Raw genomic sequence first — 144179 nt, 5'->3', positions numbered from 1 at the left:
TAGAACTGTGCAGCTCTTTGGATTTGAAAGCGAAAATGTGCCTGCAATTTCTTAAAGCAGCTGCATCTTTCCTCAGTGGCAGGGCAATCCCAGACAAAGATGCCTCTGGTTTAAAGACCTGCAGGCAGATCTATCTACGCACCCCGTTTTTATCTTTTTACGCAATGCGCTGCATAGCCCTTTCAGAATGCCATGAAATATGCACGCACAACTGTATTATCTTCCAACAAGCTGTGATTTAATTATTTGATGCATTCTCTGTCTTTCGTCTTCCATCTTACACATTTTCTTCTATTTTCTTTGTTCATTTTAATGTTTGAAACAATGGGTAATTATGCATTGCTTATCTATCAACATTTTACAAAAGGGACTGGGAGAGTATCCAGGGGCCCTCCCTATTTTCTGAGTGTGGATTCTGTGCGAAGGGCAGACCAGCTGTCTACTTCCCTAATCAGCAAGACATACCTTTGGTAATATGCAGGCTTAATATGATAATATCCTGCCACTATTGCTGAATTTGATCCCCAGCAGGCATACTGTGGAATGGACAGAAACACTGGACTCCTTCAAGGCTCCTAGGACAGCAGGGAATTCTCTTTCATGGCTGGTGAACTGTTGCACAGGATCACTCAGACATGCTTTTTCTTCTGGCCTATGAACATTGTTCTCCAGCTGTAGCCTGGCAAGAAGTCAGTGGAATGCGAGCCATTCCGGAAGGTACTTGTGCAACGGGCCTGTCCAGCCCATCCTATATCATTCACGTTGACAGACTGTTCAGGAACAGAATGTGTGGGTGGGGAGCCTTTTTCATGCCTATAGGCTAGAGGGTGTAGCAGCTTGCAAGCGTAAGGGGAGTAGCCATGTTCACTGTGGAATGAAACCCACATCGCTTTCTGCAGCTATTGCTAGGACAAGGGTGAATAGTTTCCTGAGGAAGCCTTTTTATTTCCCAGAAATAACAATATCCCTTAGATTTAAGACTTTGATAGGAAATGTACGTTGTAAAACATGAAGATTCCTCATTTTTAAAACATTTGTGTAACTATTTTTGGATCCGTTACAGTGGATAATGGGCCAATAGCAACCAATGTATCAGATAGTGATTGTCAGACCCTAAATTTGATTCCCAGCAACAACAACAACAACAGAAAAGAAAACAGGATCAAGGAAGCTCCTGAAGATTTTTGCCCAGGAAAAAATCCAGGATCTTGATTTTCATCACAAACTGAATATCCTTCCCTAGACAGCTGGTATAGTTTCAACATGAGTATAAATACCACCCTTGATTAAAAGATATATATTTTCAAAGAAAGAAATTAACCACAGGGTCCTTAGAAAGGTTTCTATCCTGGCTAGAAGTAGTTGTGGCCTTATAATTTTGGGGGCCCTGGGCAAGAGTGCCATTAGGGACTGTCATGGAAGTCTGATTTTTATAACCTCTCAGCAACTGACCAATTTTGACACATCTAATTTTATTCGAAGATTTATGAACCCACAATGTTCAGGAATGAGGTAGCCATGCAAGTACAGTTTGCATGGTTGAATGTACTGAATGTAATTCATTCATCATAATAAATGAAATAAATAAATAAAGAACGAAGAGCAAAAGTTTACTTCTGTTCTTCATCATTTATCTTCGTGATGAAGACTTCATCCTATCTCCATACTGTACTGTATATGTTTATCTGGTATCATAGGACTGAAAACAACAGACTGAAAACCTAATGAGACAGCTGTCACTCATTGAAAGGAATCTTTGAGAATCTTTTTGGATGAAAAGTCCTCAACAAGATCATTCCAATTCTCTTCCAATTTGATTTTCAGTTGAGATAATAGCTAATCCAAAGCATAGATAACTTTTCATAATTTTCAGTTTTGAAAATAACCTCTTACCAGGCATAATTATTCTCAATACAGTGAGAAAATACGTTTTGAATGTTAAACAAAATGCATGCCAAAGCTGTGCATCTTATTTGAAGCTGACTTGTATAATCTCAAGAAATTCTTTTCAGTCATCAGCTTGGTAGGATCAATGTATCCCCCAAAATGAGAAGATACAATTTGTTATCCCTTTTAGTGTTTTTTCATCATTGATTTTTGTGTCTAACTAAAAGGAGGAGGCCAAAAATTGTTCACCCTAGATTCCCTTTTTCCCTATTCTAATTACGTCAAAATTGTGGAGGCCCTGGAGTGGGGCACTGGGCAATTGCCAATTTGCCCACTTGTAAAGCAACCACAGTCAGAAGGAGCTTGGCTAACTGGGTGGTAAGAGTTGTAACCATTCCTTGGAAGAAGTTTCTGCTCCAGCTCCTCTAAAGAATGTGAGAGTAAGACATTCATTAATGACATCTCCATGGTTCTCATTACTTTGGTTAATTATTGACCAATTTCTAATCTCCCTTTTTTAGTAAGAGCATGCGATAATGTTGCAACTCCTAGCTTTCCTTGATGAAGCTGATTATCGGGATCCTTTCCCACCTGGATTCAGTCTGGCGTTGTGGTTCAAGCATCTTTAGTTGCTTTGGTGGGTCACTCATGATCAGGAATTGAACAGAAGTTATGTCTCCATTAATTGTCCTAAATATACTGTATATTGGTGAAATTCTGTTTATAAAATAAACTATCCTTCTGAGACATTTTAGGAATAACTTCATTTTGTAGTGATTCTAGTCTAATACAGCTAGGCACTTATTCCCTCTGTTTTTTAATATCTATATGAAGAAGCTGAGAAAGGTCATCTGGAATTTGGTATGGAAGAAATCCACCTAGTGAAAGTCAGCTGGAGACTGGTTCTCCTTATCTCACCTCACAGGGTGGTTGTTGTAGGGAAAATAGGAGGAGGAAGGAGTATTTAGTATGTTTGCTGCCTTGAGTTATTTATAAAAATAATAAAGGCAGGATATAAAATAAATAAATTTCTTAAATAAATCTCTCTTTCATTGCTGACACCAGAGAAAGTATGGATGTTATGAACCATTATAGGATCTGGGATTGGGAGGAATACTTATTTTGGATGGAATAGGATTCCTCTGAAATCAAGTGTGCAACCTGGAGTTTGCTTGGATGATAGTCCTTCTGAAAGGCCATGTGCCCTTTAGGTTATATGTTAGAAGCACCCCTTTCTGATTTCTAGGTTTTAAATAACTTTTGCTGAACGTGACTCTTGAGTTCTAAAATTGGAGCATGTGCATTGTAAGTTACTGTTCTTTTTACAGACCATATAACATCAATCTTTGATCTGCTTCAGTGGCTTGTAGCCTGTTTGAGATCACTTCAAGAAACTAGCTGTTATCGATACAGTAGAGATATGCCACTCAAGGCCCTAAGGCTATATACAGTACCTACAAAAGCAGCAACTATGACCTTCAGAGCCCCTCTAAACTTCAGCAGACATTTTTAATGAAATGGAAAACCATAGTATATGGGGAATAATCATATCTAATTGAAGTTGTTTATTAGATGTACATCCTGTTTCTCACCAGGAGCAAAAGGTAGCATATACAATACTCCAGTTTTTCCCAAATTTTGAAAGATTGTTTGGGCTGAGAGAGAGTGACTGATCCAATGTCACCCAGGAGCTTTAATGGCTAAGGGGGACTTGAACATGAGTTTCCCCAGTCCTAGTCCAACACCTGAACTACTACACATTTTAATTCAATTAAATTTTGTTTTTTGTCATGACCTTACCCACATTGTCCTATATATATATATTTGGAGTGCATCTCTCAATATGTCCAACAAAGGCTAAATTGTATGCAAACCTGCTATAAAATTTGAAATAACTGAGGGATCAGAATATCAGATCCCCCTTGCCTATCATTTCCTGTCATCACAGAAGGTCTTTTAAATGCCCAGAGGGACTTCATCAATACAGTCTTAAGCAATAACTAACATCCAGTTATACTAGGGAGAGAAAAGCTAGATTTGGTTCCTTAGTTGTCCTGCAAAGTGTCTGGAAGAGGACCAAGAGCTGAACACTATTCAGGCTTTGAGGTTAGATCAAATGAATGCTGATTCCCCTGGTAAGTCTGTAATGGGACTGAGGTTGTCACATTTATGGTTGGAAGCCTAACAATCATCAGAGCTATGATTTGGACTTAATTATGTCTTAGAGAAAGCTTTAAAGACTTAAAATATTTAATGAAATTGAATTGAAATTGAAGAGAAAATGTCACCATGAAAATTTTATATTGGAAGGCATGTTAGAACAGTAGCAAAAAGGCTATAATGCATAGGAATCTATATATACTGCCCAGAGTTCCTCTTCTGGGGGAGATGGGTGGTGGCAAAATTTGATAAATAAATAAATAAATAAATAAATGTGTTTTTTTTTTTTTTTTTTTTTGTAATATGAAAATTGCATCCTGGTTTCTCCAGAACAACAAATCCCCTGGGAAGTTTGTTTAAGAAGAGAATATCTAGGGCTATGAGACTGAAGAATGTGCTAAGCAAAGAGATTGCTGATTTGCAAACTCAAAGCAGTGGGTACAAGATGTTCTTATCAAAGACCTGTGATCAATTGCCAAGGAGACAACTATGGATAAGAGTGGATGAAAAATCAGCTGTATACAAAAGGTCACTCATAACTGACAGCAGTTGCTGAAGAAACAGATGGGAAGAACAAGAAATAGGCTGAAAATTGTGAATGGCCATAATTTACTCAGGAAAAAAATCCCCATCCCAATAGACCACGTGTATGGTTTTTTTTTGTTTTTTTTTTAAACAGCATATAATTCTGAACACTTCTCTTGTTCTCAGGGATGACCAACTGTATGTTGGTAAATTGCAGGATGAGCAAGTAACTGAATCATGGCCAAAACAACTCCATGCTGCCCACTTTGGACAGCTGGACAGATTAGATGTGAATTTGCATTATGATCACAATTTTCATACAGTCACAAAACTGGAAGAGGCTATTTAGTCCATCAAATCCAATCTCCCACTCACTACAGGAATCTACCTTAAATCTTCAGACACAGATGGCTCTCTAGTTTGTTTGAATGATCGAGTGAAAGGAAGCCTGTCGCCATTCTAGATAATTAGTTCCATTGTTAGAAGTTTTTAAAATCATAATCTGCCTTTCTGTAACTTTTATGTATTATTTCATAACCTGTACCCAGGAATGATAAAGAAGTCCTGACCTCCTTATCTTGGAGGTATTGAAGAATGCTATCATTCTTCCTCCTCCAACCCCTGCCCCCCCAAGTCTTCTGGTCTCAAGGCTAAATATTCTCAATTTCTTTGTCTAATCTTTTCATACTTAGTCCTCTCTGAATGTTTACAAGTTCTTAAATACTTCTTAAAGTGTAGTGCTCAGAACTAGAAATGGGATCTGACAATGTGAATAATGTGGAACTATTAATTCCTGTGATTTGGAAATTATAATTTTGTTCATGTACTTTAAAATTGCATTTCTTTTTTCTGCAGCTACATCAGATTCTGGGCAGAAATTATAAGATATAGGCAGTTCCTCAAGTAGCCAGGCCTTATACCACGAAGGGCCTGATAGGTAATTCCCAGCATCCTGAATTGCACTTAAATTTAGATTTAAGTAGATAGGTATTCCCTGACCATGTTTAAATCAGTCTCAATCTTCAATTCTGCATTTCATCCTGTTTTTCCCAATTTTCTGGTGGAACACGTAGTTTTTTGTTGGGGAAGGCTGAACCAAAATAAGAGCTGGGTAACTTTGCTTTTTCTTTGATATCTGTTAGCAGAGCTCTGTGCACATGTGCCCGGGAAGAAAGGCAGAAGGAAGCTACCTCCGATTAGCAATCCCTTAGGCTTAGCACCAAAGAGCTGGCAGAGGGATAGACCCAGACCCTCTGTCTACACCCTACTGCCCCCTTGTGATTCATTGTCACTTCCCTTTAATGTTCTTCCTACTTTCACTTCAACTGTTTTTTTTCCCCCCTTATTTGATGAACATCATGCCTGATAAGCAGAACTTGGCCTGCATTTAGGCTAATGTAGCCTAATACCTAGAAACCTGGTGTTAGGCTGCAAACTTGAATCAAAGCCTTTTCTCTCCTCTTCCCTCCTCTCCTACTTAGAGACATGGCATTGAAGATTCAAAGTGTTTTTTGCAGGATTTGCTTGATATACCTGAAAGTATACCTGAAGGCAAATTATTTGGCAGTGAATCTACCAAGAAAGCTATGTATTCCTGGCAGAGTCTGGCATGATGAAAAGTCTCAATAAAACAGAAGCCCTCTTAGCTCTATTGCTTTCAGGCATTAGTTTTCAACATTATTTATACATGAACTGTTGCTTAAGGGACTTTGTCAATTAATCCAGGCCCCACTACCACAGCTGCTTACCCCTGGCTGGGAGGGAGACTCTGCTGCTGGCATTACCAGGCCACTGCCATGACTTCAGTACCATCAGATACTGTACAGCATACAAAGGAAATTTTGTGGTACGAACTATTTGGCTTCAGTCATATGGGAACCGCATCAGATTTCATGAACTACAGTTCCAGAGACAGAACAGGATTAATTCAGGCAGGTCTTTCTGAGCCCTAGCATAAAATCAGCCCAACCCAACTTGGCCTCAGTTTGGAGATGGACCTCCTTCAAGCTCTGGGCCTGAAATGTAACTCTAGTACAACAATACTGATCTCGGACAAATGCTTGAGATAAGGGAGAGATAGGGATAATGCAGAGACCATTTGCTTGGATTAAAGTGACGTCAGGAGTCGAAGAGCCCAAATGTTAACTGGGACACAGGTCTATGCACAGATATCACCGGCTCATTACTGAACTATCTTCAAGCCTTAAACAGCTCAAGATCAGATTCCTGGAAAGGCTGCCACTTCCTCTGAAGGCCTGCTTGATTACTGTGATCATCAAGTGAGGTTTTTCCAAATTCTGCTGTTTCTCATGTCATGATGGCCCAGAAACAACTGCCTTTGTTGAATGCACTGCCCTATAACATTTTTATTTACAATTTTTCATCATCAAAATCCATCCCAAAGCAAAGCCCATCTGTGCTTGTATTTTCAGTATTCGTTGAAAACACTTCTAATATGCTTTTCCTCTGATACATGATTGGATTATTTATTGATATAGTATGGGTATTATTAAAATGGCTCGTCTTAGTTTATTGGTTTAATTATCTTTTATCCTGCTTTATTTATACAATGCTTAGCAATTATTTTAATGATGAACAGTTTAGAAGTAGTTCTAGTTTTAGAAAGACAGCCAAAACAAATTATATAATTCAACGGCCCCTTACAGGCAGTCCTCGATGGCACTGAATGAATGGTGGTTATAATTAGTCCTCGGAGTTCTGGATGCCCCAGCACCCCCACGGTCACGTGATTGCAATCACATGACTGCCCCGCAATCACATGATCGCCATTTGCAATCTTCCCTGCTGCCTCCCCCAGAAAGTCAGTGGGAAGCCTGCAGGGAAGGTTGCAAGTTGCTGGGGTAAGTCTCCTTCACCCACGCACCCACCACCTCTCTGTGTTTGCACTGTGCCAGCCATTCGCACACCTCCGCACACCCTCACACACCATCCCCAACCTTTGCTGAACCTTCCTCATGCCCTTCCCCACCTGGCAGCAGCCACCTGCCTGCCTGCCAGCCTGTCCATGAGCTGCCTGGGACTTGCAACTTCTTCCCAGCTTCCCCACTGACTTGGTTGTGGGAAGCCAGTAGGAAGTTGCCTTGCCTAACGACCGTGGAATTTGGTTAACAGCGGCAACTGGGACTGCAGGGATTACCATTGCTAAGTGATGCAGTCGTGCTACAAAACTGAAAGAAGATGTGAGCGGAAAGGGGGGTTCCTCTTTATCCTATATGAGGGCCTGGCTTTTTTCTCCCTTCTGTGAAAAGAGACACACTTAGGTCTTTTGGAATGAGGCTCTGCATAGGAGCAGAATGCATTAGTCTGAGGTCTGGAATGATATGCAGCCATACCGTTCTCTTCTTTAGACTCCTGCAGCTCTGCTCCGCTCTGCAGGGTATACCCAAGCAATACAGAAGAGGAAAGTAAAGTCATGGCCTTTTTCTCAGTGATGTGAGAAGCCGCAGGCGTATCAAGCTGCCCTAACCCCATTCCAAAAGTGGGGGGGGGGGGGTACATGAATGCTGTTTGAAAGTGTGATTCATACAAGGCACTTTAGCATTAGAGCTGGGGTTTTGTTTTTTTTTTAGTTATGTGACTTAGGGAGGCTCTTTATTAGCCAAGGATGGCCACAATTCCCATTGTCATAAAAGCTATTTGAAGATTACATGGGTAATCTGGTGCCCTCATTAAAGGTAAAGGTAAAGGTTTCCCTTGATGTAAAGTCCAGTCGTGTCCGACTCTAGGGGGCGGTGCTCATCTCCGTTTCAAAGCCTTGGAGCCGGCGTTGTCCATAGGACACTTCCGGGTCATGTGGCCAGCATGACTCACGGAACGCCGTTACCTTCCCGCCGAAGCGGTACCAATTAATCTACTCACATTTGCATGTTTTCGAACTGCTTGGTGTGCAGGAGCTGGGACGAGCAACGGGAGCTCACCCCGCCGCGCGGTTTCGAACCGCCGACCTTCCGATCGACAGCTCAGCGGTTTAACCCGCAGCGCCACCGCGTCCCTCCCGGTGCCCTCATTAGGCCCACCCAAAATCCCGAAAGCATTGGAAGGGGCCATATTTCAGAATCTAGCTGATGGCCCAACTTTGCCTGGCCTTGGGCAGTCTGGGGCCTGCTTCCTACTTCCACAGACTCCACCAGGCCAAGAAAAAACTCCAGTTTCAGGAGCCTCTCCTGGCCATCTGAGAGCAGCATCGGGAGCTGCAGCACAAAAAACAGTTTCCAGGTGGGTGGTCTCTGCACCTGTGCAAGTCAGGACATGAAGTCAAGGAGGCAGTGGCAGGGCAGGAAGCAGTGGAAGAGACATTGGGGGGCCAGGCAGTCTTGCTCACTGGGCTTTTGGTGCCACACAAAGACAGGGCATCAAGTTTAATCCTGCCGATAGCTTTGTCTTGTCTACACCATTTGGGGTCTTTTTACTTTTTAGGGTTGTCTTTTTTCTTTCTTGCTTTACATATTAACTGCTTGATCTTTTTTGTAAACTATTCCTAAAATATGACTGGAGGGTGTTATAAAATACTTGAAATAAATAAATCACCTCATCTACAGTTGGAACCCAGAGAACTTATCTCACTGGTGCAGCAGGACGGAGCTCAAGATAGTCATCTGCGCTGTGGATTATGCCTGGAAGCCTAGCAGTGGCCATTGCAGGTGCTATAAAATGTGTAGGAAATATACATGAGGATTCACTAACATTTGAAAAGGAAGGCTGAACATTGGTTAAGTAGATGTGATATGGAAAGGGGGCTGTGGACGCCTTAAAAATGACACATGCGATAGGACAGAAGACTTAAGATTGCTGGGTGAAAATACAAGCCTTCTTGACACATTACTGCCACCTCAGAAGAAAGGTAAGGATCAAGGATTTTGTCCAAACACTCAGGTTCTATGATTGAAACCTGCCCAACAAACTGGATCAGCACATGGGAGAGAAACAAGCATCCTTAAGAACTGCTACTACCGTAGTATCCAAGTCATAGCAGATGTGACATCCAATTGTAACTTAGTAGCTGGTGCATTGAGTTAACTGGTTCAATTGTACTGCTGAAGAGAACCGATTCTGGGCACAGCAGGAAGAAACAAAAAAGGGATGACATACTGTATTGTTACTATTTTTAGTTTATTGGGTGTCATCTGTAGAGTTCTTTAGAACATCATCGGTATCAAAAATCACAGTGAGTTATGTTAGTGTTTGCTCTGTTTTTGTCTAACATCAATCTTCCCCAATGAGTAGGGCTCCCTATCCAGCTTCAGGTGATGACTTGGGGCTTTTTCTGTATTATTTGCTACACAAGTGGAATACAGAGGCTATTACACATGATTGAAAGCAGGAAGTATTTCTGAATTCCAATAACGCAGAGCTTGCCACCTTCTGGTAGAATTGAGACACCGCAATGCTCTGTGAGTCCACAGGGTGCAGTCACTTTTAATCTATCATCCTTCTTAATTACATTTCTGTAAAATATAATTCTTTTTAAAAAATATTTTATTGCTTTCTAATCTATATCAAAACAACCCCAGAAAATAATTAAAGCATGGATAAAAAACAATCCCAAAACAAACAACAAAAAAGAAAAAAAAAAACAAAATTTCAGACGTTAATGCATATTAGACCAATTAAATATACAATGGCATCAAGTCTTAACCAATTAAACTTGACCATACAGAATCATATTAATCAGATTTCCCATGGTGTTCCTGGAAAGTCTGTTCATACAGTATGCAGAAAGTGTAAGCATATGTTCCACTGTGCAGGTACATTCAAATTCAGGTGCAGAACAATCTTACCAGTGTCTGCCCATGCACAATAACTCCAAAGTTTATCATTCTACAAGGTTACCAAATTCTTGGGATGTAATTCAACATCCCATTCCCATATTTAACCCTTTTCCAAGCACCCTATTTACCACCACTGCTGTCTGCAGGGAAGGCTTAAAAAACATGTCAGTTATGGCATGTGATCAAAGTCCCACCCCTTTGCATGTTGACATTGCATGCACATATGAAGAGGTAGGTAAGGCTTTGATTGTGCTTTCATGAATCTTGTGTTTGTTTGTTTTACTTTCTACCACTCCATGTCAGTCTAGACATGGACTATTGGACCATGTCAGGGTCCCTTCCAATATATTGCAATTTCAGCATAAAGTTGAAATCCAGTCCTTACTGTACATCCTTTGAGGTGCCCTATATATTTCAAAAATAATATTTTGTTCAACTTATTTCATCTTAAAGTCTTAAAATATTCATTTAACATTCTTTAAAATCCAAGCTACTGATATGTTAAAACAGGATGTTCCAACTCATTATTCCACATTAGCTGTAAGTTAACCATATCTATCTTAATACAACTTTTCAATTATGAATAAACATTTAAGTTTAGGAACTCCAAAAATTACTTCTAGTGAAATGAATAGTTTAGAAACTTCACAGAGCTAGTGCATCAGGCTGATATTGTACCGAGATGTTTTAATTACCTGTATTGCCATACAGTACAGTATTTAGACACCTAAACTGTGCAAAAATCAGATTTTGAAAAACTAAATGGGAAAAACATATAGTAGTCTAAGATATTCATGTCTTTTTTGTCCATGAATTCCACAAAAATATTTTGCTAGAAATCTAGAATTGGATCATACCATTTTGTATTCCAGTTTGGATCCAAATTTTAAATCTTCTACCCAACTTTTTCCAAATATGTTTTGCAGCTTTTAATGCAGAAGAAACAACTGAATTATTATTACAACCAGAGCCAAATCAGAGCCAAGATATTAAAGCTGCAAGATAATAGCTTTCTAATCATGTTCTATAGTTACTGTTGAAATAAATCACTTGAATTCCAGGAAGCTATAAGCCCTATGGAATAAATGATAATTGGGAAAATAAAAACCTCTATTTCCATACGAAAGTTGTAGCAAAATACAGTTCTAGTGGAGAAATGCAAGATCAAAGTTTTGCAAATACATTTGCCTTTGAAATGACAAGATCTAAAATAAAAAGTGTATTATATATTGATCTTTGTTTACCTACCTTTGAATGGAAGCTTTGGCCAACTGTTAGGTCTCATCAATAATTAAATGGTAGAACTATGCTGCTCTACAGCATTACACCATCAAACCTCCACCTGTTCTCTTGGCTACCACCAGTTAAGAGGCATCTCTTGCCTCAAGGGCTCTTCAGAAAAGCTGCTTCTTGCAGCCTTCTAGAATGACCACAGGGAAGGGAACCACCTGATGTGTGTGTGCGAGGTGGGGTGGGGTAGACATTATTCCAGAGCAAGGAAGCTACAACTGAGAAGGCCTGCTCTGGGCTGCTGTCCCTTTAACACGGAGGTGGAGGAGAGAGAGCTGGCTGCTACAGCCAGCATGGGGGAGAGATTCTGCTTGGAACAGATGGCCCTGAAGCAGCCTGCTTCCCTTAGCTGGCAATGCAGAAAGCTTCGAAAATAGATTTCCAAGGACAGAAAAGCTCAGATAAGTAGGCTTATTGTAGAAAAGCTATAGGCTGTAGCAAAAGAATTCTAGCTATGAATCAAATGCAGGCTTTTGAATGAACTCAAGATTCAAAATGATTGCACCCCTTTCTCCTGCCTGACCCACTCAGTGGATTAGACATCCCTCCCTTTGAGGAGGGAGGCCTAGTTTCCCTATGTCTCTTGTTTTAGTAATGGACAAATCTGGACCAGGCTGTTTATTTTCAATCATGTGAGAAGCAGCTCTTTACAGGGCCGCAACGGGGGGGGGGGGGCAAGCAGGGCAAGTGCCCCAGGCGCTGTACTGGGGGGGGGGTGCCAAAATGGGCGTAGAATCCATGTTTGCCCCAGGTGACACAGACCCTAGTTGCGGCCCTGCACACTAAGATACTGATGACTTGAGCTAGAAAGGGGTTTATAGGTAATAATCAGCACCTTGAGTTTAAACTGAGAAGCCAAATGGCAGCCAGTACAGCTCCCACCATATCAGTGTTCACCTACTATAAAGATTCTCACCCCTTAATAGGTGGCAGCTGCGTTTTGCATCAGCTATAGCTTCTGAATCTCCTTCAAGGGCAACCTCATGAAGAGGAGGCCACCAGGAAGAACATTTTCTAGCACTGCAGATTGCAGGCTGAGTAATGGGATTAATTACAGAATGGTCAATTCTGGGCCTTTCACCATTTGCATCTACAACAGGACAAATGTGCTGTGGCAACATTTCTTTTTTTAGCAACCTATGACAATTTCAAGGGTAAAAAAATCCAACATGCTGCACGTGTTATTTTATCGGTGGCACAGCTGGGTGACCCATGATTGTAGATTCAATCTGGCCCCTACTAGCCAGACCAGCGCGGGCACTTGCCTTCCCCTCCACTTCCCAGGCACTCTCTGCCCCCCCGCCCCGCCGCCCACCAAAAGAGCTGAACCCCACTGCAGAGCTGGCAAATTTTGAAAGAGTGCTGAGCCCACTTCTCCTGAGAGAGTGGAAAAACAAGAAAGTGCAGGCCTAGCCATTTTTCAAAAGTTGGGGAATTCTACCTCTGTGCTTTGTACATTTGTGGGGCTGTGCGTGTGTGTGCCTGTGGGACTCAACTCCCATTGTGAAACTGTTCCGTATTCTACCTGATCAAGTCTGTTCACTTCTCTTCGTAATCGGTATATATTTCTCATGTCCTCTCATTTTTTTCTATTGTTCGACACATTTCAGTGCTTGTAGGTTAGCCACAGCAAGGTGTTGCAGTGTGCAAATTCTGCTCCTAACAAAGGACAAAGGCACTTACAATGTTACAGTGAATTTAGTTTATTCATTCCTATTGCTTTTAGAAAACAGTCTGTATTTTGTAACAGCCAACCTATAATAATTCCACAAAACTCTGGTCAGTGACTGTAAGAACTACAACTAGGAAAAGTTGCGGAATCTGCCCCTCACCACAGTGGAGAAGCCCCATTTGGCCAGGTGGATTCTCAACCTACCAGCCTGCAAGGCAATGAAGGCCGTTCCAAATAACCTCCCTTCCTCTTCTCCAACACAGCTTTGTTGCATGGCCACCCTTAAAATTTACCTGACAGACCCTGCTGGTTTATAGAGTACCCTGTACAACTTGTGGGGAATAGAAGGAGTGGCTGACTAGATAAATTAAGAGTTCTTCACATTTTAAAAACTGACCATTATTTAAGAATGATATCCATTGTCCACAGGCATATAATTGAATTAAATATGAAAATCCCAGTTTCTTTATTTATCCCTTTCCTCAATTCATTGCCAAAAAGAGAAGCCTTAAAAGATGCTTAACAGATTCTTACCAAAATTAAGTGTTATGAGTTCTTTATATATAGAAAAACAAAGAACTTGTGTTGATCTCTTGTCAGCAAAGATCACTTCTGTGCTCCATTGTGGAGAAGTGGGCTAGTTAGCCTGGCACAAGCATGGGAAGCCAATATTCACATACACAAATATACTTCGCCCTTGAGTGAAAATCCTGAAAGCTCCTTTTCACATTACATGTCTCAGTCATGGATTGAGTTTCTTAGACAACCCTTCCTGTGAATGCAAAAGTGAATGAGTCTGTGAGAACAAGGGAATAGTCATTCTGAAGCCCTCCTTTCCATCCATCTCAGTCCAAGGGAAGCACAGGGTTCTCCAAGAAGATGGCCAGCTTGCCTGCCACCATGTCCAAGTCTGTGGTATTGGTGTACTTCAGTAGGTTGGTGTCCTTCATGAAGTAGTGCTTAAGGAAATGCTGACTCACACATTTGTGCAGCTTTCGGACCAGCCGTATGAAGCTTTTGTGGAAACAGTGCCAGTCTTGGGCATGAGGGTACTTCTCACAGGTCCAAAAAAGTACCATCTACAAAGGAGAGAAGTCTCTACTGAGCACAATAGACAAGAGTTCACAACACTAAAGGATCAGCCATTGGCTCACTCCCAACTTTTACAGGGAACACAGAAATGTCTACTTGCTGAAGGGGGAACACAGTTAAGATAAAAAGGGAAATGGATATTATAATCTGGTATGTCCTCTCTTTCTATTTCTTTTTCTATTTCTGCACTGAACCCTTGCCCATCTTGGCTAACACTGATGGTCAGCATACCTTTAAATAGAAAAGCATGATAAAACATATTTTTAATTATTTCATATTTGCTATAGAACCCAGGGCCATCTTGCCAGGAATGTACAGAACACAGAATCTTTGGTGGCATTTTTGTTTTGGAGCTTGTTTTGTCTTGCTCTGGAGCTTCTTGCTGAAAAAAGAAACAGCAAGGTCCTTTTCCTTTCCAGGCCAACTCAAACTACCAAATTCTTCTCTGGACAATCCAGAAAATGCTGAGGCACATCCCTGATTCAGCCCTGGGATATCTCAGCCAATAAATCAAAGACAGAGCTCCAGACATACAGAAAGGAGATATACAGGAAGCTCCAAGCTGTTCTCCTTCCTAAGAGGCTGCTTGTCCATTATCAGTGAGGGAAGGTGCCTCTCGTCTGGTGCACATGGAGACACATTGGTTCTAAAGAGAAAGTTAATTCACTAATGGGAATTTTGGATAGCCCAGCACTTCATCTCAACAAATCTTGCTAAAGGCTTTGAAATAAATCATTCCAAATCTTGAGAATAAATCATCTCCAATATCTCTTCCAACCCATCTATGATTCTATGCAATCAGGTTGGCGGTAAAATCTGAGACTGGGGCATTCAGTTTTTCCAAATTTAGATAGAGCAAGAAAATGAAGGTAGTAATTGGCATGTCCTAGGAAGTCTGTTTTTAGACTCAGTTATGAGTAACAGCTTGTCTATGGATAAGAATATGAGAATTCCCTATTGGACCCATTCAGAAATCCATAAGTAGCCAATCTCTTAGAAACTGTACACAAATGAGTCCACTCAGAAAGAGATCTCTCTGCTTCCCAAAATGCAAGCTGTATTATAGTCAAGCTGGCATGATTTCTATGGTCAGAACTAATCATCTATGCTTTCCTGTCATTCACTCCACTGACTTAAGTGGTGACAAATATCAGGTGTGATCATTTGAATGGCACATTATTCATTTACTGGAGATGTGGATACTTCTTTGCATACATACAAGCAGGACTGAATTGAAGTTTTTCCATCAAAGCACCAATTTGTAATACATTCCAAATAATACCCTGTTCAGGCTCAGTATCATCAAAGTCTTGTTGCTTTTATAGTGTATTAATGTAATCCTGAAATACAGGGGAGGGCTGGTTCTTTTCAGGGATCAAACCCAGGCTCCCATCTGCCTTGTGTGCTGGATGATATCAGAGGGCAGAGACCTTCCTTTCCTCAAAAGCCCCACCTTCCTGGGCGTGATGCAGGGCAATACAAGAAGGGCTGGATCTCTGAATTGCCCTGCAAAAGCTGCTTTCATCTGTGTGGGGAGCCAGCACTCTGGTCATTACCCTCTAGGACCATTAGGAGAAAGCATGGAGCACTGACTTGCTGCCTCATCCTGCACAGAGCAATTTCAAGCTCCCTGCCCATTCCTTACCTGAACTTGGCCTTGCTGTGTCTTTTTCCTACTGAAGAAAACATGAGATGGCTTAAGGTTAACTCCTGCTGCGTGCACAGCAGCAGGAATACCATAAGGTCAGTTTTACTTGACCTTAGCCACATGTATCCCTGTGGAATGGCATGGAGCAAGCAAGCCGCCCAGAGTCACTTGCTGAGATAGGCAGCTATAGAAATCGAATAAATAAATAAACAAGATAGAGCTGTACTGCCAAAAGACCCAGTTAGAAATGTGGGCAGTGTTTTGGGGATGGACTTAATTTGTAGCCGTATGGGCTGAATGGTTGGGCTGAATTTGGCCCCTGGGCCAGAAGGTCCTGATTCTTGCTATTAAACTTAAGAAGTAGATTAGCTATCAATTTAAATAACCTCCAGAACTTTATAGGATACTAAAGTCTATTTCAGCTGGAATGAGTCATGCCACAATTCACATGACATACTTTACATGTGGAAAGGATATCCTTAAGGGATTAAATAACCCATTGAAGCAGTCAGTACCAGTATACAGTACCTAGATGATCAAGGGTCTAATACAGTATAAGTTGCTTATATGCTGGGATAAAATTCCACTCATCTTGTTTTCTGCCCAGTTCTTAACAATCTACTGGGCTAGTCATTCAAAAACTCTCTTCCCCTTCTCACTTTTACTTTTTTTTAACTTACTGTTACTTTTGTTGGCTACACACACCTGCAGGTGAAAGGATGTGAGGATTGGCCTATTTCCTGAACACCAGACATCCTCCTTCATCTGCCTCAAAACCTGGAAGCACGTTGTACGGCAACCACCATCTTCATCAAGTTCCTCCATTAGTAAGTGCTCAGCTCGTGAGAAGCTCAGGTTCCAGTGATAATTGGAAGAGGCTAAGAGATCAAAGCCAAAAGACTGCCAAAAAAATTTAAAAGTCAAGCACAAATGGTAGCAAAAACAGAGAAGATGTTAACATTGTGGCACAAGAATTCAAAGATTAGTTGAGTATCTCAACAGAAATGCATTAGTTTTCATTATTACAGTATTTTAATTTAATCAACACTATTCTAAGGGTCAAAGATGGGCACTGACATCATAAAAGAGATTTAAAAACACAAAATGTCAAATGTTAAATAAAGTAATGCATCCATGTTTAACTCATGACCCGTTATAGAATTTGGGCTTTGGTGAATCTCCATAGTAAGAGAGCCTTATTCATATCTGAAGAAGTACCCATGAATGACTTTTACTGGCCTCCATAGTTTTTCACTGGTGTACTAGTGGGGACAGGCAAACAAGGTAGAATGTTTAGTAGCTTTTGACAGAGTCCTGTCTAAAGACTGCTTCTCAGTTGGATAGAGATGCCTTTCATGAAGGATATCCCCAATTCAAATGAACTGATTCAGTTTAGATTAGTTTCCTATGTAATATATAAGACCTTAACTGAAAGCTGAAAGTGTCAGTCTTTCTGAATCTGATCAGAATAGCGTCCTTCCACTTCTATGAGAGCCAGTTTGGTCTAGTGGTTAAGGTGCTGGGCTAGAAACCAGGAGACTGAGAGTTCCAGTCCTGCCTTAGGCATGAAAGCCGGCTGGGTGACCTTGGGCCAGTCACTCTCTCTCAGCCCAACCCACCTCACAGGGTAGTTGTTGTGGGGAAAATAGGAGGAGAAGGGAGTATTAGGTATGTTCGCCGCCTTGAGTTATTTATAAAAATAATAAAGGTGGGATTAAAATAAATAAAAATAAATAAATTTCCCATATTTGACCAATTAAGGAGGGTATGAAATATGATTCATGCTTTGCATCCCCATTTATATGAAAAGTGCTGCAAACTCCCCTAACCCACTTTTTTTGAGTAGAAGAAATGGAACAGTCCTTGATACTAAAACTTCTTGGGAGTCTAGCTTCCACTAAATTCTGCTATCCCTTCACAATAAGGGTAAAGTCACTGTATTACTCAGCACAATACCTTAACACATTGTACTTTTTCCTGGCAAGGCCAGTGCTTAAAACACCGGGGCCACTTGATTTTCTGAGGCCAACAAGTTGGGATCTCCGCTGTTGGAACCATTTCAACCTCCACCTGGAAATCATGTATCTCAACAGCAATATGGACCACCAAGTTGAAGCCTTCTAAAATGCTGACTTTGTCTAGGGAAGAGAAATTAAGAAAATATTGTCAGCAGAGGCTGGCCTACCATATTTATAAAATAAGGCTAAAATAGAGCTAAATTTTATAATACTATAAAATAGTGCTAAATTTTAACACAGCAGAAGAAGCTTTGTACCTAAATTATGTTTGGTATCAAGGCCCTCAGATGTCATTATCACCTTTGCGATGCTTGTAACATCACAACGGCTCACATAACAATACAAAGAAATGAGCACTGGGCGGATTAAGGGATAAGGCAACCAACTAACAAAAGCAAGCAACAGGTGCTGGCAACAAAGTATCAATCCTAGCTGGAGGCCCAGAAGGAAGAGATACAATGTTGCAAGAGAAGTAATTGACAACGCCCGACCACGAGGCACGCCCGAGCTGTCAGAAAGCTTACGAACCGGATTGCCCGGCAATGGCCCATCACCGGCCGGAGAAAACCAATTAAGGAGACACCCGAGGCACGGGAGGGGCTGCTCGACCCCTCACCTACCGGCAACGGGGCTCGGGGACACTCGGAGAAGGAGGGGTGGAGCGCTGACCGGCGCGGGCTATTTAAATCCCATTCCGGCGCACTCCACTCACTCTCAGCTTTTCCTAGGGCATGCATTCTATACTCTAATAAAACCAGAACCTAAAGCCTACTCTAGTGTCTGTGTTTTACTGAGTAGCAGGCAGAGCCTGACATCAGAAATGCTTAATGTCCACTGGGGTTGGAAGGTGGATAGCAGGATCACCACACAGCCAGAGCCAAAGGGTCATCTTGGGTAGTACAGTGTAGTGATAAGATCATAACGATTGCAATTTGGGGATGGGGTGGGGGAAGAGTTATCTCTGCTTCAGAAATGAAACAGAATAAGAACCTGTTTGAACCCATATTTCTTTGCTTTACTAGCAAGCAAATAAGTAGAAAAGTGCACCAGTATAAATTGCCCTAGGCCACATGCCAAGTCCTTTTCTGCTCCAGAAATGATGGGTGGATTCTTCTGGCTTTGTCTCCCCTCCCACCAAGCATCACCTGCCAATTGCTCTTCGCAAGATGTGGCTGTGTGGGGATGAGCAGGTGGATCCTTTGAATCTTTGAATGGCAGATTTAGCCGGTTGTCAAGTTGCTCAGCAGGCCTGTCAGCCAGGGTATTTCTGAACATGAATCTAATGCTCTTTTGAAGGAATGTTAAGCCCATCTTCGAAAATAGCCCAGCTGACAGAAGAAGGGTTGTGAGAAGCAGTGGGGATACTCCCACCCAGTTCACCCCATGATCTAGCACTGTTTCAAAGAAGCTCTCTCCCCCTCCCTCTCTCTCCCCCTCCCTTTCTCACCCTCACCTACATAAGGCCTGATAAGGGCTTTGAAGAACCCTGGACAAGTATTGCCCTGCCTCTATGGAAACCAGTTGCCCAGTCCACTGAGGGCAGTGCCCAGTGGCAGGAGGGGAAGGGATGTGCCCATAGCAGCCTGAAGTGGCCATCCCAATCTCTGAATGCATCAATCTCATCAACAGTGAAGCACTTGAGATCACATCCACAGCGAAATTGTGTTGGGAGAAGGGAAACGCTACTTTAAAACTGGAACAGCTAACAATGATGTTAAGCCACCACAGCTGTGGTCTGGCAGCATCATGAGGACACATGTAAAAATGATTAGCAGGGCTTGTTTCTATCACAGTTAGAGGGGAGTGACTATCAGCCCAAATGCAGACTAAATTATTTCTCAGAAATAATTTCAAGTGACAATTTCCCATTACATGCAAAGATTTGTGTCTATGTTCAGCCTATATATTGCAGGTTCACAATGGGAATACATTTCAAAAAGGAAGAATGAGGAAAGCTCAGTTTAAGATCATGACTGCAAAGCTGAATATTGAGATCAGCAACAAGCTTAGAAAAAAAGGATTGAAAGGAAAGAGAGCCCAAGTTAAAGAAAAATCAAAACCATTCAACCGATTCTGGACAGAAAGTGCTGGTTCCAGACGCTGGTGCTGCTACTTCAGTGCTCAAGAAATGTGTGTGTGCTGAGGGAAAGCGATGTGCATGTGCAACTTTTCCCCAGTGGCTTCTGACAGCTCTGCTCTGGAGGGTGTGCCTGAGCAATATAGTAAGATGAAAGGAGACCTGGCAGGATCAGGTTGCTCTCACCTCAATCCCTGAATTCCAGCAAGGGAAGGAGAGTTAAAGGCAAGTGAGATACAGATACATGATATTAAAATATATATTATATCTTTGGTGCTGTTGCTACCAGACAGCAGGTGAATGGAGTGCTCAGTATCTTCTGCCACATTAAGATATGGCTGTACTGTTTATGGTAATCTATCAGCGGTGGTGACTTGTTTCTGCATAATGAAATGCTGGGGTCTGTATGTTTGTAAGTTATTCAATCCAGCCTCTATCCATGAACAGCAGGAACTCCACTCCATAAAGTGTTAGATCTGAACACAAATAGTATAGCTTCAGAAGAAGAGGTATACACAAGGCAACCAACTGGAAATTGGCTGCATTGGGTAGTAATATGGAATAGATGGAATCTGAGGGGCTTTTATATGATAAGATTTGAGTGACAAATTCCAAATGTTTATTGCCCAATATTTCAAAAATCTGGAAGCATGAGCTAGCATATTTACATCTAAAGTGATTTACTATATAGAAAGTTCACTGTTTCGCCCCAGGTCACTGGTTTATAACTGCTAATGGCAAGACTATTGGGAGGGAAGGGGATAAGGGTTTTGTGTGTGTGAATATCCATGCTTGTCTCTGCATGTGCCTCTTGACTGGGCATCAGAAGTGGCTCATGGGCCCTTTGGGGAGAAAAATGACTGAAATGTGCCCCACCTTCCCTTTTTACCCATTCTCTTTCTTTAGACACACAATAACATTATAGATATCTCTGAACAGAAAGCTTTTCCATGTTCTAAGTTCACACCAAGTACTCACTGGGCTCATTCGCACAGCCTCTTTGCCCTGCTTTCCTCTGGTTCCAGAGCCAGGAGGAAATCATGTCACACTGCCCCACAGCATGCCTTTAACACGCAGCTGGAATGGAGGCCATGCTGTGCTGCTCTCTGTATAATTCCTCTGAGACTCACTGAAAATGACACTGGCAGTTTTCCCTGGCTGAAATGTGTATATCACCAACCAAAGGAAAGCTTCTTTCCCCAGGACCATGCAGCTGCTATATTATCCTAGGAAAAGGCATGGCTACTTTAAAGAATTGTAAGTAAGTTTTATAGGCAGAAAGGTGACATGGAGAATTACTGTGAAAATGAGTCAGGAGAAGCTGTCTATGGATGTGAAGAACTGAAGGGTCTAGAGAAAGGTGGAAAGGCCCAGACCGGCTTTTATTTTTCCACTTTCAATAGTTAACTCACCTCTGAGATTACAAGATGCAATAGATTTTTCCACAAGTTCTCGAAAAACTGTAAAAATTTTAGCAGGCACAAGGTCACCCCCAATGTTCACATCTGCTTCATGCCACTGCTGGAGGCTCTTAGAGAACTGTTCCACTTCTAACCACTGCTGCAGCTCCTCCGGGTCCCTGACAGGAGACAGGAGTTTCGCCCCATGTGCTGTATAGTAACGCCAGTGCTGTACCTGGCCCTCTCGGTATCCAGATAGGCCAAGCAAGGGGACAGTGATAAGGACCTGGCTGGGGCCCAAGACCTAGGCAGGTTAAGAAAGGCAGGAACAAAAAACGTGAGTGGAGGAAGATGGAAAAGTCATTCTAGAAAGCACTTTGCTGAGAGCACATCCTGCCCTCCCTTTCTAACCCTCCAAATGATGATTGGCCCAGATTCTTTGTCTGAGCAAGTGCTGTACATAAACCTTTCTCCCCAAAAGTCTGGGCTATTCCTGTTTTTATTTTCTGGGAATGCTAATAGGCTGGTGTGGGTCCAGGGGGATTTTTTGGGAATTATGCAGGAATATGCTTTGCTTTGTAGTATGCCAGTTTATTATTTAATATTTTTGAATTAAAACATTCTGAAACAAAATTAGAATCAAATAGTGCAGGATTCTGATGGATAACTTAGGAGGGGGCTGTGGGCACCCACAGAACCTAGGTTATAACCTTTGTAGTATACAAATTCATTACACTGTAATACGTTAAACTGTAAAATTCCATCTGTCATAATATAATCTGTCCTCTTAGATATAATTTTTTTTATTATACAGTATATATAATTTTATTAAAGAAATTTTAACAAGATAAAAACCATACAAATATTGAAAAAAGAGTAGATAAAGAAAAATAGTGCACAGATAGAAAAAAGAGAAAAAGAAAGAAATAGAAACAGAAGTAGAAAAAAAATAAAAATAAAAAAATAAAAGATTATAAGAAAGCGGCTTCCGATCTTCTTAACAGCAGTTATAAATGCATTTATATTTTACCCTCTCTCTCTAAGGTTACATCATAGTTTCTTTCTTTCCATAAGCTGCCCTTTCTAATAGTCAAACCCATAAATCACAAATTCATTTTTCTCTTTTTTCAACAAAAAGTCCGCAAGGGGTTTCCAGTCACTGATAAATGTAGTTGTTGATCTTTCTCGAATCAAACAAGTCAATCTTGCCATCTCTGCCAGCTCTGTCGTCTTCACCATCCTTTCCGCTGTTGTAGGTATCTTGGAGTCTTTCCATTTTTGCATAATAAACAATAGAAAGTCATCAAGCCACCTCAGGATGTGAACAGAAACAAATACTGTCCAGTTCTGATCCCCACAGTACAAAAAAGATGCTGAGAAAATGGAAAGCATGCAGAGAAGAGTGACAAAGATGGTGGGGGGTTGGAAGCTAGAACAGTAAAAAGAAAAGGAACTGTGTATGTCTAGCCTAAAGAAGAGAATGCAGAGGGGAGACATGATAGCAGTCTTTAAATACTTGAGTGGCTGTCACAGGGAAAAGGGTGTGGATTTATTCTCCACAGCTCTGGGTGGAAGCTTTACAAAAGGAGATCTAAATTCAAAATAAGGAAGAATTTCCTGACTCTGAAAGCTACAAAGCCGTGGAAAAGCCTGCCTCCTGGAGTTGTGGATGTGCCAACACTTAAGTTTTCAAGCAGAGGTTGGACATCCATTTGCCTGGGATGGTCTGAGGATTTTTGCCCTGGGCAAGGCCCCTTCCAACTCTATGATTTTATAAGAATGGAAAGCAAAAGGAGAAAAGCAGCAGAAGAGAAGAATTAAAACAGACAGGCCAGCCATACAAAGAACAGATGCAATACCCATGTCATGACCCCGTTGCAAGGCACACAAGAGCCTCACAACGTGGATCACGATCATCAGGAAAGAGAGGAAGGATACAATCAAATCAATGCTCAACTAATCACCCAAGCAACCACACCCATGAACTGATCTACAGCTTAATAGAAGGACATCACAAGGTAATTCAGATAAGCATCGATGACACAGAAGGACTCACGCCTTGTGCCCCGGAGGACGCACCTGCACCAATAGGACAAAGACGGCAGCCGGGAAAACGCCCAAACAACCATCACAAATCCCATCAACATCTAAATCTCCCGTCCGGTCAGGGGAATGGGGACAATGGAGGGTGGAGGAGCACAGGGTCCGGCAAGGGGGTATAAACAGGACACCATGCCACCACGCCTCCATTCCCGTTTTTCGTTCTGTCAAGCATTCCGTTCCAATAAACCGGAAATCCTTAATTCCTATTAAGTGAGTCCGTGACTTATTCGGAGCGAGGCTGACCCTGACAACCAAGCAGAGTACAAGGAGACCAGAAAAAATAGATTTCCATCAGCCTAGGTAACTGAATCACATGGTTTCTTTCTTTCTCCCCTTTCCATTGTTTTTTATGTCTTATGGATTATCAGAACAGGGGCTAATTATTGCTTTTTGGCTGAGGAGTGGGATAAAAATGCTTCAAATAAACAAGTAACTGTTGTTCCCACCAGAACAACTTAATTTAATTAGAAGGTTGACGTGGCATTTATTAGTGTGATGCAGGTAAACCTGGCAGTATGAATCATGGATACAGATAGGAGATCTTATCTATTCATTTAATTGCCACTGCATATATATTTATTGAATTGGTTCCTATTGTGAAGTTATATTTAATTATTCGGATGTAATATTGCTGGTAAACATAAACTGTATCTATGGGTTGTTCCCCATACCCAGGGCTGGCTTTCAGTTAAGGCTGATAGGCACTGTCCTAGGGCACCAAAGTTTAGGAATGCCAACACCACCTTTCCTCATAAATCATTCTAAAAATGCAAATCTTCACATCGGTGGGAGGTGGCACCATCAGTCAAAGCAGCATAGGGGCAGCTATACCTTTGAGCTGGCACTGCCTTGTCAATGTGCTTTGCTCCTGTCCCTGAGATGAGGGAAAAGTATGTTGCTTTCTACACCACTGCCCTGTCAGCCATCTTTCTACCATGCCTCTGTATTGTGTGTGTGTGTGTGTGTGCGCGCATGTGCCTTCGAGTCATTGTTGACTCTTGGTGACTGCCTGGACTAGTTCCTGCAGTTTTCTTGGCGAGATTCGGGAAGTGGTTTGCCATTGCCTCCTTCCCAGGGGTGAGGGAGAAGGACTGGCCCAGCTGGCTTTGTGCCTGAGGTGGGGCTGGAACTCATAGTCTCCCAGTTTCTAGCCTGATGGCTTAGCCACTACACCAAACTGGCTCTCTCTGCAGTATGGCTGCTAAAAATGTTGCATTCCTTTTTTGTGCATTAGTTGTGTTACTTTCTCTGCAGTGATTAGTTCTTATGGTCTGAGAAAAAGCAGCACCACTTTGCGCTTCTTTTTCTTCACTAAGGAACAACCTTTTGGGAATCTCCTTTAAAACACAGCACTCCCAGCACAAGTGCTGAATTTTAGGAGATAAAAGGGCGGGGCAGGGGGCTCCCCACATAGTACTTGCTGTCCTGATGCAAGTGCTGCTTGGAGAGTCCCTGTTATGGCAAAGACTAGTTGGAATCCTGACCTCCTGGAATATGTTTCATGAGGTTGCTATTCCTACCAGAGTGAAAAAAGAAGAGAATTTCAGCTGCTGAGCAAGAATCTTTTCTCTCCAGCAGTCAAATTAGAGATGGCTGGATGGGGTCCAGCAGGTCACTGACCTCCTCCTCTTCCTCCTCCTCCAGGTGAGTCAGAATGTTCATAGGCTTGTTCTGTTTTTCTACAGAAAGCAATACTCCTCTGCCAGATCATTTCAAGCCTTCAGTGGCAAAATGATACTGAGATGGAGGCTCCGTTGTGAGGATATGCCCTCCACAAATATAAGCAGGCCATCTAGATGCAGGAGCAAGGACTGTGTGGATCAGCCCTATGTATATATAAATTAGAGTTGTATCAGAACGAATCCATCCTAATGCACACCCAATTGGTACTGAGGCTAATACACCCCTCCAGCCGCTTGCACTAAATGGAGAACCTTTGTTCTTTATGTGTGGGGGTACCCTGTGGAATAAGCCATTGAACTAAACTTAGCATCTGCAAGTCATTGGATCCTGGATGACAAGAGGGCCTCTGTTCCACTTGAGCAAAAACGTCCTGCTGAACTCTGGGCTCTTTCTGTAACTTTTGCATACCTCTCAGCTTCCTCTCAATCGTGCCGCCTAGTGATCCTGGATTATCCTTGGATTCCTTCTCCCAAAGCTCCTGACAACATTGCATTGAAATTCAGAGGAAGAACTCCAAAGTGTAAAACATGGTTTCCCTTAATCATGACGTCCACAGTGGAGATATGTGGCTCCCCTCATGAGAGGAATCTGGCAGTCAGCACTCTATCCAAGTGAGAGCAAGGTTCCCAGTCACATACCTTCATGTTATCATTGTGAATGCCAGAACTGGAGACTGCCTGAAAGCGGGGGTCCATCTTGCTAATTTCTGTGGTCAACTGTTGTATGATTTTTTGCACCTCACCCACGGTTTTGGACACCATGTAGTGTCTCAGGACAACCTGCAAAAAAATATTTTTCAATACTTGTATTGCATTATTGAACAAACTATCAGAAATAAATTACATTCTGGAGTTCTATACCTGGAGAGTGCCAGATTGGGAAGCTTGATTTTACCAGATATAACTGTTGAAAAGTGAAACTGTCAATGTATGAACGCTGAACACTGTGAGGGAAGGGTGTGTTCGTACATTGAAAGACTACAAACAGCCAGTGTCAGGGATGGAATTCACTGACTGAGCAAACAGGGAGAGCTATTGCTCTGGCGTTTAACAGGAAGCAAGAGAGTGATCAGAGAGGCCTTGTGTTTTGAGGGGACGGTGGGTTCAGCTGTGAAGATCAACACATTGGGAGGGTCACTCCCCAATAGGTTGAGATTACTAGGATGGTGTCTTGAGAGCTGCTGATCGATTGATGTGGGTGAGTCAAGCAAGCAGAGGGCTCATTCAGACACTGCAGCAAGATGCATTCCTTCCTCCTTTAACATGGCAGGAAAATACGTTGACATAAATGGTGCTGAGTTTTACTGTGCCTCAGTAACAAGGGTGGGCAATGTTGCTGTTTTTACAAGTTTTACCAGGGGGCAGTTTCAAGGCAGTGATTTTTAGACTCCCTGCCATTCTTTTCCCCTTTTACCCAGTGTCACCTGCTGGTGGGAAAAAACAATCAGCAATTGCTCTCCTTTTTTTTTCCTTTTTTAAAATTCATTATTAATTTTTCAAGATATAATTAAGACACATAATGCAGAATATAAGACCGACAGAATACAGGTCTAAAAAAGAAACAGGAAAGGCTAATGCTTTTCTGCTTATTCCTGCACCGTTTTAGCAATCACTGACCTAAACATGTGGTAGAGTAGAATGGGAGGACTCCTGGTGCTCCCTCCCACTTCATCCCACCCCCACCTCCTTACGTTCCCCTGCCAGTCAGCCAGTCATTCAGCAGATGGCTTGTTTTGTTTTTAGGTTCAAGCCTTATTCTTTTTAGCTGATTATTTATTGCCACAGAAATATTGATCGCCTGGAAGAAAGGGAACATTGAGTGATCAACATTCTTCTCAAAGGTGATGCCCATAAACTGTCCTTTTCCTTTCTCTTCATTTTAAAAAGAAAAAAGGAAAAGATATACACAAAAAGAAAACAACTAGTCCTGAGAAACACGGATAGCCAGGAGAGAGTTTTAAGGGAGGAGTGTGGATGATTATGGGTATGTGGGAGGTGATAGCAAGGATGTTAGATGGATTAAGAGCAGGAGTGGGACTAAGGGAGGGTACAGAGAATGGCTCAATAATGAGGGTGGTGGTGGGCAGAGGGAGACATGGCAGAAGGCAAAGGGGGTCACTTTTGGCTATCAGAGGCCAATCCCCATTTCTGGCCCCCATCTTCAGCCCAAAGACAAGGCACCAATTGCTGTTGAATGTCAGGTCTGCCTGAAATAAAATTTGCCTCCTGGTTACATTGCCATATACATACATACATACATACATAGATTTTTACATAGGTAAAAGATAAACATGAAAATATATTAAGAAAAAGATGAAAAAGTTCAGGAAACAGTCCAGATAGAAGACAAAGGGAAAAGATATATAAAGAAGCAACTTCCAATCCTCCTTAGAGCAATTACAAACAAACTTATTATCTCCCCTCCCTCTTTAAGATTACAGTACATGGTTTCCTTCTTCCCATATTCAACCTTTTTAATCAGCAAATCCATAAATCACCAGTTTTGGTTTACATTACCAAAACCTGGATGGGGCAGAGGGGAATCTTACCCTCTTGGAGAAGTGCCCATCTGGGCTTTGCACCAACCTAGCTTGGGGGTAGCAGTTGTCATTTAGGAGATTCTGCTGGCATCAAGAAGCACTTTGTCCCACAGATAATGGGATGTGAGGTCTTTCTAGTGAACCTGAGCTCTAGGGGTAGGTGGGAATGTCGTTTTATGCCATTCTCCTTGCTGCAGGGTGGCTTTCATGCCTGAGCTGCTGGACCTCATCCCTGGTTTCACAGTGCAGTTCCCATGGCTGATTGCTCTTAGGAACTTCAGCTTGGTTTCCCTGGGAGATGATCAGAGGCAGTTGAGTTCATGGTGACCATGAAAGTCATGGACTTGTCCCAGGTCATACAAGGCTTGATGCACACTGGAAGCCACACATTAGATACCATGGCAATAGGGCCAGAACAATGAAAGACACTGTGGTGAAGGAGGAAGAAGGGGAAAACTGCAAAAAAATGTACTTAGGCCTATATGCATATGAAATAATTTTTTCTAGCACCAAACGGTATGTAGAAATTAATATTTTCCAGAAGGTCCAACCTTGTCCAAAAAATATTTATTTTCAAGGACATATGCATGGAACTTCTCACAGGTAACATTCTTCATGTTGTATTTGGTAAGAATGATTCCTCTGACAGAATTAACAGACAGCCAGTTTCTTTCCTTTGTCCACTGTGCATTTATCTGAGAGAATACCCTTTCGACATTAGCACTGTGTCCAGGAATGCAGAAGAAAACTTCATAAATGTTTAGCAACTCTGAGAAACAACTTGCATGTTTGTGACTTTTAAAGTAAGAGCACCACTGTACATGCAAGAGATCTTCAAACAAGTGGCTATTCTGCTCTTTTACAACTACTTTTAAGATTGCAATACTGGTCAAATAACTGTTCATCATCCACAGTAATACCCTTTTCCTTCAGGTACAGTATGCATGGTAACAGCTTGTCAAATGAAGTGTTCTTCCATACATCAAAACAGATCCAGCAAAAACAGTGTAGTTTATCAAAAGTTTTTAACTACTTTTCCAAATACTTCATACATCAACTTAATCTCTTCTGTGAAATACTGACATTCTTTCTCTAGACCTCCTTCATGCAATTTCTTCACAAGCTCTTTAATTTTCAGAGACATAAATGTCTCAGTTTGCCTTTCAGAACTTCAACTGTTGACTGGAGGAGGTTCACCACCTCTATTACTGACAATTCTTCACTCTCAGCTGCTGCAATTTTACCCTGGAAGAGAGACATCAGTGAGTGCAGAAGCCAAATGTAAACTTCGGCAAATTGTTCTCAAAAATATTCTTAATCATAACTGGTGGCTGACTTAACAGAAAGAAAATAATCCTTCAGTGCTGGAAACAACCTCAGTAGTCTCTCAATAGCTGGAAATAGACTAAGCTGTCTGGTTTTACTGTGATACTATCACTGCTGATAGTTAATCTTTATATATTTGCAGAACTCTTTCAAAGTCTTGGTCCGAACTATATTTACAGAAAAGTAATTGAATATCTTCAGTGCAATTGCCTCAACATCATCTTCCAGTAAATCAGTACCATGTTGAATGGAGTTGTGGAGGACATAAGCAGGGCATCCAACACCAACCACAGGCCTGCTATGATTTTCCTTCAGGCACAAAAACACGTTTTTACCACCTTTCCTGTTGACACCTCCAAGGTGCACATTAGCATTGTCACCTGCAAGTGCATCACATTTTGAGGACAGATCATATCTTGCCAAACTCTTCAATATGTATTGTGATATAGTAGCAGACGTTTGTCTGCTACTATATCACAGTAGTCGAGAATCTTTGTCTGGATTCCACCAGCTTTCCAGTCAAAGTACTGAACAACGAGTGGGAAAATGTTCTGTGCTCCATGGTTGCTGGCATCAGTTGCAATTCTAAAAAAATGTCAGTTAGTGACTTTGTGAATTTGGAAATAGTATGAAATGCAATAACATTGTTTATAATTGCCTCAGATTTGATTCTAGCACTTGTTATATTTTTTGCAGCTTCTGCATCATCAAACAATGTATGCAACAAACCAGTGGTTCAGTCTAGTGATTTGTATGACCGATTATGAGTAACTGTAGTGATTGCCTATCCTGATATACTCAGACTCACAAGCAGGTACTTAATGATATCTGATTTATTAAAAGAATAGTATGCAAACACAGAGAAAGCTGAGAATGAATAAAAGCGCACCAAATACAAATTAAAAACCCTCGGCTCGAAACGTAATCCCTCCCCTCGCCCAACTGCAGCAACCACCCCCCTCCCAGGTGCTGGTAACCGTTTTCCACTGATCCTGGGAAAGCAACCTTGAACACATGAGATAACCCAAACACATTCCAAACCAGCAGCCAACAGATAACAACTCCCCGAAGTGGAATCCTCCTCCCTCCCGAGATCACACACGTATCAGGGAAATGACATGCGAAACGTTACGATGTACCAGGAACATTGAAACGGTGAACATGACATACTGCCCCCCCCCAAATACTACGGAGTAGGTTTCATAGGATAAGCAGCATGAAAACGCCTAACTAGAACAGGAGAGTGAACATCGTGGGCAGCCACCCACTCAGGGTGGGGGAAATGTTTCCAGCGGACAAGGTACTGCAGGGTGCTACGAAGTCTGCGGGAATCAAGGACCTCCTTCACCTCAAAATGCTGTTGCCCGTCAATCATGATGGGTGTAGGAGGTGTGGGTTGGACATGCCAGCGATCGGAGTGGTTGACAGGTTTGAGCAAACTGCAATGAAAAACAGGATGTAAGCGTTTCAGATTGTGCGGCAAGTCCAATTTAAATGTAACAGGGTTAATAACTCCAACAATGGGAAAAGGACCAACAAACTTGGGAGCCAACTTTTTAGAGGGCTGAGGGGATTTAATGAACTTGGTGGAAAGGTAGACCTTATCACTGTCATGAGTGCCGTTGAGCTGAAGTCATCAGCGCAATGGCACACATGACAATAGCAAGGAAACAGGAGAAGGGGCTCAAGATAAGTAGCCATCAACTCACAACGACTAACGGCCGACAAACAATAGCTAAACGGATCACGGAGCACACCCAAGCCATCAGCGCTAATACAACGGAGATCGCCCAGCTGACAGCAATCACCGGATGAATAGAAAACCCGATGATGGGCGATCCCGGAACGCCAGCGGGGCCTCGCAACCCCTCACCCACCGGCAGGGCAACGTATTGGACAAAGGGGGGTGACGTGACCGCGAGTGAGGGGGCGCTGACCGGCGCGGGGTATTTAAACCCCGCACCGGCGCGCTCCTGTCACTCTCAGCTTTTTTCCCGACGCTGTACCTGCGCTGTGAATAAACCAGAGCCTGATCCACCGAACCAGTGTCTGAGCATTATTCAAAGGTAGGCAGCGCATGACATAAAGCTGAGAGTCATAAACTCAGCCTCGCTGAGCCCCACCGGACGACAACGAGCCGCGGGAGGAATAGACGGCGAGAAGACCAGCAAGATGAAGCCGGAGCGACGCGGGCAAGGAGGGCGAGCCGCACGGCAAGAAACAGAGGAGGACCGACCGAGGCCAGAGGCACCGGGGACTCCTGGAGCCATGGACGCCCACCCCACCCGACCCGAGCCGCAGCTCCAACCCCAAGGGGAGATGGCGACGGAGGCAACCCGACCGCGGGAGGGAGCAACACACCTTCCGAAACCAGCGGAGGACCCCGCGCCCCACATCGCACCCCAGCAACGGACGTGGAGCGACAGCCCAACGGCGGTCAGCACGGAGGAGGACGATGGAGACACCCAGCAGACGGCGGAGCAAGCGGACCAACGGCAGAGGGAGGAGGAACCCCGCCGGCAACCCACCCCCGCCGACACACCGACGGAACCGGCCCCAGCGGTGGCGCGGACCGTGGACGAGGAGGCACGAGCTGAACTCGCGGCCATGCGGGCCCAACTGACGGAACTCCGGACCATGCTCCAGTCGCTTATGCCCCCCACGCCACCCAACGACGTCCCCGCACAGGCCCACACCCTGAGCGAAGCACCGAACCCCCACGGGCCAGCGGAAGGTCAGCAGACGGCCCAGGCGGACGACACCACAGGCCGGGAAGCGAGAGGAAGGGCCGCGCAAAACGCCCGGGCCCCAAAGGACTTCCCCATCTTCTTCGATGGGAACCCCACGAAACTGTCGTTCTTCATAACGAACGCCAGGGAGTTCATGGGGAGGCACGGACACTCCTACGACTCCGAAGCCGACAAGATCGCCGCCGTGGCGATCAAACTACAAGACAGGGCGGCAGACTGGTACGTCCAACTGTACGAGTCCAGCTCCCCCGCCCTCGCCAACTTCCCTGCCTTCATCAATGAGATGAAAAACTACTTCGAAGACCCCCTAGCCAAAGTGAGGGCGAAAAGCGCACTCCAAAGACTTAAACAGGGCACACGCACTGTCCCAGACTACGCCCTGGAGTTCAAAGCCCTCGCGGGGAAGGTCAGCGACTGGTCCGAGACCACCCTGCTGGAAATGTTCAAAAGGGGGCTCAATCGCGACGTTCTCCAATGGGCCCTCTACCGCGACGACCCAGAAACGCTACACGGGTGGATCCACCTCGCGGGGAAAGCCGAACACGCGCACCGCACCTTCCTCATGACAACCACGGAAGACACAAACTATGCCTGCAAAAAGGTACCCGCACCACACGTGGGGATGGCCGGCCCCATATACCCAAAAAAGAAATTCAATCGGGAGCCCTGCGGGAAGTGTGGCAAACTAGGGCACAAGACGGGGGATTGCTTCGCCAACCGACCGCCGACCAGTGCGCCTAAACCCACCCCGAAAATTAGCCCCAAACCACCCAACCTGGGGCCGCCCCCTCACCGCCGAATGACCGTGGCCACAGCGACACCAGAGGAAGGCTGGGACGCCTACTGGGGGGAAGAGGATAACGTAGACCCCGACCAGCCGGCGGGAAAAGCTCCCCGCCTGCCCTGAAACGCGTTGCGAGGCAGGCGGTGGGACAGCAGCGCGGACCACCTCGACGGAACGACGAAAGCCCCGTAATAATGGCGGCAATCAAACTCTCTGCCGGCAACGGAGCCACCACAGCCGCGGCACTAGTGGACTCGGGGTGCTCAAAAAACCTCATCCACCCCGACCTAGTCGCCAAACTCGACCTCCGCTGCTTCCCCCTCCCCACGCCGTTGGCATTCCACCAGCTGGACGGCTCTACAGCGGGAGGGAAACCAGCCACGCTGCAAACCGAGCCGGTCACCCTGCAAATGGGCACTCACACCGAACGCACATCGTTCGTCGTCACTCACATCGGACGGCCCATTGCAGTCCTGGGGATGCCATGGCTCGCGACAAACAACCCGCGCATCAACTGGGAGACCCGCACCTTCACATTCGGCGACGGCGAGTATCGGGCACCAGTTCCAGCGGGCAGAACCAACCCCACTGTAGGACGAGCGGAGGCGACTACACAGGACAACGCCGCTACCATAGCAGACCTACCGGAACAATACGCCGACTTCTCCGAGGTCTTCGGAGAGGCGGAAGCTGACCAACTACCCCCCCACCGCAAGACGGATTGCCGGATCGACCTGCTGCCCGACGTCCCCTTACCTAGACCAAAGATCTACTCGATGACCCCGAAGGAGATGGCAACCCTCCGGGAGTTCATCGATAAAAACCTAGACAGGGGATTCATAGAGCCAGCATGCTCACCGGTCGGAGCCCCCGTCTTATTCCGGGAGAAGAAAGACGGCACCCTACGGCTCTGCACCGACTACCGGGGCCTAAACGCGGCTTCCCTGTCCAACAAATACCCCTTACCCCTGGTGAAGGACATGCTCGCCCACCTGTCCACGGGCAAAGTCTTTTCCAAATTGGACCTTCGCGAGGCGTACTATCGCATCCGAATCAGGGAGGGGGACGAATGGAAGACTGCGTTCAACTGCCCCCTAGGCGCCTTCCAGTACAAAGTGCTGCCCTTCGGACTCGCGGGGGCCCCTGGGGTGTTCATGCAGCTCATCAATGAGGTACTGCATGAACATCTGTTCAAAGGGGTCCTGGTCTACATCGACGACGTCCTTATTTACACAAAAACGCACGAGGAACATGTGAACCTAGTCAGGCAAGTCCTCGACAAGCTCAGAAGGGCGCAGCTCTATGCCAAGCCTACAAAGTGCGAGTTTCACAAAGCGCGCCTAGACTACCTGGGGTACCGAATCTCCAGGGACGGCATAGAAATGGACCCCGCAAAAGTCGAGGCGGTGCTAAACTGGGAGCGCCCCCGCAACAGACGCCAACTCCAGAGCTTCCTCAGCTTCGCGAATTTTTACAGGTCATTCGCCCGGGGGTTCGCAGAGATAGCCCTCCCCCTAACGGACCTCCTCAAAACCAAAGGGGTGGGGGACACCCGACGCGCCAAGAACCCGGGCACAGTGTTGAATTGGACTCCCGCGTGCCAGACCGCATTCAACAAGCTGAAAGCGCTGTTCACCACGGACCCAATCCTCGCGCACCCGGACCCAGAACGGCCGTTCGTGGTCCAAGCCGACGCCTCAGACTTCTCCCTGGGGGCCATCCTACTCCAAAAGGACCCCACGGGACTCCTGAAACCATGCGCCTACCTGTCAAGGAAGTTCTCCGAGACAGAAAGGCGATGGCACGTCTGGGAGAAAGAAGCCTTCGTGGTAAAATCGGCGCTAGAAACATGGCGACACCTACTCGAGGGAGCCACCCAACCATTCGAGGTCTGGACCGACCACCGGAACCTCGAGGCCCTACGAACGCCCAGACGCCTTAGCCCAAAACAGGTCCGATGGGCCCAATTCTTCAGCCGCTTTAATTTCCAGCTGAAGTTCATGCCGGGCAAAAAGAACTTCCTGGCCGACGCCCTCTCCCGACTGCCCCAAGACAAAGAGCCCGCCCCAGACACCATTGGGACGGTCCTATCCGCCTCGCAACTGGGGATGGCCGTGACTACCCGAAGCGGCGCTCGGAGGCAGCTCGACTCTACGGCGCAGCCGACGGCGGGACAACCTGTGACCAGACGAAGCCAACCTCAACTACCAGGGGGAATGTGCACGGACCTCGCCGCCGCCCTCAAAACCGACCCCTGGTTCCTGGCAAACCCCGACAAGGTAACGATGGCACAGGACCTGGCATGGGGGGAAGGCAGAATCTATGTCCCGGACTCGCAACGCCAAGCGATCTTGCATAGGTCACACGACGCCAAACAAGCGGGACACTTTGGGTTCCTCAAGACCCTACACCTAACTCAACGTCAATTCTGGTGGCCCGCGCTCAGGCGAGATGTAAAAGCATACGTAGCGTCCTGCCCAACGTGCGCTAGGGCCAAACGGGCACCAGGCAAAGCCGCGGGGCTATTACAACGGGTGGCAGAACCCTCCCGCCCATGGGAGGAAATCTCTATGGATTTTATAGTGGACCTCCCACCCAGCCAGAAGAAAACGGCCATTTGGGTGGTGAAGGATTACTTCTCAAAGCAGGCCCACTTCATCCCCTGCACGTCGGTCCCATCCGCACAACAACTAGCCAAACTCTTCCTCATCCACGTGTACAGGCTACACGGATGTCCCGCACGTGTGGTGACCGACAGGGGCACACAGTTCACCTCCAAATTCTGGCGGGCCTTCCTAAAGCTGATGGGGACCCAACAGGCCCTATCCACTTCCTGGTACCCCCAGACGGACGGAGCCACAGAGGTCCTCAATGCCACCTTAGAGCAATTCATACGCTCATATACTAACTATCACCAAGACGACTGGGCTGAACTGCTCCCGTTCGCCGAAGTCGCATACAACAACGCCGTCCACACGAGCACGGGGAAAACTCCGTTCGAGGTAGTCTCGGGGCGCGACTTCGTCCCCATACCGGAGCTACCTCAACCCCCGGAACCCCAGGTGGACGCTAGCGACTGGGGACGGAAGATCGCGGAATCATGGCCAATAATCACGGCGGCGCTGAAGGATGCACAGGCAGCCTACAAAGAGCAGGCCGACAAGCACCGGCGCCAACAACCGACGTTCCAAGCGGGGGATATGGTCTACCTATCCACCAAATTCCTAAAGTCACCCCAACCCTCGAAAAAACTGGGGCCTAAGTACATCGGGCCGTTCCGAGTCACGCAAATAGTGAACCCGGTAGCAATACGCTTGGACCTGCCACACAACCTACGGAGACTCCACCCGGTGTTCCACACCAGCCTCCTGAAACCGGCAACCACCTCTCGATGGCACCCAAGCACGCTACAGCCCTCACCGGTGATGATCGACGGGCAACATCACTTTGAGATAAGGGACATACTCAACTCCCGCAAGCAACGAGGAACTCTACACTATTTGGTCAGGTGGAAATACTTCCCCCACCCGGAATGGGTGGCGGCGCACAACGTTAACGCGCCTGACCTGACCCGGGCATTTCCCCGGGCATACCCCGACAAGCCACAACCAAGGTTAGCAAGCCGTCCCCTGCAAACCCCCCCCGCGGGCCCCCCCGCCTACCGTGCCCCAAGAGAAAGGGCCCCCCCAAGCCCGCGACTTGGGTGGACCTCCCCCCCCCCGGGACTCACTCCCCCCGCCCCGGGCCCACGAGGCAGTGACAAGCGTTCGCCAGCACCCTCCCCCCCGCCCCGGCCACGGGGGAGTGGCAAGCAAGTCAACAGGGCAACCTGGGGGCAACGCCCAGGAGCACAAATAACAAAGGCGACGCACTTTAAATAAAAAAGAAGGGCCCTACCTGGAGCTGATAAGCACCCGACCAGCCACGCCTCTCTCCTCGCCGAACTGAGCCAAACAAACAGGGTGTGGCTGGAGCATGCGCACACCAGGGCGGGACCCGGGCATGCGCACTAAGGACACACCCTGGGAAGGCACGTGGTAGAGGGAGGAGCAAAGGGAGGGGCGACAACTACTCCGGCGGGAATTTCAAAAAAAAAAAAAAAAAAAAGTGCCGTTTGACAGCTCCACCGAGAAAAAGGAAAAAACCAGAAAACCGGGGGGGAGCACTATTCGGACAGGGGGCAGTATGTCATGAGTGCCGTTGAGCTGAAGTCATCAGCGCAATGGCACACATGACAATAGCAAGGAAACAGGAGAAGGGGCTCAAGATAAGTAGCCATCAACTCACAACGACTAACGGCCGACAAACAATAGCTAAACGGATCACGGAGCACACCCAAGCCATCAGCGCTAATACAACGGAGATCGCCCAGCTGACAGCAATCACCAGATGAATAGAAAACCCGATGATGGGCGATCCCGGAACGCCAGCGGGGCCTCGCAACCCCTCACCCACCGGCAGGGCAACGTATTGGACAAAGGGGGGTGACGTGACCGCGAGTGAGGGGGCGCTGACCGGCGCGGGGTATTTAAACCCCACACCGGCGCGCTCCTGTCACTCTCAGCTTTTTTCCCGACGCTGTACCTGCGCTGTGAATAAACCAGAGCCTGATCCACCGAACCAGTGTCTGAGCATTATTCAAAGGTAGGCAGCGCATGACAATCACCAACTTTGAAGGAAGGCTGGAGCGCTCTCTTCTTATCGGCATGGAGTTTGTAGGTGGATTGGGCATCTGCCAACACTTGCTTCATCTTCCTGGGCAAGGAGGGAGATTTCCCTGACGACTTTCCCGGATGCTCCTTGGTCTTTCCTTTCGGGCACGCCGCTGCTCGGTGTCCTTCCTTCCCACATTGGAGGCATTGCCCCTTTGCAAAACGGCTCTCCTTCTCCTCCTGCCAGGCTGTGTGCCCCGTTCTGCCCGTGGTGCCCGGGGACTTGGCCGCTCTCATCATAGCCATTTGCTTGGGACCCTTCTTGCTTTGTGCAAACTTAGCGTGGGCTTGCTCAACGTTCCCAGCTAGCTGGATCCAGTCGTATAGGGTAGTAGGATCTGCTCTTCCCAACGACCATCTCAGCAACTCGGGTCTCAGACCATCCTTAAACATTTCTATTAAAGTCGTTGGTGACCAATCATCCACCTTTGCAGCTAAGGCTTGGAATTCTAGGGCATAATCTGCAACGGATCTTGATCCTTGGATCAGTTCCCTCAGAGCCACCTTGGCTTTCTCTTTAGCTAGCGGGTCAGCAAAATGCAACTTGAGTGCCCACAGGAATTCTTCGAAGTCGTCTAATTCCAGGGCATCCATCTCAGTTAATTGGACAAACCAATCAGCCGCCCTCCCCTTCAGTTTGGTGGCCACAGCATTTATCTTAGCCCTTTCAGAAGGAAACCGCCTCCCAAACTCCTCCATATAGCTTTTAGCATTGATCAGGAAAAATGACAGCTTAGTAGGATCCCCATCAAACTTGACAGTGAAATCCCTGTATCTTGCGCCCTGTGGGCTCCTCTTCCTCTCCTTCGGCCCAGCCCTTCTCTTGGACACCGGGGATCTTCCCTCTCGGGGGGTGGAATTCGAAACCCAGACTTTGGGATTTCTCTTCCCATCCTTATCTTTCCTCCTTCCTCTGTCTTCTGAACGCCATGGGGGCGATGGGGATGAACGTCTGGGACTGCGGGATGGTGATCCCGCCTGATGCCTCCTCCGATCCTTCTTCCTCACACCCGAGGGGGGGTGGGGAGAGATGGGGACGACTGTCTGGAGCGATGCTCCCTTCCCCCTCTGTCCTGGTCCCACAACGCCAATGATATTTTCATCATCATTTCTTCCAGGGATTGTATCCTGGCTTCCCACCCTTGTAACCTCTCAGGGGTCTCGGAGTCCTCCGACCCTCTCTTATCGGTCCTGGCTACGTTTGGGGACAGCGGGTACCTCTGCTTCCAAGACGTCTTAGACATCCCTGGTAGGGTTCCCTGTTCCTCATCCGACGTCACCTGATCGGCCGGCGATTCTTCTGCTTTCTTAACCACTTTAGATTTCACAGTTTTCCCTTCCGCTGGACTGGAACTCGAAGTCTCCGGTAGGTCCTCCGACTCCGGAGTAGGGACCTTGTCCCTTCTCTTTACCGTGGAGTCCGGCTCCCCCGCACTTGAGTATTCACTTTCCCCTGAGTAAGGAGTAGGCTCAGTCATCACTAACTTTATTTCCTCACAGATTACTCTGGAAGGATGTTAACGGTAAAATTTTAGGATTCTCAGCTTTATGTAGTGATTGCCTATCCTGATATACTCAGACTCACAAGCAGGTACTTAATGATATCTGATTTATTAAAAGAATAGTATGCAAATACAGAGAAAGCTGAGAATGAATAAAAGCGCACCAAATACAAATTAAAAACCCTCGGCTCGAAACGTAATCCCTCCCCTCGCCCAACTGCAGCAACCACCCCCCTCCCAGGTGCTGGCAACCGTTTTCCACTGATCCTGGGAAAGCAACCTTGAACACATGAGATAACCCAAACACATTCCAAACCAGCAGCCAACAGATAACAACTCCCCGAAGTGGAATCCTCCTCCCTCCCGAGATCACACACATATCAGGGAAATGACATGCAAAACGTTACGATGTACCAGGAACACTGAAACGGTGAACATGACAGTAACTGTGTGAAATGCTGAAGTTGTTTTGATGGCATCTGCTCTTTTAAACACTGTTTTTAGGCTGAAAAAATTACATTATTTTACTTGATGAAGCTGAATCCTTTATTATATTTTTGTGCTTCTCACTGTGAACATGATACCTCAAATCAGTAGACCCTTATTAGCAATGGATAGATAACTGTCACAAAGCAAACACTTTGCTTCATTTTAATTGATTCTCTGAACGAAGTAGAGATACTTACTCTTCATACTGTTTGAAAATTTACATTTTCTTTTAACTAAAGTCATTTTACTCAATGGGCAGTACAAAAATACTAATTATCATTAACAGAAAGAAAAACTTGCTAGCGGTAATATAGAATCGACAATGCACTTATCAAATTTCACCACAGAAATGTATGACAAGTCATGTGATCGATAGACTACAGTGACCATAGATTTGAAGGGGCTGGTTTGAAGCTGATTGCTGGAATTGGGAAATAAATTAAATAACGTAAATCTAGGCTGTCACATCTATCAATGGACAAGGGAAAGAAAGAAGCAGACTGTTTGCAGGATCATAATTCACACAACTTCGAATGACTATTGTTGTGAAAACAGTCCAAAAAAAAAAAGAAGAAGAAGAAGAAAACCCAAGACACTCAAACAGTTGGGCAATATTTGATTTTAAGGCTATGCCTGCTGGAGAACATGAGGACAAAAAGGAGGACAAATCCTCCTTTTGCTGGACATCTAATAATCCTAGCTTTGGGAATAGTGGAACAGTGAATTCAAGAAGTGGTTGCTAAGATGCAAAGACAAAAAAAGGAAGGAAAAAGGAAAAAAAGAATATGAGATAATTATTCATACATCAAAATTAGTCCCTGAATTGCATTCTGGTTTGGAAGGCAGTGGGGTCTCTGTTTAGATAGTTAATTGCCTGGACAGGGGACTAAAATGGTAAATTGGTGGGGGGTGGGGGTATTTTACCTGATCCATGTTCCCAAACTGGAAATCCAGAGCTGGATTTCGGCAAAAAGTAAACAAGCTACAGTTTAGAGCCTTAGTCTCAAGGGGCTTCTCAGAATTTCAGAGTTTTTTTTTCATTTGTTACATTTTTATTATAATTTCATATATAGAAGTCTCCATAAATTAAGCCATCCTGTATGGCTCATATAACCCTCATTAATTAAGATATGTTTTGTTTCTGCATGCATTTGCATCTTCTCTTCAAAGAAGGCTCTTCCCCCCCCCCCGCCCCCCCATCACAGGGTTGTTCCACATCTTGACAGCACTCTTGGCAAGTTCAGTTGTTACAGAGTATTATCATGTTTTAGCATTGGCCAAATAGAGCTTCTATGGCTTCCCACAGCTTAGGGCCTCATCATGTCTAAATCTGGCCCTTTGGGAATGATTCACGTTAGTCTCATCCCTAATGTGACCAAAAGGCTATGAAGGCTACTTCAGGAGCCTAGGATCCAGTCATCAAATGAGTGGAGTCATCTGATGACAATTATTTCTGGAAATTGCCAAGGGGTTGATAACACACTTTATCAATGCTGCAAAAATCAAACAGAGAAAAGCTATATTTGCTTCTGCTGCAGGACTTTCCCAAGGACTGATGATCCATAGTTACGTTTGTCATCTATGTTAGCTGATATAAAAAGTCCTGGGCAAAGTCATAATGATTAACACAAAAAGGCACCCAGTATTTTACATTATAACAACTATCTTGGAGACTTTGAATCACCTGTCTTAAGCTTACTGGACAGGCATGCAACAGAATGTAAGTCCATGGCCACTATGAATTTTACTACTGTTTACACAGAGAGAGCTGTTTATTTATGCAATTAAAAATACTGTAGCTAAATGGTATTTCACCATTCAGCTTTCTACTTTTATTTTCATTTTCTGCAAAAATATTAATACCTTAAAACTCACAGGAAAAGAACTATCAACATATTGTTCTGTTGATCTTGATCTCATATTTTAAAGTAGCAAGGTCATCTCCAGTGCTGGCTCAAGAGTATATGGGGCCCCTAGACCACACTGACTGATGGCACCACCACTTGCCTATGCAAAGATCTGCAATGCAAAGATTTGTGTTTTTAGAATAGCCATTGTTGTCTGAAGGAGGGGAGCCATTGACACCCTCTAAGCTTTGGTGCCCTAGGCCAGTGCCTACTCCACCTTCACGTAAAGTTGGCACTGCTTATAAACAAGTAACGATGTTTAGCTGTTGTTTATCATCTTGTAAAACCTATTTGTCACCAATAATCACAAGCCAAGAGTGGACCAGAATTGGATGCTACACTCTGCATTGCTTTGATCTGTGTATCTATAGCTATTTCTTGTATTGCTTAAAAATGAAAACGAAACAAAAAATCATGCACACACAGACACCAATTTTGTCCTTAATGCAAAAGGACTGGGGAAAGAATTGATTTTATTACATACATTTGAAAATTGGGCTTGGCCCATAAAAAACACCATTGCCAAAATAATTTTTTGGTTATTTAGGTACCACGAGATTATTTTCTAGCTTCTATAAAGTGTATAATGCTATTACAAAATTCAATGCCTTACAAAGTAAGTTTGAAAATTTGAATAGTTCTTGAAAAAAGAATTACTGAGAAAATCTTAAGACAAATTAGTAGTGACATGGGAGATCTGTTTTTGAAAATATGTATACTGTATACCACATAGAGTTTTGTTGGCAACCATGTTGATGTAGTTTACTGCTGCCTTCTTCCAGATTTGAGTTTGGAGTGCTAGGTGAGTCGGCTTCCCGCAAGGTGAAACAGAGGCCCACCAGTTCTCATCCCCTCGGTGGATTAGTCTTCTCTCCTCTCCCTCCCCTTTCAAACTTACTAGAAGATGATCCTACCAGGAGCTCATGCTCTCACTGGCATCATTATCGGTATCATTAAAGCTACTGAGCCTTCTCACTATATCAAGATGGTAAGAAGATAACAGATTAAGTGAATGGATGACATAATGGAGATCATATGGACATTTTTGGAAGAGCTACTAATTATCACCAGGGGCAGGTCAATTGGATGCATTTGTCTATTCAGTCACCAGGGGTCAGTCTTAATTTGATGGCACCTAATTAACTAATTTATTCCATAAATTGGGGAATATATTTGAATATGCTTTTTTCCCATGCCTTTATAATTCATCTGTTCACAAGATCATGCTTTTCCTGTCGAGCACCTACCAGTTTTAGCCAAAATCCAAGCCCCTCCCCTTCACAGCATTATTTTCTTTTTAAAAAACGTGTGGGATTTCCTGTCACAAGTTATAGCTATTTTGGTCCAAAAAATATAGGAAAAAAAAAAAAGGACTTCTTTAAGAGGTTGCCTGCTGCTAGTATTTCTCCATAATGGGCAGCCATGGATGTAGATCAGAAAAGAGGCACAAGATCGGCCCTTCATTAACAGAATGAGTACTCTGCCTGGTGCGCAGGAACAGCAGCCTCCCAACTCTTGAGCCTTCCAGATGTTTTTTGCTGGAACTCTTTGGGTTCAGTAGCAGATAAATCCATGCAGAAAGTATTTGTAAAAACAGGGAAAACTGTGAAATGATAAAATAGCTATGCAAAGTAAAAAAAAAAGTTCCACAAGAGAATCTGCACTATAATTTATGTTCACTAAACTCAGAATCACCACCAGTTTCATATTTCTTCACAGTGGTTTGAAGACAGATTAAAAATTGAAGATTAAGTTCCACTTTTTGTTGAACTTTCCTGAAATCCCAGTCCTTTAGTATTTCATCTATAATATGACAGCTAAGTACAGACCAGCATAAGATGTTCCACAATTTATCCTACACAGAAGACAGAGTTTGGAGATTTTCAGCACAGGATGATCAAGAACAGAATCTAAACCAGGATTCCAATCTCTAGATACAGGAAAGACTGACAGCATTTCCTTACCTTATTCTGAATGTACCGGTCTACAGTTTCATCTGTGAGTTGCTTCATAGTAAGGATTTGCCTCCTATGTCTATTCAAGGAAAAGCTTTCTGATACTAACGCAGAAGCAACAGTCAAGAATTTCACCTCTGGTTTTCTTGTCTGCTATCTCAACTTGTTTTCCCTACAGATAAAGAAAGGAAGCAATTCTTCCGTTGATTCCACATTACAGAATTCATCCCCACTTAACTGACACCCCCAGCCCACTAATTTTTGTTTGCTTGTAGAATTTTTTAATGGCAGTTCTTCCATATATTGGAGAAATTTAGATAGCAAATATCAGAACATTTTCTGAGATATAGGTTCTGATTGCCATGCATTCCCTTGTTCAGTCCAACTCTTCCCCATATCATTGTAAAGTATTCTGTTTTCGTCCAACCCTTTGCTTCTGCATCTGTGAGCCTGTTTTTACCCACTTTTTGAATTGTGGTCTGTGGCCTTTGCTCCTTCTCTCTCATTTCTCTCTCGTTATATTGACAGTAAATGCCACACCACTTGGGCCTTGCCTGTCATTTGCTTTTCTTTCTTGACTGTAAATACATAAGTCAGCTGTCTCTCTTTAGTTGCCTAAAGAAGCAGAAACACATGCAAACTATATAGAAAAGGAAAGCAACTGATTGGCCCCTATATCAGTTGAAAAGAAGTTAGTGATGATTTGCAAAAAGTTGCTCCCTGAGCTTCCTGTCCAGTTGAGTATGAATCCTGAATGTCTGTAGCTTGTGTTGAGCAATCAGGACAGATTGCAGGTTCTGTGGGTGTACCACCTATTCCATAGCTCATCAGTCTCCCTGCCTGGGCTGACAGTCTTGGTCTTGGACCCGGTGTTGAGAACTTCCAGATCACAGGTCCTGGAGATATCAGATCCTGGAGGACCTGAACATACAGTATACGCTGAGGATGTTTGTTCTAGAGCAGCCCAGGACTTCAGGTCTGCATGACAACCATGGGGCTGACCCTGTTGAGGTTTTCCTACTAATAGATTAAGACTGCTATTGTAACAAATCATTTTGGCCAGGTGAAGGGGTTGTATTAGATTGTCTCCTCTCACGTGCTTCATGCAAATAGCCTGGGGGATGGGGAGGACCTGCCCGGACTTGTTCTTCACTTCTTTTTTTTCTCTCTGCTGGAAATGTAGCTCAGCAAGGCTTGCTCCAAAAAGGGAGCTAGGTCCTTTAAATGTTTTGCTTTTGTTTTTGTTTTCTGTAAATAAATTATTTTTATAGAAATGCTTGGTGTGTGACTTTTTTGACCTCTCCTGGGCTAAAGGCTTTCCCAGCATTCTGCAACAGGTTATGTGCCCAGTAAACAACGCAGTAAAACCCAGAGAGAAAAGAGAGGTCAGCTCCACACCTCGTGCACAATTTAAAGGCAGGTAGCAAAGACCTGTGAAGATTTTCTTTGGAGCCACCTGGAGATTTTCCAGCAACTGCCGGTCTGCAGGACTTAGAAGCTAGCTGAGGTGACTTGCAAAAGAAGGAAGAAGCCATGGCTACCTCCCAGCCCTCAGCGATGCCTCTGGAGCGCCTATCAGAGACCAACTATTTGAATTGGGCCCTGAAGATGGAGATGTATCCTCGCAGAGAGAATCTTTGGCTGCAAATTGGTGAGCAAACCCCCCAAAATCCCAATGCTGAATGGCTGAGACAGGATGAGCGGGCTAGAGCCACCATTATCTTGGGAGTTGAGGACAATCAGCTAGTCCACGTGCGAGGCATGCAGTCTGCAAAGCAACTTTGGGACGCTTTGAGAGACTTACATGTAAAGGCAACAGCAGGGAGTAAAGTTACTCTGACAAAAAAAGCTGTACAGAGCCTACCTTGCAGAAGGAGATAGCCTTCCTGAGCACCTGCATTTTATTCAGCAGCTGTTTGTTGAGTTGCAGGAGAGAGGAATGGAATTTACACCTCTCACAAAATCCTATATCCTCCTGTCCTCACTGAATGAAACGTGGGACACGCTGATTTGTACCCTGGAGGCTATGCCTGAGGCAGACCTCACCCCATCGTATGTTACACAGCGCTTACTCGCTGAATGGGAGAAGAGAGAGGAAAGATCCCCCCCCATCTCTTCTGGAAAGCTGCAATACCAGAAAATGAGGGAAAAGAAGGGAAAGGAACCTGAGGCCACAGCACTAGCCAGCCAGCGATGCTTCACTTGTGGTTCAGCTGGACATTTGCAAAGAGACTGTGCCATGAGACCCAAGAGTAGAAAGACAGAGCAGAAGAACACAAGGGCAACACAGAAGAAGGCTCTTCAGACAACCCAAATTGCACAGGTTGCTGAGAAGGGTAATTCTGATGTATGGGTGTTAGATTCTGGGGCCAGTTGTCATTTATGTAATTGTAAAAGCTCTTTTGTGTCACTGTCTAAAACTGAAAGACAAAGTGTATCTTTGGCTGATGGGTCTGTCACCAAAATTGTGGGACAAGGTGACTTGTATTTATCCTGCTTAGGAGAAACTGTAAAAGGTGTGTTGTATGTGCCAAATTTACAATCAAACCTTTTATCTGTGGCACAATTGGCTGCAACAGGGTATATCATAACATTTAAGAAAAATGGTTGTGAGATACGTAAAAATGGGAAATTGTGTGCTACTGGTATGTTAAAAGACTCCTTGTACATTGTGCAAAATGCAAGGAAGCCAAGCTGCAAGGCTGCAGTTGGCAACACACCATATCATGACCAATGTGTACACCTGATGCACAGGAGATTTGGTCATGCTAATATCAAGTATATAGCACAAATGCCACAGCTGTGTGCTGACCTAAAGATAAAACCCTGTGATAAATACTTAGATTGTGTAGTTTGCAAAGAATGCAAAACACTAAAAGCTCCTGTGAGTAAGCACAGTGACAGAGTTACAACTAGACCTTTGGAAATTGTACACTCTGATATTATTGGTCCTTTTGCTCCAAGTCTTGGACAAGCAAGGTATGCAATGACCATCATTGATTTCTCAAGATACACATTTATCTACATCTTAAAACATAAAGATGAGGCATTTGAGAAATTTAAAGGTTTTGTGACATGGGCAAATGGAAAATTCCCTAGGCCTGTATCTGCACTCCAATGTGATAGAGGAGGAGAATACCTTTCTCACAAATTCAGAAGGTTCCTAGTGGAAAAAGGGATAGAACAAATTCTTTCTAACCCGTACACCCCTCAGCAAAATGGTGTTGCTGAAAGAAAGGGCAGAAACTTGCAAAATGCGATGGAATGCATGTTAAAAGATTCACGATTATGTTTTAAGTTCTGGGGAGAAGCTATATCGACTGCTTATGTTCAGAACAGGTTGTATAACTCTATGATTCAGGACACTCCATTCCATTTGTTTTATGGTGTGAAACCAAAGGTAAGCCATCTTAGATTGTTTGGTAGCACTGCATGGGTTCACATTCCAAAACAGCAGAGAAGGAAAGGAGGCCCCACAACAAAGAAAGCCATCTTTGTTGGCTATGAACAAAGCCAGAGGAGCTACAGGTTCATAATGGGAGAGAAATTAATAATTAGCAAAAGCGCTTCTTTTGCTGAACAAAACTGGGGGAGATTAAATTCTAGCTCTCCAGTTGAACTGACCACCACAAGAGAACAGCAAGGACTTGCTGATGGTGATCTTTTGCCTGATGAGGACATTAAACCAGAAAAGCAAACTGAAGATCTGTCTGATGAGATAGATGCTTCTCAGGAAAGTGATAGGAGTCAAAATTTAAGCCCTGTATTACCTCGCAGATCTCAGAGGAGTAATAAAGGCGTTCCTCCATCACGTTTTCAGGCTGAAACAGTAAAGGCTTTTCACATATTCACAGAACCTGAGTCTTTAGAACAAGTGAATGCTTTACCACCTGAGATTGCACAAAATTGGCATTCTGCCATGCAACAGGAATTAGCATCCTTGAAAGAAAATAAAACATGGAAACTGGTAAATCTACCTCCCAATGAACGCTGTCTGGGTTGTAGGTGGGTTTTCAAACTGAAAAGGGATGCTGATGGCAAAATCCAAAAATATAAAGCAAGGTTGGTTGCAAAAGGGTTCACTCAAAGGAAAGATTTAGACTTTGACAAGACTTTTGCACCAGTTACTAAAGGTGAATCAATTAGATTACTGTTAAAAGTTGCTGCACTCAAGGGAATGTCAGTTAACCACTATGACATTCAAACTGCATTTCTCTATGGTGATTTAGACCACAGATTATACATGCAGCAACCCCCTGGCTATGAAAAAGGGGAGAATCTAGTCTGTGAACTGCAGAAGTCAATCTATGGGTTAAAACAAGCTGCTAAATCCTGGAACCAAAAAGTAGATGAAAAACTGCAGAATTTTGGTTTTGAAAAAGGAAAAGCAGATCCCTGTGTATATATGAAGAAGGACAAACAAGGCTGTATGTATCTGCATTTATGTTGATGATTTGCTGCTATTCACATCAACAGAAAAACAAAGGCTTGATTTTGAAGCCTGCATGAAAAGCCATTTCATATTAAAAAGCCTTGGAGTTGTGACCAATTACCTAGGTTTGGAAAAACACAGGAAGAAGGATGGTAGCTTTCTGTTAAACCAAAGGGGAGATAATGGTAAAGTAATGTGAATGGAAAGACATATAAAGGTGTCAGAGAAGATTGGTTATGCATCTTAATCTGTAGTGTAAAAAGGGGAGTGTTGAGGTTTTCCTACTAATAGATTAAGACTGCTATTGTAACAAATCATTTTGGCCAGGTGAAGGGGTTGTATTAGATTGTCTCCTCTCACGTGCTTCATGCAAATAGCCTGGGGGATGGGGAGGACCTGCCCGGACTTGTTCTTCACTTCTTTTTTTTCTCTCTGCTGGAAATGTAGCTCAGCAAGGCTTGCTCCAAAAAGGGAGCTAGGTCCTTTAAATGTTTTGCTTTTGTTTTTGTTTTCTGTAAATAAATTATTTTTATAGAAATGCTTGGTGTGTGACTTTTTTGACCTCTCCTGGGCTAAAGGCTTTCCCAGCATTCTGCAACAGACCCAACATCATTTGCCCAATGCATATTGCAGGGCATGCTATGGATGTGGTTTTCCAGCTCAATCTGAAGGAAAGTGATCTGAATGGGGGAGATCTAACAGTTGCCCCCAGGTTGTGGCAGTTCATTTCTGGTGAAGTTTAGACTGTCTGCAGCTTTTCCTTTCTGCAAGGTTGGAGGATCTATTAAGATAATCTGAATTGCTTGCTGGTATGGCTAGTGCTCCTGTTGATGCTCTGTGGAATCTCTCCCTGCCCACAGAGCAGCACCTTGGGATACTTCTGAGCAGAGGGCTATGAAGCAAGTGGGTGACAGCTAGAACATAAGAACACATGTTGAATATGATCGAACACAGCTCAGAGCCCATTATCAGGCCTACCTGGTGGTACTGAGGGTGATGAAGAAACTTGTTTTCTCAGTGTCACCCAACAGAGCTTTTCTGACTGGTGAGGTGCTTGTTGCAATCTGGCCCAAAGAAAGAAGCTGCTGTACTTTGGTAGCAGGCTGAGAGAAACATAAGATGCTTGGAAGATAAAAGTTGCTCACATTCACCATGATTTAGTCTTCCCAATTAATGCATCTCCTGAAGTGAAAATGTCCAGAGGATTATCCTGTCCTGTTATATTGGATGAATTTCAATTGCTGAGACCTGAGGTGGACAAGGTGTTTGGATGTATTTGGTCTGCCACTTGTGTACCTGAACTTTGCCCTTCTTGGCTTATCAAATCATGTCCACAAGGTTGTAAATGCCTCATTGAGAGAAGGAACGGTTCCAGCCTCCTTAAAAGAGGCGGTGATCAGACCTCTCCTGAAGAAACCAAACCTAAACCCAGAGGATAAAAACAACTATAGGCTAGTGGCCAGTATTCCCTTCCTAGGCAAAGCACTTGATTGGTGGCCAATCAGCTCCAGGCTCTCTTGGAGGAAACTGATTTTCTAAATCCATTTAAACCAAGTTTAGGCCTGGCTATGGAACAGAAACCATCTTGATCACACTGTGGGATGAGCTGTACAGGGAAAAAGACAAGGGGCATGTGATCCTGTTGCTCTGCTTGGACCTCTCAGCAGCTTTTGATACCATTGACTATGGTATTGTGCTCATGACAGGTATCCTCCTGGATAGACTGTCTGGGGGCACTGTACTACAGCGGTTCCTTTCCTATTTGGATAGCTATTTCCAGAAGGTGGTGCTGGGGGATTACTATTTTGCCTCATGGCGGTTGGGTTATGAAGTCACTCAGGACTCAGTTTTATCCCCTATGCTTTTTAACATCTACATGAAATGGTGAGGAGAGGTCATCTGGAGATGTGGGCTGAGGTGCCATCAATATGCAGATGACAACCAACTTTCTCTCTCCTTTTCATCTTACACAGGTGACATGGTTGGCATTCTGAGCCAGTGCTTGAGCAGATAATGGACTGGATGACAGCCAATAAACACTCAGTCCTGCCAAGATGGAGATACTGTTTGTGGATGGTGCATCTGCCCAATTGAGCAGCAGCCTGCCATTCCTAGAGCAGGCTTGCAGCTTGGGGATGGTCCATCATCATCATTAGAGACCCAGGTGGCCTCAGTGGCACAGAGTGCTTTTCATCAGTTTTGGCTGATTTACCAACTGCAATTTTATGTGGACAGAGACAGCCTCCCAAGAGTTATTCATACTCTGGTTGGATTATTGCAATGCATTGTATGTGGGTCTGCCTTTGACCACAGTCCAGAAACTTCAGTTGGTTCAAAATAGTGTCAGCCTTACCAGGCAGACCAGACAGGAAACAGGATCAGATGAGCTAATTGTACTTTATTGTAAAGCTACATTAACAGAATCTCACAAAACTGAAAGTATATCCAGCTGCAGGCTATGCCCTCTCTTATCTGACCATTCCCTAGGCAGCAATCTCTTTGTCCTGTCTCCCAAGGTTTTTCCACATACCATTACAATAGAGAAGCTGGACTTCTCACTGGGACTGGTCAATACAAATTATTATGCCAGTATTTTGCCATCTGCATGGCTGCTGGTCCATTTCCAAACCCAATTTAAAGTGGTTTTGAGGTTTAAACACTAAAACACTTTGAACCAGGTTACCCAAAGGAGCACCTTTTCCCATATGCACTTACTCAGACCTTAAGATTTTCTAATGAAGCCCTCCACTAAAGGAGGTCTCTTTCTGTGGGGAGCCCTCCCCAACTGGTGCTCTGGTAGCATCATTTTGTATTTTATTTTATTGTATTGTGTATGTTTCAACTCACATTTTTTAAACATGTTTTATTGTAAACCACACAGAGAGCTTCATCTTTTGAGTAATTTAAAACATTTAAAAATAATAAATATGATTACAAATCAATTTGAGTATGGGTGAGGGTTTAAACTCAGATTGGCGTGGAAATTAGGAGCATCTCCTTTTTGTTCTTCTTCATGCAACTGGGAGAACACAAACCAAATGGCAAAGCCAACACAAACCAGAGGTGGCTTGCTCATTTCTAGTCATTCAATATTGTTTGGAGATGGGAATCCTACACTTGTAAAGGTCAGGTTTCTGTAATCAGAAATCTCAATAAAATTTAGGCTTGGGCAAATCAGCCCAATTCAATTACAGCAACTTTACATTTCAAGAAATTTCATTCTTAGGATATAATGGGGAAACATCAAAATGCCTGCAGCTGCTTCAGTTTTAGAACTTTCCCACCCCTTTTTTAGCAGCAGGGACAGCAGACCCTTGGAGGACTTTTAAGCCTGCAATTTCAGCTGGGTATATTCAATAGTTTCAACACAATATATTTTTGAAGTATTCCTTCCTGTATCTCTTTTAAAAATCGTGATAAAATAGTTAAGGGCAGAGACATCACACTGACAACAAAGGTACACATAGTTAAAGCAATGGTGTTCCCCGTAGTAACATATGGCTGCGAGAGCTGGACCATAGGGAAGGCTGAGCGAAGGAAGATAGATGCTTTTGAACTGTGGTGCTGGAGGAAAATTCTGAGAGTGCCTTTGTCTGCAAGAAGATCAAACCAGTCCATACTCCAGGAAATAAAGCCAGACTGCTCATTTGAGGGAATGATATTAAAGGCAAAACTGAAGTACTTTGGCCACATAATGAGAAGACAGGACACCCTGGAGAAGATGCTGATGCTAGGGAGAGTGGAGGGCAAAAGGAAGAGGGGCCAACCAAGGGCAAGGTGGATGGATGATATTCTAGAGGTGACAGACTCATCCTTGGGGGAGCTGGGGGTGTTGGCGACCGACAGGAAGCTCTGGCGTGGGCTGATCCATGAAGTCACAAAGAGTCGGAAGCGACTAAACGAATAAACAACAAAATCTCTTTTAAACCAGAGATAGTGGGATGAGGACAACACAGGACAGCCAGTACCACCAAATAATCCAGCAGAGCACCTAAATCATATTGGACTAATATAGGATGACAACTTATCATCCTTGTGAGAAGATGTGAGGTGCTGCCTCTGATCACTGGATTTCTAGAGCCCCAAGAGGGTTGGCAGAGATGATTGGTTGGCATAGCAAACTTGGGGAGAAGCCCCTCATCACTGGCAGGACTTGGTTGGGCCAATGTTATAGCTTGCTGGCAAGGACAGAAAACAGAACAAGTGGTCACAGAGAAGGAAGTTGGCATTATATATAGTCTTCTCATCTCGTATTCTTAAAAGCAGTAAACTCAAGTTAGGCCATTACCTATTAGTGTCAGCTTGTCATCCTTTCACTGTCAAGACTTAAACTGGCCCCATTCATACAGAATTCAAAAGAAAGCTTTGACCCAAGAGTGGATTCCTGACCGATTTGCCTTGAGCCCAAATTCAGAATGCCGAGAACTGTGTTGAACTCCCAGTGATCTTTGCAGAACCAGCATATGTTCCATCAACACAACAGAGAGTAAAGTTAAGGCTTGTGACTGGCTACACTCAAGAAACTGGGAGGTGAGAAAGTGAATGAACCCCAAACAATGTTAATATTTCCACCTCAGAACAGCTCTAAAAGGCAAAGAATTTAAGGAAATGACAGAAGAAGTGGGCCAGCTATCTGTGTCAATATAATAATACATATCACACCATTCAGCCTCCCATTGGGCAACTTTGCAAATTGTCTTTAACAATCCTAGCAGCAGCAGAAAACCCATCAAATCTGCAAAAGTGTATTGAACCCACTTGATTCAATTCACTACTTCTAGGCAGACTCCCACTCAATCTCTGAATTGGGTTAATTGAGTGCTTTTGACCAAAGCTTTGACCAATCAGAGCAAAGGGTACAAACAGAAGTAGCTGCACAAAGAGTTTTAAGTGCTATGTTCACTTGTATTCAAAAGACAGGCGCGGAATAGATGGGATATCTAAAATGGGACTTAAGGGAAAAAAATTCAACTAAAGCAAGGCAGTGGAAGCCAGCAAGTTGCTATAGTTTTATCCCTCTGAACCTAAATTCACATACTATTCTCTACCGATGAGGTTGGACCCACCAAGAACATCCACGGCAAGCCACAATTTTGTCAGAATGAGGAAATGTGTGCCTTGATGTCATGATGCAAACTCCACCCATTATGTACTTGCAAAGGGAGAGAGTTTGTGTTGCAATATCATAAGACATGTTTTGTCATTTGCTCCCCATAGGCCCTACTCAAGTGTGGCTCTTATTTTACCTTTACCCTTACTCAACCTCCCCAAGGGAATGCACTGTATTGAATGCTCAGCCCATTTATGATGTTACCATCAAGTACATTTCATAAAGTATGTAAACTGAAGTAGACTAAGTTTTTGCATAAATCATTGATTTCAAGGATACGTTCTGCTATATTCACATAAATATTCATGTAGTCCCCTGATATTGCACAAATACGAACGTGAAAGAGGACGGAGAAGCTAGTTTTTGCTGGATATGGAAACACTGTAGGTTGAAAGAGATCAAGGAGGGTCTTTGGCAAGAATTAAAACTAAATCTGAAAAAATGATGTCACAGATCCATCACAGTGTGATTCAGTTGCCTTTTAACATCAATCATTCCAATTTACGAACCTCTACTCTTTGCAGCATTTTCATACACTACAGAATCCTGAACATTCACCAGTTCTGTATTATATACAGCATTAGATTTCACAGCATAAATGTAACATCTTGCAATATCTGAAACCAATTCTTTCTATTCAATAGTTAATATTGGCTTTCCATGGTCAATTTTTCAGTAGACTAAGTGCAACAAACATGAAATTTACTTAACAAAAACAAATTGCAAAGAAAATCCTAACATACGCTGAAGATTTGGCTGCATAACGGATGGAAGATGTGTCCTGATTCACAACTATAGAGTCCACTTCCGTATTTCTTACTGCCCCAAATCAATCAGCTCCATGTGTCAAGGGAGCCACCTGGTGGCAGTAGCCTTTTGTTACAGTCTGATAACTGAACCATAACTTATTTTTTCTTAAAAGTAAGCACAGTATCATATTACTACTGGCCACAATTGCACCTGGCATTTAACTAGGATTTACCCAGCTTTTTCTCCACAAAGACGACAAAAAATATTGAACAGGAATGTTTATCCATCACTTGATCATTTGAGTCTCTTCACTGGCATCATAGAATTCTTCATCATCACTTTCAGTCCTGGATGAATTATCTTGGTCAGACTAAAAGGAAAATAAGATTTTGATCACAAAGTTATCTCTTCAGCATGCTTTGGGTAAAATATTTAGTAGGATTAATCTTGACACTGCAATATTTTTTTTACCAATTTATGGATGGAAGACAAGTCTTTGGCAGGTTTACCTTATTATTCTTAGCCTTCCAACTGCAATGGTCATGATGTTAAGAATAATTTACAAAGGTTTTAAGGATTTAAAAAGTACTGAAATAGCATACATGAAAATGCAATAACTACTATTAGAAACTAAGCAATCTTGGCATATTCCAGTAAACATGTATTTTTTATTTCATTAGAAACATTCATTTGGGGCTTGGCTGGGCTTAACTTCACATACAAGACCTGCTGACTTTTACAAAGACTTATTAGATTTCATAGGAGCCACTTCCTGAGACATCTGAAGATTCTGTATGATTCTGTACTCAACTCAACTGATATAATGACTTTGCTAACACTTCCATGGCTATAATCTTCAATAAGATGGCAACCCATCATGCAGTGATTCATCTTAATTTTTTCCGTAACTGAAATGGAGATCTGGGCCCAGGAGAAGAGATGACAACATGTCTTGTAAGAAGTCTGAGAGTCTGACCCAAGGCTGGATTAAAGCCAACTGATGCCCTAAGCACAGTCCAACAATGGTGCCCTCGGCCGTTCCATTGCTTAAATGACAAGATATTAAGACTCAGAAAGTACTGAAAGTGAACTAAGAAACTGAAAACTCAGTTTTCTTCCATGCCATCCCCCAGGCTGGACCCCACAACTTTATTAAATATAAACTTCTAAAAAAATATGTATTTAACACTTAATAGCAGTAAACAATATAAGCGAATTATTTACTTATAACTAGGGTAATAGAAACATGCAAATTTTCAACACTTTTAATGAAATTTTTAATGAAATTGTTATGAAGGAAAAAATGCAAAGAGAGGCAGTGAAAAAGTTAAGGGCTTGATAACTAGGCGAAAAAACTCTGTGATGCCGCCCTTCCTTTGGTGCCCTATGCACGTATTCGTTTTGCTTTATGGTTAATCCAAGGCTGGTCTGATCAAAATTGGACTGGGTAGTTCTACAGAAAGACTGCCGGTCTGTTAGAACAATAATTCTCTGTGGTGGTGTCTCTCCTTCCTGTAATGGACTCTGTCTTCACCGTTTTCATCAGGTTTTGCCTCTTTCCCAAATGGGTTCATATTATGTGATTATACCTATTTGACTGTGGTTTAACATGCTATGTGAACCATCCTCTGTAGTTTGTAAACCACAGTTTATAGTTTAGGCCAGAAGATGGGAGCTATGGCTCTCAGATATAGCTGAACAATAGTTCCCAGAGAACTAGCCAACCTAACCAAAAGTGATGGATGCTGGGAGATGTAATTCAGCAACATTTCAACTTCAACCCAATTAGTAAGCTATATGAAACCTGCCAACTATGGCTTATTCAGAAACCACTCTCAAATAAACCATGGTTTAGCACAATGAATTTATTTGGGGATTGATTGAAAATCAACTAGGAAGTTTCATACTAAGTGACAGCTTAGATCACACTCCAGCTTTCAACACTCTGTACAATACAGTGATTCTGAATTTTATTTATTCATTTATTTTATTTGTCCCCGTCCATATCCTCCCATTGGGGGACTCTGGGCAGTTTTCTTCTGTTTCATGTATTTTCAGTTGTCAGTCAGAAGGCAGGGTAGGGGTACTAACTACTAAAATTTGTAAGATGTTGTGGGAACCTCTTTGACCAAAGAACAATGTAAAATGATTTAAATAATAATACTGTTGGGGATCTTCTGATATATTTCTTTATGTGTCCTTAGTTGGGAGGTGGGGGAGGGAAATAAAAGGAGAATGTTTATGACATTTCTGAGGAAAAAGAAGCAGTTTATGTAAAACAGAGAGATTGGAAAATGCTATCAGTTGACACAATTATCAATAGATTTAGGAACTGAATATGCCCAGCTCATGAAACGTCATCAGAGAGGCTCAGCTTCCTGATTGATGGGAAGTTTTTCTGCATATTAAGAAAGCTTTCCTACATTTGTCTGTAGAAACATTAATGCATACAATGAAACCTCAATTTAATGAACCATGTTTAACAAATTTTCCATGCACCAGATTAAACTGAAATAACACACAAGTCAGTTGCATGTAAAATAGTTTGGTCAAGGCAGTTAAAATGTGCATCTATTCTATGTTAATCTTATGTCATTTGTGGTTATATACCTCATATGCATAATTATGTAAACTACTGCCTTGAATGACATCTGAAATTTAGCAGACATTTGAGAATAACAGACACTATTCCTCCAACTGGTCCGTTAAATTGTTGGTTACTGTCTATCTAAGATTCCCTAAAGAAGAAAGGGGTGAAAATAGATTAGATTAATTTGCCAATCTGGTTGCTAGTGGCCATCAAGTAAGGTCCAACCTACTATCTTTATCTATCTCCAAGGACAATCTAAAGCTCTTTCAAGGTCATTTTTGTGGATCTGGTGATCTAGTTCACCTACCTTATCCATTGTCCTCCCCCATTTCTCCTTCTTTTCCTTCAACCTTGCCAAACATCACATCAATGAACACTTTTTAGAAGTACTCTAAGAAGTCCTTGGTCTTTATTTCTTGAAGCCCATCATGACAAGCTGACATTAATCTGATTTACAAAAGTTTTCCTAATTAATGTGATAGTTGTTAACATAAAATAAAATACCTGTGAATCTTCTAATATCTTCAGTGACATGGCTTCACCCCGCAGCCTTCGATATGAGCAAACTGGTATATCAGATAATGTCTCCAACAGTGGGTTATTTAGGGTTTCTGGCAGTAAGAGACTCAGAAGACCAGATAACAAACTTGCCACTCCAAACACAATATATGGCAGATACCAATATATAACTTTCTATTAAAAAAAAAAGATTATTTGGGGTTGCAATTATACTTTTCATGTTAATCCCACAACCTGGCTATAAAACCTTTGCACATTTAAATTGTTTCTAGATGCTCTATACTGATAATACACTTTCTATATCAATTACAGATAGGGAGTGTGGTGAAATTGTCACATATGGTAATATGAGTACTTTTTAATTAAACTCTGCACGGAAAGATTTAAACAGTATCTTCAGCACACCTGATCTAAAATTATGCAAGCAGAGATACAGTAAATATGCAAGCTATACTAGGCAGAATTAGGTTATCTGAAGAAAACGACAAAGTGGAAGGGAGAGGAGATGGGGGGAAAACTTGATTCTGAACTATGATCCTTTACTCATGCCTTTGAGTTAAAGGTGGGAAAGAACAGTGCAATTGTCATGATGCAGATTGAATTCTAACTTCATTCTTTTGCGGTACGGGTTGCCTCCACTTGTTACAGAAAACACACAATGAGTCACTGACATTTGTAACAGAATTTGGGAAGAAATAAATTTCTCATCATATTTCATACATGTTCTAGACCAGGGGTTCTTAACCTTTTTAGGGTCATGGACTCCCTTGAGTCTGGTGAATCCTACGGATCCCTTCTCAGAAAAATGTATCTAAGTGTATAAAATAAAATACACATATATAGACTATTGCAAAGGAGACTCATTAAAGAAATAATGATGGGGTGTCAGTTTTTTATCCTTGATTGGGCCATATAAAATCCTTTTGTCTTGTCCTTAGTTTCAACTCCTTTGATATCTGCCCCTTTTCTCCTTAGAAGGAGGGGAAAGTGGGATGGAACAGGACACCCCCTTTTGCTTTTTTCCTGGATTTGTCTTAGAAATCCTTAAAATGTCAAAGGAGCTAAAGCAATGCTTCCTTCCTTGGCCTGGCTCCAAGAAGAGGACGGAGAAGGTTGATAGTACGAAGACTGTAAATCCTCTGAAATGCGTTGGGGTCTGATCTGGACCTATGTAGGGAATGGGGAGAAATCCCATCCGAAGAGGTTGAAAGGAGTTAAAGAAAAACTTAAATCTATCAGTCAAACCTAACCCTCTCTCTCCAGGCAGTGGAAAATCAGACTGTAAAGAACCAATCAGAAACAGGAAAAATCCCCTTTGCAGGGGACTTTAAAAAGAGGAGGGGACAGCTCCATTTGGTCCGGGCTGGCAAATTCCAAAGTAAGAAAGAATCCGCATAGAAAAAAAGCTGGATTGATGATCTAAGAAAAATATAGCTATCTAAAGGCTAGTGGAAACTAGACTGAAATTAGAATTTTGACTCTGGCAAAATCATCCAAGTGCCTTTGCTAGCTCTTCTTACCCTTGTTTTATTTTATTCTACCTTAGTTCTCTCTATGCGCTTCTGTGTCTTTGTCTTTGTGTCTGTGTATTTCTGGCTGGACGAGCAGCAGCTGAGATAAACTCTGTAGAAGTCACTGTTTTTCTCTTTTCTTTTCTACCTTTGTCTTTCAGATCCCATCTACTTCAGCAACAGTGATAAACATAATAAAAGGTTTGACTTTTTAATAGAATCAGGGCTTTCATTCTGACAGAGATTTTGCCTCTATTTACCCAGCTGTGTTTAGACTACTAAGAGAAGGCGGGAGGTCTGCTACTTTCCATCTGAGTAAATAGTCCAGAGGGATTTTTCACTGGAATAAAGTAGATGGTAGCTGCAGAATGAGTAGGCTTTCCTTAGGCATGCAGGAGAGTACAGTGGGAACTGTAGTGAAGGGCTGAGGGATTCCAACTCAGGGGAGCCAGAGGTACCAACCCACCACATCCCAATAGTCTTGTGCAAGAGTGTCCCAGTTACAACCTGTGTTTATAATCAGATCCACTATGTCCAAATGATGCAGCAATCATGCCAAGAATGGCCAAGAATGTTCTTCACCTCCATCATCCAAGCAATCAGAGCTTAGAGCATCTTAATATGTCCTACATGCTGCCCAGAAAAAATGAATGCACTGGAATAGCCATGTTGATCCCTCTGTGGGAAAAGGCAAGAACCAATACCCTGAAGGACAGTCCTGCAACCTATTGCCTCATTAGATGTTGTTTTTATATTCTAGTTACTGGCTGACCTCCTGGGTCAGAAGAATAAAGAAAGAAACACTACTTCCAAACTCTGTGGAAGAGAGATCTCTCTGAAAGTCTACGGTACAAATGACCACGGAAGCAGAGACCAGCAACCAGATGGTAGGAGGCAGGCTTGCAATGGGCAAATTGGAGCCCTCCGGTAAACCTAGAATGTCCACAAGGTAGGTTGCCCTCCATTTTCCTATGGAAAATATCACTTTCTTGCCATATCGCCTTGGATTGGCTTCACCTGCCTCAGCAGTGGGCTGAGATGGAAGCTCCATTTTGAGGGCATGTTCAGGATGCAGCCTTTATCAAGAAATTGGTCTCTAAAAATAATACTATATCAGCACTGTTTCTGCTGCAAAGAAACAGTTTAATCAATCTACACATTTGTGCTAATCCCATTTGGAGGTGCAATGGGCATGGGAAACAAAGGAGAGAGTTGAAAAAAATGCGACATACCAGAGATGGGACAAAAGGAGCAATAATCCCACCAACTCGAGAAAACATAGAACAAGTTCCCATTCCAACATTCCTGTGGGGAAATAAAACACAATGATATTCATGTGAAGGTTTTCTCTTCCAATGATTTAGGATTGGAGTTATACTGCTAAATCCAAAAGACCTAACTATTCTTAGAAGTTTAAAATAATCGTTTTAAACTTATTTATGGTAATAATACCACTGGAGATCCCAGAACTGCACAAAGCTCTGAAAGCCTTTGAGAGAAAGGAAAAAATATTCAACACACAGGAAGCAATAATGTCAACAACATATAATGAATTTAATTTTCTTTACATTTAAATTAAATCAAATTTAATTTTTGTCTCTAAGCATGGTTATCCTAGCCTTGCATAAATTCAAAAAAATAAATAAGCAAGCAAGCTCGAAAACCAAGTGTAGTCTCTAGCCTGAAAAATGTTTCATTTCTTGACCCAGGGTTACTTCAGTTTAGCCTCTATACACCCTATGACATAAATTAGGTTAATACCCACTAAATATTTTAAACAGGTTACTAGAATACTGAGAAAGATTTTATGAGATGGTCAAACCCCTAGATTTTCTTATCAAAGTTATGACTTCCACACAAAGATGGTGGTTTCAAATTTCCTGATTGCCAACTCAGTCACAGAGGTTGTAGTATGACCTCTATTTCTTCATGGAAATTAACTATTGGCACAATAAACAGTTATTTGATTACTCTGACTTGGCAGGGACCTGGTTCCTTTTTTAGTTAGAAGAGAGATTTTTCCTGCATTAAAGGCTTTAACACATATCTGGAAAATGCTGAGAAAGAAAGTTAAATTTGATCCTAATTTTCATGAGAAATTCACATTTTGGAATACTGCCAATCTGAAAATTGCTGGTAAATCTTGCTTCAGGAGTCCTTGGACAAAGAATGGTATTAACACACTTTGAATCAGCTTGCTATTAGTCTTTTACAGCATTTGATCTGTAGCAAAAATAATTTCAATTGTCTAAACCTATATTACCTAGTAATATATTCAATTAAAACATATTCTGACTTAACAGTTTGTGCCTGATATGTCCAAAAATTAGTCAAAATATTGAATGGAGGTTCCCAAATCTACAGTTAATTTTTGTGTACAATTATCGTACTTAGTACTTAGTACAGTACTAAGATAGATACGGAAAACTTGCAAGAAACTTGAAACAAAGAGCTAGAATATCTTATTTTAATAAACCAAATAGCGAGAGTTTTAATTAATATTATATTTATATCTTATCATTCTTTGTTGTTGTTTATTCATTCAGTCACTTCCGACTCTTCGTGACTTCATGGATCAGCCCACACCAGAGCTTCCTGTCAGTTGTCGCCACCCCAGCTCCCCCAGGGACGAGTCCGTCACCTCGAGAATATCATCCATCCATCTTGTCCTTGGTTGGCCCCTCCTCCTTTTGCCCTCCACTCTCCCTAGCATCAGCACCTTCTCAGGGTGTCCTGTCTTCTCATTATGTGGCCACAGTACTTCAGTTTTGCCTTTAATATCATTCCCTCAAGTGAGCAGCCAGCGGGTCCTCAAAGTGCAGTTTCAACGCCCACATGAAATCATCGAAGCTATCTAGAGCAGCGGGATCAGCATCATGTAGTTGGACATACCAATCTGCTGCTCTACCCTTGAGCTTGGTGGCAATTGCGTTAATTTTGGATTCCTCTGTGGGGAAGCATGCACCAAATTCTCTCATATAGCTCTTGGCATTGGTTAGAAAGAATGGCAGCTTCGTCAGGTCTCCATTAAATTTTACTGAAAAGTCTCTCACTCCCCCCTTGGATGGGCCTGGTCCTGCAGCCACCTGGGGGCTGTCACTCCAAGTGACGGAAGGCCTGGCCCTGTGCGGCGGGCATACAGAAGGCAGGGCTCTGCGCGGTGGGGACCTGCCCCTGGTAGGCTTCCATCCCCAATCAGCTGCTGGCCTGGCTAGGAGTATGGGAGAAGGCTGCTGATGGGTGTCCTCCCCTCGTCTCCCCTCATTCTCCATTGACATGGACAGGTTCTTTAACAAACTCTCCAGGGATTCCATTTTTGCTTCCAGCACTCACAGCCACTGGGGGGTTGGAGAATCCCCTCTCACCTGCCCTCCTGGTGTCCCATCCATCAACATCGTGGTGGATTCCTCCTCCGGTGTCAGCGGGACTCAGTATTTCCAGGATGTCCCTGATGTCCCTGGCTGTGGGTCATCCACCTCATCCAAGATAATTAGCTCGCTAATGGATTCCACGGGTGCTCATCCTCCTCTCGACACCCCACTGCTCTCTGACTCCACCAAGTCCGATTCTGTATCCGACGACTCATGTGGGGGGTTCAGGGCACCAGACGGCTCCAAGGAAGTGTCTTGCCTTTCGCTCCCGGTTGCAGGTTCACAGAAGCTGAGCTGGTAGGCTCCTCGGGTCCTTCAGTGCTCTTTTGCAATTCAGTCATCGATAACTATAATCCCTCACAAGAACTTATTCTTGGGAGGAGCTAATGGTTTTAATTCTGATTCTCAGCTTTATGTAATGATTGCCTATTCAAAATCACTATCAGATTCACACAAGGCTTTCATGGATATCTGATTTAATAATGAATAGTATGCAGGATCACAAGCAAAGCTGAGAATAGTAAAAGCGTGGGATGTCTCCCAATAAAACCCCAAGAAACTCCCAGTCCCTCCCCCCAAAGTCAACACAATTCCATGCCCTGCAGGTGCCCCTAACGGTTCCTGCTGGTCTGCGGGAAATGTCCTTGACCAGGCGAGATAACCCAAACATGCATTCTTCACTCCTTGCATCGCAGCCTGATACAAGGAACAGGAGCGGCCCCCTCCCGTATAGCAACTCGTGTCAGCACCATGGCATGGGAACCCGTTATGATGTTTTCCAGGAACATTGGAATGGGAACCATGACACTGGCTTTATTTCCTGGAGGATGGACTGGTTTGATCTTCTTGCAGTCCAAGGCACTCTCAGAATTTTCCTCCAACACCACAGTTCAAAAACATCTATCTTCCTTTGCTCAGCCTTCCTTATGGTCCAGCTCTCACAGCCATATGTTACTACAGGGAACACCATTCGTTTAACTATGTGGACCTTTGTTGTCAGCATGACGTTTCTGCTCTTAACTATTTTATTGAGATTTGTCATTGCTCTCCTCCCAAGGATTGAATGTCTTCTGATTTCCTGACTGCAGTCAGTACCTGCAGTAATCTTTGCACCTAGAAATACAAAGTCTTTCACTGCCTCTATGTTTTCTCCCTCTATTTGCCAGTTATCAATCAAGCTGATTGCCATAATCTTGGGTTTTTTGAGGTTTAACTGTAACCCAGCTTTTGCACGTTCTTCTTTCACCTTCATCATGAGGCCCCTCAGTTCCTCCTCACTTTCAGTCATCAAAGTGGTGTCATCTGCATATCTGAGATTGTTAATGTTTCTTCCAGTGATCTTAACCCCAGCCTTGGATTCATCCAGCCCAGCACGTCGCATGATGTGTTCTGCGTACAAGTTGAATAGGTAGGGTGAGAGTATACAGCCCTGCCGTACTCCTTTCCCAATCTTAAACCAGTCCGTTGTTCCGTGGTCTGTTCTTACTGTTGCTACTTGGTCGTTCGTTATACAGATTCTTCGGGAGGCAGACAAGATGACTTGGTATCCCCATACCACTAAGAACTTGCCACAATTTGTTATGGTCCACACAGTCAAAGGCTTTAGAATAGTCAATAAAACAGAAATAGATGTTTTTCTGAAACTCCCTGGCTTTTTCCATTATCCAGCAGATATTGGCAATTTGGTCCCTAGTTCCTCTGCCTTTTCTAAACCCAGCTTGTACATCTGGCAATTCTCGCTCCATGAATTGCTGGAGTCTACCTTGCAGGATCTTGAGCATTACCTTACTGGCATGTGAAATGAGTGCCACTGTTCGATAGTTTGAACATTCTTTAGTGTTTCCCTTTTTGGGTATGGGGATATAAGTTGATTTTTTCCAATCTGATGGCCATTCTTGTGTTTTCCAAATTTGCTGGCACATAGCATGCATTACCTTGACAGCATCATCTTGCAAGATTTTGAACAGTTCAGCTGGGATGCCGTCGTCTCCTGCTGCCTTGTTATTAGCAATGCTTCTTAAGGCCCATTCAACCTCACTCTTCAGGATGTCTGGCTCTAGCTCATTGACCACACCGTCAAAGCTATCCCCGATATTATCCTTCCTATACAGGTCTTCCATATATTCTTGCCACCTTTTCTTGATCTCTTCTTCTTCTGTTAGGTCCTTGCCATCTTTGTTTTTGATCATACCCATTTTTGCCTGTTCCTCCTTCCCCGTATCATTGTACAATGCAGTTAATTCAACAATAGGGTTTTTTATGTGTTTATTGGAGACTTTAAAGATGCTTAGCAAATGTTGGTTCTCAAACTCTGAATGCTGGAAGTGTAATATTACGGAGGCGACACAGACTCCTATGTTTTGGGCTACAATTGTACTGTTTTGGTTTATTCATCAAGTTGTTAATATGGTGTTGGGAAGGAAAATAAGGTTTCAAACTGTGGATGTCCTGGTAAATTATATACCAAAAAATTGGGGTCCCAGAAAAATGAAGGCTTCTGGATTTACTATTGCAGTCTTAGCTAAAAGTACTGCCTTACCTTTAATTTGCTGTTTAAGAATGGAGGGTTTTTTGTTTTATATATACCTATTTCACTTTTGTTTTGTTTTCTGCTTTGTTTTCTGTCCATTTCTGTTGTGTTATTTATTTTTATATTTGATTAATATCTTTGATTTCTATATTAAATCATTTTTTTAAAAAATATGTCCAATATTATCGAGTGAACTTCAAATCCAAGTCCCTCCAACAGCAACACTTTTATTTATTTGTTTACTTGATTTATATGGCCACCCAACTCTCAAGGTGGTTAAAAATGGTTAGAAGATTAAAAAAAAGGAATAATAAAAAAATAAAACACAACAAACATCCAAAACAAAATAAATGAGTCCAACCACAGCTTATTCCATTCAAGGCCTTTCAGTTCTGGGTGGGCTCATCCCACACATTGGCCCACTGCCCAGGGGAAAAGCCAGTTTTGCAGGGTCACCAGTTACATCACACTGATTCTATTCTGCTAGCTGAAATGTTTATTACAGGCTGTGGCTATTTTGAAAATAATCCCTATTCAGAAGAAGTGCTTAAGAACTCATGTGAGTGTGGAACAACCCTCTGCTACTAATTACAGCAACCTATTGGTCACCTCATTAAAACAGGCACATCTTTTCTTTCAGGCTTGCAGAGAAGTGGTTGCTTTAAGCAGCAGCCGAGAAGTACTGCTTCACTCAAGCAAGTTTCAAAACATTTCTTCCAAACCATTTTTGAAGCATGCACAGCCCTAATCTCTTATTTTGTTTGATACAATATATAACAACGTAATAACATTCTTCATTATGTTGTTTATATTTTGTTCCAATTATTTCTATTCTGCCTGCATTTGGACCAAGTGTGAAACAACTACTCCAGTGTTTCTAAATCAATTCTGAAAACCCTGCATTGATACAAAAGTTAAAAATCAAGTTTTTAAAGATAACGTATTTTCTCTATGATCTGCATCCTTTGCCTAAACAAGGCTTTTCAGTTTAGGTTTTGCATTTTTTATATTTATTTAGATGTATATCCCTCCTTTCATTCAGGAGACCAAAGCAGCAAACATTCCGCTTCCTCCTCCTATTTTTCCCTGCAGCAACAACCCCCTGAGGTAGGTTGTCTTAAGAGAGAATGGCTGACAGAAAGTCACTTGGTGAGCTTCTGTGACTAGGGGTGGATGTAAGCCTGGGTCTCTTTGCTCCTAGTCCAACACCTTAAAGGTTACATTTTAGGCAGAGCAGAACCCAAATCCCCAATATGCCAATTCCAATGAGCAAGAACTCTCATCTCGCCGATTTGCGGCCCCTCTGCTGAACGCGGGACTCTATGAATCGTGCTCCGCCGCCACAAGAGCAGAATGGACAGGAATCGCATGCACAGCTCTACTGAGTCATCACAAACTGAGCTTGTCTTACCTGATTACGGTAGGATAGAGTTCTGATGTGTAGATATACACAATGTTGAATGCAGAACTGATTGTCAGTTTTCCGAGTAGAGACAAAGAGCGGCTGTTCACAACTGCAAATACTCCTGTAGCTGTTGGAGGAAACAAATCTTCTAAAGGAGCAAGAAAGGATGACTTTTAAACTTCTGCTCGGGAGCTGCCCCCACTTTCTCCCAGAAAGAGCGGTATGGTAGCCTGCCCCTCATCTCCCTGGGGCTCCCGCCGCAGGTCCCCTCCCCCTGCTGAGCTCCAGAGAGCTTCACTCCAGCCTCTGCTGCTGGCTAAAGAACAAGAACTGCGGAACTGTTTATGGTATTTATGGCTTTTATGTGGCAGACTGCCACAGACAGAACTAAACAAAATCATATGACCTCATTAGAAAACAGCAAGAAAAAAGCGTTTATTCCTTGTTTACTCAAGAACAAATGTTTTATAATATTTAAACATTGCAATAATCCAACAATACATGCTGCAATGGAACCATGAAGGTCCTGTGGAATTCCCATGGAACAGGATCAAATCTAATTAAAATACTAAGCATGTTTGAGGTAAGAGAAAAGTTTATCTTTCTCTAAAGTTTGTTTATTAGAAATGCTATTTCATGAATATTATTAGAATCTTGGTGAATGAGAAAAGGAAGTTCAAGGTCAGAAAAGACTAACCTGCTATTCTATGATCTAGTCCTCACTGAGGTAGTAAATCTGTAGATGGGCTGTATGACATCAGACTGGACCTAGGGCTAACATAACTAGTTGCTCCTCCATACATCCCCAAAAAATTCTGCAAAGAAAACTTGGCCTGTTCAGGAAAGGCTTTTACCCCAGCCCCTTCTCGGATTTGCTTATTTTCGGTTTGTAGCAAAGACAGACTGAGTTATCATCTGTGCATTCACATATATCAGTTCTGCACTTGAGAAGAGCCAGATCTGGGAACTGTCTAGAAATGAAATATATGCACACTCTAGCAGTATCATCCTGCCTTTCACATTCAGTTCCCTGATGTCTACCATAGTAAACCTAATGGTAACAGCACAGCATGGAAGGCTGTGTGAATACAAATAATTTAAATTACAGGACTGCAACCTGTATTTTTTGTCATCCTCTGAGTTGGGACTTCAGCTGGGCAGGTCATATGGTGGTGACCAAAGCACAATCTCATGATATTATCTGTGATGAGTTCAAGTCTGTTAGTCCTGAGGAAGCAGACAAGGTTCTTGGGAGTTCTGGATGCAGCCACCTGTCTCCATGCCCCTCCTGGTTGGTTAAAGCCTCCAGGGAGGGTGCATGCAGGTGGATTCATGAAGTAGTAAATGCCTCTTTGAGGGAAGGGGTGGTTCTGTCAGCTTTGAAAGAGGCAGTGATGAACCCCCACCTCAAGAGTCCTCGTTAGGTCTCCAGCTTCTGAGTGCCATGGGGAAAGTAAATTAGAGGTATCTGGATCCCTTTCAGTTGGGATTCAGACTTGGGGGTAGTACTGGGACAGCTTTGGTTGAGCTTTTCAATGATTTGTGGCGAGTTTGGGATGGGGGTGGTGTGTTCATCCTGGCTGTCCTTGATCTCTTCACAACCTTCAATACCATTGACCATGGTATTCTTCTGGCCAGCTAAGGCAGCTGGGAATTGGAGGCACCATTTTGGGGGCAACTCCTTCCTCCAGTGTCAGTTCCAGTTGGTGTTTGTGAGAGGAGAGCAGTCAATCCCTAGGCACCTGTTCTGCGTGGTGCATCAGGGCCTCTTCTCCCTCTAAATGTAAAGACTGGATAAGGTCATCTGTTAGTACAGGTCGAAGTATCATCAATATGTATATCTCTGCCCACAGCTATCCAAGTGAAGCTGTCAAGGTTCTGTTACAGTGTCTGGAAGTTGTGAGGGTCTGGATGGAGAAGAAAACTTTGCAGTTTGACCCTGCCAAGGCTTTCGTGTCCTGTGGATCCAGGAACTGTAGTCTTTCCATCTTTGGTTCTGGATGTGGTGGCACTGCCCCATACAGACTCGATGCACAACCTGGAGGTCACCCTGGATCCACAGCTCCTGCTCAAAAGCAGGTGGCAGCTGTGGCCAGGAAGACCATTGCACAACTGCATCTTGCATGCCAGTTGCACCTGTTCTGAACCAGGAGGCCTTGATCATGGTCACTCATGCCTTAGTCACCTCCTGATTGGACTATACACTCTATATGGGGCTGCCTTTAAAGACCATCTGGAAGCTTCAGTTGATCCAGAATGCAGCAGCACAGGTAGTTATGGATGCAGCTCATTACCCCCATATGACACCACTACTCTGAGAGCTGCACTGGCTCTCAATAGGCTTCCGGATGGAATTCAAAGTGCTAGTTATTACCTTTAAAGCCATATGTGGCATAGGGTTATTTGTGAGACTGTCTTCTCCCAAGAACATCTGCTTGTCCCACACATTCTCACAAGGAGGGACATGCTCCAGGTTCTCTCCTTTAGACATTGTCATTTTATGGGATCTAGGATAAATGCCTTTTCAACAATTGCACCTATTCTCCGGAATGATCTCCCCACCCTCAACAGGCCCCAACTCTGCCTGCCTTTAGAAAAGCCGTTAAAACCTTGCATTTTCCCCAGGTCTTTGAGCCCAGATGAGTGGAGTCTTGGATGTTTAATCCATTTGGTTGCTATTTTATATAGTTATAAAAAATTATATATTTTTATATATATATTTGGTTGCTATTTTATATTTTTTATATATCGGGTTGTTCTTTTTTAACATTATATGGTTATTTGTCTTTCTTTCTTGTTTGTTTTTGTTGTACGTTGCCCAGAGTCACATTCTTTGAGTTGGGTGGCCCTATGTGCCCATGAAATAAATAAATAAATAAATAAATAAATCCTGGTCTCTGTGCACTTCACATAACATATAGATGATTAATCACCTATGTCTCCGCAAAGGATCGTTACCTTGTCGTGGTGCTGGAGCTTGAGCACCTCAATGATGCCATGAGCTAAACCGTGAAGGGCCACCCAAGACGGGAAGGTCATGACAGAGAGGTCAGACTAAATGCGATCCCTGGGGAAGGTAATGGCAACCCACCCCAGTATTCTTGCCGTGAAAACTAAATGGATCAGTACAACCAGAGATATGTCGGTATACCATCGGAAGATGAGACCCCCAGGTCGGAAGATGGTCAAAATGCTACTGGGGAGGAACAGAGGATGAGCTCAACTAGCCCCAGACGTGATGACGCAGCTAGCTCAAAGCCGAAAGGACGGTTAGCGGCCGACGGTGCTGGTGGTGAACGGCGAATCCGATGTTCTAAGGATCAACACACCATTGGAACCTGGAATGTAAGATCTATGAGCCAGGGCAAATTGGATGTAGTTATTGGTGAGATGTCAAGATTAAAGATAGACATTCTGGGCGTCAGTGAACTGAAATGGACTGGAATGGGCCACTTCACATCAAATGACCACCAGATCTACTACTGTGGACAAGAGGACCACAGAAGAAATGGAGTAGCCTTCATAATTAATAGTAAAGTGGCTAAAGCAGTGCTTGGATACAACCCCAAAAACGACAGAATGATCTCAATTCGAATTCAGGGCAAGCCATCTAACATCACAGTGATCCAAATATACGCCCCAACCACAAATGCTGAAGAAGCTGAAGTAGAGCAGTTCTATGAGGATCTGCAGCACCTACTGGACAATACACCTAAAAGAGATGTTATTTTCATCACAGGAGACTGGAATGCTAAGGTGGGCAGTCAAATGACACCTCGAATTACAGGTAAGTATGGCCTGGGAGAACAAAATGAAGCAGGACATAGGCTGATAGAATTTTGCCAAGACAATTCACTCTGCATAACAAACACTCTCTTCCAACAACCTAAGAGACGGCTTTACACATGGACTTCACCAGATGGACAACACCGAAATCAGATTGATTACATCCTTTGCAGCCAAAGGTGGCGGACATCTGTACAGTCGGTAAAAACTAGGCCTGGAGCTGACTGTAGTTCAGACCATGAACTTCTTCTTGCACAATTTAGGATCAGACTAAAGAGATTAGGGAAGACCCACAGATCAGCTAGATATGAGCTCACGAATATTCCTCAGGAATATGCAGTGGAGGTGAAGAATAGATTTAAGGGACTGGACTTAGTAGATAGGGTCCCGGAAGAACTCTGGACAGAAGTTGGCAGCATTGTTCAGGAGGCGGCAACAAAATACATCCCAAAGAAAGAGAAAACCAAGAAGGCAAAATGGCTGTCTGCTGAGACACTAGAAGTAGCCCAAGAAAGAAGGAAAGCAAAAGGCAACAGTGATAGGGGGAGATATGCCCAATTAAATGCAAAATTCCAGAGGTTAGCCAGAAGAGATAAGGAATTATTTTTAAACAAGCAATGCACGGAAGTGGAAGAAGACAATAGAATAGGAAGGACAAGAGACCTCTTCCAGAAAATTAGAAACATTGGAGGTAAATTCCAGGCCAAAATGGGTATGATCAAAAACAAAGATGGCAAGGACCTAACAGAAGAAGAAGAGATCAAGAAAAGGTGGCAAGAATATACAGAAGACCTGTATAGGAAGGATAACAATATCGGGGATAGCTTTGACGGTGTGGTCAGTGAGCTAGAGCCAGACATCCTGAAGAGTGAGGTTGAGTGGGCCTTAAGAAGCATTGCTAATAACAAGGCAGCAGGAGACGATGGCATCCCAGCTGAACTGTTCAAAATCTTGCAAGATGATGCTGTCAAGGTAATGCATGCTATATGCCAGCAAATTTGGAAAACACAAGAATGGCCATCAGATTGGAAAAAATCAACTTATATCCCCATACCAAAAAAGGGAAACACTAAAGAATGTTCAAACTATCGAACAGTGGCACTCATTTCACATGCCAGTAAGGTAATGCTCAAGATCCTGCAAGGTAGACTTCAGCAGTTCATGGAGCGAGAATTGCCAGATGTACAGGCTGGGTTTAGAAAAGGCAGAGGAACTAGAGACCAAATTGCCAATATCCGCTGGATAATGGAAAAAGCCAGGGAGTTTCAGAAAAACATCTATTTCTGTTTTATTGACTATTCTAAAGCCTTTGACTGTGTGGACCATAACAAATTGTGGCAAGTTCTTAGTGGTATGGGGATACCAAGTCATCTTGTCTGCCTCCTGAAGAATCTGTATAACAACCAAGTAGCAACAGTAAGAACAGACCACGGAACAACAGACTGGTTTAAGATTGGGAAAGGAGTACGGCAGGGCTGTATACTCTCACCCTACCTATTCAACTTGTATGCAGAACACATCATGCGACAAGCTGGTCTTGAGGAATCCAAGGCTGGAGTTAAAATCTCTGGAAGAAACATTAACAATCTCAGATATGCAGATGATACCACTTTGATGGCTGAAAGCGAAGAGGAACTGAGGAGCCTTATGATGAAGGTGAAAGAAGAAAGTGCAAAAGCTGGCTTGCAGCTAAACCTCAAAAAAACCAAGATTATGGCAACCAGCTTGATTGATAACTGGCAAATAGAGGGAGAAAATGTAGAAGCAGTGAAAGACTTTGTATTTCTAGGTGCAAAGATTACTGCAGATGCTGACTGCAGTCAGGAAATCAGAAGACGCTTAATCCTTGGGAGAAGAGCAATGACAAATCTCGATAAAATAGTTAAGAGCAGAGACATCACACTGACAACAAAGGCCCGCATAGTTAAAGCAATGGTGTTCCCTGTAGTAACATATGGCTGCGAGAGCTGGACCATAAGGAAGGCTGAGCGAAGGAAGATCGATGCTTTTGAACTGTGGTGTTGGAGGAAAATTCTGAGAGTGCCTTGGACTGCAAGAAGATCCAACCAGTCCATCCTCCAGGAAATAAAGCCAGACTGCTCACTTGAGGGAATGATATTAAAGGCAAAACTGAAATACTTTGGCCACATCATGAGAAGACAGGACACCCTGGAGAAGATGCTGATGCTAGGGAGAGTGGAAGGCAAAAGGAAGAGGGGCCGACCAAGGGCAAGATGGATGGATGATATTCTAGAGGTGACGGACTCGTCCCTGGGGGAGCTGGGGATGTTGACGACCGACAGGAAGCTCTGGCGTGGGCTGGTCCATGAAGTCACGAAGAGTCGGAAGCGACTAAACGAATAAACAACAAACAATCACCTATGTATCATGGAGAGTTACTACACTAGCAAAGAAGAAAAGAACTGAATAAAAGAGGCAAGTCAGGCCCTTACATGTAGTTTACAAATTGAGAACAGCCACAGATTACCCAACCTCAAGTGCTTTGGTTTTTCAATTGCATAATCTGCCAGTAAGTATTTAAAAAGTGGAGGGCAGATACCAATGGAGGGGGGGCCTTAGAAAAGATGTTGCAAATCCAATTTTTCTGGTTAATATAAACAAGAAAACCAACCTGGATAAGAATATTAGGTCATATTGTTATGCAAATTCAAGAATGGAGAGTTCATAAACATAGACCAAGGCCAATGCTAACAGAGTTTGCTCAAGAACACCACTTTAGTATTAAGTAATTTGAAGTCACATACCACCAAGCTGCCCAGAGTCTTTTGGAATGGGGCTATAATATATCTAGATGATGATGATGATGATGATAAAAAGTCCTTTACACACTACAGATGAGCTCTTTGTCAGAGATATAGGCAATGGGGACAGATATAGAGCTCTTTCATGATTTTTCCCCCAAAGGAGAAATTGTTTTTTTCTATTACAGGAATAGCAAATCTTTTTCAGTCTGAGAAACAAACTCAGATTTGGACATCATAAGAGCATCTTTTCATTCACAACCTTATCTGGTTGTACTAATAATACTACTACTCCCATCTGTCTCCCCATCTGTTAATTTTACATGAAAATGGCAACCATTTCAGAACCACAGCCTTATATCCACTCAAAAGCAAAAAACACAATGATTTTGAAGTTTTGGCAATGCACCAAATTATTCAAAATAAATGCAACCCACAAATAGAAAAATAGTTCACAATATTCTGCAAATTCTTACAGAAAGCAGAGGAGCACTCATGAAATAGAAATCCACAGGAGTTGAACACTGAACCACACAAAGCTCTCAGCAGGCCCCAGATTTACCACTATGGGTTTTAGCCCCTTAAATCTGGACTCCGAGTTTAGTACTTGAAATCTGTAGGCTAAACTCAAATGTTACAGTCATATCAGCTGATTCCCAGGCTGGGAGAGGAGGCAGGAGAACTGGGGGAGGGTGCTCTTTCAAATCCTCAGGTCTCCAGTCCCAGAGTTCCATAGGATCATGTATCTAGGGGCTCTGAAAGAGTTGCCTCCCACGCTTAACTGGCCATCTTTCCCAGCACCATCAGCTGATTCACAAAGTCCATAGTATGGAAGAAAAAATAACTTCTTTAGGCAAAATAGAAACCCAAAGGGATCATGCAACTTTCTGGTCATTTAAGCCTAGAGCATAACATTTAACAAAGGAAAGGGGTAAGAACAAGTCAGCCTTCCCTCTGCTATAATCCATGAGAATTAAACATAATTCAATTGTTATTGAAATGCAGGACTGTCACTGCAGATCCATGCCCCACAATAGGTAGAACTGAGAGGTCTTTGGTCCCAGAGGTTATAATACACATAACCTTAAAATGCCACGAAAATTAATACTGTATAGTTCTTAGGCTGGTCTAAACTGATAGCCTCCCAACTCTGGCAAGGTTAGGAAATATTTTCATTGAAGGAAAGGAACTGTGAACGCTGCCTGTCCTGCACTTCCAGGCTACCAGGTTTAGGGTTAGCCAGAGCACTCTTAGATAGGTATAACTTGGGACACAGCTCCACTTTTGATTACATTCTAATTTCCATAATCAATAAATAAATCCTTTTACCTTTCTCTTGTGGAAGGAACATGACAAGAAGGGAGGCCAGTCCACCCAGGAACAAAAATGCAGCAAGTGTCCGTTTACGGCCAAACCTGATAATCAGAAGGAAAATAAAAGAAAAAGGCAACATAAGGAGAAATTAACAAATTTATTTATTTGATTTCTATCCCGTCTTTTATAAAAGGACCTCAAGGTGGTGTACATATTTAATTCATATCCCATATTTATTTTGTACAACTTAAGGTAGTATACACAACGCACCCACCTATTGTCCCCAGAAGAACCCACTGAGGTGGGTTGGGCTGAGAATGACTGGCCTAAAGACACCTGGCCAGCTTTGGTGGCTGAGGGTGGATGGGAACCTGGGTTCCCCAGCTCCTGCTCCAACCCCTTAACCACCACACCCCCATGGCTCTCATAAATATGCACTAGAGGCAGCTAAGGCTCTAAGAGAAAAAGTCTGGTGGTATTTATTCATATGACATCTCTTGATTTTCAAATGGCAATTGCTCTCAAAACAAGGAAACAGCTAAAAACATGAGTAAGATACAGCTCAGAAACAGCTGGAAACAAGGGAAGTCAAAATGCCTCAGTCTCCCTGGATTTAAATTTTAATATTCTTCATGGAAACCAAAGTTCAGAATGAAATTGATAAACGAGGTTCACCAGCAAATTTTTATTTTACTAATTTAGGTTTTAGTTAGCAACTCAGATCTTTTTCTAAAATGGGGTGAAGTAATCAGGAAGGCTTCCCACCAACTCTACATACATGTGAGTACAACCCTGCTGGATCTCTTCTATTGTCTTTAGGCCATACAATGTATGACACACCACACTAAGGCACTACGATGCCATGAGATGAGTTACAACAGAGGTTAGTATTGACAACCTGTGCTGATTTCTAGTAATCACCACAGTGATCTGCAAAATTGTGAAATAATCTCTTCACAATTTTTTTTGAGAACCTTCCCAGTTAGTAATATCAGGTTAACTACTTTGTAGTTCTCAAAACATTCTAGAAAATGCTCTCTGCCAGCAACCAATTGCAGGTACATTTTTACCAAGTTCTACTGCTATATTAAAATGCATCATTAAAGGTATTTGTTCCATATAGATGATGTCAGGTGTGCAGTCCAATTGAACAGTAATGCCTTACTGCCAATAGATCTGCCACAAGCTTCTGTTTAACTCTTCTTGCCAGTAAGCATGTGATCTCATTTTGAACATCTTTGCCAGTGCAGTGGTGTGGGTAGATTTCAGGGGTACATATAGGCCTCCTGTGGTTTGGTTCCCATTGGAAATTATAGCTAGTACCTTAATACTAAAGGCAGAATTTAGGGTCTGGTACTTTGAGAGAAAGTTTGGAACACTTTCCTCCCATGATAGCCAAACCTGCCCCTGGAAAGGTGAAGTGGAATGGCCTGGGGAGACTGACAAATGGTTCAATGCTATGCAAGTCAATTTTACACAGACTGCCATCTTGGCAGCATGTGGGGCTGTGAGCTCAAGGGAAGAGATTGTTTTTTGTTGTATACCAAATGGATCCAAAATTTACAGATGTATGTAATGAAGGAAACCCCTAAATTAAACCAGTTATTTTCTTCACAAATTACAATTAGAATAGCCAGAACAGATTTTTGCTTTTGCTTGGAGGTCTGTTAGCGTTTTTCTTAATAAGGTACAGAACACAGACAGTATTTGTTTTTCCCACACAAAACTGTTTTATTGTACAAAATTAAACTCATATCTTATTCTACTATCTTCCTATTCTAAGCTTACAGTTATTTTTATTCCTATTTAACCTATAAATTTCTATCTCTCAGTTCTATTTCTGTGTTCCTATTCCTATGTTTGTAGCACTATGTTTTCTTACCTTAAGTATTTCTTCTTTAAATCTTTTCCCCCAGGTCTACAGCTCTTGTAGCTGTAGTCCTTTTGCACGTGAAAACCCTTTTCACTCCTCTATAGACTTGCCAATGCCCCCCCACATTCCTGTTTCTGAAGCTGGTTTGTGGAGCTCCACCCTGGGCTGCTGCACACATTGGGATTGCTTGGGTTTGCAGAGTTGGGCTCTAACAGCTTGTTACAGCTTTTACAGCTACTTCCGGTGTGTATATGTAATTGTTCCAGTAGGGAAGATATTTGCTTTTTTACTGCTTTTGCAGACAGAGTCCATCCAATGGTGATGAACTTCTGGACTAATAGACCATGGTCTCATTATCTGGTATCCTGACCATTTCACTGGCAACTGTGGCTGGCGGCTTCAGAGGTAAAGGGAGAGGTAAAGTGAAAGGCTGGCGAAACATCAGGATAACAGATAGTTAGACCGTGGCCTGGAGGCTCATCACCACTGCATTTATTTTTCTGTTGATACAAAAGAACAAATGGTGAAATCATGGCTGATACTGATACTGAAGGTGGCACAGGTGGACAACCATCAGTTTCTTGTGTTTTGAGGATGGATCCATCTAAGCCAGAGATTCCTGAAGTTTCTGCCATCGCACCTCCCTTTAGTGTAATCTTAATGTACACATCTCCCCAAAAAATCCAAACGCCAAAATGAACACAAATGAACAATGAAAGCAATACAATGAAACTTTGGGAAAGGTAGATTTATTGTAACAATATAACTAAAAGGTTCTTCACACCTCTCCTGGACTGTGTCTGCACCTCCCCAAGGGAGGTACACCTCACAGTTTGGGAAACCCTGATCTAAGCACAGCAGTGATTGTTAGAATACCTATTCTGAGTATATTCATTGATAAAAATTAGAATTATTCAAGGACTATGTGTCTGTCTTCTTTAACTGCACTACACTATCATACTAACACTTAACTGTTAAGACACATTTTTTTCAGCATCTTCAAAGCATTTGCAGTTCTCATAATGATGCTTCATTTTCTTGTCAGACAATATGCATTTTACAAGCTTTCCTATTTTACCAACATTTATAGAAATGCCATTAAAATAGGATAGGGACTCTTTTACAGTCTGTTGCACTGATTAGGCTTCAAGATTAGATATACTGTATCACTTGCATTAATTTTCCCCAACCTTTTATTCCAGCTGTGAAAGGTTACAAAGAGTAATAAAATGATGAAGTGAGATCAGTAGAAAATATGGGTCTAAAATCTTCCACTATTGCTTTATTTTTTAGTAAGCACATACAGATACTCACACACGGGTACATACTGAACTGGAGAACACTTACTTTCCTGCTCATTCCCTTTCAAAAAGGAAACCCATGCCACTATTTGCTGCCAAGTTTGGGTGATGTGATCTTCAGTTGGTACACTCAGGGATCTCCAGAAAGGAGACAGAGGGCAAGTACAGTCAATGGGATGTACTGGGCCCACCTTGTTATAAATAAAAACCTGCGACTCACACTAAATGCATAAAGATCTGCACAAAAAACTGAATGTGTAGAGATGCTTGTATATGTTCCCATGGGCTCATTTTAACTTGACCTGCCTTAAAAGCAAATGCCTGCATAAAGCTGACATCTGTGTAACATCAATTTAACACTCACCATTTCTGGCTTATCAAATAAACACAGAGCGGGTATGCAGGAATCTCTATTAGACCAGAAAGGGCCAAATTAGCATAGATACTGCCGCCCAGGTCACCCACGTTGAGAGTAAGACCATAATAAACCAAGCTGCATACAAACCTAGAGGTGGAAAAAAAAACATTTTAACTGCAACGAACTTTAATATCCTGTGTACAAAATAACCATAAAGTTGAAAGTAAATGTGTTATGCCTGATACATGCCAAAGGACTATTTATTTATTCTTATATGCTATTAAATTCAACAAAAAGGACTCCCAGCAGTTTATAGAGTAAAAACGTAACAGCTAATATAAAGCAATAAGTATAATGTTGACTAGTTTCTACTGTTTCCAGAAGGCCAGCAACTGAGGGTGCAAATCTAATCTTGAGGGGAAGCGTGTTCCATAGTATGGAGGCTACCACAGAGAAACATTGTTTGCAAGCCCCAGCCCCATCCCACTCAGCTGCCCCTACGGGAGACCATTAAAAGATGTTGGTAGGAGGTCCACAATGTATGAGTATGGTATGCCATCTCTTTGAAGAGGAGGCAATCCTGTAACTAACATAGTGTCAAACCATATACTGTGGTACAGCTTTAAGAACTTCTCCAATATTATATAAATGCAATCAGTGCATGAAGTGACACAATACGGTAATTATGTTCTGGAATCTCATTCTAAAGTACTCTCTTTCACTAATTCAAGGCAGTGTCTTTGTGGATGTGCGATACAGCCATGTGATCCTTGGGTGATACCTGGTAGTTTAACGAGTAGGCTGGAGGCCACCACAGTTAACAGTCCAGGAAAATGGGCAGAACCTGTTACCCTTAATATAACTAATTTTCTTTGGCATTGCTTTTTATCTTCCTTGGAAAAAGGTACTCTCTGGATAGGTACCAGAATCAGTACCTCACTTCACTTGGCATGCTAGAACTGGCTTTTGAGAAGAAAATCTGTCCCTGACATTATCTCTTCCTGACATCATCTGACAGATATTTTTAGTGCCTGAGAGCAGAGCGATGATGGCATTTTTCCAATGAAGAACTTTTTAGTCTTTTTGTTCCACTGAAACATGGAATACTCAAGCTGTTTCAAGTTTTGTTTCAATGGAAAACAGAACTTTTTGAGTAGAACTGTTTTGTTCCAAGCTCAAAACAGAATAGCTTTTCTTTTCTAAGAATTTTATTAAGTTTCAAGCAAAAAGCTACAGAAAAACAAAAAACTACAAAGAAAAAAAAAGAAAAAACTAAAAAAATGTGGAAACACAAGAGAAAAAAAAAAATTTTTAATTACCAAAAGAGGTGACTTCTGACTTTTAAAAACAAGGATATAAAACAATTTTCCATAGTCAATCCCTTACTCTATATTAAACCAAAATCACATTATTTCTATAAATCATTCCATTGGCACATTATAAAAATCACTAAATACAGTTGCTCCCTCCCCTGATATTAAAATTATACACACACACACACACACACACCTCCTAATCAACTTCCCCCCCTCAAAAGATAACATTTATTTAATTATTTCCTTCCCACTACTATTCATCCATGTCTACTATTTTATTTATTTATTTATTTATAAATTTATTCACTGCCCATCTCTCCCCTGTGGGGGGATTCTGGGCGGCTTACAATAAAACAAGATTAAAATTCAAAACCCTTATAATAAAAAAATACAGTAAAAGTACAAATGTAATAAAATCTACATGGCAAAACGATCTTAATCAGTCCTTGACTGTAATAGGCCCCTCAGAATCACTTCGCGGCGCCAGCCATCCCCAGGTGTAATTATTCCCCCTCCCATTCCAAGCCTGCTGGCAAAACCAGGTCTTTAATCTTTTGCGGAAGTCCAGGAGCGAGGGGGCTTGTCTCACCTCTGGGGGAAGGATGTTCCAAAGGGCGGGAGCTACAGCAGAGAAGGCTACTATAATAAAGATCAAACTAAAAACATATAAATTGTCTACCAATGTACTTGATAATGCAACAATTTTAATAATCTTAATCATATTAAACCCCAAACCAGACATTTATTATTTGTTATACCTTAATAATCTTAATCCAAATCGTTAAAGATAAATGAAATCAGCCAAACCCTAAAAGCAATCCAGATAAATATTCTTAAATTCTTCTCCTTATCAGCAATTGGCTGATAATACAGTAATGACAAGATAAGGAGCTAATAATTTTGATCTCAAACTTTATAGCTCTAGTTATTAACATAAGCTTATCTGGTGGAGTTTAATTTGATAGGCAGAGTGTTTAAACAAATGAATTATGGGACAGTTAAGTAGATGCTCAGAGGAAAATGAGGAGAGGAGGGAAAGGGAGCAGGTCATCTTAAAGACAGCCAGGTAACTACAGTAAACCAACCAGCTCTAATATTATTACAGATAACCTATAGATTGGCCAGACGGTAGCCTTTAATGTGTGTCCTTCATGCTTCTCCAAAGTGCAAGACAGCAGGATGAGGAAAGTTTTTTTTTTGATGGTGATGGTTTGATGGTGATTTTTCCTCTTCCTTTCACTTGTTTTTATCTTGACCCAGTGGGTGAAGCAGGAGGGAAAAGTGGCCCACATAAAATTGCAAGGGAGAAGGAAGTGAGCATGGCATGTGCAAAGCACTGTCTGTGGCCCTGGGAGATGAGTAGTTTGTGTAAGGCCCTGGGCATCTGTTCAGTGCTCATTTCAGGGGCCAGGCTCCTGGCTTGCCATTCCACCAGGAAAGATCGCAAACTTCCTCCAAGCTGTATCATTATTTATTTATTTCCATGATGAAGTCACAGGAAGGCCTTTCTCATTTTGCATCTGTGGCTGCAGCCATAAAAGCTCTGTTTAAGAGTGGAACAGGAGATACAGTATTTGGAGTGTTAGAGTCAAGTCAATATCCCGGAATCAGCTGCATAAGAAGCCCTTCAACTCACCAGAGACTTCTATATCAATATATGAAATGGCTCAGTGTTGCGACCCTTGAAGTAACAAACTGTGCCTCAGGCACACTCAAATCAATCTGAGTTTTAGATCCCTACCTTATCTTGAACATACTGTATGCTAAAGGATTAGCTCTGGGAGTAGATTAAGTTAGGAATGGAAATATAAAGCTTTTAGGAGGCAAGCCTTTTCTATTTCCATCCTCAACTCTGTCTCCACTCAAAGCATAAAGAATGGCCCAAAATCATACTGCTGAAATTCAGTACCAAAAATGGCCACATTTGGCAGTGATTCCCAGCTGACTCAAAGGGGAGAGAGGTTTGCTTGTTTATTTTCTATCCTGCCTTTATTATTTTTATAAATAACTCAAGGCGGGGAACACAACTATTACTCCTTCCTCCTCCTCTTTTCCCCACAACAGCCACCCTGTGAGGTGAGTTGGGCTGAGGGAGAGTGACTGGCCCAAGGTCACCCAGTCGGCTTTCGTGCCTAAGGCGGGACTAGAACTCTCAGGCTCCTGGTTCCTAGCCCAGCAACTTAACCTCTAGACCAAACTGGTGTTGTCATTAAGAATTAAAATGGAGTGATATGCCTCCCAAAGGCCAGCAGACTGCTTTTCTCTTGATTTGAAAAGTGTACCAATGTTAAATGTAACAGGGAATAGCAAGTTATGATGAATCACAGTCTGCTTAGTGTTGCCAGATACATGTTCTGTACGTCACCGTTTTCCATGACGAGACGGCTGAAACAAAAATATTTCCGGAATAAATTATCATCTTTAGCATAGTCTACATTATATTCCAAAACCACTCAGAAGTTTTGCCACACCTCTTTTCTTAATTAAATGGCTTCAAGCTAAAAACTTTAGAGCTGAACAATAAAAAACCCAAAAAATCCCAAACACTCTACATGACTATCTTATGACATATTTCAGTAACCAGATAACAGCAGCACCCCCAAAATCTTTTTCAAGAAGTAGCATATATACCAGATGAACAGCATGACTACAGTACGTCCCAAAAGGATCTTGTATCGGAACAGGTCCATAATGCTACAAGACTCCTTACAACTCCATGCAGTTGGAACTTTAAGTGAAAAGGTGCACTTGGGCTTGTAGTTCCTCTTTGCAATGAGGTAGAGAGAATCTTCAGCTTCATGTAGCCGACCTTGTGAGTATAACCAACGAGGTGACTCAGGAATGAATCTAGAAGAAAAAAACCATTCATTGAGAGCACTAAGGCTATTTTACTACTGAAAACTTGCTGCTGGTGAACATATTATGCACATATTTTAAACTAAAAGTAAGACATCATCTTATGAATAAATAGGAACAATTTTGCAATTTTTCAATGCACATGAACTCTAAATAGCATGCAACTGTTTTAAAACATTTAAAGAAACATGCTTAACATGCAAACACAAACTTTGAATATTTCATGCAATATGAAAGCAAGAAGACAGAAGCACTGGACACTGACACAGCTTGCTCAGATATAATCAAAACATGGATCTAGCACAATTAATGTTCAGGAAGGCATTCAGATCTGCTTGATGAAAGAACAGTTTTTATTAATAGTTCTATTAATAGTATTTGTAAGTTTTAGTTGTTTGATTTTATGAATATTTTACAAACAATTATTTTGTTCACTGTAAGCCACCTAGAATTGTGAGAAAGGGCGGCATACAAATGTCGATAAATAAATTTATTGTGCTCTGTTAGTTGAAAAAATGTGTATCAACAATATAGATAGAAATGGTTGATCATAAATTTAACCATTCTTAATCAGAACTGTCTCTTTTTCCTTTACTTCATTCAACTATCTAAGCAATTTAAAATTCAGATAGATTTAGGATTAAACACCAAGTATATGGAAAGCAATTTCCTTTCTTCAAATATTCTTCCAATAAAGTTTCCATTTTCCATATTCTTCCAATAAAGTTTCCATTCTGATACCAGGGCCTTAAACTTGGAGTAAGAAGAGATTAACTTCTTTATTCTGACTGCAAGTTGCTTGAGTAAACTATTAGTTTAAATTCAAATGTTTACGTTTTATCCTTTCATTACTTTAAGAATGAAAACTGATAAAAACAATTAAGAGTGATGTAGGCTGATGCTCTCAAACAAGCATAAGCAAATTTTCCTTTGGACTCAGCTCTGAAAAGCAAAAAACAAAACAAAACACTTTGGTTTTCAGAATAATTTAGCGTAGTGAGAAAAAGCTAAGCTCAAATTCTGGTGACTTCATTGACACACCCATTGAACTTCCTTGGCAGCAATACACAAGCAGTTCACAACAGCCTTTTTCTGGGAAGTTTTTTTCTTCAAGCTCCAAAGCTATCTGAGATTCAGATGTTTCCAGACAGTCTCCCAATCCAAGTACTAACTGAACCTCTTTAGCTTCCAGCCCAGACACAGCTAGCTACTTCCACCTGCTGGTTATAACTTGTATGTCCACATCACTGTCCAGAACACTGATACATTTTTTCTTATTTGACAAAGGGAAGAATGAACATTTATTCAAACAGAAATACATTTAATACAGAAAGGGAAGGGCAAGATTAAGAGCTATAGTAAATCAGCTGCTGAGGAATCCACTGCAAACACTTTCTTAAAAATACTACATCTGTCTGCAGTCTTAATTCTGACTACCTTTAAACCTATAACCTTACCTCTAAACAATAGCGTCAGATTCCTACTACGGGTTATCTACATCTGACATCTCATGAAATCTGGAGACAGAAACTAACTTGAATGAACCGAACTCGATATAGCAAACAAAAAACAAGACTAGGTTCAAGACAGGAAACGGTGAAGACAGTCTCAGCCTAGACTGTGTCAACAGCAGCAGGACTTGCAAATTGTACAGATAACACCTCTTGACTCTTGTTTCTTGATTCCAGATAGTACACTTCAGGTGCAACAGAGGAAACTATTTACAAGGAGAATTATTAAAACAAAGAAATTTAGAAGATAAATACCAAGAGAAGAGCCAAAATTATCTTCATTGTAGAAAATGAGGATGGGGGGGGGGCTGAAAGGAGGAGAAATAGCTACTCTTTTTATTCAGTGACAATTGCTACCCATATTATTAGCAGAATAATGTTTAGGTATGTAACTTACAGAGAAAGGAGAAAGACTAGTGCTCCCTCCAGGTTAACCACCACTGCTAATAATCTCCAGGAGCGAATAAGATATCCTAACAAAGCATATTGTGCAATTCCCACAGCAAAGAAGAGGCAACCAAGTGATCCTATTATAATGCAGATAGGGAAAAAAGTGTTATTGACCATTTTGCAGTGACTGCTAATGTGACAATTAATTTAATAGACAAGCAGAGAGGGCTACCTGAACAAATACAGAGAGACAAAAAACATTCAAAACTTTGAAAAAGTGGTAGATGCCATGACAAAAGGCTGTTATGGGCATATTCCAACATTCAAAATGCTTGTCATAGATAGCAACATTTTGTCATGGGAAAAAAATCCACTATAATATGAACCAAAGCAATTGAGATCTAAAACAAAGTTTCTTTATTAAAATCCCTAAAGCAGTGATCACTGGGCTCCCAGCCAACCAGACCAAGAATCCAGACTGTAAATTGTTAAAGGATTATATAGGAGATAGTAAAGCTGCATCAACAGTTGCAAACAATTAAATACATTTGCACAGGCAGGGAAAGCCCCCAACTTTATACTGACAATAATCATCCAAATCCGATCTTGAGGCTGGCACCAGAATCTTGCATTCACCCCTGATCTACATTCCTTCACTATTATAAGATTTCCCCTTTTACACTTCCCTTTGCCTGACGTTCTTACCCCTTGTTATCTGGCTTCTGCTCCCTTCCTCAGGATCACTTTAAATTAAGTTCAAAGGGCATCCTGAAGGGCACCCAGAAGGGCATCAAAGGGCATCCTGAACCCCAACTACTGCCTTAGTTCTATGCAATTCCTGATACAGGAAACATGACTTAAACATAAAAATCAGATCTTAATTAAGATAACCTACTTTTAAATATTTGAACTTTTAAACTCCACAATACAATTAAATAAGATAAACTACTGTGTCCAGAAGACAATTTGGCTATGAAACTGACCATGATCCAGAAATGAGGTATGAACCTCAAAGCAATACAATTTTCCTTTGAATTAACTTTAGCTTCAATAGAATTTTCAATTCACAGAAGGTAAAATATTTGCATGCCAGCCAAGTCAATTCCAAACCTCTCTTCATCATGCCAGTTAACTCAACTGTCTCCCAAATCTCTCATTTTGGGAGAACTGTTTCATCCCCAACCTTTCTGTCTGTATATGCCAAGCAACTTACTCAGAACACCTTTCTTCCTCAATCTCTCTATATCTAAATCAATCTCAATCCTTCATGGCCCCATCTCCCTTCTTACCTACATTTTCAACCTCCCCACTTTCCTGTCATGATCCTGACCTTCTATTCCCCACAGGTCCATCCATTCCCCACATGCTCATGGCCCCATCCACTCTACTTTCTGTCCTTTCCACATCTGTTACAACAGAGATACAAATAATCAAGCATTGGTCATCCTTTTCTCTCCTCACCAAGCAACAAAAGACTTGTTATTCAATCAGAATAGAAGCAGCCAGGCCCACTGAAGGCCCAGCTAGCAGGGAGAGGAATAGTACAGGCATTTTTGGTAAGTTCTTTTAAAAAATCAAAATAAATCAAGCAACATATTATGCAGGGGAGCAAAGAACATCATAGTATCCACAGATATGTTGGCAAAGAGGGCAACCAGACTGAGCTAATTAAACAAGATAAAACACCATAATAATTACGGACATCTGCTTTTATACTCAAGAATTAAGAATAATTTGCCATTACAGACAATTACAACTTCACACCAAACTGATGCCTGACATGTTCTGAACATTCAAACATTTCTTGAGCTGAACATTCAGGTAGTTCTTGAGATGTAAGAATTAGAAGGGAACACATAATACATAGGATTTAATATAAATGTATCAGAAAAGTGATTGTAACACATTCTAGTTTTATTGCAAAAGTATTAGTCAGTTTGGTCTAGTGGTTAAGGCTAGAAACCAGGAGACTGTAAGTTCTAGTCCCACCTTAGGCGTGAAAGGCGGCTGGGTGACTTTGGGCCAGCTATTCCCTCTCAGCCAAACTCACCTCACAGGGTTGTTGTTGTGGGGAAAATAGGAGGAGGAAGAAGTATTAGGTATGTTCCCTGCCTTGAATTATTTATAAAAAAAATAAAGGTGGGATAAAAAAATAGACATGTAAAATTATTAAAATATTTTAATTTAAAATATAGTTAAAGGACTACATTGTAAGAATATATTTTAGGAGAAACCATAAAGGTGGTCATTTCTAATTATTTCATTCATTGCTGTATAAAGTCTGCTCTTAGTAGATATTCCAACTTCAAGACTATGTTTTAACATTTTCTCAATATTAAATTTTGCCACACTAAGATTAGATTGCCATATAAGGACAAAAGGTGAACTTGTATATAACAAGATTTTTTTTAAAAAATGGAAAAAAACCAAAGAAGAACTATTTCTCAAAAAATAAATAAAACACAACCTCAACTATACACAGCATATATCTGGCTCTTCCAAATACATTGCCCTAAACATTTAGTGTGAATTAAATCCATATAGGATCCTTCCAAAAAGCAAGGCTCAGGCTCCTAGGATTAACATGAGACAGGAGGAGGAAAATGGAAGATGACTAAGAAGAAGAGAATTGGAGCAGACAGCTTAAAGTACGAAATCAAAAACAGAACAAAGACAGGTGTGAAAAACCAGATGAATAAGGAAATATGGAAAATGCAATGAGAACAGCAGTGGGTACAAGTTAAGACAGAGGCAGAAACAAGCACAAGAGGGAAGAGGAAACATGCACATTCAGAGAAAATGGAAACAGAAAGGTCCAGTCATAGAACTTTACAACCTTTAGTTTAATCCAAATCTGCCATTCCCAAATAGCACCTTGGCAAATCTACAGTGATGGGTAGAATCATATTTATTACATATAAACATTACAGGTGGTCCTCATTTAACAACCACTTGTTCAGCAATCATTCAAACTTACAATGGCGCTGAACAAGAGGCAGCCCTTGGAATTCCGACCATCACCGCGCCCCAGCCACGCGATCGCAATTTGTGACCTTGCATGCCAGCTTCCCGCAAGCAAACTCAATGGGGAAGCCAGCAAGAAGTCAGAAGTTGTGGTCACGATCCACATGGTCCTCACTTAATGACAGCAACCAGGACTGCCAGAATTGCCATCGCTAAGCGGCACGGTCACATGACTTTGCACTTTACAACCACATCACTTAGCAATGGCAATTCTGGTCCCAATTGCTGTCATTAACTGAGGACTACCTGTACTTGACATCAGCAGCGCTGATAGCTTGAGCATAATGTCTATGTTATATCAAGACTGAAGATTTGTGGCAGTTTTGAATGTACAGAAAAAGTTCAGCTGCTTGCAGCAGGATATGATGAGTTCTTGCATACATGAGGAAGTTCTAAGCTTATACTCCATGTGCGTTCCTAAGTGTGTGAAAAAGCAAGAGTGTGTACAGGCTTGGAACTTCTTTATATATTACGTAGACTATATACTTCTCAGAGGGGATTACCACTGTGGCATAGTGGGAGAGCTCTCTAGCTCTAATAAGAATGATGGCGACAGAAGCATAAGCTTCTGGCATTATCCTCACTGGCAAGAGCATAAAGGCCTTGGGCAATAAAAAGAACACAGAAAGACTAATACAGACTCAGAGTGTTCAGCAGGAAAGGAAATGGAAAGATCTCTCAATCAAGAACACCAGGAAATAGAGTAAAATGCAGAAAAGGAGATAAATTTTTAAGATCAGAAATGTCAAAGAAAAATCTACAGCTAAGGTATGAATACTCAAGAGCAATCACACATCTATAACAGAGTAAAATGAAAGGCTGTAGTATACTGAAACCCTTTACAAACAGGATCAGAGAACGACAAGACCATTTGAAGAGAAAATATATTCAGGAAATAACTCCACTAGAAAGTGAGGTGACAGACCAGCTGTCAAAAAGGCAAGTGCCAGGTATGGATTAAATACCCATTGAACTGCAGGAAAAAGGCAATTAAAGTGCCAACTGCTCAGGGTCGACAAATATGGAGCACAACTAGTCAGTCCTGGAAGAGATACTGACTGACTGTTCTCCTGAGGCAATGATTAGCAAGCATAAATTCACATACAGGTAGTCCTCGACTTAGAACCATTTGTTCAGCAACTGTTCGAAGTTACAGCAGTGCTGAACAAAGGGACTTATGACCAGTCCCTGAAGTTACGGCCATTGTGGTCACATGATTAAAATTTGGGTGCTTGGCAGCCTGTCTGCACTTATGACCACAGGGGTGCTTCAACTCCCCCCATCCACCTATCTCCCTCCCATCTATGCCTTTTTGGCCCCCTGCACTCTATAGCCCTTGCTGCCCTAGCTGACTTTGGCCATCTTCTTGCTCCCGCTGCTGACCAAGTATGTCCAGCCTGGCCCTTTGTAAGGCAGCTGCTGGCCGCACAAGGCTTTTTTCCCTAGGTCGCTCATGGCGGTTTCCTCGTGAGACCTGGGGAAGATGGCCTCATGTAGCCAGCAGTTGCCTTGCGAAAGGCTAGGCCGGGCATGCCTCGTCAGCAGCGGGAGCAAGAGGATGGCAAAGGTCAGCTGGGGCAGCAGAGCTCAGGGAGGCAGGGGCCTCGGAGTGCAGGGTGGCAAGGGGAACTTGACTGGGACTAGGCTGGGGTGGCTACGGCTCCCCAGGGTGGCTGCAGCTTTGCGCTGTGCTGGGGCTAGGCTTCACACTCAAAGGGCTTCTTGCAGCCCCAGAGCCACAGTGTGTCAAGAAACCCGAGCTGCAGCATGACAAGCAGCTCCAGAGCCGTGCAATTCTGGGACTGCTCACCACCCCACAAGGCGGGGTGCAGGGAGGCCAAAAGGGCAGAGATGGGGGGAGATAGGCAGGTGGGGGGGTTGAAGAGGAGGTAGTCTCTTCCTTGGAAGAACCAAGCCTCAGGGCCGGGAGGAACGAGGCCTGGAATGGCTTGGACTGGGGTGGTCCTCAGCTAATGACTGATGGAATTCGGTTGACGGCAATGAAGAATGTCAGGATTGCTATTGCTAAGCAATGGGGTCACCGTGATGTCATGCTTTACAACCACATCGCTTAGTGACAGAAATTTCAGTCCCAATTGTGACTGCAAGTTGAGGACTACCTGTACTTTGAGTGTGTTATGCAAACAGATGGTGGACAAGAAAAAGATTGTGCTTGGCAAAGTTTAGTTAGAAGAAGGGGACCACACTGGTTCAGGTAGATAGTTGGGATCAGAGATATCACTGATGGATGAGCTGCAGATTATCACTGGGGATAAGTTGACATGAAGGATATTTATCCATACTGTTACCAGGAATTGAGCCTGACCTGATGGTATCTAACTAAACTACATGTATCTTATATTTGCGAGGGTTTTTAAATTTATTTATTTTACAAACTATTTGCAGATTGAGGGAAGCCAGGGCTAATCGTATCTCACACAGATAGAGGCCATTCCTGGGCACAGCAATACAGTACCAGACAATTTCCATCCAGTCTCCAACTTCCCTTTCTGGGGAAGGTTGCTGAGAAGGTGGTATGCTTGCAGCTCCAAAGGCTTCTGAAGGAAGGGGATTATCTGGACCCATTGCAGTCAGATTTCACACCAGGATACAGTACTAAGATGGCATGGGACAATCTCGTGGATGACCTCTGGCAGTCCCTGGATTGGGACAGTGTATCCATTCTGGTCTTCCTGATATCTCAGTGGCTTTTGATAGCATTGATCATGGTATTCATCTGGATTAACTCAGGGGGCTGGGAGCAGGGGATCACAGTTCTCCAGTGGTTCTCCTCTTTTTTGGAGGTGGATTCCAGTCAGTGTAGTAGAAGGAGAGAGATCCAGCCCTAGCCTCTGCTTTGCAGGGTGCCACAGGGCTCAAGTCTCCCCTGCTCTTATTTAACATCTATATGAAACTGCTGGGTGAGGATAGCCATCAGCACAAAGTCAAGCAACAAGATCACACATTATTAAATTAACATTATCCATGCATATATGCGTTACCTGCTAATTTCTTAATATGTGAAGCAGCTCTTAAATATTACTGAATCCTCTTGAGTATTTGCTACAAGAGTAGGTCTTACAATGTAACCATTAAATCTGTACCTGCCAACGCCCAATAAGCAGTCCCCAAACATTCGTTCAACAGGACAAAAGCAACCAGTGACATGCCACCATTCATTATTCCCACCAAGAAACGAGAGACTGCAAAGAACTCATATGTAGGAGAAAATCCATTAGCAACAGCAAATACAATGTCAAGGCCAAAACCTAGAAGAGAAAGAAAATTTTCCTTTAGAATTATTCCACAGTGTTTAATGCTGGTTTTATTTGTTCTTTTCTCCTAAAATCAGCCACACTTATAAAGCACAATTCTTTAACACATCATTAAAATGCACTGAAACTGTTACTCAAAAAAGGCAGATACTAGTTAGTAACCTCAGTTCTGAAAGTACATTGATTCAGATTAACTTTTGAGAAAATTCACATGACCCACTTTGTGGAAAGAAGAAGAAAAAAACCTAAATACCACATTTGAATAAAACTAAAAATGTTTCATATTTTCATGTTTGAGAGTCCTTTAAATATTTTTTGATTGAACAGTGAAAATATGTTTATCCAATTCAGTATTTCTCTCCTGTCTGATAGTGATTTCCAGGGAGATTTATACATTGGAAATCACCTGGTTCGATCCAATATGGGTACCCCTGAGTAACAGTATTTTCATGCTGCTCTCTAGTTCTGAGACAGCAACCATTTTTCTGTGATGGCTGGAGAAATTAGTTGTCATCCACTGGAGAGAAGAGAGTCAGTCAAGGGGACTCTCAATTCCTGCACTTATTGCTTCCTCCACAAACACACATACTCAAAGAAAACTCCGTAACATGTGCAAGAAGGCACCTTAAGGACTGGAAAACAAAGTAGTACATCTGGCAACAAAGGGATCTCCTTTGAAAGCAGCAGACTAAACTTGGCTACCTGGAGATTTACTCAGCTTTCTTGGTCATAACAGTTTCCAAAGATTAAACCAAACAGAGAAGACTAACATTTCCACTATACAACTTACCTATAAGAAAGACTTTTTTCCGCCCAAAATGATCTGATAGTTGTCCAAAAGTAATTACTCCAACAAATACACCTCCAAAGAAACATGAACTGGCAACACTGATCTTATATGAAGTACTGCCAATCAAAAACCACTATGGATAGAAAAGAGAATATTAGGCAAAATCCAATTGATCTTCTTATCAGAAGTACTGCATCTTTCAACAAGAGGAAAACTAAACCATATTCAAAGCTACCCTTCCATCTTTCATCTTTCAGATATTCTATTTAGGAGAGGCTATCTAAGAACAGCATAAAAGAGCAGGTTGGCATTCCTGATGAAAACTGAAAAGGACCTGAATTGCTTATCATACCAAGTTTCATTCAATATCCTCACGTGCATCCCTATGCTCCACCATAAAGTGATTAGGGAAGCAAGCACTTCTAAAAACTGACCTTCGAAGAACAACGCAAGAGTCAGATTCAGATGGCCCAATTATTGTTTATCAAACATGGCAAATGAAGCTCCAGGGCTGGGGAAAATGCTAAGGGTCCTTCTTCAGGACTCAGGAAGCAAAGATTAATACATGCTTAGAACTGCTGTGAGTTGTATTGGCTATCAGATACCTCTGGAGAATAAACTCACCACTGCCATCACTACAACTGTTGAAATTGCAGGCAAGGCTATCTAGACTATAGCTATTAGCGTTAGCTATACCTAACACAAATTGAGGGAGAGATGGTGGTGGTCAGTGGTTAAATTTCCTAGATTTTAGGGCAATCTTTTTCATTTTTCTACAATTGTGACTGTAAATAAAGACTCAGAAAATGCAGAAACCACCAAATGAACAAACCCTCCATAAAAGAGAATGGGAGTTAATGTTTTTCAGTGAATAAAGTAATGTCTATAGTTGCATTTATTTATGCTTTCCTATACTTTCCATTTTTCAAGGCCTTTTAAAGCTAAATTTAGTACTAAAAACATTAATCCAAAACTATTTGCTATTTTTATGTACCCCTGCAAAATAGTAACAACTCAAACTTGCTGATCAACACTGTTCTTCGACAGAAATCTTGGAGTACTATGACTCATATCAATGAGGAGGGAGTGCTGTTTCTGCTCTCGCACCAGGGGACTGACATCCAACTTCATGGCTATTAGAGCTGAGGTCAGAAGCTATACAACATCAAAGGAGTTAACTGACAGTGGACATGGGATGTGTTGGAGGTTCTGTGTTTGCGAGAGAGCATTCCTGACAGCTGTTATCTGGCTTGAACAATAATTAGTGAAACAGGTTTTATAACTATAACAGACAGGATATTTATTTACTGGAAATGCATTACAGGGATAGACAAGATCTAGTACCTAGCAACATCCTACCGGAAAGCGAGTCCAAGAGCATGGTGTGTGTGTCTGTGTGCGCACCACGGAACGAAGGCAGAAGTAAATTAGCATCTTTTAGACAGGTAGAACAGGCAGAGTTATAAAAAAAAGAGGGGACAGAGAGTAAATTCTTAACTATGTACACCTTACTGTTCCTTTGTGGTCAGGTCAAGAGGTGCTAAGAGTCAGTGTCATTGGATTCACACCTCCAACAGGAGTTTGGCGAGGTGAGCAAATAGAAAGAACAAACTGGAATCTGGCATTTGAGATCAAGGGGGAGGAACTTTTTTCATATTTCTTTTTCTTTTTTTCTCTTTCTTTCCCTATCTTCATCTTTCAGTCCAGGCTATTCCTCACCCAGAGAGACAACTTCTATGAGCTCATAACCACAGCATGCAAACAGGGAAGATCTGCATAGAAGTTTGGTTAGGGGAGATAGCAAGCAACATGGATTAGGAAAGCATCACCATGACCTTCAAAGTGTGTATGACATTTGTCTTCCTGCCTTGAAGAGGATGCAAACAGCATTTGCTACAAGTGCACACTTTCTTTTATTATTGGAGGAGAAAGTGAAGGGATTTGACGAAAGCATTGCCTCACTAAAATGCATCAAGGCAAGAGATTCCTGAACAAGACAACTGAAACTCTCCAGAAGGCACAGTGAAGACAACAGGAAAAATTCTTTTGGCTAAGACAAATATATGGAAGCATGTGACTCAAGGAACAAGAGGAGGTCAGGAACAAGTGGAGCTCAGGAACCAGTAGCAGGTACTCTCCCTAGAAGACAATGACAGCCATCTGAGCAAACATTTGGCCCCCTATGGATCAAAGAAACCCAAGAGCCACCTTGAGAAAGAAGAGGGAGGCACATAGGGTGGTAGTTGATTTCCTGCTAAGAGGAAACCAATGCAGATTGAATATGACATCACAAGAGCTGTGCTGTCTTCTAGATGTCTATATCCAGGATGTGATAGAAAGATTATAAAAACTGTTCAAACCCACTAACAATTTCCTTTTCTCTAGATGCCTTGCCAGTCTCACCAAGAGGATTTAAATTAGAACAAAAGGGGTGATGCGTGTGGCAAAAATCCAGAACCAAACATGCACCCAAGGACTGGGCCAAGAAAAGAAGACCAGGATGGAGATTTAGATTTCTACAGGAAAGTATAACCACAAAAAAATCAATAGGTTGCTCAAAACTCAGATGTGTCTACAGCAATGCAGAGTATGGGGGGGGGAAAAGGAAAAAGTAGTGATCCTAACTCAGGAAGACAAATATAATGTGATAGGTATCACTGACATTCGGTGGGATGATATTCATGATTGTCACACAACCCTAAAAGGCTACAATTTATTCAAAAGGAATAGACTCAGTAAAAAAGATGGGAGCATTAAAAAAAATGTAAAGAAAAAATATAATTTGCACCAAAATTTTGTTGCTGGAGAAAACGGTTGAGAATATCTTAGACCACAAGAAGAACAAATAATTCAGTACTATATGAAGTAAAACCAGATTGCTCAGTGGAAGCACTAACAGTAAAGTTCAAATATTTTGGATGTACAATGTAAAGGCAAGAGTATTGGAGAAGACCCTGATGCTTGGAAAAATGGAAGGCAATTTTAAAAAAGGCCAAGAGAAGAAAAAGTGGTTAGATACTATCACTGATGACAGAGAAGCAGTTGCTGCATACAGTTCTTGCAAAATGATGTCCATTTGGTATCAACAAGTCAGAAGCCGCCAAGGGACTGAGCAATGACAAAATATGTTACAGGCACGCCAGTAATATTTTACTAGTTTAAAATACGAGCCTTCAAAATCTGTGAAACAGTTGACTGATGTGGATACATAGCTGCCTTAAAGACTGTACACCCACTCCTTGTTTAGTGACCGAATTTCATTCCAATGACCAGGTCATTATGCGAAATGGTTGCTAAGTGAACAGATGACTGAGAGAGAGAGAGAGAGAGAGAGAGAGAGAGACTCTGTGAAGATCACTAGTTGATGCCATCTCATTTAGATAAAGTTCGCTCATACAACTATGCCAGTGTTACCCTCATTCCGGGTAACAACTGTGTTGTTGTCAGGCGCACAAAATTTGGTCATAAATGCACGCATTGATCAGAAAATGAATTTTTTATTACTGTCATATCTGCAAATGGTCCCTAATCAAGGTAGTACCTAAACAAGGAGTGGCTGTAGTCAAAAAGTGCCTGTCAATGGTTACACTTCAAACTATGAAACGGTACTGAATGGGCTATCATAAGGTTCTATATTGGGCTTTGTACTCTTACACTTACAAGGTGACTGGGCCAGTCACTCTCAGCCTAATCTATCTTATAGGGGTTGTTGTGGGGAGAAAAACAGGAGGGAGCTGCCTTGAGCTCCTGTGTGAAAGGCAGGATAAATCTTAAGGAAACAGAAACAGAAACAAAATTCAAAATAATCTTGATAGGTTAGAGAAATGGGCTGAAAAATAAGAGAATGTCATTTAATGGAGGCAAATGCAAAAGTCTTCACTTAGGAAAAGAAATCATATGCATAGGTTAGTGAAAATGACTCAATAAAAAGGGTGTATGGTGTGCTGGGCTTCAGGACTGCAAAAATTGGTCAGCAAACATACCAAAGGAATATTTTTTTTAGTTATTTCCCCTCAACTGGTTGGTCAATCCTTTGGCAGGATCTGTTTCTTAGCCTGGCATTGGAGGCAGAGTCTCTGCTTTTGTGCTTTTTCTGCTTGTGGTGACATTTAGCCCATCTCCTTTCATGAGATAAGGAGGAAGAGAAGGAAATGCTGCCAGCTGAGGAGCTCTTTGAGGCCAGGCTGTCCAGGCTAGAGATCATGTTAGGCTACTAATCTCGACAACCTGGCTCTACCTGGGTCATCAATAACTTAGTTAAAAGTGCAAGAACTTTCTCCTGAAACTGTTTTTGCCTCCTAACGCAGAAAAAAAAGGCAGTCACTGTCTCTCATTATCTCCCACATTCCCAGATGGAGGGTAAAAGATACCACTGTAGAGATAAAGACAGAATCTCCAGTAAAGACAAAACCTCCTGCTCTTTCTATGAAGGCAAAGCCAATGGCTGAGAATTTTCCTATCCTCACTGGTGGTGGTGATTAGAGAATAAAAGCTTTTTCAAGTGATCCTCTCTACCGTCCTTCACTAAGTTTCTGTCCTTTAAAAGCTTGCTCACTATTCTGGGACATTATAGTTGCCTCTGAAACAAGCCAGAGCCAGACATCCTGAAGAGTGAGGTTGAATGGGCCTTAAGAAGCATTGCTAATAACAAGGCAGCAGGAGACGACGGTATCCCAGCTGAACTGTTCAAAATCTTGCAAGATGATGCTGTCAAGGCAATGCATGCTATATGCCAGCAAATTTGGAAAACACAAGAAAGGCCATCAGATTGGAAAAAATCAACTTATATCCCCACACCAAAAAAGGGGAACACTTAAGGATGTTCAAACTATCGAACAGTGGCACTCATCTCACATGCCAGTAAGGTAATGCTCAAGTTCCTGCAAGGTAGACTTCAGAAATTCGTGGAGCGAGAACTGCCAGGTGAACAAGCTGGGTTTAGAAAAGGCAGAGGAACTAGGAACCAAATTGCCAATATCCGCTGGATAACGGAAAAAGCCAGGGAATTTCAGAAAAACATCTATTTCTGTTTTATTGACTATTCTAAAGCCTTTGACTGTGTGGACCATAACAAATTGTGGCAAGTTCTTAGCGGTATGGGGATAGCAAGTCATCTTGTCTGCCTCCTGAAGAATCTGTATAACAACCAAGTAGCAACGGTAAGAACAGACCACGGAACAATGGACTGGTTTAAGATTGTGAAAGGAGTACGGCAGGGCTGTATACTCTCACCCTACCTATTCAATTTGTACGCAGAACACATCATGCGATGTGCTGGGCTTGAGGAATCCAAGGCTGGGGTTAAAATCGCTGGAAGAAAAATTAACAATCTCAGATATGCAGATGATACCACTTTGATGGCTGAAAGCAAAGAGGAACTGAGGAGCCTTATGATGAAGGTGAAAGAAGGAAGTGCAAAAGCTGGCTTACAGCTAAACCTCAAAAAAACCAAGATTATGGCAATCAGCTTGATTGATAACTGGCAAATAGAGGGATAATACGTAGAGGCAGTGAAAGACTTTGTATTTCTAGGTGCAAAGATTACTGCAGATGCTGACTGCAGTCAGGAAATCAGAAGACGTTTAATCCTTGGGAGAAGAGCAATGACAAATCTCGATAAAATAGTTAAGAGCAGAGACATCACGCTGACAACAAAGTCCGCATAGTCAAAGCAATGGGATTCCCAATAGTAACATATGGCTGCGAGAGCTGGACCATAAGCAAGGTTGAGAGAAGGAAGATAGATGCTTTTGAACTGTGGTGTTGGAGGAAAATTCTGAGAGTGCCTTGGACCGCAAGAAGATCAAACCAGTCCATACTCCAGGAAATAAAAGACTGCTCACTTGAGGGAATGATATTAAAGGCAAAACTGAAATGCTTTGGCCACATAATGAGAAGACAGGACACCCTGGAGAAGATGCTGATGCTAGGGAGAGTGGAAGGCAAAAGGAAGAGGGGCCGACCAAGGGCAAGATGGATGGATGATATTTAGAGGTGACGGACTCGTCCCTGGGGAAGCTGGGGGTGTTGCCGACCGACAGGAAGCTCTGGCGTGGGCTGGTCCATGAAGTCATGAAGAGTTGGAAGCGACTGAACAAATAAACAACAACTGAAACAGAGTATCATTTTACTGTTTGATTTGAATTTTCTCCAAAGGCTCAACATTGCTATCTATGACTTCCAGGTTCTAATATTAAGGTTATAATATTCAGCCTTTCCACAGAAATCACTTTACTTCATTACCTCAGAGGCTATTGATGTAAAATTGCTGCCAAAATGTACATATTTATGAAGCTCACTCCCATTGGCTGTTAGGAGCCACTTTCCAAAGTTTCCACTTTCTTCAATAGTTGTGTTATTACTATGGCTTTGATTAGTTAATATTCCTTCAAGATCCCAGTGATAAGGTGGGGTTGCTCCGACTAGTGCAATGAGGATTGCTTCACTGGCTACATAGAGCTGAAACGAGAAAAATGCAACATCAAGATCAATGCCAGATAAACAGACAACATTCAGGCATTCAAATAACTAATTTCTTTAAACACCAAAGGTTGATAGTTTTTTGCCTTTTGGATTATACTGGACTTCAAATACTGTCAAGTCAAACTCTTGGATACTTTAGTTACAACTTGTCCACACTAAGATATGAATGATTCTTTGCCTGCCCATGAAGCCCTTACGAAGTGTGATCAACAAGGAAGCCTCTCATTAATCACAGCTTCTCAGCTTGAGTGAAATGGGAAAATCTGGTCATTCAGACTTCCTGGTCTGTTTGTACTACATAGGAAGAATACACTCAATGGACAAAGGGGCTCAATGCATAGTTGAAAAGCCTTTACTCAACAAACACGCAACATTAACCAAAAAAATTGGCTCATACATTTTAAACCATGTGCTTTCTACTTCTCAATTTTTCTTCAACTGATTTGCCCACAAAATATGGTTTTCTATTAATATACTCAGTCATGTCCTTCCATTATTAGACAGATGAAGTCCAAACAGAAGACATTTCCAGCTGTGATATCTATGTCTGAAACTCACATCATAGCACAGAATGTGTTTAGCCCAGTTTCTCTACCTTGTAGGCAATACCAGCAAAAGACATTTTCATTTTCCCAGGCCTCTTAATAATTCTAGTTTTTATTTTACTATTTTAATTACAGAATGGATGAATTTTACATTGTTGAATAAATTACAGAGGGTGGTTTAAAATTTCCTATCTTTTAAATTCTATTGAATTCTACTGAACAAATTAAGTCCTATGAGCAGAGATTAAATGAATTGGGAATTCTAGCGTTTTGAAGGGAGGACTGAGGGTTGATATGATAGTGCTCATTATATACCTGAAAGTAAAGCACAGAGAAAAAGATCAAGATCTACTCTGTTTTGTTCCAGAGTGCAGGACACAGAATAATAAATTATTAGAAAACATGTCCCAACACTAAATCAGTTTGACAGTGGTAAACTCCTCCTAATGGATGTGTTTTACATAGCCTAGATAGTCATTGAAGATAGCCATTTTCAAGATACCCTTGAAAAGTATCCAGAAGCTCCGGCTGGTCCAGAGTGCAGCCGCGCGGGCTGTTTTTGGTGCCCCTAGAAGGGCACGTGTAACACCTCTGCTGCACGAGCTGCACTGGGTGCCGGTTTGCTTCTGGGTCCAATTCAAGGTGTTGGTTATCACCTTTAAAGCCCTACATGGCATGGGGCCAGGTTACCTGAGGGACTACCTCTTCCCCATTACATCAGCCTGTCCCACCCGATCGTACAGAGGGCATGCTGCGGACCCTGTCTGCAAGAGAACTCCATTTGGCAGGGTCCAGGAAGTGGGCCTTCTCTGCAGTAGCTCCCGCCCTGTAGAACATGCTGCCCCCAGAGGTGAGATTGGCCCCATCGCTCCTGGCCTTCTGGAGGAGTCTGAAGACCTGGCTCTGCTGCCTCGCTTGGGGCGGAGAAGGGAATAGTTCTACATGGGGATGGCTGCTATCCTAGACCACTCCTCCCACATACAGGCTGTGTCAGATTCTTTTGCCACTTGGACATATTGCTGTTTTAATCTATTATTTTTATTGTAAACCGCCCAGAGTCCACCGATGGAAGGAGATGGGCTGGGACAAATTAAATAAATAAATAAATCTGCCCAGGATGTGTTAATTTGGATTTCTCCACTAATATATTATAGTCTAGATAGCCCCATCTCTTCCAGTCTATAATTCAATCCTTTTTCCTCCTCTTCTCCCTTTTTTCAGGAAAGAACTTAATGTTTGGAACTGGAGATGTGCAATTATTGTTTTATGCTGTCAGCATCTCCTTAATTCATATATGGCTGGAATCCCGCTGCTACCATGAGAGCCCTAGAAGAAAAATGGCTTCTTTAAGTAGACTCTGATAGATGCAGCAAGCATGCCCATCTCTCCTCCAGAACACTCCATCACTGAGGTCTCCAGGGCAATTCAGTGGCATGAAACGTCCTCAGTCAAACTTGAGGATAAAATACAAGTTAGGAAGATAGGCAAGTCAAGGCAGAAACTCTCTAGTGAAGAAGAAACAGAAAGCAGGATATATCAGTGTGAGTCCTGCTGGATAAAATTCTGCCATACTGGAACCAACAGGATGCTAATTGAGGAATACTTCAAAGTCATGTATAGTTATTTTTCTAATATGACAATTCCATTCTCTGTGAACATATTCTCTAAGGTTTTAAAGCTGAAAGGGGAGATGAAGGTTCTACCAGAAAAAGCCCTGAATACTGGACTCAGTGCCTGTAACGATTGCCTAAACCCAAATACTCAGTCTCACAAGCTCGGGCTTAAAGATAACTGATTTATTAAAGGAATAGTATGCAAATACAGAGAAAGCTGAGAATGAGCAAAAGCGCGCCAAATACAAACTTAAAAGCCTTGCTTGTAAGCAGGTCCCGCCCCGTCGCCCGTCAGGACGCTCCCCCTCCCAGGTGCTGGAAGCCGTTAGACGCGCCTGGGAAAGTAACCTTGAACAGGAGCGCAAACCCAAACATGCATTCCAAGCCCTCAAAACAATGGAGGGCGAAAGAATGGAAAAACCCCGGGTGAAGGAACACGGAACAGAGAATGACATGTGAAACGTTACAATGTTAACCAGACATTAGAATGAGAACATGACAGTGCCTTTGCTCTGATAAGGATGAGGCTCAGCTGCTTTATCATCTCGTAAGAGTGTATCTAATCAATGTTCAATTACAAAATTGCCCCTGACATGGTGGCTTCTTATATGAAAGAAATGTGTGTATACTGAAGAATATTCCCTCATGGCTTGGGGGCTTTAATGGCCTGGATGGGGAAAATTAGGCCAAACCCTAACCCAAAGAAGACAGAGAGGCTGTTAATTCAGAACCCAACTAATTCTGGAATAGCTCCAAAATTATTCTAGATGGTGTTTTGCACCCTCAGAAGGAGTGGACATAGGGATTCTCCTGGATTCACAGCTTCTAATGGAAGAGCAGGTAGAAGTAGTGGCCATTCCTAGAACACAAGCCAATGGCAACAGTTACTTATGCCTAGCTACTAATAGAAAATCCTAATATTGTCATACAACACTATCACTGTGGGAGATGAGTTGGTTGCCAGTTTGTTTCTGGATGCAATTCAAAGTACTGGTAATAACTTATAATGTCTTAAATGGTTGGGATGTGGGTAACTGTGAGACTGCTTGCTCCATGTAGAATCTGCCCATCAAAGTTATGCTGGCAGAGTGCTTAGCCAGTACCCTGCAAGGTGCTGCAGGAGGGGACTTGGAGGCAAGCATTCTCTGCAAGAATTCCCCTCTTGTGGAATCAGTTACTCCTGGAACTAAGATCTGCATCTTCACCATTAATATTTAGAATGTTTGTTAAATACCTGGCTGTTTAGATAGGCATTTAGAGTATCTACTTGGGATGTGTATTGGCATGCTGTTGTTATTATTACTAATGCTGGATTATATAGTACATTGATATTTATTTTTTTGGTATTATTGTTCATATATCTTTGGTAAGCCACTTTGATTTTTTCAACAGAATCAGCATAAAGGCACCAGTAATAAATAAAGAAGAGCTCCTGCCTATAATCTAAAGTAGTACAGATGTGATACTGATAAACCATTTCTGTATGAACTAAGCCTTCTCAGTCATAATTATCACAGAATATAAAGGTTGGAAATCACCTGTCTAGTGCAGGAATCCACTACAGCATCTCCATGAAATGACTATCTATCCTTTATTTAAATACCTCCAATGAAGGAGAGTCAGTTTGTCAGTGTCCTTCCTGAATTTAGTGACCAAGAACTGGATGCAATATTCCAGGTGTGGTCTGGTCAATGCAGAATTGAGAGGAAGGATGACTTCTCTTAACCTTCATGCTATACTTTTGTTGGGGCAGCCCTGATTACATTTGCTTTTTTTTTTTTTTGCAACTGTCTCACATCTTTATCTCTTGTTCAGCTTGTGATCCAGCACAACTCCACATGCTTTTCATGTGTACTGCTTCCCAGTATGGCTCTCCTACCAATCATTCTTTGGAGTTTTCCTACTTAAGTGCAGAACTTTGCATTTGTCCCAGTGGAAATTCATATTGATGGTTTCTGCCCATTGTTTCAGCTTGTCAAGATCCTCTTAAAGGATCCTCTAACAAATTAGGTCTGATAAATTCAAAGATAGGGTAGCAAGATATATACGTCTGGAATTCCAAAGCATTTGCTTGGGCTGAGTGACCAAACCAAACCAAAATCCTAGTCAAAATGAACTGTCTTACAGAAAATTCTTTGCTCCCATCTCAGTTCTGAATTGAGAACTGAAAAAGGTAGTGGACTTGCTAATGAGGCTGTATCTGTCTTTGTTGTTCTGGGAACTCAGCCTCACAGACGCTGAGGAAGTTGCCACCAACTTTGCCAGCTTCCAAATAGAAAAGATGACCACTTAGAGGTATGCTCAATGCCTTGCACAAAAAACATACATTTCCCCTCAATTTCTAAGCTAGTGCAACCTGCCTAAAAAGGTACTCTCAGTTTATAGATAACGGGGCTACGTATCCCATTTAAAATAGACAGCACACCTTTTAACCGTCACCTTGCTCTGTTAAGTGCCCCCTAAATTCCCCACATTCTTCCTGAGAGTTGTGTTCGTTCAGCCGGCACAGGCGGGCGGGGACTTCACGCCACCAGGACACAATAATACGTTCTTTCCTGACGCAAATCGCACTGCGCTGCGAACCGCGACCTGCCCAATACTGGAGCGGCTCTTTCCTGATGGGTCATCCGAGCACAACTCCCGCCCCCCGAGAAGAGATGTCTGCCTCAGCCCGCCCAGGAGCCTATCTCACCTGGAGCAGCGCGGCCAGCAAGACGCAAAGCCAGACCTGGAAGGGGCCCATCTGACCCACCAGAGAGAAGGCCTCTTCCATCTCCATGATGACACGCGCGGCGGGGGCGGCGGCCTTCCTCCTCCTCCTGCTCTCGGGGCGCGCATCCCCTTCCCCAGGATTCTGCTTTCCAGAGCCGAGCGAAGCAGCGCCGCGGGACAGAAGCAGCACCCAGGAAACATACAGCAGAGGCACGCATGCGCAGAAAGGAACTGCAACGTCCGCTCTAGGACACCCGTTCAGCTGATCAGCTGGATATGAGATTTCCGGGTTACATCAGAGGTCGCCTTTGTCCTCCGCTGGAGGCGCTCGTTTGAGAATGGGTAGCCGCGGTTGGGCGTTAGGTGTCCCGCGTCTCCGTTCCTTCTGTTAGACGCCGAAGTTCAGGTTCTCCTAAAACGGCATCTTCGTTGTCTGAGAAATAAGGTTCAGGAAGCAAATTGCTTTTCAGACTAAGCAAATGAAAACGTCCCAGAGGCCCGGGAAATGTTGCGGACACGGCTAAGCAGATAGGGCAATATTGCCCAAGACCTGGAGAAAGAGTTCAGATTCCTCTCCTGACAATTAATCACGCAAGTTTCTTAACCCAATTAAACTGGCTGTATAAATGCGCCCATGCTGTATTGTGTCGGTGAGCAGATAGTCAGTACTGGGTTCAAACTAGCCCACTGTTATGCTCATACTGTTGGGAAGAAGTGACGGATCCATTCTGTTCAGACATTTGAATGCTTTAAATCAAATCCAGTCTAGAGATTTGGTTCAGATAATTAAGATGATTGAATCAAATATCTGAATATGTGAATGTATCTGATGTGAATTGGTTCACAATCAGTTTTCTGATTCAGTTTAGACATACCTTGAGTCTTCAGTGTGCCTAGTTTGGGAGTGATGACTAGCTTGTTAGTTCCTTTCTGTCACCAACAGCAGCTGGTTGCTCGAATTCAGGAGGGAGATGAGCCCTCCTGACATTCCCTCAGTTGCTAATGGAGAGGTGTAGGCTGACATGATGAAGAGTCAGCACTGCTTTGTCTGTGGTGTGGAAGAGCCCCTCCCCAGCACTTGGTTCTGCATGTTACTAAAATCAAGTTTCTTTGGAGCACCCCCAGCTCTTCTCCTCAACCAGCAGGATTTAATGTGGCCTTTCTCTGCTTCATTCCTAACTGCTCTATCTCTGTTTAAAAAGCACACTTTTTATTAGGGGGATATAACTGGCCACTACTGCTATATAGAGGGGGAGTGGCCAGATAGTTGAGAGCCTTAAAGGCATGCCTCAGGTTGGGGAAGAGCTCTGTTTAATGTGGCTGTATACATTTGTGTTTCTAGCAAGAAGCACAGCGATATAATTATGTAACTGGAGCTATCTGAAATAACTAAGCAAGCGTTATCCTGGGTGGGGATTAGTGCTCCTACAGGGGGTAGGGAGGGTCCTTTTGAATTGAATTGCCCATCCCACTACAACTTCAGCCTTCCTTGGTTGACAAAGCATCCTGGAATGAAAATGGGATAAGGAAAAATGAGCATTGCAGCAGCAGTAACAGTCTGAAGGGACACATAGTCCAGTCACATATCTCTCCCCAACAACAGTCAGACCCAGAATGGCTCCTCACTGAACTATGAGCAGCTTAAATGTCTGCATTTTGCTCCAGCATTCTGCCCCCATTCCTAAGCACCCCACCCAGCCCTAAGCTAAGACTGATGCCTTCTGCTGTATTGACCCAAGAAGAAAATACCTTTAGAAAGAAAAGTCCAATGGAAAGAGACAAAATATTACTTCAGTCAAGTCACCAAGAGCTCTTGAAATAAATGCTGCTAGAAGCAGCTGTATTTCATTCCATGCTTTAAACAAACTTCTCAAAACACAGATGTTTTGTTTCAAACATGAAACACTCAAAAAAGCTTGTGTGTAAACCATTTTGCCTGCATACCTCACACTGGGGCATTTGGAAAAAGCAGAATATTTTCTCTGAAGAGCAACACTATCAGCTACTGGTTCACAGTCATCCGCTGATTTCTTATGAGCACAGAACAGACATCAGCTGAGTTTCATGCACTAAGTAAACCTGCATGCTTCAGTAATGTTATGCCCCACTCCTGACTCTGTCATAAATTTGCTGTAGGATATAAATTCAGTGCCTGACATTCTAAAAGGATTTGGCATTTCAAACTGCTTCACTGAGCTCAGCACCTGAGGCTCTGTGAAAGCAGGAGTTTTAGAGAGTACATTTCCAATGCTTTTATTAGATGGAATTGTGTTGATGAGGCAAAAGATGCTACAGGAGAGATGAGAAAAACAGAGGTGTGAAGGGATACAGCTGAGCTTCCTTGAGCTTGGTAACTAATGTGCTCAACTTGGCCTTTAGATGACTGCAAGGCCAAAATAGCAAACAAATTCTCAGAGTGGCAAAAGAAAATGATTAATGCTCACAATGCAACTATTCAGGTACTGTGGCAGCTCAGAAGAGAGAAAAAATCCCCTGTAGGTATGAATGTAGTGTGACTATATAAAGAAAGAACATCACTATCTCTGCTGTCATACGAGTAGTACTGGATCTTTGCTGTGTATGTACCGAACATCAGTTGCCCTGAAATCCTGACCAGGGCAGGGATACTGAAGCCCTAGTTGTTCAAACTTTGGAAGGCTTTTGAATTAGGAAACACAACTGGACCATATCAAATGAGCCCAGGGAAGAGAGATGTCATTGGCAAAAAAAGTAGAGCTGTCAATAGTACAGCAGCCGTGTTCAGTGGTCTTTCCCAGTCAATTCTGATTGTGTAATAGACTTCCAGTGGGAACATGGTGGTCTGAACAGCTGTGCTCATGAGCTCCACAAGCAGAACTGACAACATGGCAATTTTTTGAGCTCAGGCAGGATTTCCTGAAGCTCAGGAGCATTTTTCCAGAGAAAGGAAAACACTCGGAATCACCTCATCTGTCTTCGGGAAAGCTGCTTGCAGCCAGAAAATCGCAAACAGCATTCGCGATCAACTGGTAAGAGCAGCTGGGAGACTGGGGCATCCTCATTTCCAAGCCGTGTTGTAGCCTTAAAGGGACATTAAGACCAGCCACCCCATTTCTAAATCACCCAATTTATTTTTCTTTTAAATATGTGTATAAAAAGAAAGAGAGGGGAAGTGGGTTCTCTTGGTGCTTATTGTTATTTTTGTGATTAATTTCTTTAAAAAAAAATTTTTTAAGTCTGGGATTTTGCTTTTCATCCAAATATTAAGGAAGATTGAAAGTATGTAATCAACTCCCTGTTATTATTTTTGTACTAAATTTGAAGATTTTAGCATTTTCCTACATGTTGCATCTGCTGCTTTGAACTTTCAGCTTTCTGTTGTTACTTTCCCTGGAGACTTGCCTGTTATCATACTTCCACTTGTGTAAACACGTTTTGGAATTTTCCTGTTATCTCCCACTTTCACTGGTTAAGTACCTAGGGGGTGCCATAATCTACTGTGTGAGATATGGAGGATTTCAATCAGACTTCTCAGATTTCCATCAAGACCTTAAACAGATTCTTTTTGATTCCTGTCTTTATGCAAGGCATTTAGGACATTGTAGAAAATATGAGGTTTAAAATGTGTCATCTGGTTGGGGATGTCATGGAAGAAATTGAAGAGCTGTTAAGAAATGTTTCTTATTTATTTATTTATTTATCTATCTATCTATCTATTTATTTATTAAATTTGTCACCGCCCATCTCCTCCCACCAGAGGGACTCTGAGCAATTCTGTTGAAATGCTAGATGAAGATCAGATAGTCGAGTTGAAGAAATTAAAGGGACAGATCGACTTGCAAGCCATAAGTGAAACTGATTTTCTGATGGAATGTTATGGAAAAGAAGGGATTATTATGTATGGGAGGCTTTCTATTGAGAAGTTGGAGTTTTTAAGGGGGGCAGTTGGACTGTTTGTTTTCTTTATGAAAAATGCTCTGTGTGTATTGTGGGGAAATATAAATGCTCTGGTTTATTTTGAAGTGGGTAAGTGTTTAAGAATATTTATCTGGATTCCTTCTAGGGCTTTTTTGACTTTGTTTATTTTTTTAATGATTTGGATAAAGATTAATAAGGTATAACAATAAGTGCTTGGTTTTAGGCTTAATATGATTAAGATTGTTATAATTGCTGTATTATTAATCATAACGGCAGACAATTTATATGCTTTTTAGTGTGATCTTTCTTATAGTAGACAGAAATGTATGGAATAGTAGTAGGAAGGAAATAATTTAAAAAATGTTATTGGGGGGAAGTTGATTAGGAGATGTGTGTGTGTGTGTGTATTCTTTTAATATAAGGGGATGGAGCAACTGTATTTAGTGATTTTTATAATGTGCCAATGGAATGATTTATAGAAATAATGTGATTTTGGTTTAATATAGAGTAAGGGATTGATTATGGAAAATGTGTTGTATATCATTGCTGTTAAAAGTCAGAAGTCACCTCTTCTTGTAATCTTAAAAAAAATTATCTTGTGTTTTTCACACTTCTTTGGGGGGGGGTTTGTAGTTTTTTGGAGGGTTTTTTGTATTTTTTATCTTTGTTTTAGTAGAATTAAAGAGTTTTAATAGAACTCTTTTAAAATTCTGATTGTGTAGCCATCCCCTTCTCAGAGGGGCATCCCATAATGAATGGAGGAGAGAACACTTAACTCAGGGATCCTCGAGCTAAGGGTCAGGACATTGCTCATTTTGCTTGTGGAATTCAATAGGGGCAGTTGCTGTACTGCCAAATTTGGGAAGCCCTGTGATAGATGGAGTAAACTTTAAGTATTAACAGGGGTGTATTTATTTCTTGCCCAACCTGAACAGCAATGAAATCATTTGTTATATTCATGGGGGGGGGGCAAGGGGGAGTTCACACAGCTGTATTTATCTTTTTAGATTGTCACAGTAGCACAAAGTTTTTAAGAACCACTCGCTTAACTATTGATCCCCTGGCCAAAGGCTGCTAGTATTTAATAGGATCAGGCTTGGCTGTGGACCAAGTAATGGGAGAAGGGGGTGATTTAAACAATTGGGGAGAAAGAATCACTCCAGTAGCTGTGAACTTGAATTCACCTCAGATCATACTCTTACTTGGCTTCCCTTCCGTGGTAGATTTTTTTCCCTGTTAAAAGTGATATCACAGTGTTTCTCTGGCTATAAAGTCTAATGTCACACCTCGAGTGTCTGCTAGTATACCACACATACCTCTGAGTTAGTGGGATGTGAAGAACAGTAAGTTGGCTTGTAGGATAGTCTCCTAGCTTTCACAAAATGATGTGAGCATCTTTTGGGGTAGATTTGGTTTTGCTTGTGTCATATTAGCCAAAATATACCAAAACTGATGAAAAGGAAATCATACATGCTGTGAGAAGGTTGAAAAGTGATATGACTTCACATGCAGATGGTATAACTGAAGAAATGCTAAAATATAGATCCGATTTCCTTGCTTGTTTAATGTATTTGTGAAGGCTGAGTCTGTATCTAATGATTGGAAGAATGCTGTTCCTGTTCCTGTACACAGATGGAAAGGTAGTAAGAATGACTGCAAAACTGCAGGGGGATTAGTTTGTTAGTGTGCCTGGGAAGCAGTTTGGCAGAATTCTGATTAGAAAGATACAAGGGGTGACAAAGAACAAAATTTGGGAAGTACTGTATGGCTTTATGCTGAGCAGGGGTTTGTGCAAACCAGATTTTTGCTAATCAACAGATCACTGAGAAATGTATAAATTAAAATTGAAACGGTATCATATCACTTGTTTAACTTAGAGCAAAGCAAATAGTCCTAAATAATCTGCAAATTCATGGTGTACCTGAATGTAATAATAATTACATCACACATCCTTGGACTCCCACCTCAGTGTTGAACCATTCACTAAATATTCTATTTATTGTCATGCATACTTTATTTCCCATCATAATATATTTATTATTTATAGAATATTTAGTGAATGGTTCAACACTGAGGTGGGAGTCCAAGGATGTGCAATGTCTTCTTGGCTGTTTAATGTATTTATGGATAAATGTATGCTTTATGGGGATGGTGAAAATGTATTGGCTGGATTCATGAACATTCATGTACATTTCTATGCAAAGGTTACCATGTTATCAGCTGAATAATTTGCAACAAACGTTTTATTGTATGATGCAATAAGTAGTATGGAATATTAATTCATCAAAGACCAAGGTAGTTGTGTTTTACAGGTAGAATGGAATGTATTGCAAGGCATACATAAATGGTGAAAAAGAAGAACAGGCAGATGAATGTATATGCTTTGGTTGATGGGGACAAGGATAAAGGAATTTTAAGATGCAAATGTTGGTAGAAAGGTAATGTGTAGTGTATGAACTGTTGTGAGGAACAAATGCTTGTCAAAAGACATGAAAATAGTTGTGCATAAGAATATGCTTCTGCCTACTTTGTTATTAGAAAGTAAAAGTTGAGCATGTCAGGAGAATCATAAAGGTTGAATGCAGCAGGAATGGGTTACTCAAAAAAGGTGTGTCATACAAGAAGAGATAGGGTCAAACCATAAATGGGGGCTAAATGAATTGAGGTTAACTACAAAAATTAGTAACCAGCATGAAATAAGTACATAGAGGCAGTTTGGTCATATAGACAGAATAAATGAGAATCTAATTGAAAACAAATATGAGAATGAAGACTGTGGAAAGGAAAGACTAAGGAAGTGATGGTTGGATGGAACTAATAAGATCCTCAAAAAGAGAATGGTGAGAAATGTAAAGAACAAAAGGCAATCCATGGAGGCAGTGTATGAACATGTTTTGTTTTCTTTGTTTTCCCCTTCAGCTGTGGTCCAGATGCTGTTTGAACCAGCTAGCCCTAGCTACTGGGCTCTTGCTTCCTCATTGATGATTAGGGTTGGGCATTCAGAAGTGTACTTTGGGTTCCAGGAAGACTCCATATGACACAGACAACCCAAATATCCCTGTCCTATTCATGTGTAGACAAGAAAAAAAGAAAATCTTAGTCCTCATTTAGTTGTTAAACCTGTCAAAAACGTAAGTAATAACCACATGCCTAACTGCTTTAAAGAAATGTTCCTTGATTACCCATTGCCTGACTTGTAGTTAGTAAGGGCTCTTCCTAATACCTGCTAACTGCAAAATGGCCTGGTTTTAAAGTGTTTTTCCCCTTCTTGCATCAAAAACCATGCCATGCAAAAGACATACAATGTCTTGTTCTTCTTAGCCAATTCAGACTCCTGTGGGCAAACACCACACCACCCGGCTCCCTGGACACTATTTTCTTTTTGGCAGTGGGAGAGTCAGGAAGGGACATTTCTCTGTGCCAAGCAGCCATCTCTACTTCTCCAGTCAGCCCTCCCAGATCCCCAGGTTACTAGGGCATGGAGGGTTGCCATGAGAAGCGAAAGGAAAAGGTGGGTCTTTAGCCAACAGTTCTCCAATCTGATGGAGCTGATTTGTGGGATCAGAGAACTATCAGGGAGAAAGAAAGCAGAGCAAGTGGTTCTTCAACTGCCACTCCCCTTAGGAAAGCTGTTCCCGACCCAGACCAAGCTGCCTGATCATGTGTGATTGTGTGATTGCATTTTTTGACACATGTCCAATAGTCTTCTGTACAGTTGGTTCATGTGTATCCAAACATGTCAAAAATGTAACTGCTGCAGAGTTAGCACTACAAATGTCTAGTCTTGCAGGAGTTTAAGCAGCTTTACTGTAGGAAGGTGACTAAAGAGCTGCTTTCCCCCACTTTCTTTCCCAGTTATGGGGCAGGGGAAGGGTAAGCAACTCAGTTAAGGAGGCATTGACAACTTAGTGAGAAGAGAAGTGGGGAAGGGAAAATGAAGCACCTTGCCTCCCACTTTCCTTCTCCCTGCTTCTTCACACCCACCTTACCTCCTGTAGATCCAGTACCCCAACACCTGATTCATGGGTATGAATGGGCAGATTTGCAGGAGTGTGTGCTCTGCCCAAGAAAGCAATGCCTCCTCTTCCCCACCCCCCAATCAGTTGTTACAGTGGGTGGGCAGTTTTAGGGTTGGATGAGGTGGGTGTATCTTGCCCAGGGGGCATAAACACCTGCTTTCCTGGACAAAATGTGCCCCCCTCCCCTTGCAGGATCAGATATTCTTATCCCACTGCACTTCTCTCTCTCTCTCTCCCTCTTCCTCTCCCCCACCCACCCCTTCTTATGACAAGGCAAGCAGGGCTCTTGCCACCTAGCAAGAGAAGTGGGTTGGAAAGAAACATAGGAAGATGACTGTAGCCACAAGTTCTCAGATCCCATGGACCACTCTATAACTGAAAGATTGGAAAACTTGCAGTTATAGATCGATTCCCACCATCATTCCTGCTGTTCCTCCTAACCTTGGAGCTGCCAGAGCTCAGAAAGATGGTAAGAGATGAGAAGGATGCTCCTTACAAGGCAAAACCTGGTCATCTCCTGAGGATCAGGCACTTTCTGCCCAGTAAAGCAAGATAATGTTGCAGACAGAGCCAGCTGCCATCATGTAGTTCTCGACAAGATTTTGATTGATGGTCTAGGCATTTGTCAAAATGTGGCTGTCATGTCCCCCGTTGCGATGTATACATACATCACAACAGGGAACATGCCTTCCTGGGGAAGGAGAGGAAGGAGGAAGGAATCAGTGATAATCTCACAAACACTTAAAGACAAATACAAATAAAGGACAAAGGAGCCATACCTTTGTCCTGACCTGAAAAGCCATCACCCTATCTCCCTGACATCTCTGCATTACCACGGGGGGGACACCTGCTCCGGACACAGGAAGAGGACAGAGGCAATCAGCGCTAATCCCCCTGATCGCCCATCGAGACTCTGGAATCGCACCCTGATTGCCCATCAAGACTCCGGATCAGGACTTTGAGACAATAGGGGGTGGGGAAGGATCAGGTCCGCACCGCGGGTATTTACCGGATACCTCGCACGCCATGTGCTCATTCCCGTCTTTTTTCGTGTATGCATTCTATTCCCAATAAACCAGAAATCCTTAGCCCTAACTAGTGAGTCTGTGTTTCTTTGGGAATAAGGCAACCATCACAGTGGCTCCTTTCTTAGGGAAACCATTGGTGGTAGTTTTTGCCACCAGCATAGAATTCACCAATTGCTTTCTTCAAGGTGTCCTGCATTAAATCTGTGCAGACAGTACCATTCACTGGCATGTTGCTAAGGCAGAAAAGGGCTCAACAAGAAGGGAGGCCAAGGGTGCTGGTATACTTTTGTGCTGCCTCAGGAAAGCAGTAAGTGTGGCCATGAACACGTGTTCTAAGAGCTGCTCAGTGAATTATTCTTGCATTTCATTTCTAGTTATTGGAAAACCAAGTCAATCAACAATTAGAGATACCTCTTGGGAAGGAAAGACAAAGATGTATTTAGACAAGGGAAATTGCTTTAAAGTAGCTGATTAATTACAATTAGTGTCCTTTCCAAAATACTCTTTACATTGATTAATTGATTGATTGATTGATTGGCATGGGAAGGACTAACTTTACCCTTTAACTTTAACACCAACAGAACTTTGTTGTTGTTTATTCATTCAGTCGCTTCTGACTCTTCATGACTTCATGGACCAGCCCATGCCAGAGCTTCCTGTCGGTCGTCAACACCCCCAGCTCCCCCAGGAACGAGTCCATCACCTCTAGAATATCATCCATCCACCTTGCCCTTGGTCGGCCCCTCTTCCTTTTGCCTTCCACTCTCCCTAGCATCAGCAGCTTCTCCAGGGTGTCCTGTCTTCTCATTATATGGCCAAAGTATTTCAGTTTTGCCTTTAATATCATTCCCTCAAATGAGCAGTCTGGCTTTATTTCCTGGAGTATGGACTGGTTTGATCTTCTTGCAGTCCAAGGCACTCTCAGAATTTTCCTCCAACACCACAGTTCAAAAGCATCTATCTTCCTTCTCTCAGCCTTATGGTCCAGCTCTCGCAGCCATATGTTACTAGTGGGAATATCATTGCTTTAACTATGCGGACCTTTGTTGTCAGTGTGATGTCTCTGCTCTTAACTATTTTATCAACATTTGTCATTGCTCTTCTCCCAAGGATTAAACGTCTTCTGATTTCCTGACTGCAGTCAGCATCTGCAATAATCTTTGCACCTAGAAATACAAAGTCTTTCACTGCCTCTACGTATTATCCCTCTATTTGCCAGTTATCAATCAAGCTGATTGCCATAATCTTGGTTTTTTTGAGGTTTAGCTGCAAGCCAGCTTTTGCACTTCCTTCTTTCACCTTCATCATAAGGCACCTCAGTTCCTCTTTGCTTTCAGCCATCAAAGTGGTATAGTCTGCATATCTGAGATTATTAATGTTTCTTCCAGCGATTTTAACTCCAGCCTTGGATTCCTCAAGCCCAGCACATTGCATGATGTGTTCTGCGTACAAGTTGAATAGGTAGGGTGAGAGTATACAGCCCTGCCGTACTCCTTTCCCAATCTTAAACCAGTCCATTGTTCCGTGGTCCGTTCTTACCGTTGCTACTTGGTTATTATACAGATTCCTCAGGAGGCAGACAAGATGACTTGGTATCCCCATACCGCTAAGAACTTGCCACAATTTGTTATGGTCCACACAGTCAAAGGCTTTAGAATAGTCAATAAAACAGAAATAGATGTTTTTCTGAAACTCCCTGGCTTTTTCCATTATCCAGCGGATATTGGCAATTTGGTTCCTAGTTCCTCTGCCTTTTCTAAACCCAGCTTGTACACCTGGCAGTTCTCGCTCCACGAATTTCTGAAGTCTACCTTGCAGGATCTTGAGCATTACCTTACTGGCATGTGAAATGAGTGCCACTGTTCGATAGTTTGAACATTCTTTAGTGTTTCCCTTTTTTGGTATGGGGATATAAGTTGATTTTTTCCAATCTGATGGCCTTTCTTGTGTTTTCCAAATTTGTTGGCATATAACATGCATTACCTTGACAGCATCATCTCGCAGGGTTTTGAACAGTTCAGCTGGGATACCGTCGTCTCCCGCTGCCTTGTTATTAGCAATGCTTCTTAAGGCCCATTCAACCTCACTCTTCAGGATGTCTGGCTCTAGCTCACTGACCACACCGTGAAAGCTATCCCCAATATTGTTACCCTTCCTATACAGGTCTTCCGTATATTCTTGATCTCTTCTTCTGTTAGGTCCTTGCCATCTTTGTTTTTGATCATACCCATTTTTGCCTGGAATTTACCTCCAATGTTTCTAATTTTCTGGAAGAGGTCTCTTATTGTCATGTTCACCATTTCAATGTTCCTGGTACATCGTAACGTTTCGCATGTCATTTCCCTGATACGTGTGTGATCTCGGGAGGGAGGAGGATTCCACTTCGGGGAGTTGTTATCTGTTGGCTGCTGGTTTGGAATGTGTTTGGGTTATCTCATGTGTTCAAGGTTGCTTTCCCAGGATCAGTGGAAAACGGTTGCCAGCACCTGGGAGGGGGGTGGTTGCTGCAGTTGGGCAAGGGGAGGGATTACGTTTCGAGCCAAGGGTTTTTAGTTTGTATTTGGCGCGCTTTTATTCATTCTCAGCTTTCTCTGTATTTGCATACTATTCTTTTAATAAATCAGATATCATTAAGTACCTGCTTGTGAGTCTGAGTATATCAGGATAGGCAATCACTACATAAAGCTGAGAATCCTAAAATTTTACCGTTAACATCCTTCCAGAGTAATCTGTGAGGAAATAAAGTTAGCGATGACTGAGCCTACTCCTTACTCAGGGGAAAGTGAATACTCGAGTGCGGGGGAGCCGGATTCCACGGTAAAGAGAAGGGACAAGGTCCCTACTCCGGAGTCGGAGGACCTACCGGAGACTTCGAGTTCCAGTCCAGCGGAAGGGAAAACTGTGAAATCTAAAGTGGTTAAGAAAGCAGAAGAATCACCAGCCGATCAGGTGACGTGGGATGAGGAACAGGGAACCCTACCAGGGACGTCTAAGACGTCTTGGAAGCAGAGGTACCCGCTGTCCCCGAACGTAGCCAGGACCGATAAGAGAGGGTCGGAGGACTCCAAGACCCCTGAGAGGTTACAAGGGTGGGAAGCCAGGATACAATCCCTGGAAGGAATGATGATGAAAATATCATTGGCGTTGTGGGACCAGGACAGAGGGGGAAGGGAGCATCGCTCCAGACAGTCGTCCCCATCTCTCCCCACCCCCCCTCGGGTGTGAGGAAGAAGGATCGGAGGAGGCATTGGGCGGGATCACCATCCCACAGTCCCAGATGTTCGTCCCCATTGCCCCCACGGCGTTCAGAAGACAGAGGAAGGAGGAAAGATAAGGATGGGAAGAGAAATCCCAAAGTCTGGGTTTCGAATTCCCCCCCCCCCCCCGAGAGGGAAGATCCCCGGTGTCCAAGAGAAGGGCTGGGCCGAAGGAGAGGAAGAGGAGCCCACAGGGCACAAGATACAGGGATTTCACTGTCAAGTTTGATGGGGATCCTACTAAGCTGTCATTTTTCCTGACCAATGCTAAAAGCTATATGGAGGAGTTTGGGAGGCTGTTTCCTTCTGAAAGGACTAAGATAAATGCTGTGGCCACCAAACTGAAGGGGAGGGCGGCTGATTGGTTTGTCCAATTAACTGAGATGGATGCCCTGGAATTAGACGACTTCGGAGAATTCCTGTGGGCACTCAAGTTGCATTTTGCTGACCCGTTAGCTAAAGAGAAAGCCAAGGTGGCTCTGAGGGAACTGATCCAAGGATCAAGGTCCGTTGCAGATTATGCCCTAGAATTCCAAGCCTTAGCTGCAAAGGTGGATGATTGGTCGCCAACGACTTTAATAGAAATGTTTAAGGATGGTCTGAGACCCGAGTTGCTGAGATGGTCGTTGGGAAGAGCAGATCCTACTACCCTATATGACTGGATCCAGCTAGCTGGGAACGTTGAGCAAGCCCACGCTAAGTTTGCACAAAGCAAGAAGGATCCCAAGCAAATGGCTATGATGAGAGTGGCCAAGTCCCCGGGCACCACGGGCAGAACAGGGTGCACGGCCTGGCAGGAGGAGAAGGAGAGCCGTTTTGCAAAGGGGCAATGCCTCCGATGTGGGAAGGAAGGACACCGAGCAGCGGCGTGTCCGAAAGGAAAGACCGAGGAGCGTCCGGGAAAGTCGTCAGGGAAATCTCCCTCCTTGCCCAGGAAGATGAAGGCAGCGTTGGCTGAGACCAAGGCTGAGGACATCCCTTTCTTTGGGGACGAGGGTGAGCCTGATCTGTTCCAGCCAGCGGGAAATGCCAGCCACCTGCTTTAAAGGGCACCGCTGGGCAGGTGGTAGAGGAGGGGCGCGACCACGTTTCGGTGAGTGGCAACTACCCCACACTGACAGTGAAGGTGAAGTTGGGCTCCCGCACAAAAACGGTGGAAATGTGGGCGTTGATCGATTCAGGGTGCTCACGTTGCTTAATGCACCCTGATGTGGTGGCTGCTTTGGAGCTACCCAAGTTTCCGTTAAAATGGCCCATGATTTTTACCCAACTGGACGGGACTACGGCGGGGGGAAAGCCAGTCACCCATTCCACAGGCATGGTGGCGTTGCAAATGGGTAGCCACCGGGAGGGGCTGCCTTTCGTAGTGGCGCCAGTGGGGGGTCCTTTGGTCATTTTGGGGATCCCTTGGTTGGTCCGACAAAACCCATATATACATTGGGTGCACAGGACTTTGACTTTTGGGGATGGTTTCTATCAAGCTCCTGAAGAAGACGACGCCTCAGAGGCTGCAGTGGGGAGGGCGGCAGCCGCAACTCCGCATTTTGCAGCCACCCCACTAGAAGGGTTGCCGGAGCAATACCAGGGTTTTGCAGATGTGTTTGGCGAGAAGGAGGCAGACCAACTCCCACCGCATCGGAAAACTGACTGTGCCATAGAGTTGGTCCCAAATGCCCAACTGCCCAAGCCTAAAATCTATGCCATGACCCAAAAAGAACTGGCAGCGCTGAGGGAGTTTGTGGATAAAAATTTGGCAAGGGGTTTTATCGAACCAGCTAATTCACCAGTGGGTGCACCTGTTTTATTCCGAGCGAAGAAGGATGGGACGTTGAGACTTTGCACAGATTACCGCAGATTGAATGCAGTTTCGATATTAAACAAATATCCTTTGCCAATAATAAAAGACATGTTAGCACATCTGGCCAAGGGGAAAATCTTCTCTAAGCTAGATCTGAGGGAGGCGTATTTCCGTATCCGCATACAGGAAGGGGATGAGTGGAAAACTGCTTTCAATTGTCCTCTGGGCTCTTTCCAGTACAAAGTTTTGCCGTTTGGATTGGCAGGGGCACCTGGGGTGTTTATGCAATTGATCAATGAAGTGTTGCATGAGCATTTGTTCAAAGGGGTACTGGTTTATTTGGATGATGTTTTAATTTACACTGAAATGATGGAAGAACATGAGCGTTTGGTGAAACAGGTGCTCAGCAAACTGAGGAAGGCTGAGCTTTATGCTAAACTATCTAAATGTGAATTTCATAAGACTCAACTTGATTATTTGGGGTACAGAATTTCTGACAAGGGTATTGAAATGGACCCTGCAAAGATCCAAGCCATTTTAGAGTGGGAGCGCCCACGCACTCGCAGGCAGCTCCAAAGTTTCCTTGGATTTTCCAACTATTATTGCCAATTCATCCAGGGGTTTGCAGAAATTGCATTGCCTCTCACTGACTTATTGCGAACAAAGGGTCTGGGGGACACACACAAGGTAAAGAACCCGGGAGCATTGCTCAATTGGACACCTGAATGCCAGGTGGCTTTCGACAAGCTAAAAAGCCTGTTCACAGCTGAGCCTATCATGCAACACCCTGATCCCACTAAACCTTTTGTGGTTCAAGTGGATGCCTCTGATTTCTCCATTGGAGCACTTTTGTTGCAGGCAGATGCTGCTGGCTGCCTAAGACCCTGTGCATATCTCTCCCGCAAATTTTCTGAGACGGAAAGATGATGGCATGTTTGGGAAAAGGAGGCTTTTGCAGTCAAAGCAGCTTTGGAGGCATGGCGTCACCTTTTAGAGGGGGCCAAATGTCCTTTTGAAGCTTGGACGGACCATAAGAACTTAGAAGCGCTCAGCACACCCCGTAAGCTCAGCCCTAAACAAATCCGTTGGGCTCAATTTTTCAGCCGTTTTAATTTTAAGTTGAAGTTCATTCCGGGTAAGAAGAACTTCCTGGCAGTGCTTTCCCGCCTGCCCCAGGATTCAACCTCAGTACCTGACGTGGTAGGCACATTGTGGACAGAACCTCAGTTGGGTATGCAGGCTGTCACTCACAGCCAGACACGCGCACAGCTGCCCTCAGGTTCAGTTTCACCAGCTGGGGGGAGGCTGTCAATCCCTTCTCAATTGCAACAACAGTTTCTCTCCAAACTGAAATCTGACACTTGGTTGCAAGCGAATAGAGACAATGTTACATTTGACCGAGGCTTCGCATGGAAGCAAAGCCATCTCTATGTCCCGGACAGTTTGCGAAGGGAGGTCCTACTCAGGTCTCATGATGATAAAGTGGCTGGTCATTTTGGCTTTGTAAAAACTTTACACCTGGTGCGGTGCCAATTTTGGTGGCCTACATTGAGGCGTGATGTCAAAGACTATGTTGCTTCTTGCCCTGTCTGTGCCATGTCAAAACGGAAGAGGGGTAAGCCGCAAGGCTTGTTGCAGCCAGTGGCCAGCCCCTCACGTCCTTGGGAGGAAATCTCTATGGATTTTATTGTCGACTTGCCTCCAAGCCAGAGAAAGACTGTGATTTGGGTTGTGAAAGACTACTTTTCTAAACAAGCCCATTTCATTCCATGTACCTCTATCCCGTCGGCTCAACAGTTAGCCCGCCTCTTCCTAGTCCATGTGTACAGACTTCATGGATGCCCCGCCCGTTTGGTCACAGACCGCGGGACACAATTTACTTCCCAGTTTTGGCGGGCATTTTTAAAACTGCTGGGCACCAAACAGGCGCTGTCCACTGCGTCGCATCCTGAGACTGACGGATCTACGGAGGCTCTTAATGCAACCTTGGAACAATATTTGCGAGCCTTTGTAAACTATCAGCAGGACAATTGGGTGGATCTTCTGCCCTTTGCTGAAGTCGCTTACAACAACGCTGTACATCAAAGCACAGGCCACACCCCTTTCCGTACTGTGTTTGGGTGAGATTTCGTCCCTATTCCTGATCTGCCGCAACCCACTTCTCCGCCTTCTTCACCTTCCGACTGGGCTGCGCACCTGGGTGACTCCTGGCCGGTCATTCAGCAAGCATTGGCAGATGCCCAATCCACCTACAAACTCCATGCCGATAAGAAGAGAGCACTCCAGCCTGCCTTCAAAGTTGGTGATAAGGTCTACCTTTCCACCAAGTTCATTAAATCCCCTCAGTCCTCTAAAAAGTTGGCTCCCAAGTTTGTTGGTCCTTTTCCCATTGTTGGAGTTATTAACCCTGTTACATTTAAATTGGACTTGCCACACAATCTGAAACGCTTACATCCTGTTTTTCATTGCAGTTTGCTCAAACCTGTCAACCACTCCGATCGCTGGCATGTCCAACCCACACCTCCTACACCCATCGTGATTGATGGGCAACAGCATTTTGAGGTGAAGGAGGTCCTTGATTCCCGCAGACTTTGTAGCACCCTGCAGTACCTTGTCCGCTGGAAACATTTCCCCCACCCTGAGTGGGTGGCTGCCCACGATGTTCACTCTCCTGTTCTAGTTAGGCGTTTTCATGCTGCTTATTCTATGAAACCTACTCCGTAGTATTTTGGGGGGGCGGTATGTCATGTTCACCGTTTCAATGTTCCTGGTACATCGTAACGTTCCGCATGTCATTTCCCTGATACGTGTGTGATCTTGGGAGGGAGGAGGATTCCACTTCGGGGAGTTGTTATCTGTTGGCTGCTCGTTTGGAATGTGTTTGGGTTATCTCATGTGTTCAAGGTTGCTTTCCCAGGATCAGTGGAAAACGGTTACCAGCACCTGGGAGGGGGGTGGTTGCTGCAGTTGGGCGAGGGGAGGGATTACATTTCGAGCTGAGGGTTTTTAGTTTGTATTTGGCGCGCTTTTATTCATTCTCAGCTTTCTCTGTATTTGCATACTATTCTTTTAATAAATCAGATATCATTAAGTACCTGCTTGTGAGTCTGAGTATATCAGGATAGGCAATCACTACACTTATCCTTCCTATTCTATTGTCTTCTTCCACTTCCACACATCGCTTGTTTAAAAATAATTCCTTATCTCTTCTGGCTAACCTCTGGAATTTTGCATTTAATTGGGCACATATCCCCCTATTGCTGTTTCCTTTTGCTTTCTGTCTTTCTTGGGCTACTTCTAGTGCTTCAGCAGACAGCCATTTTGCCTTCTTGGTTTTCTCTTTCTTTGGGATGTATTTTGTTGCTGCCTCCTGAACAATGTTGCGAACTTCTGTCCATAGTTCTTCTGGAACCCTGTCTACTAAGTCCAGTCCCTTAAATCTATTCTTCACCTCCACTGCATATTCCTTAGGAATATTAGTGAGCTCATATCTAGCTGATTTGTGGGTCTTCCCTAATCTCTTTAGTCTGATCCTAAATTGTGCAATAAGAAGTTCGTGTTCTGAACTACAGTCAGCTCCAGGTCTTGTTTTTACTGACTGTATAGATGTCCGCCACCTTTGGCTGCAAAGGATGTAGTCAATCTGATTTCGGTGTTGTCCATCTGGTGAAGTCCATATATAAAGCCGTCTCTTATGTTGTTGGAAGAGAGTGTTTGTTATGCAGAGTGAGTGGTCTTGGCAAAATTCTATTAGCCTATGTCCTGCTTCATTTTGTTCTCCCAGGCCATGCTTACTTCTAATTCCAGGTGTCATTTGACTGCCCACCTTAGCATTCCAGTCTCCTGTGATGAAAATAACGTCTCTTTTAGGCGTGTTGTCCAGTAGGTGCTGCAGATCCTCATAGAACTGCTCTACTTCAGCTTCTTCAGCATCTGTGGTTGGGGCGTATATTTGGATCACTGTGATGTTAGATGGCTTGCCCTGAATTCAAATTGAGATCATTCTGTCATTTTTTGGATTGTATCCAAGCACTGCTTTAGCCACTTCACTATTAATTATGAAGGCTACTCCATTTCTTCTGTGGTCCTCTTGTCCACAGTAGTAGATCTGGTGGTCATCTGATGTGAAGTGGCCCATTCCAGTCCATTTCAGTTCACTGACACCCAAAATGTCTATCTTTAATCTTGACAGCTCACCAATAACCACATCCAATTTGCCCTGGCTCATAGATCTTACTTTCCAGGTTCCAATGGTGTGTTGATCCTTAGAACATCAGATTCACCGTTCACCACCAGCACCGTCGGCCGCTAGCCATCCTTTCGGCTTTGAGCTAGCTGCGTCATCACGTCTGGGGCTAGTTGAACTCATCCTCTGTTCCTCCCCAGTAGCATTTTGACCATCTTCCGACCTGGGAGTCTCATCTTCCGATGGTATACTGACATATCTCTGGTTGTACTGATCCATTTAGTTTTCACGGCAAGAATACTGGGGTAGGTTGCCATTACCTTCCCCAGGGATTGCATTTAGTCTGACCTCTCTGTCATGACCTTCCCGTCTTGGGTGACCCTTCATAGTTTAGCTCATGGCATCATTGAGGTACTCATGTTCCAGCACCACGACAAGGTAACAATCCTTTGCTGAAGAACAGAACTTTACTATACACCTTATATATACCAATAAAATATTTATCTTAACCTTTTTCCCAGCACTCAGTCCCAAATGTCATACAAACCTAAGACTACCACTCTCTTAAATCTGGCCCTAAAAGCTTAGTTTCACATTAAACATAGACCTCAAGCCCTAACCTAGATTCCCTCTAATATCATTACAAATTTTTACCCTATCTTTTATTCAGTCCCAATCATAAACATTTATCTAACTGTAAAAAGTCACTCAAAAGATAATCCTCACACTAAATTAAAAAATAAACTTCAGTTAAGATAATCCTAAATTCATGCTGACTCCACTAGAAATACTTTCTTTGATCTCTCAGTGGTGGGAATAACATAAACCTAAGACAATCCTATCCCATAAAATTTCACTGAAATGCTTACGCCTCGCCCTAAATTTAATCATAAGCTTTAGTGAAGCCTAACCCTAATCCTAAATATATCCCAAAGCCAATATAAAGATATCCCCTAAACTAAAACCCAGCAGTCACTCCCAGATTAGTTTTAACATCTTAAAACTACCCACTGATTTGTCAGCCTCTTTGGCTGCTTTCAAAAACTGAACATGATTCTTTTCAAAGCTTTATTCTCATAGAATTCTATTTAGCAAGATGTATTGAGATGAATGGGGTGGGGTTACAAGAGTTCCAACAATGAAACTATTTTCAGCTTAGAATGAATACCTATATTTACTTTATTTATTTATTTATTTATTTATTTATTTATTTATTTATTAATTAATTAATCAAATTTATCACTGCCCCTCTCCCAAAAGGGAGTCTGGGCGGTTTACAGTAAAACATAAATAAGAGAAATATAAAACTATAAAATGCTATAATACATAATAAAATAAATATAATAAGAACCTGATGGCTGAAAGTTCTCTGTGATTTGCAAGCAGAGCAGGGTCCTTCTAAGAAACTAACCATCCCCAGGAATGACTACTCTCCCTCCTGCCCCAGGCATGAGGACAGAACCAGGTCCTTAGTTGTTTCCTAAAGTCCGGGAGGGAGGGAGCCAATCTCACTTCCGGGGGAAGGATATTCCAAAGGGCAGGGGCTGTTGCTGAGAAGGCCCGCCTCCTGGACCCCGCCAGATGGAGTTCTCTTAAAGACGGGGTCCATAGCATGCCCTCTCTGCATGACTGGGTGGGACGGGTCGAGGTGATGGGGATGAGACGGTCCCTTAGGTAACCTGGCCCCATGCCATGTAGGGCTTTAAAGGTGATAACCAACACCTTGAATTGGACTGGGAAGCAAACTGGCAACCAATGCAGCTTGCAGAGCAAAGGAGTGACATATGCTGATCTTGGAATAGCTAAGATCACCCACATGGCTGCATTTTGCTGTAGCTTCCAGATACTCTTCAAGGGTAGCCCCATGTAGAGCGCATTGCAGTAGTCTATATGGGAGATAACCAGGGCATGAGTGACTGTTCGAAGGGCCTCTCGCTCCAGGAAGGGGCATAACTGGCGCACAACCCGAAGTTGCACAAAGGCCCTCCTAGCCATGGCTGCCACCTGCTCTTCGAGCAGGAGCCGTGAGTCCAGGAGGACCCCCAAGTTACTCACCGGGTCTGTCTGGGGCAGTGCAACCCCATCCAGAACTAAAGATGACAATTTCCCAGAAATCGAGGAGCCATTAATCCATAGCCACTCTGTCTTCCCTGGGTTCATCCACAACCTGTTGTCCCCTATCCAGGCCCCCACAGCCCCCAGGCACTCGGAAGGGGTGGTCACGGCATCACTTACTTCACCCGGGATGGAGAAGTAATTATTATTATCTCTATATAAGTTCGTTTTTCTTTCTTACAGCCTTATAATTTTATGGTTTATGGTTTTAGCCTCATGTATGTGTGACCCCAGTGTCAACCATGCTTTATGACGTAGTGTGCTAGGTGAGCCAGCCAATTATAGCTTATTTAATAGTTGTTAAGAAAACTATGACTAAGGATAATGTTCAGTCCTTTTCCTATTTTGCATTAGCACTTGGAAGAGTAAGCTGTAAAGTGATATCCATGTGTGCCAAGTGATTCAATAACATAACAGCATTATGGATGATGCATCCCACAATCTAATAATGGTTTTAGTAATCTTGCCCCTTGAAAGCCAGTATGGGATAGACTAGGAACAGGTAGATCCTGGTTCAAATTTGTCCTCTGTAATGAAAGGACACTGGGTGACCTGGGGCCACTCTCTCTCTCTCTCTCAGCCCACCCTACCTCACAAGGAAGAAGAGGAAGAGGAATGCTACTATGAGCTCCTGTACAAAAGAATTTCCTCCAAATCTTATCATAAATATTATTGATAACAACAGGATGGTGTGGATTCCTGCTTCTCATTTGATATATTTCCTCACTAGTTTCATTTCTGTATTGTCAGTCTGGAACAGAAAATCTAGCCAAGCTGGCAAGTACCATGGATAAAGATCCTGAGAAAAATTGGATGAACAACAACAGCCTTGTCCTCATTCCAGACATGAATTTGGTCCTCTGAATGCTTGAATACCTTCACATACTGGGGACAATGTCTGAAAGACTGCTCAGAAGATGCCATTCTCTCCACTGGCCATCTCCTTTTTCCCCCAAGGGGGGTGGGGGAGAGCTCATTTTGGGAGGCAACCCCCTGGAAGAACAAATTGGCCCATTAGTCATCTACTCCTTCCTCTGACAATGTAAAATAGAGATGCACCAACAGGCTGAGACTGACCATGCAATGCTCTTTTTTCCAATAGCAGCAGATGGTGGAGGATGGCAGATGGGATTTGTAAACAGAACCAAGGTGGGAACAGCCTGCTCAGAGGTGGACAGCACCTATGCCTCCCTTAATTCTGCTCACACAACTTTAAACATCTTTGCTTGATTTCTCCTAATCCTAAATATCCTAATAATTAGATCCATCAAGTTGGAATACAGTTAATCCCCAATGTCAGATGTAAAATATTGAGGGTTTTTTTCCTCTCTATTTGTGCTACAAGAAGAATTAGTTTTTTGTTGCCTGCCCTTCAGCTTCCTGACTTCTCTTCTGACAGCCAGACTTGTCTTCTGCATATAGGCCTGGCCAAACCAATGACTTCATATTGCCAGCTAATCACAATAGCTTCAAGGCTCAAGCAGACATGATCCCATCAATGTTACTTAGAGCTCAGGCATGGAATCACAAGGTTCTTGATTTGAATTCTGGAACATGTAAAATTGCATGTTGCTTTGTGAAAACAATTAACCATTCAGAGTTAGTCAGTTTCATTGTAAATTCATTTTTCATTTTTTCTTTTCAAAATATTAACTAGCTGGCAAAGTATGTGAAGACAGATGCATGGGGCTAAAAAAGGGAAGAGGAACTAAATCCTCAGTATTCCAGGCCAGATATGGCCTGGAATTCTGGACAACTAAATGCTGGACAGATGGAAAGTTAGGAGAAAAAGGGTTCTTCCAGAAGTATAGCAGCCATGTGGAGCAAGTGCATAAGATGCTTTGGGCCTCCTAAGTGCCAAGCAGGTGCTAGTTATGGAAATTGGCAGGAACGTCTGCTGGAGCCCAGAACCACCCAAGCTCTTAATGAGAGAAGATGAGATCTGCCAGAAGAAAAGGCTGCAAAACAAAAGTCAGAAATTATTGTTGGGCTGGGTTGGGAGGGAGTTCTTGCAACTTGAATACAACAGAGGAAGATACCACAGGGGAAGTAGAGAAGCTCTATGAGAATCAATTCATCTTTGCTGGGATAAAGGTTCTCAAATTTAGGACCACTAAAGACTTATCCTGATCCCAGGTGATTGGACATTAATCAGCTAAACCAGACTGTGTAATGATGGAGCATCGTGTTGAACTTAAACTAATCCTGCTTCCTATTTCTGAAAACACTTAAATAACAGACAAGACAGAGCAGTGGGTGACAATGAGGCGTGCCTGGAATGTGCACCTTCAGATTGCACGTTGGGTTGCTTGAATGCTCAAAATTCTCCATTTTTTTTAAAGCCTCCACATAAAAATCTAAAGAATGTCATCTTCTCTCTGATATGCTAAGTTTTTTATGTACAGATCATTCATTTGTATTCAGTAATGTGAAGATATAGAACACCTTCCCAAGGGAGTTTTACCACATTCATTCTTTTTCTTCTACAGTATTTAAAATAGCACTTACATGGTAAACTCTTTTTTTTACTTTTTGCTTAAGTTTTAGTACTGTTTATTTCTAAAAATTCTGAATCTTTATTTGTGCTCCTGCCAATGTTTGGTCTTTTATATGATAAATGATTCTTACAAAAGAGTCGAGGTAGCCAACCATTTTATTTTAAACTTTTAAAATATTAGGAGTCATCCTTTATTTCAAAAAGGTCCCCAAGATTAAAAATGGTGGCCAAAAACTGTAAAACAAAACAACACATTCCAGGGAGGGGTTGGGGCAAAGGAGAGCAGTTTCAGAAGGATGCTACTTGATTGGCCAAAGCCACTGCAGGCCAGATGTGGTGCACTGTGGTTGAAAATCAGAGTATATTATTATTGTTGTTGTTGTTTGTTTGTTTATTTATTTTCTATCCCACCTTTATTATTTTTATAAATAACTCAAGGCGGCAAACATAACTAATACTCTTTCCTCCTCCTGTTTTCCCCACAACAACCACCCTGTGAGGTGAGTTGGGCTGAGGGAGAGTGACTGGCCCAAGGTCACCCAGCTGGCTTTCATGCCTAAGGCGGGACTAGAACTCTCATACCACGCCTGATTGGCTCTTGGGCTGAGAGAGAGGGACTGGCCCAAGGTCACCCAGCTGGCTTTCATGCCTAAAGCGGGACTAGAACTCTCATACCACGCCTGATTGGCTCTTGGGCTGAGAGAGAGGGACTGGCCCAAGGTCACCCAGCTGGCTTTCATGCCTAAGGTGGGACTAGAACTCTCATACCACGCCTGATTGGCTCTTGGGCTGAGAGACTGGCCCAAGGTCACCCAGCTGGCTTTCATGCCTAAGGCGGGACTAGAACTCTCATACCACGCCTGATTGGCTCTTGGGCTGAGAGAGAGGGACTGACCCAAGGTCACCCAGCTGGCTTTCATGCCTAAGGTGGGACTAGAACTCTCATACCACGCCTGATTGGCTCTTGGGCTGAGAGAGAGGGACTGGCCCAAGGTCACCCAGCTGGCTTTCATGCCTAAGGCGGGACTAGAACTCTCATACCACGCCTGATTGGCTCTTGGGCTGAGAGAGAGGGACTGGCCCAAGGTCACCCAGCTGGTTTTCATGCCTAAGGCGGGACTAGAACTCTCATACCACGCCTGATTGGCTCTTGGGCTGAGAGAGAGGGACTGGCCCAAGGTCATCCAGCTGGCTTTCAGGCCTAAGGCGGGACTAGAACTCACACTGTCCTGCTTTCTAGCCTGTTGCCTTAACCACTAGAGTTTGGATGCAAAAATAACATCTTCTCTGACTTCTGCTTTGCCTGGCTTTGTAACAGAGAAGTTGTTTTCCTCCCACCCCATTTCCAGCACCTCTGAAACAAACTTGTAACAGGGTTCTGCCATTTGGAAGCTCTTTTCAATTCTGATATTTCACTGTTTTATATATATGGACATTATATTACTGCTACTACTCTTACTGGAAATTTCTGTGTTCACCACTATCCACTGAGCACCGCTGTAGCATTTGGTAGGTTGTTGTTCCATCATTATTATGATTTTCTACAAGGAGGTTAATGCTAATAATAACAATAATAGCAATGTATAGTGTTCCAGTCTGCATACTTATTCCATTTACCCTTATCACTCAACTTTCTGAATTTACAGGATTTTAAAAATATTTTTTATATTTTTGCAAGTCTTTGGGTTTCATCAAGGTTTTTGAGGTTTCCTTTTTGCACAGGTGCCATATTGTCTACCTAATAGCATTTACCTTTGAACAATGGAAATTAAAGGTATACACTGTGATAAGCAAAAATAGTAACTTGTGAACTACGATCAGGTTGGGAAGGGATGTATTGTACCTCCAATTCTGAAGTATGACACTTCAAGATTTATTATTACCAGCATATCGTAATCTCCATTAACCCAACATTTAGCCCTAACATAATCAGTCCGGGACTCAAGCTTCACCAACTGTTTTGTGGGATTTCTCAGATTCTAGTCCTTAGAATTCACAGTTGAAAGTAGCAAAAGCCTTTGCAGGTGCAGTAATGATCATAGCAAACTGGATTCTAGGAAATATTCCGATAAACAACCCTGGTGTTAATTAGCAAGATAGAGGGACTGATTAATATGTAAATGAGTTTACTCATATTAATCATGAACTTAAAGAGCTTCTAACACGTTTACAAAGCAAGTTTTGTACACTAAACATCAGTATGTATATACTAGCCTCCAGTAGCTGGAGAATATGTGTTTCTTAATAGAGGAGAAGGAAATGGATTCTGAGGGAAGTAAAAGGTCATTTTTCAACAGAAACCAGAACTGACAGAAAGCAATTTTATATTTTTGGCAAGAGATACAGAATCTAATAGAGTGAGCCACTTCCAAGTTCAAATTAAAAGTAATTCAGTAAGACAGACAACATAAAGCTGCTAGAATCACAGTCTTAAGTATACTTAGAGATATATAAAGACATTTCCATTGTTGCAACAATTCAAAAAGAACATTTGGACACATACTTTCTTGCCATCATCCATCTGTCTATCTGCTTACCAGAATGAAAAATGATACTGATGAACCTGTACAGGGAATTCACGTTCTGCAGTCTCCTGTCTGGCTGGTCTCGAACGCTCAGTTTCCATCACATATCAGTTGAATAGTCAGAATCTTATTAGTGTATTCGCAAAGCCAGTTTGTAGAAAACTTTCCAGTTGTGACTAGTGATTTGAATGGTTCACACATTACACGTAGCAAGTTTTATTTTAACTTTGCTTTATCAGGTAATTGTCTGGTTCACATATAGATCCTAATGGCTGGGTTTGCATACCTGCATTTCAGCTTCCAGCATGGTGCTGCCTTTCATTTAACGAGCACATTGTTTCATACATGGCATTCAGTAAAGTTGCAGCACTTTCAGAGGGAGTTTTCGTATGAAACTAAGAGGCAAGAGCATCTCGTTGCTTTCATATAGCATTTGTATTAGTCATTACAAATTAACTAGTCTTGTCTCTAAAAAGTAATTCTTGGCATTTGAGGGTTGCCATATTACAATTAGTTGGTAAATACATAGGAATTAGGGGTATTCTTTTGTTTAATACTGTTTTTATTATAAAGCAATAACAGTTCTGTTTTAAAAAAAAGAAAAGAACTCAGAGAAAAAATGGTGATGGACCATTGAAATATTGTTTAATTCCTCTTTGTGTTTTTTTTAAATAGATCTGGATCTGGGGGAAGAGAATGGAAAGCTCCCTTCACCTCTACCAGAAATCATGATAGCATACTACTGGCATTAAATAGGTTACTAAACTTGCAAAGCTGGAAAATGGAAATGATTTAGCAGCACCTGCTCTCTTTCTCTGTTGGCAGGAAAGGTTTCTCTCAGCTGACTAGAGGGAGAGACATATTTTATTCCACTGGATTCAAACCTCTAGGTGAGGCACCTCCAATTTGCCACATCCAGGCTCAGCACAATGACAGGGAAAAAGGGAAGCTGATAAATGCAGGGATATAAAAGCTACTGAATTATCAAATACATTTTGGTTTACTGAGTAGATTAACCCTTCTGCTATAATGGAATCAATACACTAAGGATTAAGTATTCAGCATACACTTTCTTTAATTTGACAGAAAATGGCCTTTTCGCCTTTCCTTGCTTAGCTGTCCTCCTAAGGCATATATTTCTCCTGACCTAGTGATGCCAGTCGAAGGACTGGTGAAGGATGTGAAGTAGTCCAAGGGCCATGCAGGGTATGAATCATATTTGGGTTTTGATTTAACAGTTAAAAAGTCATCTGTTCTGATTTCCCAGTCAGCAGCGGGTGACTTTGTGTTTGTGTGTGTCTAATGAGGGTGGATGGATGGATGCGTGGACAGGCAGACAAAGAATAAATCCTTGGGGATCATCTAAGGAACAAAAGCTATCCTCATGGTTTTAAAAAGTAAAGAACATGAAGTAGAAAGTCCAGAAACAGACATTTTTGAATCTTTCAAAGCTTAACGCAAGGTGTTGCCACAAACGTCTTAAAAATGTTAACCTTCACTGATTCATAGTTCATATTTGTTTCTTCATATCCAGAGGAAGGGAGGCCAGAAGCCCCTTCACTTCCTTTGTTAATGTCTTTATGAATGCAATTAGCTCTTCATTCATGCTCCTTTGTTTCTTGATCCTATTATGAAGTAGCTTATACTAGTTTGCTTCTCCCAGGAGAGGCAGGCATCAGTTAGCATTTCGTCTGCCTCTGTGGCTGAGCACTGACAAACTCAACTTGCAAGAGACAGAAGAAGCCATGGCGGCAGTGTGTTCCCCAACGCAGTGACGTGGACAAATGACCCCAGGTTGACCCACCTTGGATAAATACACCTGTAATAGAACTAGGAGGAAGAGAATGTAAGGTATTGGCTTAGGCCTGATTTGGGCAAAACCAATATTAATGCTATATAAATCATGTCTGTGTGTGTATATATATTTATTCATTAATTCACACATATTCTATTCTTCCATCTGTAATCTTCCATAGTTTAAAATCAGTAACCCTTTATTACCAGGGACGTATAATGTGAGGTTTCAGGGTCACCTTTGATCCCCCCAAAATCCCCAGAGTCCTTCCAGTTATTACACTCTCCTTGTTTAGCAACTGAGTTCCATCCCAGCAACCAGATCATTAAGCAAAATGGTCACTAAGTGAACACGTGACAGAGAGACAGACACTGCAAAGATCACTGGTTGCTGCTGTCTCATGTAGATAAAGTTCTCTCATGCAGCAATGCCAGTGTTACTCTCACTCCGGCAAGCGTTATTGTCAGGCGCAGAAATTTGGTTGTAAATGCACATGTTGGTCGGAAAATAAATTATTACCATATATTATGGCCGTATTTGCAAATAGTTGCTACCTGAGGAAATTGCTAAACGAGGAGTGGCTGTACTATCAAATTGTAATTTTCAGTGTGAGAGAAGAGGAAATTAAAGTAATTAATATAAAATAATCCTATGAAAGTCACAGCAGGTGGCAATACCTAGCTGAATGTGGCTGCTCCCAAACAATCTAAGCAGGGTGGCACATAGCTAGGACTTGGAGAGGAGACTACCAGGAAATGCCAGAGAGGTAGGCAAAACTAGAAAGTAAAAACACATCCTCAAAAAGGCACAGGCAGCCATTTGTATATTGTTGCTGTCAGCCTTACCAGGTAGACCAGACAGGAAACATGACCAGATAAGCTAATTCTACTTTATTGTAAAGCTACATTAACATAATCTTTCAAGTCTGAAAGTGCAAATCTCCTGCCATCTCTTTTACAGCCCAAGAAACTTGGGAGGGTCCCTTCTGAGCCTCTTGACCTGCCCGTTATCCAACTGCAGGCTATGCTGGCTCTTACCTGACTGTTCCCTAGGCAGCGTCTCTTTGCCCCATCTCCCAAGGTCCTTCCCACACACCATTACAGTTGCCTAGAAAGCTACATGAATACGTTTGTGTGGTCACCAGCTCAATTTGAGAGTGTCTTTCCAATAATCATATTAAATGTATATAATTATGATTTTTTTTTTGTCCTGACCCACCCACTTCTTTATCCCGGCCTTACCTAGTCTTTAGTGTTTGGCTTCCAGTGTACCACTTAAAGGCATGTGTGGCCCTCTGCCTGAAAAAAAAAAGTGTGAATCCCTGGTTTAGGACAAAGAAAGAGGATCATTAAGAGAAGCTCAGTGCTTGAGTTCTTTCTCTTTGATACACTCCCTAGTAAAGAGACCACAAGATGGGGTGTTATAAACAAAGAATCAGATCTATGTAGATGCTTGTGAGGGTTGGTATTTAGTGGTAACTCCTGAAACTATGGAACAGAGTTCATGTCTTGCAATCTGGGATACAATTAAAGTGGCAGAAACAACCCTCTGTTTAAGGCATTACTGCCAGCTGCCCATGCAATATTTGGGTTGTTATACCATAATCTGCCAGACACAGTGATATATGGTTTCTATGTGACATTTTGGCCCAGATTTCTTTCTCAAGATACTTATTGCAATTCATGGCACACCAATTATGGCTCAGGCCTAATTTGCCTGCGTACATTCCATTTCTTTGGAGTGTAATTATTCTTGTGGTCTTTCTGTCTAACCTGCTTGATGCTGAGATAAATGTTGTGAATATTGCGTAGACTTTTTAATGACTGGCCTTTTACATTGCATGAAGACAACAACATGTAGTTTAATTTCATTCATTGATTTACAAACATTCTAAGCAGCTTACAACTAACACAATAAAACAACCACAACAAAATAACAACCATCCAAATTGTTGATTAATAATATCCCAGAAGAAAAAAACAATGAATACAAACCATCTCCTAAAATCTCACCAGATAACAGAATGGTAGCTCAAAAATAATTAGCATATTTATTCCCTGAAGCCTGCCCTCCTGCATATTAACAGAGATGGAGCCATCCTAATCTTGTTGTTGTTGTTGTTGTTTATTCGTTTAGTCGCTTCCGACTCTTCGTGACTTCATGGACCAGCCCACGCCAGAGCTTCCTGTCGGTCGTCAACACCCCCAGCTCCCCCAGGGACGAGTCCGTCACCCCTAGAATATCATCCATCCACCTTGTCCTTGGTCGGCCCCTCTTCCTTTTGCCTTCCACTCTCCCTAGCATCAGCATCTTCTCCAGGGTGTCCTGTCTTCTCATTATGTGGCCAAAGTATTTCAGTTTTGCCTTTAATATCATTCCCTCAAGTGAGCAGTCTGGCTTTATTTCCTGGAGGATGGACTGGTTTGATCTTCTTGCAGTCCAAGGCACTCTCAGAATTTTCCTCCAACACCACAGTTCAAAAGCATCGATCTTCCTTCGCTCAGCCTTCCTTATGGTCCAGCTCTCACAGCCATATGTTACTACAGGGAACACCATTGCTTTAACTATGCGGGCCTTTGTTGTCAGTGTGATGTCTCTGCTCTTAACTATTTTATCGAGATTTGTCATTGCTCTTCTCCCAAGGATTAAGCGTCTTCTGATTTCCTGACTGCAGTCAGCATCTGCAGTAATCTTTGCACCTAGGAATACAAAGTCTTTCACTGCTTCTACATTTTCTCCCTCTATTTGCCAGTTATCAATCAAGCTGGTTGCCATAATCTTGGTTTTTTTGAGGTTTAGCTGCAAGCCAGCTTTTGCACTTTCTTCTTTCACCTTCATCATAAGGCTCCTCAGTTCCTCTTCACTTTCAGCCATCAAAGTGGTATCATCTGCATATCTGAGATTGTTAATGTTTCTTCCAGAGATTTTAACTCCAGCCTTGGATTCCTCAAGGCCAGCTTGTCGCATGATGTGTTCTGCATACAAGTTGAATAGGTAGGGTGAGAGTATACAGCCCTGCCGTACTCCTTTCCCAATCTTAAACCAGTCTGTTGTTCCGTGGTCTGTTCTTACTGTTGCTACTTGGTCGTTATACAGATTCTTCAGGAGGCAGACAAGATGACTTGGTATCCCCATAACACTAAGAACTTTCCACAATTTGTTATGGTCCACACAGTCAAAGGCTTTAGAATAGTCAATAAAACAGAAATAGATGTTTTTCTGAAACTCCCTGGCTTTTTCCATTATCCAGCGGATATTGGCAATTTGGTCTCTAGTTCCTCTGCCTTTTCTAAACCCAGCTTGTACATCTGGCAATTCTTGCTCCATGAACTGCTGGAGTCTACCTTGCAGGATCTTGAGCATTACCTTACTGGCATGTGAAATGAGTGCCACTGTTCGATAGTTTGAACATTCTTTAGTGTTCCCCTTTTTTGGTATGGGGATATAAGTTGATTTTTTCCAGTCTGATGGCCATTCTTGTGTTTTCCAAATTTGCTGGCATATCGCATGCATTACCTTGACAGCATCATCTTGCAAGATTTTGAACAGTTCAGCTGGGATGCCGTCGTCTCCTGTTGCCTTGTTATTAGCAATGCTTCTTAAGGCCCACTCAACCTCACTCTTCAGGATGTCTGGCTCTAGCTCACCGACCACACCGTCAAAGCTATCCCCGATATTGTTATCCTTCCTATACAGGTTTTCTGTATATTCTTGCCACCTTTTCTTGATCTCTTCTTCTTCTGTTAGGTCCTTGCCATCTTTGTTTTTGATCATACCCATTTTTGCCTGGAATTTACCTCCAATGTTTCTAATTTTCTGGAAGAGGTCTCTTGTCCTTCCTATTCTATTGTCTTCTTCCACTTCCGCGCATTGCTTGTTTAAAAATAATTCCTTATCTCTTCTGGCTAACCTCTGGAATTTTGCATTTAATTGGGCATATCTCCCCCTATCACTGTTGCCTTTTGCTTTCCTTCTTTCTTGGGCTACTTCTAGTGTCTCAGCAGACAGCCATTTTGCCTTCTTGGTTTTCTCTTTCTTTGGGATGTATTTTGTTGCCGCCTCCTGAACAATGCTGCCAACTTCTGTCCAGAGTTCTTCCGGGACCCTATCTACTAAGTCCAGTCCCTTAAATCGATTCTTCACCTCCACTGCATATTCCTTAGGAATATTAGTGAGCTCATATCTAGCTGATCTGTGGGTCTTCCCTAATCTCTTTAGTCTGATCCTAAATTGTGCAAGAAGAAGTTCGTGATCTGAACTACAGTCAGCTCCAGGCCTTGTTTTTACCGACTGTACAGATGTCTGCCACCTTTGGCTGCAAAGGATGTAATCAATCTGATTTCGGTGTTGTCCATCTGGTGAAGTCCATGTATAAAGCCGTCTCTTAGGTTGTTGGAAGAGAGTGTTTGTTATGCAGAGTGAATTGTCTTGGCAAAATTCTATCAGCCTGTGTCCTGCTTCGTTTTGTTCTCCCAGGCCATACTTACCTGTAATTCGAGGTGTCATTTGACTGCCCACCTTAGCATTCCAGTCTCCTGTGATGAAAATAACATCTCTTTTAGGCGTGTTGTCCAGTAGGTGCTGCAGATCCTCATAGAACTGCTCTACTTCAGCTTCTTCAGCATTTGTGGTTGGGGCGTATATTTGGATCACTGTGATGTTAGATGGCTTGCCCTGAATTCGAATTGAGATCATTCTGTCGTTTTTTGGGTTGTATCCAAGCACTGCTTTAGCCACTTTACTATTAATTATGAAGGCTACTCCATTTCTTCTGTGGTCCTCTTGTCCGCAGTAGTAGATCTGGTGGTCATTTGATGTGAAGTGGCCCATTCCAGTCCATTTCAGTTCACTGACGCCCAGAATGTCTATCTTTAATCTTGACATCTCACCAATAACCACATCCAATTTGCCCTGGCTCATAGATCTTACATTCCAGGTTCCGATGGTGTGTTGATGCTTAGAACATCGGATTCGCCGTTCACCACCAGCACCGTCGGCCGCTAGCCGTCCTTTCGGCTTTGAGCTAGCTGCGTCATCACGTCTGGGGCTAGTTGAACTCATCCTCTGTTCCTCCCCAGTAGCATTTTGACCATCTTCCAACCTGGGGGTCTCATCTTCCGATGGTATACCGACATATCTCTGGTTGTACTGATCCATTTAGTTTTCACGGCAAGAATACTGAGGTGGGTTGCCATTACCTTCCCCAGGGATCGCATTTAGTCTGACCTCTCTGTCATGACCTTCCCGTCTTGGGTGGCCCTTCACGGTTTAGCTCATGGCATCATTGAGGTGCTCAAGCTCCAGCACCACGACAAGGTAACGATCCTTTGCTGAAGATCCTAATCTTGGGAGACAGAATTTCAGAGCTTCTGCTGAAGTTCTTCCGGCCCATAATTCCCCCAAAGAGTTTGGGTCATTTTAAGTACAGCCACTAGACAGCATTCTGCAGATGCATTTAGGATGTAGATGTTACACCACCACGCTGTAGGCCTCAATCTCAGCTCATACCATGTCCCATGGGATTTGTTCCGGTTTTCTACAGCATCACTCCTGGCATTTCTTCCATCATTTCATCTCCAGAAGTGTCTCAGTATACCTAGGATATCCCCAGGACTGGCAAAGAAGGAGAGAGGGACTAGTCTATCCAGCACCTTCACTGCCTACCCAACCCTAATCCTAATCCATCTAATGCCATACATTTCCTAAGGACTCTCCTAAATCATTCAGTAAACATGATGAGTCACTCCTATTACAACAGTAAGTAGCCTTAGCTTAAGCTATAACCAGAAATAAACAGAAATCCTCACAACAAGGTGCCTGAGTTTTGATATCTTTTCACCTGGAGAAAATCTAAGAACATACAGTACGTATAAGTAAAAAGCCATTTGGTTCATGTATGTTGTATGTATAAATCCAGTGGGAGCAACGACTTTGAAGTAAATTGTATGTACTGTTTTATGTCTTGCATTCCTCTATTGTCCTTATGTTTGTATGAAAGCCATGAGGGAAGAGGCTTAACAGAAAAATAAAACAGCTGTTACCTTATTACAGTTTCTTGTACAGAATAAAAGTTTTTCTCTGTTTTGGTTTATCTTTACCATGAGAGTTTTTGCTGCATCCTTTTCTTAATTGCAAATAGATACAGCTATGTAGTTATCTTCCAAAGCTGTTATACAATTTTCCAGCAAAAAGTCAAGTTGGAGTCCTGGTGACTCTGTGGTTTGGTGACATCTACAGCCTTCTTTCAATATATATTTTCAGACTCAGGATTTCAAACATGTCTGCCTCTGCACAGCCATTTTGGGGCAAAAGCTGCAGTAGGTGGCATCATCTATTTGGCCTTGGCTGATCCCAAAATAGTTAAGCAGCAGGGCCAGTCCAGGTTAGTACTTTCTGAAAGAAAAGTAAAGGGATTGGGCTATAAAGTGATCTAGAAGAATGCCAGTATTACAACAGAATGAGACTGCTTTTTCTGATCATCAGTGAACACTGTATTGACTACAGGATATAAATCCAAGACCTGTTAATAGCAAGTCATTCATATCCATCCATTCAAAATGTAGTGATTTCATTACCTTTAAAATCTTGCTGTAAATGGAACTTGGGAAGGGTGCTGTGGAAGAAAGTCTGCTGCCCCTGATTTGGGATTAATGTTCTATAATCTTTGTCTTGAGTTGTCTTGATGTTCTCCATACATGTATCTTATTACAAAGGCACATGATTATATAGATTAAACAAGAAGTGTTGCATTTGGAAAAATCCCTCATAGCCTATTACTGATTTTGCTATTACATGGTTTTATTTCATATGGCTCCCCCTATTGATTTATGCTGATTGATGTTGTATTTATAATTATGATTAAAGTATTTATTTCCATTGCTTATGTTTCTATTATTGATTGTATCTTAAAAAAACAATGTGGCTTGATTTTAGAGAAATAATGTTACTAAATGTTTAATTAATAGGAAGAGATTAACTTTTATGTGCTTTTACAGTGTATCTGTGATGGAGAAGGTCAGAAGCCACCTGTCTTTTACGTTTTTCTATCTATTCTTGCACTGTTTTAGTTTTTCTTGTTTCTTTTTTAGACTTGTATTCTATCTGTTCTATATTCTGTATTTTGTGTTTTAATTATATTCTGAAAAATTAATAAAAATTTATAAAAAACAATGTGGCATAAAATAATAAACAGTTTAGAATAGGGAACATGGTACCTATAAGACTACAATATTAAGGCATCTTAATATTGTGGGGAAAATGGGCAGTGATAAAGTTTGATAAAGATAAAAATCTGTTTTTTGTTTGTTTTATTTATTTAAAAGATTTGTATAGCTACCCACCTTATGTAACATGATCTATTACTGTGACATCTTACATCTCACGTAACATAACCCATTATTATTTATCACTGCCCAGGAGTCCCTCCTCAAGGGGGAGATGGGTGGTGATCCAAATTTGATACATAAATAAAATAAATAAATATTACTCACAACAGCAGTAAAAGAATAAAAACAATAAAAAAGCATAAAACCCAACAAAAATAGAACATATTCAGCGCCCCAAACACAGCACCCACAGACATGGGTATCTATAGAGCTTTCCTGGGCTCAAGCCTCACATTGCCCCAACGTCTGTGGGAAAAGCCAGGTGTTTGCAGCTTTTGCTGGACCTCAGTGACCCATTTCATGCAATGTCTCAAACGGTCCTCTGAGACTGGAGTATCAATATATAACTGAGGAGTGATGGGATCAGAGAAAAATAAGTTCAAAAGTAATTATTACAAACAGTAATAATTATCCTTTTAACAATAGCCACTCATAAATATTTGGGTATTGCACAGATTTTATGGCATAGGTAGTAAAGGTAGTATGATCAAAAGCCTTTGTAGGAATAAAAACCTGCGTTGGAATTCTTAAAGAATTGTAACTTGGCTGTTTCTCAGGAAAATTGGTTTTCCTTCATTCAAGAATGGGTCAAGGAGAGGGAAATTTCCCAGACTTGTTTTTGGATATTGCCATTTCTGATCCTAGACTCTGTGCGCATTTATTTTTCTGCATAGAAACTGCCCATTGTCCTAGAAATTGGAAATACAAGACATTGTTCTGAGGCTGTGGACACTAGAAGAATCCTATCTAGATGTCAGGTCAGAAGCCATGCACTCTTCACCATGGGAGAGGACCATGACTTTCCTCACAGTCTATGTTCACCCAGTTTTCCATTGCAGCCTGTTGAAGCCCGAGAGAGCTACTGATCGCTGGCACCCGCCATGTGAGGTTCTGCCTCCTACAATGGTGGAGGGAGAACAACATTGTGAAGTTCAAGACATCTTGGACTCTAGACGACATCACAACCGACTCCAGTACCTGATTCAGTGGAAACATTTCCCAGAGGGCCAAAATGAATGGGTGGACAGTAATCCTGTTTGTGCACCACGACTAGTGAAAAAGTCCCATCAAAACTTTCCCCTAAAACCTACATCAGACTCTAATGTTTTATTTCTTGTTTTAGTATGCTTCTTCTGCTTCTCAGTGCTTGTGCTTTTGCAAAATTGGGGGGAGGCTTTAGGGTTTCTTTTGGTCTGTTTTGGGGGGGGGTGGAATGTCAGGTCGGAAGCCATGCACCCTGTTCAAGTTCGGTGCTTCCTCCCTGCCATTTGGTTTAACTGTGGTGTGGCAGTGGAGGGGGGCCGAGGGGGATGGGGGCGCAGTTGAAGGTGCTGAAGGAAAGTGCGTGCACGCGAACCAGCTAGCTAAGGAATGCCAACCGTTGTGTGATAAGGGAGATGGACATTCAAGGCCGGGATGTTTGTACCATCTAGAGAAAGAAGAAAGAGGGAACAAAGGGGGTTGGATGGGGGATTCTAGTGGAATTTTACAGACTTTGCTGCTTGCCTGTTGTGGGAGGGGGATTTGTTTTAAACTGCTGCATTGCGTGCAAAAAGCCAATTGTGACTTTGTTTCTGAACTAGATGCTGGTTCTCTTTGAATAAACTTAAACCATATTCATACTACTATGACTTGTGGTTGAGTTGGATTTAGGAGAGTACAGAACTGGGTTCATCACACTAGAGCAGTGTTTCTCAACCTCATTTACTTTTAAGATGTGGGGAATTATGGGAGTTGAAGTTCACACATCTTAAAGTTGCTCAGATTGAGAAACACTGTTCTAGAGTTCACTTTAAGAATAGAATTTCACAAAGCCCAGCTTAAAATTGTATGCAAGCAGGTCAATATCAGGATAATTAAAGTCAGATTAATTATCACTTGGTAAATAAGAAATGTGACTTCAGCTTGGGGACTGGATGGCACATGTCCTGAAAGAGCAGGTTCACAGTCTGGGATCCTTCTAGATTCACAGGTGGTGACTATGGAGAGAAGCACCTATACACAATTTTATTTATTTGTTTGTTTGTTTGTTTTTCACATTTCTATTACCGCCCATCTCCCCACAAGAGGGGACTCTGGGTGGTTACAATTACCTCTATAGCAGCTGTGTCTTTCTGAGCCAGTCAGATTTGATCATGACTATCCACTTTTGACTACTGTAAAACATACATGGAGCTACTTTGAAAAGTGTACCACAGTTGTGGTTGGTGCAAAATGCAGCAGCTAGGCTGGTGACTGGCGCAAGGGATCTACATTGGTGCCAATTGCTTTACTGGGCACAATTTAGATACCAAAGTGCTAAGTAGCTTAGAACCTGGCTAAGTGTGCTGGAATGTGAGGGTGACCTTGGAAGGGTGGAGGTGGAGGGAAGAGACACCACCTAGGGAACAATCAGATAAAGAAGGGAGCCTGCAGCAGAGTAACAGCCACATATAGAAACTTAGGAAGCCCCCCCCCACCTTTAATTACTCAGGTGGTAAATGAGGGCAGGAGATTTGTACTTTCAGACGTGCAAGATTGATGTCAGCCCTCCCAGGTAAACCAGACGAAAACATGACGAGATGAGCTAATTCTACTTTACTGAAAGGCTACATTAACAGAATCTTGCAAGTTTCTGTTAATCTTCCTAAGTTTCTTTCTGTGGCTGTTATTCTGTTGCGGGCTCCTTTCTCTTTTCCAATCATTCCTTGGGTGGCATCTCTCCACCCCCTCAACCCACATCCTGTCTTCCAAGGCCACCCTCCCATTCCATCACACTAAGAGACCATCTCTCCTGTTGCAAATCTGTCCAGTTGTTGACTGGCAGAAGATTCCCCCTCTTGCAGAAGCTTGTCTTCATCATGAGAGAGGACCATGACTTTTCTCACAGTCTATGTAGTGTAGTCCTGTAGAAGTTGTATTTGGGCCTTACAGGTTTTTAATTGTTATACATTTTAGCATTTATTTTATTGTTCACAAATGAAGGGCTATAGATCAGACAAATAAATACATATATTTTAATCCATTTAAAAGAGCAGTTTTTATATTCTATTTTTATTTGGAATTGTGTAGCCACCTTTTGTTTATTTTTGTTCTAAACTTTATATAGCCACCTTGGGTAATTGCTAGATGGGGTTTTGTTTTGTTTTTGTTTTTTTGCAGTGGGGAGGGGCCTTCAAGCCAGTGTGGACTCCTGGCGACTGCCTGGACAAGCCCCTGCAATTTTCTTGGCAAGGTTCTTCAGAAGCAATTTGCCCTTGCCTGCTTCCTAGGGCTGAGAGAGAAGGACTGGCCCAAGGTCACTCAGCTGGCTTCGTGCCCAAGGCAAGAGTAGAACTCACGGTCTCCCAGTTTCTAGTCTGGTGCCTTAACCACTACACCAAACTGACTCTCAGGTGGGGTATAAATCAAATAAATAATTGCTATGTGGGATATAATCCAAATAAATGAATGAATCAATATTCTTGCTTGGTCATTTAAAACTTATTAGTGAACTACAGAGGTTTTAGTTGAAAAATATAGACATTTAAGAGGGTAGTCAGTGTAACCTCATCCTTGAAATGGTTCAATAATGTGATTTAGGACCACTAGGCACTAGTATTTACAGTCTCTGGGTAGTTAAACAGTAAGGTATAGGATCATACGGAGAAATTACACTGGAATCAATTCCCAGCAGAGCTCCATTTCATCTAAAGTGTTCAGCCAGAGATTAGGGGTGCTTTAATTTGGATTCCTGCACTATGCAGGAGGTTAGACTTGAAAGCCTAAAGGCCCCTTCCAGCTCTATGATTCTGTGACTGGCTGCCAGCATAAATATAACTGCAAAGCATCCAGTGACTGCAGTGGCTTGAATAAGTATGGAGAAATCAAGTAGGTCTGGTATGTCATGGGCTAAGCTTGCATAACGTAATGAGCCATGGTTAACTTAACCATCATTCATAAATTAACCCAATTCTCTGGGTTTGCACATTACCTTGAACCATAAACTAACCACACAGGGTTGGTTCACACAACTTCCTGTGTTAAAATGTAGTTGGATAGTCTGTGGTTAGGTAAACATAGCCAACATTCTGACCTGGAGGATAATCTTGCCCTGTGCCCATGTTTCAAATGGTCAGACCACCAAGGTGACTAATGTCATTTTGCTTCCAAGGAATACATTCCAAATCCTACACATTATGGTAGGGGCATCTTCAGCAAAGGATCGTTACCTTGTCGTGGTGCTGGAGCTTGAGCACCTCAATGATGCCATGAGCTAAACCGTGAAGGGCCACCCAAGACGGGAAGGTCAAGACAGAGAGGTCAGACTAAATGCGATCCCTGGGGAAGGTAATGGCAACCCACCCCAGTATTCTTGCCGTGAAAACTAAATGGATCAGTACAACCAGAGATATGTCGGTATACCATCGGAAGATGAGACCCCCAGGTCGGAAGATGGTGAAAACGCTACTGGGGAGGAACAGAGGATGAGTTCAACTAGCCCCAGACGTGATGACGCAGCTAGCTCAAAGCCGAAAGGACGGCTAGCGGCCGACGGTGCTGGTGGTGAATGGTGAATCCAATGTTCTAAGGATCAACACACCATTGGAACCTGGAATGTAAGATCTATGAGCCAGGGCAAATTGGATGTGGTTATTGGTGAGCTGTCAAGATTAGAGATAGACATTTTGGGTGTCAGTGAACTGAAATGGACTGGAATGGGCCACTTCACATCAAATGACCACCAGATCTACTACTGTGGACAAGAGGACCACAGAAGAAATGGAGTAGCCTTCATAATTAATAGTGAAGTGGCTAAAGCAGTGCTTGGATACAATCCAAAAAATGACAGAATGATCTCAATTCAAATTCAGGGCAAGCAATCTAACATCACAGTGATCCAAATATATGCCCCAACCACAAATGCTGAAGAAGCTGAAGTAGAGCAGTTCTATGAGGATCTGCAGCACCTACTGGACAACACGCCTAAAAGGGATGTTATTTTCATCACAGGAGACTGGAATGCTAAGGCGGGCAGTCAAATGACACCTGGAATTACAGGTAAGTATGGCCTGGGAGAACAAAACGAATCAGGACATAGGCTGATAGAATTTGCCAAGACAATTCACTCTGCATAACAAACACTCTCTTCCAACAACCTAAGAGACGGCTTTATACATGGACTTCACCAGATGGACAACACCGAAATCAGATTGACTACATCCTTTGCAGCCAAAGGTGGCGGACATCTGTACAGTCAGTAAAAACAAGGCCTGGAGCTGACTGTAGTTCAGATCACGAACTTCTTCTTGCACAATTTAGGATCAGACTAAAGAGATTAGGGAAGACCCACAGATCAGCTAGATATGAGCTCACTAATATTCCTAAGGAATATGCAGTGGAGGTGAAGAATCGATTTAAGGGACTGGACTTAGTAGATAGGGTCCCGGAAGAACTCTGGACAGAAGTTCGCAGCATTGTTCAGGAGGCGGCAACAAAATACATCCCAAAGAAAGAGAAAACCAAGAAGGCAAAATGGCTGTCTGCTGAGACACTAGAAGTAGCCCAAGAAAGAAGGAAAGCAAAAGGCAACAATGATAGGGGGAGATATGCCCAATTAAATGCAAAATTCCAGAGGTTAGCCAGAAGAGATAAGGAATTATTTTTAAACAAGCAATGCATGGAAGTGGAAGAAGACAATAGAATAGGAAGGACAAGAGACCTCTTCCAGAAAATTAGAAACATCAGAGGTAAATTCTAGGCAAAAATGGGTATGATCAAAAACAAAGATGGCAAGGACCTAACAGAAGAAGAAGAGATCAAGAAAAGGTGGCAAGAATATACAGAAGACCTGTATAGGAAGGATAACAATATCAGGGATAGCTTTGACGGTGTGGTCAGTGAGTTAGAGCCAGACATCCTGAAGAGTGAGGTTGAGTGGGCCTTAAGAAGCATTGCTAATAACAAGGCAGCAGGAGACGACGGCATCCCAGCTGAACTGTTCAAAATCTTGCAAGATGATGCTGTCAAGGTAATGCATGCTATATGCCAGCAAATTTGGAAAACACAAGAATGGCCATCAGACTGGAAAAAATCAACTTATATCCCCATACCAAAAAAGGGGAACACTAAAGAATGTTCAAACTATCGAACAGTGGCACTCATTTCAAATTCCAGTAAGGTAATGCTCAAGATCCTGCAAGGTAGACTTCAGCAGTTCATGGAGCGAGAATTGCCAGATGTACAAGCTGGGTTTAGAAAAGGCAGAGGAACTAGAGACCAAATCGCCAATATCTGCTGGATAATGGAAAAAGCCAGGGAGTTTCAGAAAAACATCTATTTCTGTTTTATTGACTATTCTAAAGCCTTTGACTGTGTGGACCATAACAAATTGTGGCAAGTTCTTAGTGGTATGGGGATACCAAGTCATCTTGTCTGCCTCCTGAAGAATCTGTATAACGACCAAGTAGCAACAGTAAGAACAGACCACGGAACAACGGACTGGTTTAAGATTGGGAAAGGAGTACAGCAGGGCTGTATACTCTCACCCTACCTATTCAACTTGTATGCAGAACACATCATGCGACAAGCTGGGCTTGAGGAATCCAAGGCTGGAGTTAAAATCTCTGGAAGAAACATTAACAATCTCAGATATGCAGATGATACCACTTTGATGGCTGAAAGTGAAGAGGAACTGAGGTGCCTTATGATGAAGATGAAAGAAGAAAGTGCAAAAGCTGGCTTGCAGCTAAACCTCAAAAAAACCAAGATTATGGCAACCAGCTTGATTGATAACTGGCAAATAGAGGGAGAAAATGTAGAAGCAGTGAAAGACTTTGTATTCCTAGGTGCAAAGATTACTGCAGATGCTGACTGCAGTCAGGAAATCAGAAGACGCTTAATCCTTGGGAGAAGAGCAATGACAAATCTCGATAAAATAGTTAAGAGCAGAGACATCACACTGACAACAAAGGTCCGCATAGTTAAAGCAATGGTGTTCCCCGTGGTAACATATGGCTGTGAGAGCTGGACCATAAGGAAGGCTGAGCAAAGGAAGATCGATGCTTTTGAACTGTGGCGTTGGAGGAAAATTCTGAGAGTGCCTTGGACTGCAAGAAGATCAAACCAGTCCATCCTCCAGGAAATAAAGCCAGACTGCTCACCTGAGGGAATGATATTAAAGGCAAAACTGAAATACTTTGGCCACATAATGAGAAGACAGGACACCCTGGAGAAGATGCTGATGCTAGGGAGAGTGGAGGGCAAAAGGAAGAGGGGCCGACCAAGGGCAAGGTGGATGGATGATATTCTAGAGGTGACGGACTCGTCCCTGGGGGAGCTGGGGGTGTTGATGACCGACAGGAAGCTCTGGCGTGGGCTGGTCCATGAAGTCACAAAGAGTCGGAAGTGACTAAACGAATAAACAACAACAATGGTAGGGGCATAATAATAGATCAAATATTGGATTGATTGCTTTTCTTTAACATTAGGTAAACATTTTACCCAGTCTACAGGTAGGGCCAGCTCCAACTGGCCAAATCTGGCTGCTGGGTAATTTTGAAATATGTAGATATTTTAGTATTAATTATGCAATGGTATATCTAATGCTGTGTTTCATTTGTGAAGGAGAATGGGCTAATGTGACATTTTCAAAGAACATCCAACTTTGATAAGAGCTGTGACTTTAGAAATAAGCCATTCCTTATTAGCTCTTGCTCTGTAAGTGGTTTTACATCCATCTTGTTCAATTGTGCAAGTGTTGGGAACAATCTTACAACTTACTGTTGGTTATCAGTAGACTTAGAGTGTTGTCATAATGCAGACCATAGGTCAAACTGTGGTTATTGCAAAGTGATTTAGCATGTCATACATTTATTTATTTTAACCTAGGCTCCTTGTATCATCCAGACCTGAAAGGGAGGGTTCATCTGTGAGACAGGAGGTCAGAGTGGCCACAGTGGGGCACTCTAGCCACAAAATCACTTCACCTATGTTTTCACCCATGAGTCCTCTACTTATTAGAGACATTTGAGGTTTGTTCTTCAGGTTCAAAGGGCAGTAAAGCTTCCCAGAGATTTAGCAGAGGGGATGTGAAATCCAAGGACCATGTATCAAGGACCATTTTACTCTTTCTGGAGCTATTTCTGGAGATCATCTCTGAGGGTTTTAGTCCTGGGCCAAGATACCTTAGCTCTAGAAGAAGTAGCCTAGGCAGCTCCTTAATCTGAGACTCTTTTTGGATAATCAGGAGGTAACAGTAATGAGGAATGTCTATTATTTTTGG

The 144179-nt window shown here is 42.6% G+C and overlaps 2 protein-coding genes and 1 long non-coding RNA gene across 4 annotated transcripts; 1 reads left to right on the top strand and 2 right to left on the bottom strand.

The window, feature by feature from the left end:
- Positions 1-13786: 13786 nt before the first annotated feature.
- MAB21L3 (mab-21 like 3) lies at positions 13787-44188 on the bottom strand. 2 transcript variants are annotated; one of them, XM_063294586.1, is made up of 6 exons: positions 43318-44180; positions 25983-26123; positions 21571-21862; positions 18020-18201; positions 16769-16963; positions 13787-14402 (listed from the first exon to the last, which is right to left on the bottom strand). In XM_063294586.1, exons 1-6 carry the CDS (start codon positions 43363-43365, stop codon positions 14169-14171), a joined length of 1092 nt encoding a protein of 363 aa, XP_063150656.1. In that variant the 5' UTR covers positions 43366-44180; the 3' UTR covers positions 13787-14168. The 2 variants fall into 2 exon arrangements, with proteins under 2 accessions (XP_063150656.1, XP_063150655.1); XM_063294585.1 differs by having other exon boundaries at positions 14268-14797; positions 43318-44188.
- Positions 44189-53113: 8925 nt separating this feature from the next.
- SLC22A15 (solute carrier family 22 member 15) lies at positions 53114-101542 on the bottom strand. Its single transcript, XM_063294584.1, has 12 exons — positions 101416-101542; positions 96326-96541; positions 90083-90215; positions 89122-89286; positions 83001-83130; positions 80868-81083; positions 76927-77067; positions 73404-73489; positions 65533-65653; positions 59453-59525; positions 56695-56883; positions 53114-53970 (listed from the first exon to the last, which is right to left on the bottom strand). The coding sequence occupies exons 1-12, from the start codon at positions 101500-101502 to the stop codon at positions 53887-53889; spliced, it is 1641 nt and encodes a 546-aa protein (XP_063150654.1). The 5' UTR covers positions 101503-101542; the 3' UTR covers positions 53114-53886.
- A 112-nt stretch (positions 101543-101654) lies between these two features.
- On the top strand, positions 101655-128698 carry LOC134491074 (uncharacterized). Its single transcript, XR_010067279.1, has 3 exons — positions 101655-101841; positions 127583-127647; positions 128421-128698. It is a non-coding gene; the product is annotated as an uncharacterized LOC134491074 (long non-coding RNA).
- The last annotated feature ends 15481 nt before the right edge of the window (positions 128699-144179 follow it).

Source organism: Candoia aspera, chromosome 2 (genome assembly GCF_035149785.1).
Source record: "Candoia aspera isolate rCanAsp1 chromosome 2, rCanAsp1.hap2, whole genome shotgun sequence".
Lineage (NCBI taxonomy): Eukaryota > Metazoa > Chordata > Lepidosauria > Squamata > Boidae > Candoia > Candoia aspera.
This window is presented reverse-complemented; position numbering and strand designations above follow the sequence as displayed.

Coding starts and splice junctions, on each gene's coding strand:
- SLC22A15 (XM_063294584.1), bottom strand. CDS start 101,502: ATGGAGATGGAAGAGGCCTTCTCTCTGGTGGGTCAGATGGGCCCCTTC. Junction 90,216..96,325: donor TTACATCAATAGCCTCTGAG/GTAATGAAGTAA, acceptor TTCTATCCATAG/TGGTTTTTGATTGGCAGTAC. Junction 77,068..80,867: donor GTAGTCATGCTGTTCATCTG/GTATATATGCTA, acceptor TTCCACCTCTAG/GTTTGTATGCAGCTTGGTTT.
- MAB21L3 (XM_063294585.1), bottom strand. CDS start 43,365: ATGAAGCAACTCACAGATGAAACTGTAGACCGGTACATTCAGAATAAG. Junction 16,964..18,019: donor AAAAAGTACAATGTGTTAAG/GTATTGTGCTGA, acceptor TTTTTTTGGCAG/TCTTTTGGCTTTGATCTCTT. Junction 14,798..16,768: donor TCACATCCTTTCACCTGCAG/GTGTGTGTAGCC, acceptor TTCTTTTTTCAG/CAAGAAGCTCCAGAGCAAGA.